General features: G+C 31.0%; 11 protein-coding genes and 2 non-coding genes across 15 annotated transcripts in view; 7 read left to right on the top strand and 6 right to left on the bottom strand.

Annotated features, from left to right (window-relative positions):
• Window positions 1–1,528, bottom strand: part of LOC108326475 (pto-interacting protein 1) — a 3,924-nt gene extending 2,396 nt beyond the window's left edge. The window contains exons 1-3 of the mRNA XM_017560001.2: window positions 1,277–1,528; window positions 425–521; window positions 1–195 (exon numbers count right to left, since the gene is read on the bottom strand). The exon at window positions 1–195 is cut by the window's left edge and continues 56 nt beyond it. Of these exons, the coding sequence (XP_017415490.1) occupies window positions 1–195; window positions 425–509 (280 nt within the window). The 5' untranslated portion in view covers window positions 510–521; window positions 1,277–1,528. The remainder of the gene's footprint in view (window positions 196–424; window positions 522–1,276) is intronic.
• Window positions 1,529–20,319: 18,791 nt separating this feature from the next.
• Window positions 20,320–27,771, top strand: LOC108325826 (squamosa promoter-binding-like protein 1). The gene is made up of 11 exons (XM_052875258.1): window positions 20,320–20,519; window positions 20,641–21,484; window positions 21,740–21,921; window positions 23,420–24,006; window positions 24,468–24,542; window positions 24,631–24,738; window positions 24,831–24,948; window positions 25,279–25,420; window positions 25,547–25,691; window positions 26,006–26,641; window positions 27,038–27,771. Exons 2-11 carry the CDS (start codon window positions 20,880–20,882, stop codon window positions 27,479–27,481), a joined length of 3,042 nt encoding a protein of 1,013 aa, XP_052731218.1. The 5' UTR covers window positions 20,320–20,519; window positions 20,641–20,879; the 3' UTR covers window positions 27,482–27,771.
• A 784-nt stretch (window positions 27,772–28,555) lies between these two features.
• On the bottom strand, window positions 28,556–31,678 carry LOC108325825 (S-adenosylmethionine synthase 1). Its single transcript, XM_017558903.2, has 2 exons — window positions 31,518–31,678; window positions 28,556–29,911 (listed from the first exon to the last, which is right to left on the bottom strand). Exon 2 carries the CDS (start codon window positions 29,901–29,903, stop codon window positions 28,719–28,721), a length of 1,185 nt encoding a protein of 394 aa, XP_017414392.1. The 5' UTR covers window positions 29,904–29,911; window positions 31,518–31,678; the 3' UTR covers window positions 28,556–28,718.
• Window positions 31,679–34,291: 2,613 nt separating this feature from the next.
• On the top strand, window positions 34,292–34,364 carry TRNAF-GAA (transfer RNA phenylalanine (anticodon GAA)). The gene has a single exon. It is a non-coding gene; the product is annotated as a tRNA-Phe (tRNA).
• Window positions 34,365–34,756: 392 nt separating this feature from the next.
• On the bottom strand, window positions 34,757–34,829 carry TRNAF-GAA (transfer RNA phenylalanine (anticodon GAA)). The gene has a single exon. It is a non-coding gene; the product is annotated as a tRNA-Phe (tRNA).
• A 95-nt stretch (window positions 34,830–34,924) lies between these two features.
• Window positions 34,925–36,195, top strand: LOC108325269 (autophagy-related protein 8i). The gene is made up of 5 exons (XM_017558315.2): window positions 34,925–35,056; window positions 35,191–35,246; window positions 35,492–35,544; window positions 35,711–35,829; window positions 35,921–36,195. The coding sequence occupies exons 1-5, from the start codon at window positions 35,017–35,019 to the stop codon at window positions 36,019–36,021; spliced, it is 369 nt and encodes a 122-aa protein (XP_017413804.1). The 5' UTR covers window positions 34,925–35,016; the 3' UTR covers window positions 36,022–36,195.
• A 7,259-nt stretch (window positions 36,196–43,454) lies between these two features.
• LOC128193302 (peroxidase 5-like) lies at window positions 43,455–44,893 on the top strand. Its single transcript, XM_017556166.2, has 2 exons — window positions 43,455–43,842; window positions 43,934–44,893. Exons 1-2 carry the CDS (start codon window positions 43,624–43,626, stop codon window positions 44,687–44,689), a joined length of 975 nt encoding a protein of 324 aa, XP_017411655.1. The 5' UTR covers window positions 43,455–43,623; the 3' UTR covers window positions 44,690–44,893.
• A 1,831-nt stretch (window positions 44,894–46,724) lies between these two features.
• On the bottom strand, window positions 46,725–51,026 carry LOC108325899 (uncharacterized). Of its 3 annotated transcripts, XM_017559027.2 has the most exons (9): window positions 50,652–50,766; window positions 48,817–49,303; window positions 48,579–48,612; window positions 48,198–48,434; window positions 47,745–47,834; window positions 47,420–47,485; window positions 47,211–47,302; window positions 47,081–47,128; window positions 46,725–47,001 (listed from the first exon to the last, which is right to left on the bottom strand). In XM_017559027.2, the coding sequence occupies exons 2-9, from the start codon at window positions 49,095–49,097 to the stop codon at window positions 46,887–46,889; spliced, it is 963 nt and encodes a 320-aa protein (XP_017414516.1). In that variant the 5' UTR covers window positions 49,098–49,303; window positions 50,652–50,766; the 3' UTR covers window positions 46,725–46,886. The 3 variants fall into 3 exon arrangements, with proteins under 3 accessions (XP_017414516.1, XP_017414514.1, XP_017414515.1); XM_017559025.1 differs by lacking the exon at window positions 48,817–49,303 and having other exon boundaries at window positions 50,652–51,026; XM_017559026.2 differs by lacking the exon at window positions 50,652–50,766 and having other exon boundaries at window positions 48,817–49,491.
• A 1,632-nt stretch (window positions 51,027–52,658) lies between these two features.
• Window positions 52,659–54,093, bottom strand: LOC108318738 (peroxidase 5). The gene is made up of 2 exons (XM_052875259.1): window positions 53,706–54,093; window positions 52,659–53,614 (listed from the first exon to the last, which is right to left on the bottom strand). The coding sequence occupies exons 1-2, from the start codon at window positions 53,922–53,924 to the stop codon at window positions 52,859–52,861; spliced, it is 975 nt and encodes a 324-aa protein (XP_052731219.1). The 5' UTR covers window positions 53,925–54,093; the 3' UTR covers window positions 52,659–52,858.
• Window positions 54,094–59,581: 5,488 nt separating this feature from the next.
• On the top strand, window positions 59,582–65,775 carry LOC108325900 (uncharacterized). Its single transcript, XM_052875261.1, has 7 exons — window positions 59,582–59,928; window positions 60,194–60,293; window positions 60,778–60,868; window positions 60,977–61,034; window positions 64,255–64,303; window positions 64,646–64,693; window positions 65,536–65,775. Exons 1-7 carry the CDS (start codon window positions 59,708–59,710, stop codon window positions 65,611–65,613), a joined length of 645 nt encoding a protein of 214 aa, XP_052731221.1. The 5' UTR covers window positions 59,582–59,707; the 3' UTR covers window positions 65,614–65,775.
• Window positions 65,776–66,032: 257 nt separating this feature from the next.
• On the bottom strand, window positions 66,033–68,963 carry LOC108325897 (probable protein phosphatase 2C 49). Its single transcript, XM_017559024.2, has 4 exons — window positions 68,566–68,963; window positions 67,686–67,883; window positions 67,374–67,609; window positions 66,033–66,873 (listed from the first exon to the last, which is right to left on the bottom strand). The coding sequence occupies exons 1-4, from the start codon at window positions 68,743–68,745 to the stop codon at window positions 66,297–66,299; spliced, it is 1,191 nt and encodes a 396-aa protein (XP_017414513.1). The 5' UTR covers window positions 68,746–68,963; the 3' UTR covers window positions 66,033–66,296.
• A 14,954-nt stretch (window positions 68,964–83,917) lies between these two features.
• On the top strand, window positions 83,918–86,432 carry LOC108318705 (polygalacturonase At1g48100). The gene is made up of 6 exons (XM_017556414.2): window positions 83,918–84,645; window positions 84,834–85,001; window positions 85,092–85,136; window positions 85,220–85,427; window positions 85,511–85,592; window positions 85,693–86,432. The coding sequence occupies exons 1-6, from the start codon at window positions 84,223–84,225 to the stop codon at window positions 86,192–86,194; spliced, it is 1,428 nt and encodes a 475-aa protein (XP_017411903.1). The 5' UTR covers window positions 83,918–84,222; the 3' UTR covers window positions 86,195–86,432.
• Window positions 86,433–103,511: 17,079 nt separating this feature from the next.
• On the top strand, window positions 103,512–104,368 carry LOC108325654 (uncharacterized). The gene has a single exon (XM_017558749.2). The coding sequence runs from the start codon at window positions 103,784–103,786 to the stop codon at window positions 104,132–104,134; it is 351 nt and encodes a 116-aa protein (XP_017414238.1). The 5' UTR covers window positions 103,512–103,783; the 3' UTR covers window positions 104,135–104,368.
• Window positions 104,369–122,726: the final 18,358 nt, after the last annotated feature.

The following is a 122,726-nucleotide window of genomic DNA, read 5'->3' on the forward strand; positions in this document are numbered from 1 at the left end:
CTGCCTGCCCACTTTTAAGAACACCATAATATACTCTTCCATAGGATCCCTCTCCAATCAGAGCATCTTGACCAAAGTTATCTGTAACTTCTTTCAGTTCATCTGCTGGTATATTAGGAACTTCAATGGGCTGAGCTTTAACCGGCTGAGTGCCCTGCTTTGCAGTTTCAGAAGCATGATAATTTCCATCATTCCCTGCATATATTGAATTTATCAAAATAACTTTGTCAAATTCAATTTTCATGTAAAATAACATCAAACAAATTAAAACAATGAAGTATTCATAATGAAGCTTTTCAATCACATACACAATCCATCCAATTGACATGGAATTATCACTCGAAGATGCAAGAATGCCTAGAGTAGCAAACTATAAACATATCATCCCTGATACATTGCTCTAGCATTGTATGAACCAAATTACCTGCTGGATTTTTTACTACATAGGGTCCTCCACTTTCAGCAGACTTCTGGAGTTCATCCTCCTCGCAACAGCTGAAACAACTCATGATTCTTTCTCACTGAAATATTTATTAGCCCATTAAATCACACTAGATAACAGACAACTTTTAATTTTTAATATTGTATTTAAAAAAAAAAGGCATCGATGAAGAAGTTCATTCCTACAAAATAACACACATCCCAGCGACAATTGCAGTTTTCATCAATTCAAAAGAAAAGAAGGAAAGAGGTAGCGCTATTTGGTGTGGTTTCTGTCCATTTACAATGATTTGTACTTTGAAGTATTTCAGCATAGCTTCGTTTCATTTGCATGATATGGAAATTTGAATACACGCAATGCTTTCACTCATTTCATTCATATCAATTAAAACACGCAATATAACATTGTCTAACTCTTACAAATACCATCAAATAGAAAACCGAGATTATTATAGTCTAAATTATTTGCACAATTTCACCATCCTTCAACAACAAATGATGTGTAAGAACTTCGGAGACGTGAAATCAGCGTTTGCTTCCAGTCCACTATGATAAACTCAGAGTTTTAATTAGCAAAGTCTAAATCGATACAGAAGCTAAACGAAAACGGATCGAAAAAGTTTCCGCCAATCAGAGTAAAGTGCAACTAAAGTCCATGCCATCAGTCACAGATCAATGAAACCGAGAACAAGTTATAACGGCCGAAATCAACGTTTGAAGAAATATTAAAAATAACGTTCATCCACAAAAGAAGAACCAATCGGAAAACTGAAAACAGCACGGAGAAATCATCTCTGCGAAGTGACATTGAATAGTGTGATAGATCGATTACTACCTGAAACGAAATGATATGACAAAATGGCGGAATTGAGAGTGTAGAGGCGCGGAGAGCGACGGTACAAGGGGAGGATCTCGGTTCCGGCCAAAGAGAGGCGCAGGATAAGCAGGAAGGAGTGCGTAGGATAAAAGAGTGGGAGAAGTTCTTGACTCTCTTTGAATGGGAATTATGGTGGTTGCGTTGGTGTTACAGAGTTACAAGTGTATTATTAGATACAGGGTTTATTTGTTTTTATTATATATTCTCTAAAATACAACTAATTATAATGATTCATGAAGTATTTAAAAGCCACTAATTCAGCCTCTTTTTCTCTCCTTTTACGTGTTCCGCACCGACCCTGCTGGCCAGACTTGACTTCCGAGCTACAAACATTGCACATACACACCACTCCTCGCCGTGTTTCGGTTTACATTAAGAAAAAAAAAATCGATAACTTTTTAAATTTTCAAAATATGTTTATTACTTACTTTAATATTAAGTTAAAACAATAAATATTTTTTTTATCGTGAACAACTTTTCATAAAATCACGTTGTAAAAAAAACTTTCTAAGAAAATCATTTTTATCTTATCTATATATTAAAAAAACATGGGTTATAAAGTTAGAAAGACCCTTTCAATATGTATGCATAAGTTCTTCAATCATTTTCATAGTTGAATGAAAAAAAAAACTTTTATTTCGCAAGCTGTTTTCTCTAGTATAAATAGTTATGAGGAATTTCTTTTAAACAGAATGTAAATTAATTAAAACTTATCAAACATATCAAGATTTCATCAGAAAACTAACTAACTCTATTTACAAATTTACAATGATTATAAAGAAAAACTAAATATCAATATTTGTCAATCAATTTGCCAAAACTATTTGTACGTGTATAATTATTTATTACTATTATTATTATTATCATTTATAGCAATGTCCGTTTGTTCTTAAATTTTAATCGCTTAATTAATACCTTAAATTGAAACAAAAACAAAATAAAATAAATAAATGAATTTTTAAAAATAGACTAAAATTAAAATTGATGTACATATCTATATATAAAATAGTAAAACCTACAATAATAATCATAATAATAACTAAATTTTAACTTCAATAAAAACTAAAATAAAATACTATGTAAAAGGTCGGACGCAGTATTAATTACTGAGAATAACTATCACGCATTTAAAAGACCTTTAAGCATAAAATGCATTAAATAATCCTGTAATCGCTTAAGGTTCTAGAAAGTAAGTTTGGTACATAATCTTTTGAAGGTTATAAGTTATTTTAATCTATCCTTCCGAAACGTAATCATACTTTAGAAAAGTTACATCCACTAATTATTTGTCATACAATAACTGCTAACGCGTTTTTAACATGTTCAAACTCGCGTTACCAATAATTTATTATTCTTCGTCTTTATATATGTAAACCGAAAAGAGGAGTGTCAAAATGAAACTTTCACACATACAAATATTTTATATTTATTTAATATTTTTTTCTTTCTTAAAAAAATATAAAAATTCATTATCGTTATAAGTTAGCTCAGCCTAATTGACAATTAATAACATAAAATTAGAAATAGTGTGAGGTGGTGAACAGTGATTGAGCAAGTCAATGAAACAAAACCCTTCCTGAAAAAGAAACAAATTATAGGTTTATGTGCCCACTGACGCGCTTTTACTGTTTATGATACTTAAGTCAGCAATTTCCTCTCTTTTGGACAGAGTGTCAGACATTTTCCTTCTTTTGGACAAGAACGAATTTCTCCACACAAATTAATATGATCCAAAATCTTCAAACTTCTTATATAAGTTTTCAATCAAACTTTTATGATCGAAATTTACGGATTTCTTTTGCTTCGACCGGTATTTTTGGATAGATTTTCAATTTAAATACATTAAATTAATTTTAAAGATGAAAAAGAAAAAAAAATGTAACTTAAGTTCGTTTTTTGAAAAAATTAATGAGAATAGTTTGAGTCCTAAAGTGCCAAAAAGAATTAAACTCTACATATTGTATTTAGTAGACAAAATATTAAATATAAAAAAGAAAGAACTTGATTTTTCTTAAAATATGATCACAAACTACTGAGAAAAAAGTAAACTCCATTTCCATTCTGGAAACTTTTAGGAAAAGAACATTTAGGTGTAAAATAGTGGTAAACAAAATTTAACATAAATTATTTGAAACGTGAACACAAAGCAATAGGTACAAGAAATTAATATCATTAATGATTTTGAACACAAATTCCACTATTCTTTTTGTTATTCCAATATGGGATGTTTCAACGTCTTATCCACATTACAAATAATTACATCTCAATAAAAGGAAAGTAACAAGTCGGATTAGACTTCAATAATTCCAATCTACTATCAAACTTAAAATAAATAAACAAATATTTATTACTTGTTTTAATATTTATTGGATATTCATTTAGAAACATTCACGTTTATTTTAAAATCCATAAATATTTATAGATATTAGTAAATATTTAAAAAATATTTTATAAATTTTTAAAATAAAATAATTACAAAAATATATATAATACGATATAAATTAAAATTAATTTAATAAAATATAAATTAACTTTAATGTTAATTTAATTTAATAAAATGTAATTTTTTTCCATATAATAAATATACACAATATATATAATAATATAATATTTATATTCATTTATAAACTAGTATTAAACATAAATATTAATAATCAACCATAATACCATCTATTAATTATCCACCATAAATTTAAGTATTTTTATTATCGCTGATACGAATATAACCGTAATCTTTATGCATTGCCATTATCTTGATAGAAAATTACTCCTCTTCCAACTTTTTACATCCAAGAAACACATATAACCTTTTACATTCAAGAAACACAAATAACTTCAATTTAGTTTTGATATATATATATTTAAAAATCTATAAAAATAATTGATATTTATTTACCCATAAAATACTAATTTGACTAGACCACTTCAATAAAAATTTACCACTGTTAATCATCAGTCAAATTTTTTTGTCAAAAATATTTAAGACTGAAAGACGGTAATAGAATTAAGCAAAAATTGTTTATTTTCAAGACAATTATTGTCTTACCCATTTTGTCCCGTTATAATTCTTATTTAGGAGACCAGTACCAAGTCTTGGTTGCAGCTGAAGCAATCGTAGTTTTGGCAATTGGGCCCTTTATTATCTTTAGAATGAGTTACGCTAACTAAAGAAAAAAAAAAGGAAGAGTTGGAATTAGTGTTTGGCCTAACTGAAAATTCCACAATTCTCTAAATTGCCTAAAAGGTTAGGAATTATAAATGACAAATAAGTTTACCAGATCACTTAACAACTGAAACTAATAATGTTGTTTAAATAAAAGGAAATCTAGATGTGCCAAATTTAAAATAGATTCGCAAAGCCTTTTTATTTTTCAAAGTATGGCTAGATATTGTGTATCAATCATGGTGTAGCAAAGCAATTATTGGGTTAATAATGTACAAATTGTTCTGCTGGAAGATTTTGGTTTCTTCAACCAAATTACACTGATGAAGGAATCGAATCCGTCACCTGTTGTCACGAAACATTGCAACGTGATCAATATCTCACGAATCAGAAATTAAGGTATTGCGGTAGACATGTTGAAGCAATAATAATGGTGCAGTTCAAGTACTGGTTAAACAAAATGAATAAAACAAAGAGTGTCACCTTGAAGGGATCCAAAACGGATTCGTGCATGTTGCCAGATGAACTGCTCACGGATTTAGTATGTTAATTAAAAGAACAAAGCTAAAATCATAGAACACAAACTCCAAATTTTCTTCTCTGACAGCATTACCTTGTCTCATAGTCCGAGCCAATTGGGTTGCTTTGTGTTCTTGGCAGGTTGTAGTTATGGTCTGGTGAAGTTTATTTAGAGTAAAAGTATACAACTTTTTGTCAGTAAGTTAATTCAGAAGCTAACCAATAAATGGGTATAAGTCATAATATGTGTTTGATTTTATTTAGTTTTGTTGTTCAAACTTGTATTATTGCAAATATGAACAGCAAAAAAATTCATAAAAAAAAAAGACTAAAACATTGGAGAATATTTACGCGGTTGTGGTTGGATTTGTGGGCTCGCTTCATCATACATGTGCGTTAAAAAAAGATAATGTTTTGCCATAATTGAAAAAGTACTACTTTCTTTAATGTGTTCAACCCATTATTTCCATTTGCTATTACTCTTGCAACAAATTGAGTGGATCACCGGTTTATTCTTTCAACTTTGCAATAATTGCTTAGATTAAAATAAACAATTAATTGAAATAATATAATATAATGACATTTAAAATTATATATTGTTAACTTTTTATTTATTTATATACATTAATTATTTATATACATTAAGATATCACCGTTACCAAACCATACGTTCAAAATATATATATCTATATATATATATATATATCTATATATATATATATATATATATATATATATATATATATATATATATATATATATATATATATATATATATATCAACCTAAGTGAAGTATTATAGTCTCACATCATATTGTAAATTTAGAATATATAAATGATTCAAATCTCACTTTATATGTTATATTAAAATTTACATAGAAATATTAAAAATATAATTAAAAGTAATTATAATAAAATTAATTTAAACATATTACTTAAAATTTATAAAATATTTTTTATTAATGCTTATGATGTTATAAGGTTTAATACCTATTTTGATTTTTATTTTCATCATTGTTAAGTAGTCATCAACTTTTTCAGACTTTCAATTTTGTTCCAATTTTTTTGTAATTTTTGTTTAATTTAATCATTTTCTTTGATATCTAAATCGTTAACGTGCCCACGTGAATCATAGTGAATTATGTGGCTCATTTTCTTTAACATGGTTGCCCATGACATTGATGCGATTAGGGTTTTTTGGTTCACAATTTGGCTTCCCATGGCGGTGCGAAGGTGGATTTCACGATTAAGGTTTTCTAGTTTGTGATTTGGGGCTTGTGTTTGCAAGTGACTGATGTGAGAGTTTCGTGGTTCTTGATGCTTCTATGGTTGATCGTGATGATGATTCACGAGTTGGGTTTTGTGGTTGTGCAAATCTATAGTGGTTGAACGAACATGGTGTCTCGTCGTGGTTGATTTGATTTACGGTGATGGAGATGTTGGGTTTCATTTGCAATTTGTGGTCTCTACCTTTCTAATTTGCAAGTTTGAACTTGCAATGAGGCTTCGTGTGGAGGAAGCACGAAATGGGTCATTAGGCTTTCACCATGGCTTTTGTTGGTGGTATGAGGAAGTGGTGGCTAATAGAGGTTTATACGATAGTTCGTGATTGCGTTGTTGGTGGTTCCGCATTTGGTTTGGGTGGTTGGCCATGGAGGTTCTCGCGGTTTGGTGCGTGATTTAGGATTTTTCGCAAGTTGCTTGTGAGGTTGCAATCTGTAGCTTACTCAAAGAAAATGTTAGTTGTCTCGCGATAGTGGTACGATGAAGAAAATGGTGGTGCGTTGAGGCAACGTAGTGGCAGGGAGGCAGAGTTTGGTGATTGATGATGTAGCAACGATGAAGTCGAGGATGTTGGGAAGAAGATGAGATTATGTGTGAACCACATTATTCACTGATGACTCACGTAGATATTATGTCTTTAACAATTTAGACGTCATCCGTGAAAATAACCACAAAAATTATAAAAATCAGAATAACTTTTAAGACTAGAAAAAGTTGAGAACCATTTTAAACAAAACTGATGAAAATATAGACAAAAATAGATATTAAACCATGTTATAATTATATAATAAGAAATAAATAGCATTATGCATGAAAAACAGTTATAAAATAATTTAATCTGTATTTGAAAAAACATAATTATAATTACGCAATAAAATAAAAGTCAAAAAAGTTAGTTAATGCATAATAAAAATATACAGAATAAAACAGATAGAAAAAAGTGTCCACTAAACTACATTTACGGAATTTAATCTTATTATTAATTGTTATGTATACATTTTAATAATTTACTACTTCTGAAATTTTAATAAATAGTAAAATTAATTTTAAAATAAAGACTTCTGGGAGAAACTTTCATAAATTCATTTAGTGAATCTTATCTTGTCCAGAAACACCCTTGCTTCTTTGACTTTTTGATAAAAATAATTAACAAGTGAATTATCCATTATCTCATTAATTTCATTAATTTCACGAATTATGCTTCTCTCACGAATTTACATAATCCAGAATTCATATTAAATATGTGAAGTTAATTTAAGAAATGTTAAAAATCTTTAAAAAGAATAAAATATGAACTTATTTTGTTGAATATTTTGATTTAATAAGATTGTAGACTCAACGCCAAGAGTTCTGTAGCATAATTAGATCTTCCAATAAATAAAAAAATAAAATCAAAGATCTACAAAGAAGACAGAACAAATGTTTAATTCCTTTTTAGAAAAAATGGTAATTCTTATAAAATTAAACTCGATTAATAGAATTTTTTTTATAATATGACTTTTAATAATAAAATAATTGAATATTATTTTTTTAAGACGGATTACTATTCTTAGTTATTTTTTAAGTCTTTTAATTTAACATAATTGATTATACTTATTTATATACATAATTAATAAAATGATTAATATTTCTAATATTTATTAATGGTTATATTTTATAAAAAATAATTAAAATAAATGTTTTAAAATACTAAATAAATAAAATTAATTAAATTAAATTTTAATATCAAGTTAAATAAAGAAAGAACAAATATACTATATGATTTAAGTTCTTTTAAATATTTATTGATTTTAATTTTAAAGACTGATACATCTTATCGAATATTTCTATCATATAATCAATATAATCCTAATCAATCAACATTTGCTATGTTTTTAAATTAGGCGGCTGTCATTAAAGTTTTGGCACATTAGTTCTGTTAGAACTCTTGTTAGAACCCTTAAATTCAGCAGTGATAGTGAAAGTCAAGTGTTGGTGTAGGAAATTTGGAATTTCAAAAAGTGGAAGATAAGTGTGAGCAGCAGAGTGGACCGTTCGGTTTTGACGGTGATATTTAAAGAAAAATTTCAAATCATGCTCCACTTTCTGCATGCACCATTTCTTCTCCAACTTCTGAAAATCTCATTTTTCTCCTCCTTTTCTCTAGTTTTTCTCTAAATTTCTTCTCTTTCTCTCTACGAATTCTCATCATTTTCTACTTCTGATCAACAATCAGGCCACGCTTGAGTTTCACTGGTGTCAAGGGCTTTCATTTGCACCGATCAAGTTATAGTTTTGAGTTGGTAAGTTCCTTCTCTTTCTAAGAAAACAGGTTTCGGGCACATGCAAGCCAAAGTTTTGGTTGCATGTGTTCATCAGTTTCATCTTCACAAATCTTGATCATGTTTTGGTCTTTTAATATATCTTTCCTTACTATTCGGTGGGTTATAGGCATTCTAGAAAGGTTAGTGTTGGGTGGACGTATTCTATTGTTGATTAGTAGTTGTTCTGCTATAAAGGTAAGGGAAGCTAGTAATTTAATTGTGTTTTTCTGTATTTGTGTTTGGAATCTCTGTTTGAACGTTTGCATGTATGAACAATTGTATATTTGATTGAATTGGATGAAATCTGTGAAGTGGTTGAGAAATTCTGCAAGTTTTGTATAAAATCGAGCGATCGGTATAGAACGCTCGGTCTGGTCATAGATTTGGGCTTAGTGGTATTAGGCTTCATAGTGATAATTTGGTTATGTGTTGTTCGGTTTAATAGTGACGTTTAGTTTAAAAGTATTCATTTTCAAACTTGGCAGTCTTAGGGTAGGTATTATCGGTTGTTATTAGTTGTACTAGGTTTAGCGTTCGTTATTAATAGTACTATGTATTAGCGCTCGGTCTTAACTGAGTTCTACCTTTGTAGATCCTTAGTTAATGACCGATCGGTCTTGTATGGATATCCAGGTGAATATAGTAGTCGGTCTAAGCATATCATTTGGTTTTAAATAGTGTTCGGTCTATCATAGGTTTTAACTATTATTGACCGCTCGGTCATGTATTGTATTGGTAGTGCTCGGTCGTGTACTAGCGCTCGTTCTTGATAAGTGTTTGGTCTTGGACCAACGCTCGTTCGATATAGTGCTCGGTTTTATACTCGCATTTATAATAGTGTTGGCGATCGATATTATTGGGTTGTGGGGTCTCTTATGAGCGCTCGTTCTTGTACTAGTGCTCAAAATCGTATTTGTGCTAAGTTATTAGTGTTCGGATTATGCCAATAGTGTTCGGTCTAAGCTAATATTGTTCGACTCTTGTTTGGGTCTTACTCTTTAAATGACCTTTCGGTCATGTTCGCACATGGAAAAGTGTTTTCCTGTCCAGTTGTGTTCATTTGTTAAGTTTATATTTTCGTTCGGTCGTACTAGGAGTTTGTGTTAGTAACGTTCGATTTTCTTCTATGAATGAATATTGGGTCTTTAAATGATGTTATCATTGTTTTGACTATGATGGATTGAGATAGTTGCATTGATCTGCTATGTATGAGAAATGGTATTAATATTCAAATAAGGTTTATGTTCCAACTGGTATGAAAGAGAGTTCCAAGGAGGAATGTCTTAGTGATTGGTTATCAAGGTGGTGGTAAAGTATGAATATGGACAGCAAAATCCACGGTGTTCATCCTGACATTCTAATGATTACCAAGTCTCAAGTAGAGATGGGTAAGTCATGTGGTGAGAATAGTAGGAGGTCCTAGTCAAGAGGGGATTTGGGTGAGGTATGACGGACTAACCTCGGGTGGTAGCTGAGGGGTTTCCAGTTACTACACCACCCGAGTGCAAGAACAGCCACAATCTACATATTCATACAATCCAGATGGTCAAGTCAAGTGGTCGGTCTTTGCATGTATGATATGTTCGGTTTTTGCCTGAAATGTTGGATGATGATTGTTTAAATGCTTGATTTAATATGATTGTCTATAATATTATGATTAATTAAATCACTAGCTTACCCTACATTTTCTGTCTTGTCTTATGTTTCCCGTTCAGTCGTCTTCAATCTTGCAATGATCATTCTGTAGATGTGAGCAGAGACTGAAGAGTGTTCGCTGGAAGAAGCATTGGAAGACAAGAACTCGGTAGTTTAATTTAGGACTGTTCGGACAGTAGGCTTAGTATCTTTTGTACTAACCGTTCGGCTTGAACATAATTTTAGAACCATTCGGTCCATTCATATGTTTTGTATTAGACTTGTGATACTTTGTAAAGTTTTAAATTTTCGAATATTTTAAGATCTCTAGAAACTTATTTTATTCTAATAATTGTCATATCATATTATTATATGTTAACTTCTTTATATAGTATTTTACTATAATTTTGGAATGTTACAAGTTCAAGACTTAGTTGTAGTTGAACTAATATTAATAAAATCATGGCTGTCATACAAATGGTAATTAAACTTTTGCATTTTATTCACTTTGCTTCCTTATTTTTTTAAAAAAAAATTAGTTTATTATGAAAGCAGTTCCATTTTGTGTTCAGTTTAAATTTAAACATGATAATATTTTAAATTTACCTTTATTTCATTCTCCGCCTTTCTTCTTGGTTCCTCTCTTCATCTTTTTTTTTTCTCTACTTTTCAACCACCTAATTCTTCCTTTTCCTTTTTATAACCAAAATTAAATATACAACCAAAATTAAATATAGGAAATAACAGTGGATTAAAATATTAATACTAATTATAATAATAATAATAATAATGACCTAGTTTACTTTATCTAAAAAATAATATTAGTTACTTAAGTTATTGATTGATCTAGTTTACTTTATCTACATTAAAATATATATATATATATATATATATATATATATATATATATATATATATATATATATATATATATATATTTTGTGTTATAATTTGATAAATCGAATCCTAATTTCATTTTTTATTAAAATAAAGTATTAATATATGAAAATAATAAATAAAATCCATGACAATATGATTTTTTTAATTTAAGTTTCTAGACATCATTTGGATTAAGTAACTAATATGCAAAATAAAATTTTTAATAACAACACAAATCCATAAATAAAAAATAATATGAATTTGAATAACATGATCATCTTTCCCAATTAAATTGTGTGTAATACTTTAAAAATTAAATTATTAAAAATATTGCAATCCTATCTAAGGATTTTTACAAAGTTTATATAAATATAAAATCTAACCTAGACTTGCACAAAAATACACATAAATACAAATATTTATAAAAAGATAAGTCAACAAAATATTTATTCTTATCCAAACATTTATCATATATATGGTTTGTTTATGACGGTTTTAAAATTTTTTGAAAATTTTCGGTGATTTTATTAAAACTTTGACAAATTTTCGGTTACTGTATTAAAATTGTAAATAAATTAAAAATAATATTTTTTACTAAAACAATTTACGGCTGTTGAAATTAAAATTGTCGTAAGGGAAAATATTTGGTTTTCTCTCTCATTTTTATACCGAGTCATTCTTTATCTAACTTAAATCATTTCCTCATCTTTTAGAAAAGGCTTAATAGGTCCTTCGAAAGAGGGGAATATTCAGAATCGTCCTACCTTCTTTAAAATGTATAAAACGGTCCTAAATTTTAAAAAAATTGGTCAACTTAATCCTTTTTGGTTACGACGTCAAATTTTTAACGGTGCAGCTACCATCCTAGACAAAAGTTAATGACGTGTACAGTTTATCTGACTGCGTGGCAACCCTAATTCCCAAACCCTAGCTTCCTTGTGCCGCCAACACCATGGGCAACTGTAGGCCGCCGTCAGTCACTCTACCGTCTTGCCACAACCTCGCCTCACGTTTCAGGCTCCCTAAAGTCGTGATTTAGAAACCATGGTTGCGCGATCAGGATTACAATTTGGATCTGGAATCTCTGTCTGGATTTCTTTTCTTGCAGATGCTCGCGGTTTGCGAAGGTGGAGAAACCATGGTGTGCAGGTTGCGATCTGGATGTGCGGCGTGATGGTTCTGCCGTGCGAAGAAGATGATGAACATTGGCCATGGTGGGTTTTTATCGCAGTGGGAGATGGCGCGATTTAGGTTTGGTGGAGGCGCTGATGGCTAGCTCAAGGTTGGGCGAAACTCGCGAGGAGATGAATGGAAGAGCTGTGGCGGCGATTTAGGTTTCGAAAGATTTTTGGAATTGGGGATTTCTCTGTTTGGGTTTCTGCAGGTGTGTGCGAGAGAGTGCTCTTGCAATGGTCATGGTGGATGGCGGTCCTTGCAGCTCTACGGCGACCTGAAAAGTGTCTCATGGTGGAGATGGAAGTCGAGGAAGATGCTAAAGATGATGATGGAGGACTCGCGACTTTGGCGTTCGCGTTCTGTATTGGTAACGGTGGTGGCTACCGGCGGCGATGCTGGTGTTGGGTAATGGCGAGGTTGCGGCAAGACGGCAGGGTAGCTGACGGCGGCCTACGGTTGTCCATGGTGCTGGCAGCACAAGGAAGCTAGGGTTGCCAACTGGACATCTCATTAACTTTTGTCCAGGGTGGCAGTTGTACCGTTAGAAATTTGACGCTGTAACAAAAAAGGATTAAGTTGACCAGTTTTTTCAAAAATTGGGACCGTTTTGAACATTTTAAAAAAGGTAGGACGATTTTGAATATTCCCCCTCTTTTGAGGGACCAAAAGAGATATTAAGCCTTTAGAAAATGAGCTTATGCTTCATTTTCTTCTCCTTTGACCTTCAAACCAACATAGAAGGTCGACCATCACATATCCTCCAATAAGAATCATTGCCGACGAGTATGGTGTCTGACGATGTCATTTGTGTGGCCAACTCCATTCCCCTGTCCTTCTTTTTCGCTCGTGAAACAGAGAGTCAAACCTTTCTTCACCTCCATCTGCAGCAGTAGCTCTTGTCTTTATCATGCCCAGAACCATCACACCTCTTCATGGTTAGCCACCGCATTTCCTTCATCCACGGTTGCACCTTCATCAAACGGTAGAAGTCGTCGTCGCCCAAATTTTTTTAATTCGAAACCACGTAATCGATGTTGTAGTTGCTTGTGACCTCACCAACACCATTGTGAGTTCCCTCCCTTTCTTCCTTCGATTTTTCCATCGGGTGAGAGAGATTTTGCTATTCCTTCTTCATTCTTCGAAAATCTAGTTTCCCATAGAGGTTTTGGAAAACCCCCACAAATACCGACGATTTCTGGAAAGTTCCTAGTAATTATTAACAACGTCATTTTTCCTAGCGATTTTCATAACCGCAAGAAACGTTTTTACCAGAGGTTAAAACTGCCGGTAATGTAAAAAGTAATCTCTGGTAAAAAAATTTAACTTAAAAAAAATATAAAAAAATACATTTTAATTAAAAATAACAATACAATTTAATTTCATTCATCATCTAACATACAACAAAAATATAAACTAACGTTTTTTGAAAAAATCCGTATTAAATACGTCTTATCAAATACTAACATTTGAACAAATCCAATATTAAATTTGCAAGTGAACTCAAGAATAATGAATTAAGATAAGTTTATTACCACTCATATGACATATTCACTTATGTTGCTATGTGTAAGAACTTCCTCAATTTCTTACAATTTGATATTTTAATGTGGCTTAAATAATTAGTAAAACTAGAAGATATATGTTATAACAAGTGACAATACTTAATACACAAATCAAATAATAATTTACATATCATTTTAAATAAGGAATCACAAAAAATTCATATAAGTTTCATTATTCTCAATAATCATTTCTTATAACAAAATTCACTTAAATAAAATTGCAGATAAATAAATATATAAACTAATAGTAATTTTTTATTTATAATAAATATTCAAATACAATTGTAATGCAAAGGAAAATAAATAAAAAAAATATTTTTTTTAGCTTGAGTGGAAATTTCTTTCTCTTGGATAGTCTTATTTTCACCTAAGAAAAAAAATCATTTGTTTGAGAAAAATATGGTTGAAATAAGATTATTTCAGCTTTATTTTTGTTTGTGAGCAAAATAACAGTTAAATAAGTAAAAGGGAATGAAGACATGGTGGTTTAGTTTTTATGCTTGATCTAGTATATATGATCTTCTTGAAAGACTTGAAATTTGTTGTATTAGAGTTGTATACATGTTGTAGAATCTTAGTAAAAGCATTTATTCTAGTTATTGAATTATTTATTTTTAGTTTTTGATTATTTGATGCTTCATTTTAGTAGTACTAATTTTTTTTAAAAAAATTGAATATTACAATATATAAATTAAAATAAACCATCTTATCATACTGAAATTTTAATAATACATTGTGTTTATTTATAATAACAAATTTATGTATAAACTAAAAATGAAAAACTAATATTTTAGTTTTTATTAGAAAAATATTAATTTCTTAACTATTTTTTTAATCTATTTTGGCAGACTATCTGGTTATTTGATCATTTCCTTTTAAGTCATGGTTTATTTGAACTTAAATCATTTACGTGATTGGTTCCTTGACCTTCCGGGTGAGTATCAAAACATGGATAATTTAAATTTAATTTTTAATTTTAAGTTTTAATATTTTTTATCAATAAATGGGTTTCATTTTAATTTTAATAAATTAATTTATAATTGTCATCGTTTTGGAAAGTTTTATCTCTTTAATTATTTTATATTTAATATATGTATTGTGTTTTGATTTTCAAGTAAACTCCTGAATGATAAAAATATAAACCCAATAGATATTATTAGTAAATAGATAATCTATTATTTTCCTGATTTTTATTATTTTTATTTCTATGTTTTAAAAGAATATATTATCATATGTTGTGATCATAAATTTAAATGAATGATATCATTATGATGAATGGTCGTAAATTTGAAGTATTTGTATATTTGAAGTATTGTTTGTTTTGAAATTTGGTTAATTATGGTTTTGTTTTGTTTTAAAAAAATATTTAAAATACATTTAATATTGATTTAAGTTACAGGAGACAATTAAGCGTGATAAAAAGATTATGTAATAAATAAAATGTTTATTCAAGGTTTTTTTTTTTATAAAATAACTTTTTATTTAAACTTTAAAATATTCAAACAATATCAAATTAGCTATTTAAAATTGATTTTAAGTTAGCCACCTTAAATAGTTTTGGTTACAGGTAAATGTTATACTGAATTTCGTTATTATATTATTTTTACAATATAAACATTTATACATAAATTACACCATTTTTTAATTAGTTTTAATTCAGAATCAATTTTATTAAAAAATAATAATTTTATTAAAGGTAGTCTGGAAACAATTTAAACTTTAACCTCTACTCCTAAAAAATGAAATTTGAGACTGTTAAAGATGAAAATTAAACTTTATTCTTATCTTATTAACTGAAACAGGACTGCGTTTCTATATTTATATTGCATTAAAATAAATGTAATTTTTAAAAACATAAAAACAAATAATTTTATAAAAGTACGAGTTTAATAATTACGTAATTATATTTTAAATGAAGAATTACATGGCCATTTTGTTAAATAAACTATATGTTTATTTTATTAAATAATAAAATTATTTTAACTTAATATATATAAAAGAATTATATGCCCTTACACACTTATGTAAATAGAAAAAAAAATATTAAATGTTATGTTTACAAACTTAAAAATTGTAATAATTAAAAAATACATATTTAATGTGGTTTATTGTTTTTTTATTATTTAGAAGGACTTAGAAAATAAATTATATAATATATGTTTATTGAAAAATAAATAAAATAGTTATTATAATATAAATCAGTTATATATATATATAAAAAATTCACGGTTTAAGATTTAAAGTTTAAAATATCATATCATAGTGAATGTTAATTTGTCCAAAAAGTCATGGTACAATAAATTAACTCATTTTAACTCTAACCAATTCAAACAACCTAACAACTAGGATGACAAAAAAAAAAAATCTACTGGGGCAAATATATGTGAATAAAATATGTGATTGGTAGTTACTATTCGCAAATATTTATATTATTCGTGAGTAACGGGTAACGGGTATTTTAATACTCGCTTCTAAAGAGGTTAAATGCAAATATTATATGTGGATACTCGTTACTCTCGCAAGAAATAATAATAAAAATTAAACTTATATTTTTTAAATTAAATTTATATTTTTTAAATTAAATTAAATTAAAAATAAATTTAATTTATATTTTATTAGATTAAATTAAATTAAATTAAAATTTAATTTATATTATATATTTATAATTTTATTTTAAAATGTATAAAATATATTTTTTTAAACTGTTGCGGCATGCGAGTTTTAAAATATCCGTGGATATTTTTTATACGAGTACCCGCGCGGATAGCGAACGGGTTGTGGGTAGATACTATCTATCTTCGACCCGACCTGTTGCCATCCCTACTAATAACATAATGAATATCAAATTTGCATAAGCAACTCAAACTAAACACATTACTCTTTCCTAATCTCAAATTCTAAAGAATAATCATAAATGTAGCACTTTTTTTAACCACATAATACTATTCAATATAACACAAAAAATATATACTCATTTATCATGACAAAAATTCATCACATCACATACAAGATTTTACAAACTATCTCGAATTCACTAATTCCAACTCACACACACTAAGATGTTATAATTTTCCTTATATGACATATGACTAAACTGTTCTAGAAAACCTAAAACAGCTCCAAACACACAACAAGTTATATATGTTTCTATAAATATCATAAACATGATCATGGTACACCAAAGACCAAGCACAAGGCTTGAAACTCAACTTACTCAAACGAAGAAACTGATAGGTCCATATTGAAGAGCTCGTTGCAAGGATCAATCATACGATCTCGGTTTTTCAATCAAACAAACAAATGATGAGAATTCCTAGAGAAAAGTTAAAAAAACTCTAGAAAAGTAGTTTCTAGAGAGATGATATATTTCAAAATAATGAAACTTGTTCATAAAGAAACTATTTATAATAAAATCATTTAATATTAAAGTAGTTGAGTTTCACTAATTTTAAGCTACCACCACTTCTAAAATTTCATCTTCTAGGTATTCACAAAAAAAAAAAATATAAGGGAGATAAAGATATTAGAAAGATCACCTGAAATCCTTGAAGAGTATATAGGGTTTTAAGGATGAAAGTGAAACCCATAAATATACATACTAAATGAGTAAGTGTTATGCTTGGGTGAGAAAAAAATGCGATTAAGTATATTTGAAGGAGAAGTAACGAGTAAGAGGTAAGGGGAGCTTACATTATTTTATTCTTGTTTTTGTTTTCTTGCCTTTTTGTTTGTATGTGATGTAGTATTCTATATGAGTCTAAATTGTGGAGTAGATGTTATTTAGTATGATTGTAATAACATGTTGATACATAAATAAATGCTTGTGTGTGGTGGACTTGATAAAGGTGGTGAAGGGTAATTATGTATAGTTGTACTAGAGGTGAACTTTAGTGAGGAAGCTCTTAAAGAGAGTGGTGAAAAGTGACACTTATATACTTCATCGGGAAAGCTCTCGATGAGAGTGATGAGAAATGAACCCAATCTTTAAGGTTTGATGGAAGTAGGAAGGTTGCCCTATTTGTAAGGCCTGAGAGATGCATAAAGGGTGGTTGCTCTAGTGGTGAGTGATTATGGATAATCTTTTTGTGAGAGTTATAAATTGGCTCCTGACGTTGAGTTCACTTGTTGTATAAATTATGGTGATGACATGTTTTATGTGGTTATGTGAAATAATCAATGTAATTGTATGACATTGTGAGACACCATGAATATGTAAGGTTTAAGTAGATTGTTATATTATGAGGAATGTGTATGTTGTTACGATGTTTGAATGTTTGTATATTACTTCACTTAGAGCTGTTAATTTACCTTAGCCCCAAGGCCAGCCCTGGCCTTTCATAGAGCTAGACCCCATCTTTTTGGCCCACACTATAGAGGGCCTTTTCAAAGCCTCTAGCCCTAATAGCCTCATTAAATGGGTTGGCATTGAATTAGGGTCGGGTTAAGCCCCTTGACCCCATGTTATTAATGTTATACTTTCAAGCTTTGTCGTCTTTGGGTTCCATTTTGAGAATCCCATGTGCTCATTCCTCACATTCTTTGGAACCTCTCCCTCTGCTACTGCTGATTCAATCTCACTTTTCATTTCCTCATACAATTTCTGACACACACACACAAATATATATATATATATATATATATATATATATATATATATATATATATATATATATATATATATATATAATCTTGTTAGTTATACATACATAAATTCGTTCAACGTGCTTAATAATAAAAAAAACTTGGTTACCTTGATCTGTAAATATGCTTTCTGATACTCAGTGCTAGTGCTTGAATTTTGGGGTTGAGCAAAGAAAACTTTTGGAGACTTAGGCTTAACATTGAATCTTCTACAAAAGAATAACCAATTTTTGGAGAAAATGGAGGCTTTTAAGATAGCGTAGAATGTTAGCTTAGAGCCTTCATCGTCAAAGAGATATACGTTCAATTTATTTGCAGGATAATTGTATGACATTGCTGATAAGACTATGTTCATTACCATGCATGAGGCTCCAGTTTTAGATCAGCCGTGCATACAAAAATGTCCACTGCTGGTAAATTCTCCTCATCATATCTATCCAAAAAAATTGCAGAAAGTTCATCACTTTTTTTACTACTTTATTCTTAATAATCCATAAATAAGTGATGATAAAAGTTGAAAGTACAACATTGATAATAGATATTTTATCACTTATAGAAGTTAAATCTTTAAGTATATAATTATATTAAATGTTAAGATAATAAGTCTATTATTATATATTTTTATTCTAAAAAGGAAAGCTCATGAATTGATCATAACCCACGTAGCTTTTAGAATATTTGGCCTTGTGAACTTTTTGATTTTGTGGACTTTTTTAGTCCCAACACACGTGGGTTAGAGTTAAACCTATTACGTGGACCTATTTGATAGGTGTAAGTTCACCCATTTTCACATACAATAATCGTTTTATATAAAAATAATACCGGTGTTGAAAAAAATGTAATGGTCAATATAAAGAAACATATGGGACACTCTTTTATTCTTAATTTTTTTTTATTTTAATAAAATTTATAGTTATAAAACAATATTTCTTTTTGTTAATTTTCAATAAAATAAAAATTAAGTTTTATTTTAAACTATATAATCTGTGTTAATTATATATTTTAGTAAAAAAAAATTAGAGTGTTGCGATATTCTTTTCCAACAACTCATAAAAGACAATTTAAAAGAATGGATGGTATTAGAAATGACGTGAAAAATTTTCTTTTTGGGGCTAAAAGATTTGTCTATACGATAAAGAAATAAACTTTCCAATTCCACATCATTCATGAAAAGAAATCTCAACTAGGAAAAAGATACCCAATTCATCTGCATGTGTTAGTAAGGAAACTTTTTATCATTAATTAATATTAATTGAATACATAAGATATTTGTGAATGCATAAATTTAATCTCATAATACGTTTATTTTTTTTATATTATACAGTGCTAGTATTTAGTAATTAGACAGTTACAAATTATGAATAATGTTTGACTAATCAACATAGATAATGAGAAGGCGGAGATAATAATGGTAACATAATTAAGGTTTAGACAGAGGGCATAGACATAGCATACTAGTAGGAGTGTGATTAAAATTCAATTAGACAATGAGAAAGGGGCGAGAGAGTGTGTCGTGTAGCGGTCACACGTGGTTGGCATGTGGTGATGATATGGAAAAAACTGTTGCAGAGGAGTGGAAGAATGTGACGTTTACTTAACGAAGATGAACGGCGTGGATCCGGTGCAGCGGGTGCAGGGTTAGGAAAGCAAAGGCATCTTTTGTTAATGTTTTGGGTCCTCCTTCCATAAGGTAAAGAGCGAGGGACACGCAGTGTGTGGAACTGGCCCACCACTATGTGTCTGGTGGGGTGTACTGTTCCCAATCCCACCACCATTTATCAGTAATTATTATTATTTATTATTAATATTACTATTATTTTTATTTTCTTTCCATTGGATATCAAACCATACCACCGTACCTTCTCACAGGGAAAATAAAAAAGAAATAAAATTCACATTCACATCGCAATCATCATCAACAGCAGCACCAGAAACACCGTTCCCGTCCACAGAACCTGTTCGCCATTCGCGTGCTCACTTACCGACATCCACTCGCCGCCGATCTGCGTTGCTTCTCAAGCCAAACCTAAGACGTACAGGTATACTTCTCTTCGCTTCATCGTCAATTTGTTCTTCAATTGTACTTTATAGCCTTTTTTATTGTTTTAATTTTTCTTTCTGGTGTTTTTTTAGATAAACTTTTTTTTTGGTTGAAGATAGGAAGGGGAGGTTGTGGCTTGGTACTTGAGCTAAGCAAGGACTCTGTGGTTGACTTTGGAAATTGGAAGTCTTGGTGGTCATGAGGATTGTACTTATTTGGAACCGTGGTTGCGTGGGGTTGCTATTTTTGGGACTGTTGGGTTGTAAGTAAGGTTAATTGGTTGTGATTCCCTGTGGTTAACTTTGTACTGTGACTGAATTAAGTTGAGGATTTTAGTGAGCGGGGTTTTTGGTTGACCATGGAGGCTAGATTTGGTGCGGAGGCTTATCATTTTTTTGGCGTGGGGGCTTCGTCGGATTTGAGGGGTATGGGGAAGAGGTCGTCGGAGTGGGATTTGAATGATTGGAGATGGGATGGCGATCTGTTCATAGCAAGCCGGTTGAATCCAGTGCCAGCGGATGGTGTGGGAGTGGGACAGCAATTTTTCCCTCTAGGGTCTGGGATCCCGGTGGTTGGAGGTCCCTCCAACAGTTCTTCCTGCTCTGAGGAAGTAGATCCTAGGGATCCCAAGGGGAACAAGGAAGGGGACAAGAAAAGGAGAGTTATTGTACTGGAGGATGATGGTTTGAATGAGGAAGCGGGTACTCTTAGTTTAAAGCTTGGTGGGCATGCTTCTGCAGTGGTGGATAGGGAAGTTGCGAGCTGGGATGGTATGAATGGGAAGAAGAGTAGAGTATCTGGAAGTACTTCAAATCGAGCTGTTTGTCAGGTGGAGGACTGCAGTGCTGATCTGAGCAAAGCTAAGGATTATCACAGACGACATAAAGTTTGCGAGATGCATTCCAAGGCCAGTCGGGCACTTGTCGGAAATGCAATGCAAAGATTCTGTCAACAATGTAGTAGGTAATTTTATTTGTTGGTTTCAGCTTTTTGCTGCAGTTGATCAGTTCGAATTTGCTTAACTTATTTGTTGTTAGTGTGAAGGGAATGAACGGTATTAATTACGATACAAAGATGTAGTAAATCATGAAAATTCTAAATTATATTTTAATTTAATACAACCGAATATCACAATAAGTATCTTTTGGCAGCCTTCAAACAATCGTTTGTTATTTATTTTCATGCAAGCATATAAAGTTTACGGCACTCTATCAACAGGTTTCACATGCTTCAAGAGTTTGATGAGGGAAAGAGAAGCTGCAGAAGACGCTTGGCAGGACATAATAAACGAAGAAGGAAAACGAATCATGAACCTGTTCCTAGTGGAAGTTCATTAAATGATGATCAGACTAGTAGCTATCTGTTGATAAGTTTATTGAAGATAATTTCAAATATGCACTGTGAGTATTTCTTGAATCTCCGTATCTAGTGCCCAGAGCAGTTGATTCCGTGTAATATGCTTGATTATTTTATGTATGGCATTGCTTGATTCTTGTTTCTCTAGTTTGAAAGGATGAAGGTTGTTTTATAAATTAAACTTTTCATTTGTATACATTCCTGCTATGTTAGTAGCTGAAAGGAAGGTAGTTTGGTCAGCTGCACAAATATGGTTTATAAAACCTTTATATTTTTCATGCAAGACATGTTACTATTAGTCAAAATTTTCACCTAAATTAGTGGCTAGTTGTAACTAAACCAATGCATTGCTTCAGCAGAAAGATGCATGGAGGAAATGATCTTCTTCCCCGAGTTTCTATTTCATTTCATATGTGAATAATTACTTTGGGTTGCCCTTATTTTCTTTGGAAAGTAGTGTGACAGATTTTTTTTATTCCTTGCTTTAGCGGGGACTGAATATGTTAAAATATGACTAACATTATTGATATATAACATATATTAGCTTTCTAGAAGAAGAATGTCTAGCTGGTTCGGGCTTTCTAGGAGAGGGCACCAGAAATGGTTTGGGCTTCATTTTTATCTTTACCTAGCAAGCCCTCATCTCAAGGTTAATTTCAACTAATAAGAATTTGTAGGTATGTTGACGGACAAATTGTGGGACAAATGTTTTTCCAATTTTGGTAATTAGATGCACTGTCTTGTTATTAAACTCTCATAAAATCCTAAGACTAGTCCTTTTGAATGAGTTTCTAATTCAATTAGACCTCCTGTTGCTCTTGCTGATGCACTGGAAGGTTGTCCTAAAGCTTTGCTCTTCCTACTTGTGACAACATCTACTTTTAGTAATTAGCATATGAAATCTATTTTTAGTGCTTTAATTGCTGGTCAGGCCCAATCATCTCTTTGTTCTGTCAACTTTCCTGAGGAAAAAGTAATAAAAGAAATCTATATTAGCACTCTAACCTGGCGATTATTTGCTATTTGATTATTTTTTTTTTGCTGATTGGTGTCTTTGTTCTATAGGCACTAAGGTTTTAGGCCCTGCTAAAAGCCTGATTATGTTCACTAATGATCAATATTATGCACTCTGTCTTCACATTGCACTAGAAAGCCCAAGTGTTATTAAGTTGTTTTGTCAAAATAATTTGTCACGGTTTTATATTGAGATTTGTGAGTACCTATGACAATATAAAGCCGTGACAAATTATTCCACAAAACAACTTAATACCACTTGGAATTTCTACTGCAATGTGGAGATATAGTGATATTAATCAGTAGTGTCAATCTTATGTGATGTTATATGATCTCATTAGACTAATTATTTTAAGCACTTATTTATTGCAGCATATGGTTAGTCTGACATTTGGGATCCTTTAGTTTTATGACATCTAATTGTGTTTGCTTAATAAGACTATTCACGTCAATTTTTCTGATCTGTATTTCTGCTACAACTGAGAATTTTTTAGGGGATGGATAATTGATTTTTTAATTGAATTATAGCTGACAGGTCAAATCAGACTACAGATCAGGATCTACTAACTCATATTCTGAGGAGTCTTGCTAGTCAGAATGGCGAGCAAGGGGGCAAGAACATTTCTAACCTTTTGCAAGAACCAGAGAATTTGTTGAGAGAAGGCGGTTCATCAAGGAAGTCAGAGATGGTGTCAACTTTATTCTCCAATGGTTCTCAAGGCTCCCCAACTGTTACAAGACAGCATGAAGCTGTGTCCATGGCTAAACTGCAGCAACAAGTAACGCATGCACATGATGCTAGGGCCTCTGATCAGCAAATTACTTCTTCTATAAAGCCCAGCATGTCAAACAGTCCACCGGCCTACTCTGAAGCTAGAGACAGCACTGCTGGACAGATCAAGATGAATAATTTTGATTTGAATGACATATATATTGACTCAGATGATGGTATGGAAGATCTGGAAAGATTGCCTGTCTCAGCAAACCTTGTAACTAGCTCTCTTGATTACCCATGGGCACAACAAGATTCTCATCAGTCAAGTCCACCTCAAACAAGTGGAAATTCTGATTCTGCTTCTGCCCAGTCTCCTTCTAGTTCCAGTGGAGAAGCTCAGGTATGTTTGTCTTGTTGCATTATTTTGAATTGGCTTTTCTACAGTGTACTTGTTCTTTTCTACACTGTCCTTACAAAAAAAAAACACACACACACACAATTCATTCCCATAATTATGTGATTTTCAATAGAAAGGATAGAAATTACCACATAAGTGAATTGTATAATATGGAATTAAGGAAGTGTATGGTCTTCGTTCATAGGCTTCTGATGCCACCTTGGTGCCAGTTTGATGGTAAAACAGGAAATTTCTTTACTCGTGTATTTAGCTATCTACTCCTTCCTGTGTTTCATTAAACCCTCTTGTGCCCCCTCCCCCAGCCCAAAACAAAATCTTTGACAAGAAAGCACAAAACTATTCTCCCTTTTTTACTTGGGTTGTTGATTCCTTTTTTTTGCATTTAATTTATTCTTGAGATTGTTGTCATCTATTTAACGGTTAACTTTTTTCTGATCTTTCAGAGTCGCACAGATCGAATTGTTTTTAAGCTCTTTGGTAAAGAGCCAAATGATTTTCCTCTTGTACTTAGAGCACAGGTACTTTATGCGTTCCAAAGCCACTGACTAACTGCTATTATTGTCTTTTACTTGAAATTTAATAACACTTGAGGTTTTCAATTGCCAGATTCTTGACTGGTTATCTCACAGTCCTACTGATATGGAGAGCTACATAAGGCCTGGTTGTATTGTTTTGACCATTTATCTGCGTCAGGCTGAGGCTTTGTGGGAGGAAGTAAGCCTTTTCCTTCTAGAACTATTTACACGTGGTTTTGTATTTTAACTGGGACACTCTTGACCTTGTATGCTTTCCCCCCTCCTTTGCAGCTTTGCTATGATCTGACTTCCAGTTTGAATAGGCTGTTGGATGTCTCAGATGACACTTTTTGGAGAAATGGATGGGTTCACATCAGGGTGCAGCATCAGATGGCCTTCATTTTTAATGGTCTCTTGCCATGTCTTGTTTTTTGTCATTGTTGTTTTTAGCGGATGAAGATAACAGGAGTCAGATTTATTTTTTCAATAGTCAAGTTGCTGTGACTAGTCATCTATGTTAAACACATTTATCTATATTTAACTTATGTCTTAACCACATATATAACTTTAGGTGGTGGATTGCTTTGAGCATTAATATTGTTTTAGGCTTCTAATACTGTCTACAGTCTACATTGCTGTCTTGTGGTTTATGTATGAAATAACTTTATCATTCACAAATAACAGTATTTATATGTCAATATGACTAATTAGTTTTCTTACGGCAATTTTCATTCTGCAGGTCAAGTTGTCATCGATACTTCCTTACCCTTCAGAAGTAACAACTATAGCAAGATTTTGACTGTTAGTCCAATTGCTGTGCCAGCATCAGAGAGAGCTCAATTTTCTGTTAAGGGTGTCAACCTGATACGCCCTGCCACTAGGTATTGCTTTGTGAATTGTCAATCCTTTGCATGGTTTACGTACTATCTGAGTTCCAGGACATTGTTTAAACATATCTATGTTTTTGTTGAACTACCATGTTATATGACCCTTAAACCTACCATCAGGTTAATGTGTGCTTTAGAAGGGAAATATCTGGTCTGTGAAGATGCTCATATGTCAATGGATCAGTGCTCCAATGAGCCTGATGAACTTCAGTGCGTCCAGTTTTCATGTTCTGTCCCTGTGATGAATGGAAGAGGATTTATTGAGGTGATTTTTCTTCATTCTCCCAAATTATCAACCCTAAAAAGTAGGGATGAACAGGCTAGTTTCTCCATGAAGAAGAAAAGCACATTTATATATTAGCTTGTTATTACTTTTATGTTATGGCACACTTTCATTCACTCTAGTTACTGTTAAGTGTTACTAATATCCTAACTCATGAGTTCTGTTAGCTGATTCTTATTGACACTAGCATACATGTATGTACTAGTGGCATTTTTAACTTAAGATAGGCAAATGATGTACTAATGCTATGTGGCTGAGCTTTGTTTTTGAAACCTTTGTTTTTTCTAATTTGCTAGATTGAGGACCAGGGTTTGAGTAGCAGCTTTTTTCCTTTCATTGTTGTGGAGGAGGATGTTTGCTCAGAAATATGTACACTTGAGCCTCTTCTAGAAATAAGTGAAACTGACCCAGATATTGAAGGGACTGGAAAAGTTAAAGCCAAAAATCAAGCCATGGATTTTATTCATGAAATGGGTTGGCTTCTGCACAGAAGCCAGTTGAAATTAAGGATGGTGCACTTGAACTCTACCGTTGATCCCTTTCCATTGAAACGATTCAAGTGGCTTATTGAGTTTTCCATGGATCATGATTGGTGTGCAGCAGTGAAAAAACTTCTAAATCTACTGCTTGATGGAACTGTAAATGCTGGAGATCATCCTTCCCTGTATCTTGCACTTTCAGATATGGGACTCCTTCACAAAGCTGTACGAAGAAATAGCAAGCAGTTAGTCGAGTTGCTTTTGAGATATGTTCCTGAGAATATTTCAGATGAACTAGGACCTGAAGTCAAGGCTCTAGTTGATGGAGAGAACAAGACCTTCTTGTTTAGACCTGATGTTGTGGGTCCCGCTGGTTTGACACCCCTCCATATAGCAGCTGGGAAAGATGGTTCCGAGGATGTGCTCGATGCTTTAACTAATGATCCTTGCATGGTAAAGTTTCTGCTATATCAAATTATATATATCACTGAGGATTGACTTTTGCTATGTCGAATATTTTCTTCAGTTTTATTTGGACCACCTCCAGCATTGCATTTTATTCTTGCACATTCCGTATCCAAATCCTGCATTTAGCTGTTCGAGTATTTGAATTTTTGTCACCATTGCATACTGCATTTTTTATTATTTTGGACATCATTAACCTGTGTTGTCCGAAAACAAAAATCTGTATGCCTGGTTACCTACAGAACTGCTCACACCACCAATATTGTCTGACTTTGAATGAGCTGAAATCTTGATAGAAGTCACCTTTTTTTTTCTAATTTTATGGCCGTTGGCAATCTGGAGCTTAATGTTTTCAGGTTAGTTAATATGGAGTTTTTAATACAGGTTGGAATTGAAGCATGGAAAAATGCTCGTGACAGCACAGGCTCTACACCCGAGGATTACGCACGTTTACGTGGTCACTATGCTTACATTCACTTGGTGCAGAAGAAAATTAACAAGAGACATGGAGCAGCTCATGTGGTTGTTGAAATTCCAAGTAACACGACAGAGAGCAATACAAACCAGAAGCAAAATGAGACATCGACTAGCTTTGAGATTGGAAAGCCTGCAGTTAGGCTTAGCCAAGGGCATTGTAAACTCTGTGACAGTAAAATTTCCTGCAGAACCGCAGTAGGTAGGTCTTTGGTGTACAGACCTGCAATGCTCTCAATGGTAGCCATAGCTGCAGTATGTGTCTGTGTGGCCCTTCTGTTTAAGAGCTCTCCCGAAGTAATATGTATGTTCCGACCCTTCAGATGGGAAACTTTGGACTTTGGAACAAGCTAAGGTTCATTAACTTGCAACTCAATAAAACTTGATAGGTAATGTAAGGATTCGTTCATAGACTGAATGACTGAGATTTCCTGTAGGATTGGTTCTTTGTATTAGCTAAACTGTGCAATATTATTTACGTATTTGTTGTCATTAAAAATGGTCATGTTTGTACAATGTATGTAGATGCAACTCTACTTCAAACTTTATTTGGTAGGATTATTTTAGTGTAATACTTGTGTGGAATATTGCACTCGCCTTTGATTAAACGACGAGTTCGGATAAATGATAATTATAATGAAATATCAACTGTCTAGGATTGTACCATGTTTGGACTTGTTTAAATTATAAGAATAAAATTTCCACGAAAATGTACTAAAAAGATTTTAATTGTTAGTTTTTTTGAATAAAAATATTTGATCACGAAAGAAGTCAATTTTAAAAAAGAAAGTGACGGTCTTTAAGATTCAGTTAGTGTATAATTCAATATGTTGTCGTCAAATCACCACCCAACAAGTCTTCTTCCACGCGTCGTTTTCTTCATCTTCATTTTCTTATTCGAATTTCAGAATAACACACTTAGACGAACTCTTCCCTCTTCCTTTTTCATCTTCATTTAGAACACCCATCTTCCCTCTTCCTTTTTCATCTTCATTTTTTGTTGATCCTCCGTAATCTTCTTCCTTTCACTTTCCCTTTTCTTCTTCACACCTCCATTTATAGCATGATGTAATATTTGATGATGGTGATTATATTGATTATGTGTAATGTTGTGAATATTCTATAGAAATTGTAAATATTTTGCTTGTAAATAGTATGGAAATAAAATTTATTCAAATGATGCAGGTTGAAAAGGTAGATGAAATTGAAAATTAGTGCTATAAGCTTTCCTTTTGTTTAGTATTTGCATTAATTTCAATTTAGCTTAATTGTGACATAATGTAATCAAATACCAAGTACCACGTATTTTTGTTTTGTTCTTTCCTTGATGGCATGTGCAAGCAATACTCGGGCTTCAAAATTTTTTCATTACCTAATAATAATTTATATTCTCACTTAAATTTATAATTATTTAAATAAATGCAGATGTAAACATAAAACAAGTTTTTGATGTAAAAATTGTGTACCAAAACACTTTATTTTTAATGGGTAAAAATTTACCCCCTCCACAGCAAACAGTCAAACAAGGGGGGTACACGTACAGTGAATTTCGATCCAAATTCTACTGTATGGATAATCATCCAACAAAAGCTTAATTCTGAGGCTTCTCCCACTTGAGTGGCTTGACGACTTCCCAGGTGAAGTCAGGGTCCTCCCTTCCAAAGTGTCCATATGCAGCTGTCTTGAGAAACCTGTGGCCACCCCTCTTGAGATCCAAGTTAATGGTGATCATTCCAGGCCTGAAGTCAAAATTCTCCTTCACAAGTTCAAGAATCTCCTTGTCAGGAATCTTTCCAGTTCCATAACTGTCAATAAAAACTGACAATGGGTCTGGAACACCAATTGCATAGGAGACTTGAACAATGCATCTGCGTGCAAGTCCACTTGCTACAATACTCTTTGCTGCTTGTCTTGCAACATAGGCACCACTCCTATCAACCTTAGTGGGGTCCTTTCCAGAGAAAGCACCGCCTCCATGTGCACCCCACCCACCATAAGTATCAATGATAATCTTTCTCCCAGTAAGACCAGCATCACCGTGAGGGCCACCAATCACAAATCTACCAGAAGGGTTAAGGTGGAAGATGGTCTTCTCATCCAAGTACTTCTCAGGAATCACTGGCTCGATAACATGCTCCTTAAGATCCGCAGCAATTTGTTCATTTGTCACACTCTCGTCATGCTGGGTGGAAATCAGAACAGTGTGGACACGAACTGGAACCATCGCACCATTCTCATTGTAGTACTCTACTGTCACTTGTGTCTTACCATCTGGTCTCAACCAACCACAGGTTCCATTCTTCCTAACCTCGGTAAGGCGAGCTCCTAATTTCGTTGCAAGGACATGGCTCAGTGGCATGTATTCGGGGGTTTCATCAGTGGCATAACCAAACATATGACCCTGGTCACCAGCACCAATTTCTTCTGGGCGCTTGGTGAAGTGGCCATGCACACCCTGAGCAATATCAGGACTCTGCTGCTCAATGTTCACCAACACCTTGCATTTATCAGCATCCAGACCTACATCATCGGAGACAAATCCAATGTTGCGGCAAGTGTTGCGAACAATCTTCTCATAGTCTATGCTGGCTTTGGTTGTAATCTCTCCGAAGACCATGACCATGTTAGTCTTGGTGCATGTCTCGCAGGCAACCTTGCTGTCAGGATCCTGTTCTAGGCAGGCATCAAGCACTGCGTCGGAGATCTGGTCGCACAGCTTGTCAGGGTGGCCCTCATTGACGGATTCAGAGGTGAATAGAAATGTCTCTGTTTCCATTTCTCAAGCTGCACCAAATAGAAAACAAAACAAAATCTTCAGTCTAACATGGCCAAAAAGCTTGAAAAACAAAAGATCCAGCCAAGAACATTGAAGGAAATCCCGAAATTTGATGCTGAAGCTGACTGAAAATTTTATCTTTGTTTTCTGAAAGTTTCGTTAGGAAACAAAATCAGTCAAAATATTAACAAAGTACTTGATCAATTCCTTAGGCATCTGACAAAGTAGTATAGAATAAAGAACATACCACGAAACATAAAAATAAAATGACATGTCACGTAAATTGTATTTTTCTTAAAATAGAACTCGACGAGATTGAGATCAAAACTTTGAAGTACCGATATTTCTTTTGAGTGCATAATGATAAGGTGGTTCTCTTTCTGCATTAGACAAATTTATATATAGTTTCTAGGACGTTGTTTGCGGTGTTTTTTACTCAAGAATTAAAATTTTCAATAATCTGATTAATATAAACTTTTAGAAAAACGTTTTAGATTGTCGAAGTTAAACTCTGATTGCAATTACGTTTTTCATTTTTTATATATCTAGTAGAATTTTATATAAAACTGAGAAAAATACATCTTTCTTCCCATTTTTTTCCAAAACAATTCATGTTTTAAATACTTTATTTTTCTCAGTTACATCCCTATTTAAAATATGTTTCTATTAATTTAAATTGTTAATTTTTATATTTATGAGAGAGTGAAATACATATAACATACTAAAATTAATTAAATCACTTTAAAATAAGATCTATTTACTCCTAATTAATACCGATATCAGGGTAGCAAATGACAATAAGTTTGGTGACAAACACCAAACTTTTTAATAATCCATATTTGTTATTATTAAACTAGTAGAAATATAATAAGAATTTAGACTACTATATTATTACTCCTACGTAAGAGATAAGCTATAAAATAAGGTTTTTAATCTACACTTTCATCTATAAAACATTACTTAATCCATAAACAATGATCTTAAAGTACAAAACCACAATGAAAAGAAACATTATCAAACTTTTGTACTATGAAAATATGTCACTACCTAGAGATGAATAAAAGTGCATTTCAAATATTTATTGCCATTAAAATATACTCCAAGCCAGACAAATCAATGGACAAAATGCTAATAAGTTCAATTAAAAACAAGTAACATAAACAAAATCAGAAATATTAAAAAAAACAATTGTTTCTCTCCCTAGATCTGATTGAGAGTGAGAAAATACGGACAATTATTCCGAGAACAATGTTCGACTTAGAAAAAAAAAACTTAAATAAATAACAGTTTATGAATCAATATTTCAACATTCAAACTTAACGAATATTTAAAATTCCAAGAACAGTGAACAACGCAGACCAAACAGTGACACAAAGTTAACGAACGCAGAGCAATTCGAAAAAGAAATAAAGAAAATAAACGAAATATTGAGATCTGTAACTGACGGTCTACTAACCATTCCTGAACATTATCGACACGGTAGAATAGCAGCACTAAACAGACATAAGCGATGCAAAATCACAAAACACAAATGACGGAAAGTAAAACATGGAACTAAAATACGATGTAACAAAGACAGAGAGAGAGAGAGAGAGAAACAAAGAACATGCGTACCTGTGATGAGAGAATAGTTTGGAACACAGCAGAGCAGAGCTCGTAGAATTCCAAGTTACGGGTGAGAATCACACGGCCTCACCTGGAAACACTTTATTTATAGAAGCCAAGTAATGTCGCGCGTGAGCGGCTAGATTTCACGGCCAAATGAATGGATGCGATTTGTCACGGTTGGTGGTGAGAGAGAAAAAGGATTGCGTAGACACACATAATTCCGTAAGCATAAATTCGAGGTGACGTGTTACCGGATGATCCTGGTCGCTCGCTCTCTTACCAACTTCAATTTTAAAAATATTGTTGAATTTAAGAAAAATAGTTATTAAAGGAATCATCGTGATAAAAACTAAACCTACTTAATATTTATTTTAAATATATTATGCATTTATTATAACATTTATTACAATCGAACTTGAGTTTATCGTAATATCAAAATATTTTTAACAAATATTTTGAATAGATTAGAAGATAACCGAATACGAAGAGAATAACAAAAACACGTGACAAGAAAATTATTTTAAGTAAAAATTCGACTACACCCATAACTATTAATAATATATCTGTTAAATATCTTTTTTAATTATTTTTGTTGCATTCTAAGATCTCTTGTTCGACATGAGTCAAACCATCTTTCTTTTGGTCGACGTTATTATATAAAAGATAGAGCTATTAGTAAATTATCAACATTGTTGGTTAATTAATAATTTTAGGATTAGTACGATTTCCTTGTAACTTTTTGAAACTGGGTAGAGGTAATGCAGTAATTTATGTTGCTGCATCCAAATAGATCAAGGGCCAGTAAAAGTATTAAATATAGGTATTGATAACATAATTTAATACTTAAGTATGATTTTCGTAAGCATTTATAATTCAATTTTTTTAAACAACTCCAACAACTGTTACATTAAAATATTCTAACAAAAAATATATTTATTTCTTTTGGATCAGTAGACTATCCACAATAGTAATTCGATTCTTTGTTTTCTTCTCTTATGTTTTGTATATTAATATTTTCTCATATGTTTATATATTAATATTTTCGATAGAGTATGAATATTAAGATATTAAATACAATAATAAATGTAATCAATTACCTTACTCGAATCTTGTATTTATAAAAATTATAATGAATTTTTATTTATCAATTATCTAATTACGACATAATCATTCCTTAATTACAATTATAAGGATGATTTGCATTAATATATGTAGACATACTTAACTATACTAGCTATATATCTGATCAGTCATTCTATTGATTACTCAACCTTTTTAGAATTTGTTAGGAAGACACCATCAGTTTTCTTCACTATCCTAAGTGTTCAAATGGATTGGGTTGGACTCTCGAAGCTATAGTTGACCGAACCGATTAGTGTTACTCTAGTCGGGTGCCTACTATAGACAGACCCCCTAAGCTAGAGTGGTGAAAGAGTCATTGTTGCTACTTGAAAGTAATATGATAGTATCGTTCAATATTGATGTCTGATCGGTAAATTTGAAAAAGTGACTATTATAGCTTAAGGAGTTGTGATGCCTCATAGCGCGCTCCATCAGTTATGACATTGGATGCAAAATGTCATATCTCGTCAATCATTAGATGTGTCTTGATCTAATGGTTCTAGAAAACATGTTTGTTCGCCTTTGTTTCCTATAAATAGGCTTGACGTTGGCCTATCATTTTTACCTTTCTTCTCACGAAGCTTTGCACACATCAATTGACTTCTACTTTTAAGGTAATAAGGTCTCTATTTAACACTTCTTCTTCATATTCGTGTTACTTCGATTAAATACTTGTTATACAACTTACCTTAAACATTTTACAATAAACAAGATAACATTTTTGTTATTTGAAAACCTCTATATTACTACGAAGGTAATGACACTGCTCACATCACCTAACAAACAAAAGAATAAAATTAGAATGTCTAAGAGATGAGAAGAATAAGTTTTTATGTTTGAAGTGCTTCAATTGTAGAAAACGGATGAAACTTCCATCAATTTGATAAGAGAGGTAGCAAACCTTATATACAAAAATAATATAATCAAATTAAGAGAAGATTATGATAAACATTCTTAGAACTAATCTTATATAAAAGAAAAATTCTCGAAAGTATCCATATGAACCTTTACTTCTTTGATGTTATAATATAGTAGTAATTTTAATAGTTTTAAAACCTATAGATAAATTCTTGGATAAGTACAATCCTGCATTTCATTCATAGAAATTTTATATTTAGTAAAGGTAACAAATGATAATATTTCACCAAAATAAATATATATATATATATATATGGTAAAGTTAGAAGCTAAAACAAAAATTATAAAATTCAAAAGGCCTTATTCTGATGGGATAAGAATACTTGGTGTGTTTTATTTATAAGTCTTAATTCTGTAGCTTTCTCTTAGAACTTAATGTATGTATTAAATTAAATATCACATAAATGTAAAATATAAATATAATATATTTTGAGCATCATCAAGTGAGGATAACTCTGTGTGGAAGAAAATGAGACTGAAGATCAAAAGTTCACGAGTCTAATATATGATAACTGCATTTTGTTTTTACTAATATAATCTCAATTCTGATAAAATTTTTTTTTCTCTAATTAATTTTCTCGATCCTAATAATTTGTCTATATTTTTATATTATTATAAATACCAATAAATATTATATTATTATTTATTATTATTATTTATAAGGATCAGTTCTTTGTCTCTTAGTTGGAACTTTTAAGTTTACGGTGGATAAATTTACCATGCTTCGTTCCTAACACCAAGCGGGGATAGCTCAGTTGGGAGAGCGTCAGACTGAAGATCTGAAGGTCACGTGTTCGATCCACGTTCACCGCATCTGTTTAAGAAAATAAATGTTACTTACAACCTTTTTTAATAAAGTAGTATACGAATAAAATGTTCTAAAATGTAAAGTAATAGAATAGTAACATAAAACGAAAACTAGCGTAACAGAATAATATATTTTTTGAAATATTAAAGTACTAAAATAAAATTATTAAAAATAAACCTTTTTTAACGATGTAATGCTTTTCTAACTTCTGAAAATTTAAGAAAATTAATTAAAAAAAACATTTCGTTATGTAATATTTGAAAAGTAAAATTTCAAAAACGAATTCAATTTTAGATCAACTAAGACTAAAAAATGATATTAAAATACAAATATTAGAAAATTATTTAGAAAAAGAAAACATTTATCTCAATTTAAATTGCACCGGTAAAAAATCAAATGCGGTGAACGTGGATCGAACACGTGACCTTCAGATCTTCAGTCTGACGCTCTCCCAACTGAGCTATCCCCGCTTGATACACAAATTTTAAAATAAAACATTATTAAATACAGATTATATGACGTGTAATCTGCGTCTATATCTGAAACGTGAACGTTTTGTCCTTGCTGATACGTGTTTAGGATTATTGAAAGAAAGGGTTCGCACCGTTCTTTCTCTCGTTCTCTCTCCAGTTGCTTCAGCTCCACAACAACCTAACAATGGGAGGAAGTTCAAGTTTCAGGGATGAGTATACCTTCGGTGCGTTCAATTCTCCCTTCATTCTCTCCAAACTCCTCTTATCTCTGTTACGATTCAATCAAATCTGTTATTGTTAGTATTACTATTGTCAAGCGTTGACTTGTTGAAACCAATTTTATTCCATTTCTGCGCAGAACAAAGGCTTGAACAATCGCGAGAAATTGTGGCCAAATACCCCGATCGAGTCCCCGTAAGCCCCTTCTCCGTTCTAATCACAATTAACAAATAATTTTTAATGATTCAATATTTGTTTTAGCAATATTTAATCTGCGTTTGTGGATGGATCCTCATTCCTCCGTTCATCATTGCACTCTACTGTTTGTAACGAACGATTCACTCGCCAAATATTTATATAAGCAGACGGTAACGGCGAACATGTTTTCCGTTGCCCTAAATTGCTCACTTTATTAATCGGTTGTTATTTTTCTTCTGCAGGTGATTGTGGAAAGATATGCCAAATGCGATCTGCCTGAGTTGGAGAAGAAAAAGTAAGATCAGCGGCTAGCATGATTGAAATCATCATAAGAGATAGCAACTACAGCCATATATAAATTGAATTAGGAACATATGTGATTACATTTATAAATGAATTATAATATATAATAGCTATAAGTGAATTGAAATCATGATTATGGTTTTTAATGTTTCTGATAGATACCTCGTTCCTCGAGACTTGTCTGTTGGGCATTTCATTCATATTTTGAGCTCCAGACTTAGTCTGCCCCCGGGGAAAGCGCTCTTTGTTTTTGTGAAGAATACCTTGCCGCAAACTGGTAAGCTTGCCCTGTGAGCTCAATGGTTTCTTACTTATTCAACTTTTGTCACTGGGGGCTCTTAAATTTCTTGTGTTTGTGATTATTGCAGCTAGTGTGATGGACTCTGTCCACAGATCATTCAAGGATGAGGATGGATATCTTTACATGTATTATAGCACTGAAAAAACCTTTGGCTCGTACATAATGTAAACTGTTGCACCCTTTACACTATTATGTCCAACTCTGACTTTGTTATGTAACTACGATCAAGAAAACCTTGTACAAATTTGTTACATGGCATGGAACATATCATTGATTGTTCTGTTCTGGATAACCTTGACAATACAATAAGTAATGTATGATTTTTTGTTGGGTTTCTTTCAAGGAGATACACGAGGAGATTTGGGACATTAAGTTATGAATAAAACCTTCAACTGAACCTTACCTTAAGATGATAGTTTTGTGGATATTTGCTCTTGCATATTTTTATCCAATATGGGGAAATTTGGAAAATATAAATAAAAAGCAAACCCATATGTGAAATAATCACATCATCATCTTCAATCTAAAAATCTTCATACAATAATTGAGTGTTTTTTTTTTCTTTTTTTTTTCTTTATATGCTCTTCTTTCATATATTATTCAGACTCCAAACTCACTTATCTTCAGAATTTTTAAATATATTGCCGAAACATTTGGTCAATATGGGTTGAGAGTGGATGGTCATTAATCCACAGGAAACAGTCCATAAGACCCTGTGTGGCAAAAATATGGATGTTTTCCATCATCTCTTTAGAGTTTAGACCACTATTTTGGTTGGTATTGTAAAACTCTATCTACTATGTTGGCCACTTTTCACTTGTTTAAGGCAAACGGGACACAAATGTTCGCCTTTCATATATTTGTCAGCCATTTGTAGTATATATGCTTTATCTAAGGGAAACTTACACTATTTTATTTTATCAATATTCAATCCTTCTCTCTGTTTAATCTCATGGCCAAATCAGCTTGTTAAGCCTGTGCCGTATATCATGATTCTGTCTCGCTTCATATAATTAAAAGCGAAACCCTTAACGCCCTCGTTCTTTTTAAAAACATGAAGAAACATAAAGAATGCCCAGGATTAGTTTTCTAATCTCATGCTGCAATGTCAATTTAGAAGAGACATTAATACCGCACGTTGGCAATTAGCTAACAGACTCACGAGGAAGATGAGAGACAGGAACCCAAGTGCTCTAAACACCTGCTACGATAGGAAATAAATCAAAGCATGACTTAATCTTGGGGAAATTTCATATAAACTTCTCATGCAAATCTTCATAAAGAAAAATGTTTTAACATCTAATTATTTGAGATGCCAAAGCAACTAAAGATGATAAAAGCGAACAATTGTTAGCTTTGTAACAAGAAAAAAAAGGCGTATATAAAATCTAAACCTTCGAATTGAGTATAACCTTTTGTAACAAGGTAAAACTTATATCTTTCTATTAAGCCGTAACTATTATACTTGATCTCGTGCACCCATTTATAGTCGATGCCATTCTTGTCTTTTGATAAAGAAGTGATGGTCCATGTATTATTCTTTTTAAAACTGCTAGCTTCTCATACATTAGGGTTTGGTATTGTTGCTAGGATAACCGGAAGTTTCGATCTCTAGAATTTTGTAGAGATTCCAATTTAGTTTATTATTTAGTGTCAAGATTATTGACAAAACTGTTCTTATTATTATAAAATTTGGATCCAAGTTGGAAACCATGTTTCTTGTAATAAATATCCATGGTATGAACATTCTTACCACTCTGAGAGCATATCTTTTCCCTAATATTATTTCAGGTGTTTCTATTCTTAGGAAAACCATGTTTCCTATAACACACAGATTCCGTATGACCGTTTCTTATACAATAAGAACATGTAATGGTAGCAACAACATTGACCTTAAGTTTTGATCCAATGAATAAACTGTTTCCAATAACTTGTCTTCCTGTTGAGCAACATAGGAAAATACTTAGTAATAGGAGGATTGTAATCCATAAGGAGAACATGCGACTTGACATTGCTGTATTGGTCATTTAGCCCTCTAAAAAATTACATGGCATGATCTTCGGTCTTTCTTTGATTGATTAAAGAACCATTCCACAAGAGCATTTTGTAGGGTAGCTGCAAGAAGGTTCAAGCCTAAAATTATCTAATTCATCCCAAATAAATCTCAGCTTTGTAAAAACTTTGTAACAGTTAGGTCTCCTTATCTTAAAGAAGAAGCCTCCATTAGTAATTTAAAAATTCTTAAAATCTCCTTGGAAGAAGAAACTGAATGTACAAACTAAGAAACAACTATGATATTACATTTCTTTCAGGCTAGGTATGTAGGAGCTTCCCTGGTAGGTTCAATAGCAAAACCATCTATAAACTCAAGTTTAGTCTTTGTTCTTAAGGTGGTAATAAAAGATCTATTCCATGAATGATATTTGTTAGATTTCTAAACAAAGAAACAAGAGAGATTGCAGGGTTTCATTTGGATGATGAAGGTAAAGAAAACTATGTAAAGAAAAAGAACCAGCAAGTTCTTCATTCACGATGAAAAAGAAAAAAAAAAGAAAAGAAAACCAAAACGAAGAAAGAGCAAGAACAGAAGTCAAAATCAAAAGAAACCATAGATGTTCAACAAAACTCTTCAAACAGTTGTTACATCTGCAATTCCATATGAGCAACATTTCACTCTGATTCAAGTGGATATTTGATACACTTTTTGAAAAGGTGTAAAAAAGAAAACTACAAAACTGTAGAAGCATGAGGCAATGAAAGGAAAGAAAAAAAAAACTTAGAGAAAGAATGTTTTCCATTACAAAACTAAGCAAAGCATCAACTATACATAGGAGAAAAAAAGAGAGACTTTTTTAGGGTGAATCTGAATGAAGGAAAGGACTTTTTTTTTATTCAAAATAGCAGCAGTACCTTTATAATGATTCAAATGATAACAGAAAGCAACCACTTAACCATGTGGGTAGAGAAAAAACTAACTTGCTTCTAAAGTGTAGGAACCACTTATTGACTAGGATGCGTAAAATAAAAAAACTAACATGCAGCTACAAAAGCATATGTTTAACACTCCTTTTTGTTTTAGGAATTACAAACTCCAATTTTTCTCAAAATATCAAATTTTCTAACACGTAAATGTCAGTTAATTGATCTTCAGACTTGGAGTAAACTAAGTTCACTTCTCATTTTGTTGCATCTCCCTCAAGAAGTAGTAGAGCTTGATATTGACATGTTTAGTTTTCTAATGATATATTAGATTATTTGTGATTGCAATTGCTGCTTGGTTCTCAACAAAAACCTTAATTTTATTTTTGTGCTGAATATGTAAATCACAAAACCTTTTTCAGCCATAAAACTTGATTTACCGCTATTGTTGCTGCTATGAATTCAGCATTTGTAGTAGGCTGTACTACAATTTCTTGCTTCTTTGTGCACAATAGAAAACTCCTGAAGCCTAGGCTGAAACAGTACCTTTCACAATGAGAAAATCTTGAAGTATTTTTCATGTCATCATAAGATTCAACTCAATCTTCGAAAATCTACACAACTTGAATTCTGTACACTTCTCAAATTTGACACCATAATTAATAGTGCCTTTCACATACCTCAATATTTTTTTGGCTGCTCTTAAATGCATTTCACTAGCACAATGCATAAATCGAGATAAGCTCCTATAATATCCTTAGTCAACTTTATCAGCAAGATCTTCCTTAATGAACTACTCCCTTTGATTCATTGGTGTTCTAACTGCTTTGCACTCCTCCATTTGAAATTTCCTCAATATTTCCTTTGCATATTTTCTTTGGCAAATTAACACTTCGTTCCCACTTTGTTTGATCTCAATTCCAAGAAAATAGGCCATGAGACTAATATCTTCCTTTCAAAAGCTTGCATCATTTCTTCCTTGAACTCCTCAACCAACTTTGTGTCGTCTCCAAATACTAAAAGATCATCATCATAGAGGGAAACTATGAGAAAGTTATTTCCCTTATGTTTCACATAAAGAGTGAACTTAGATAAGCTTTTTGTAAAGCCTATGCTTAATAAGTAATCATTTATCCTATTGTATGAGACCCTTGGTACTTGTTTTAGGCCATATAGGGCCTTTTTTAGTAGATAAACTTCATCTTCTTCACCGTTTCACAAATCCCACCAAATGCTCCACATATATTTCTTTTTTGTAGAACTCCATTTAAAAAAAGCTAATTTGAGATCTAATTTCCAGCCCCTTTGTGAAACTACAGTTAGCACCAATCTGATTATATATAATCTAGACACAAGAGTAAATGTGTCAGAATAATCAACACCAAAAATTTGTGCATACGTACCCTCTAACCACAAGCCTGGCCTTGTATTTGCTGATTGAGCTCTCTGCATTAAGCTTTGTTCTGAAAACCCATTTGATTCCCATGACTTTTTTGTTTTCAGGCTTGTCAACCAGTTCTCACATTTTGTTTTTTTGTATCACATGCAACTCCTCCTGCATTGCATTTTTCCATTTTGGGAGTTCTAGTGCTTTCTTATAGCTAGCAGGTTCACAAATTATTATATTACGTCTTTGATAGATGTCAAACCATATCCTAGTTCCTCTGATTGGAGGGTCATCTTCTAATTCATCTTGCAACAGCTCTATGGTTTATTCTCCAGAATGATTATCTATTATATTTGGAAAGAATTAAGTTGTGCTTTGTGAGTTATTCCAATCCAATTTATGACCTTCATTGAAATGTACGTCTCTAGTGATTGTCATCTTTCCTGTTTAAGAATGACACACTTTGTAGGCTTTTGAAACAAAATTGTAACCCACAATGATGCCTGAAATTGCCTTTTTGTCAAGTTTTTCACACTTAACCAGAGGAACATATGGAAAACAGACACAACAAAATACTTTAGGAAAGGCTAGAGAAGTTATACCCATACCAAGCCTCAAATGGAGTTTTAGCTTTTCAAGGCCTTGGTTGAAAGCTAATTTTGCAAGCAAACTATTGTATTACCCGCCTCTGCCCAAAATGTTTTAGCCAGCTCCTTCTCATGCAACATGCATCTAGCCATCTCCATCACATATTTGTCTCTCCTTTCATATTCCTGCTTCTTCACAAAATTGGTTAAATTTTGTTGATGTATACTCCTTCCCATTGTCTGATCTTAGAAATTGAATCTTGTAGCCACTTTGAGTTTTCACCATTTTCTTGAACTTCATAAATAGTCCAACCACTTCATGCTTGAATTTCAAGAAAAAAATTCAGCACATTCTTGTAAAATCATCTATGAACAGTACAAAGTATAGACTACCTTGTACTGATGGTGTTCTTTGAGATCATGCATATCAGTGTGAATTAGCTGCAACTTTCTGTTTTGTTTACCAAATTGACTAGCATTACAGTTTGATAAATGATCAGAAAATGTTGGTACAACTCTTGACATGTTGTTCTTCTTTATTTTCAACATTCTTTCTATTGACAATGACCAAGTTTCTTATGCCAGAGTTATGTGAGATTAACTTGAGTGTAATAGGTTTCTTGCTCCTCCTTTGTTGAATCAAATGAGAAGCTTTTACCTCTTATTTTAATCCTTAGAGCCTCCCGGCCAGCAATGTCATAGACAAGACAATGTTGATGGTCAAAGAACACTTTAAATTTCTTTTCCATCAACTCACCTACACTTAGCAAAATAAAGAACATTTGTGATTGATTTTGTACCTGTGCTCGTTGAAATTACTATGGTTCCTTTTACTTTTGTAGAAATATAGCCACCATTCCCTATGATGACCTTAGAGACTTTGAATAGAGTTTTGTCACACGTCACGTGCGGCAAGGAGTGAAAGATTCTCCCAAAGGTACACCACCATAAAATTTTCTAAGCACAAAGCAAACAAGCTTAATGTTGTGTTCGGATGAGGAGAAAACACTCTTGAAGAGAGATTGTGAGGAATGATTTGCGAGATAGAGGGTGTTCGTTTTGATGGATATGCGAGGAAGAGATTGCACTGATTTGCGGGATATGCCAATTTCGATCATCTCGCTGTATTACGAAGATTTGGAGGGATTTTATGTGAAATGTCATCTGTGTCCTCACTTGTCCTTGCTGAAATAAGCAGGGACAATGATCACCGCGTGACCCAGATAGGCTTTGGCAACCTCCTTCATCTTAAACAGCACCATGGAAGATATCTCTTTTGCTGCAAGGTTCTTCTCTTCATCCCTGTATGTGACGCGATTGTGTTTCCACACTGCCGCGCAGCTACAGGTGGTTTTTAATTTAATACCTATGGGTTTGTCTTTTCTAGTTGCCATGGAAAAGAAGAGCTTATTTACTAAATTATAATTTTTGTATATTTTCAAAATTAATGTTAAATTTTTTCTCTATATAAATATTTTTATAATTAAATATAATATTTTATATTATTTTAATAATTAGGGATATTTTGGTAATTTTCAATTTTTATCAATTAAATAAATTTTTTTATTTGTCACATCAATTAAATCCTACACTAATTCTCATAAATTTTACTTCCAAATCCACTTTCAATTATTCACAAATCCACTCAAAAAAATAATAAAAAAATTACCCTTAAATATACTCAAATACACTAAAATTCATTCAAATCATCTCTCCCAAATCCCTCCAAAACAACAAAGCCTAGATGTTGGAGTTCTCCCTCCACCTAACCTATTTCGTTCGTCATGCACTTTCAATTTTTATTTAATTTTCGTATTTGTTCCTGTCGCAAATCCAACGTCGGTTGCCGCATTTCGAATTGCAATTCTTTTTATTTTCATTTTTTCTGATTTTTATGTATTGGTATCAGTGAAATGAAAAATAAGAGTACATGGGAGCACACGTATTTTTTTTTCTGATTTTCATTTACATATATTACCATTTAAAAGAAATAACAACAAAATCATTTTTAACAAATCTCATGACAACACGAATTCAAGAAGTGGAAAATTACCGAATGATTGTACATATCTAAATATCTAAGTTTTGTGAAATTTTATGTACGACAGCAGTAGTAATAGTAGCTGGATGGTATGAAAACAGGAATTTTGGTAAAAGTTCTAACACCTTCAAGTTATATAATCATGTTTGTACATTCTGAAAGATATAGTGGAATTGGCTTTGAAAAAAAAATTAAAAAGACATTTCAGGTATGATAAATTAAGAATTTAATTAGTTATAATGCCATCTAATCATAGACTATATATATATATATATATATATATATATATATATATATTTTTACAGTGAGATAGTAAGAATTTGTGTAAAACTTTTTAATTCTTTAATATTCAATAAACATATTAATACTAGATGATTTAGTAAACATTTTAATACTATATCGATCAAATTTTTATATTTTGTGTTCTTATGACAGAAGACAAAGGTTATCGTTGTGATGTGATGTTTGAAAAAGAAATCGTCTTTGCCCTTATACCAGGTCTTCCATGTATTAATAGAAAAAGCTCTTACTTAATCAAACTAAGTGAAATGTCATATTCAGTAATTAAAGGCATGAAAGAATAGACAAATTCTCCGGCAGGTCAGGTGGCTGAGGCAGCAAGTAGTCATATTGTCCAAATGACGAATATTTCAAAGTCCGATTGCTTGAAGCAGCATCTAACGCTGCAGGCTACAGCCAAAGACACGTTTTGGTTCAAAAAGTAAGAGCTACTCTCACCTTTCACTACATTTCTCAACCTATAAATACATTTCTCTCTTCCCTCTTCTCTCAAACATATACTTCCTCTCATTCATATATACTCTCCACTCCCTCCAATGGCTGCATTTGCACAACTCCATCTAATGCTCTCAACCTTCTTTCTAATGCTCTCTATTTTGCCATCCGCCTCCGCTTCTTTGAAGGTTGATTTCTACAAAACCACGTGTCCTTCTGCGGAAGCAATAGTCAGAAGCGCTGTGGATAAAGCCGTTTCTCTCAACCCAGGCATAGCTGCTGGTTTGATCAGAATGCATTTTCATGATTGTTTTGTGAGGGTAAGCACTTCATCTTCTTCATCACTGCCTAGTTAATGAGTTTATTAGTGAAGTCAAATACACTAAAAAGAATTACGTTGTACACATGCAGGGCTGTGATGGTTCTGTGCTGTTGGAATCCACACCGGGGAACCCATCAGAGAGAGACCACCCTGCCAACAACCCAAGTCTACGAGGCTTCCATGTCATCGACGAAGCCAAGGCCCAAATAGAGGCAGAGTGTCCACACATCGTGTCCTGTGCAGACATTCTCGCTTTTGCTGCTCGAGACAGCGCCAACAAAGTTGGAGGCATAAACTACGCAGTGCCGGCTGGACGCAGAGATGGTCGTGTCTCCATCAGAGACGAAGCGTCACAACTGCCCCTTCCAACCCTCAACGCAGACCAACTCATCGATAACTTCCGACAAAAAGGGTTGTCTGCAGATGAAATGGTGACACTTTCTGGAGCCCATTCTATTGGTGTGTCACACTGTTCCTCCTTCTCCGACCGCTTGCACTCTTTCAATGCCACCTTTCCTCAAGATCCTTCCATGGATTCCAAATATGCTACGTCGTTGAAACCCAAGTGTCCACCGGGGAGCGATAACACGGTGCCTCTGGATGCCTCCACTCCTAACCGTTTGGACAACAAATACTACACAGAGCTGAAGAACCACCGTGGTTTGCTTACCTCGGATCAGACCTTGCTCGCCAGCCCCTCAACCAGGCCAATGGTACTCACCAATGCTAAATATTCTTCAGTCTGGGCTCGCAAGTTTGCTAAGGCAATGGTCCATATGGGTTCCATTGACGTCCTCACCGGTTCACAGGGCGAGATCAGGACCCGTTGTTCCCTCGTCAATTGACTCTGCACATCCTTATTCACCCGCTCTCCTAATTTCACTCAATTGTTCATATACCTCCAAATATCTATTTCTTCATTCTTTCCATTCTTTCCCTTCTATTAACTAACTCACCCTTGTTTGTAATCTTCTCCCAATTCAATTCTATTCTATATTTGTAACCCATTCAATTGAAAATTATTGTTTTATTTTTTTTTCTTAATTGCAATATTGTTATCTTCTTTTTATTATACAATTTTGTACGAGACACGTTAAAACATTTTTTTTATTTATTTCTCTAAACTAATTTTTTATATATTTCTCTAAACATATAGCAAAGACTAAACTTAAGGTACTAACATATACAAACGTCAAACAATACCAAACTCATCAAGCAAACATATTTCTAGTACCAATATCCAAACTAAACTAATTCTCAGTATTATCAATATTATAAGTGTCATACAAGTTCTAATAGTTTACATATCATTAGATTGAGTGTGTTCTTAGTCAGGATATTGTAGTTCTGGTATTGGGTTTGACTATGTTGAACTCTGTTGGATTGGACTAATGCAAGCTATTACTGAGATGATGTTAGGTTAGACCGAGCCTAGTGAAGGACTTAATAGTCAGCAGACAACAATTTCAATAATAGATTATTGAAGCGCTCCAAAAATAACACAACTTCATTATATATGCATACTAATGTTTAAAGTTTGATGTAATTTGTAATATGTGAAATGTATGTATCATTACCTAGTCCAATCCTCCCTGATTCATGATTGAACGATGGTTTCGATCTAAGACGTGACATAATAATCACATGTACATGAATCTGACATCTTGTTACAATAAACATGACAAAGAAAAGAATCACATATCAAGGTCATAAATTGACATGTGAAAACTAATAACTTTAAGATGAATAAGTTCTAACCTTTGGATATAGTACTTGAATTTGCTGTGATCTAGACTTACCCCACAACTCTAATTATATTGGAAACATAGGATAATATTAATATAACTAAGTAGATTATATGATAAAAAAATAACACTTATGTTTGAAACCTTACCTTTGGTGATGGTTGCACACATCGGTGTAACTGTTAAGAGGCTCGAGAGGAGGTAACACGAATAAATAATGAAAGTAAATACTCTCACGCTATTTGTTTTTTAATTCTTTAAACAACATATGACGTTGGATTTTATCGGGGACCGACGTCATATCTCTTTAGACATTATATTATATGGAAGACTAACGTCTAATGGGTAGAGGAAAATGGCTTTCGCGCTACATTTTTTAATGTTTTAAACACCATTAGACATTCTCCTCCCACAAAATTTGATGTCTAAAGGTAATATGATGTCTGACCCCTAGTTTTTGACATTTTAAAGATACAAGAGAGGTCATTCTGAGGTGAGTTTTTTTATTTTATTTTACATTATTAGACATCATACTCATTTATATTCGACATCTAAACGAGGTATGACGTGCTCCCCGCCAACCGATGTTAAGCTCTTCAAGAAACATTTCCTTTCATCTAACTCTTTTAAATGTTTAAAAATCACTAGATGTTGATGCCTCTCCAAATATATGTCTCTCTCGTACGTCAAAATTGTTCATTTTATTTATAAAAATGTCATTGATCAGATTTTATATTAATTTTTGTTGTGATAATATTGAATGGGAAATGTTATAAATCCATTTTGCACGTGTAAATAATTTCCAAAAATAATCAATCTAGACAAGTCCCTTTAGTGTTTGGTTGGTTTCCTTTTTATATAATTATTATTAAAATCTCGCATTTTATAGGTTCATGTTATTGAGCTTCAGGGCTATATTATTGTGTAGGAACTTGCCGTTGGAGATAAAGCTGCAGTTATTTTATTTATTCATTCTTGTAAGTACTACTAATTAACAAGTTGTTGAGCAGGTATTGATAAGTAGTCAGAATTTTCAAAGAAAATTTGATTGAGAAGCGAAATTATGAAAATGACCTCTTTTTTTCATTGTTAAACTACACGAACTGATATGAAATTTCCTAGAGTACACAAATCATTAAAAAAAATTGTAGTATTTAATCCAATTTGAAGCATTTGCAAGAATAACACTAGAAGGGAAAAAAAACTGTCTAAAGTGTAAACCCAATTTTTGTTTATCAAGACATGTAAACAAGCCACTCCTAGTTTTTTGCAAAATTTATATATGACAACCAAACTACTATATCCTAAAAAGTGAGCGAGGGAAGAATCTGAGAAGAATCATATATTTTGCTTTGACTATCAATGAATACAAGCCATAGCAGGGTATGTGAACTACCGCCAAGCACAAATACCTGTATAGTAGATAAATATGTAAAAATAATATTTTTTTTGTTTGGTATAGAAAGCATTTGTAGTGATATAGTATTTTACCAAATGGGAGCCCACGGGGTATCAAGCTCAAGAAATGGGTATGGCCACCTGTTAGAAAGAAATCCTATGGGTGATGAAAGAAGCTTTTAGCTGATAATGCAATTAGTATGAAAATACAGTTACATCTTACCACGTAAAACCACAGGCGTGGATGATCCATTGGAAAATTATGTACCCACAGCTCCAGAGCACAAAATATGCGACTCTAAACCAAGGAAAGGGCTGGAAAAGAAGAACATGGCAAATTCAAACTATGAGCTTCAAATGGGAAGGCTTAACCACAACTATCTAACCCTTCTTAAATCAGTGCCATGTGTTATTTGGTTGAGTGTTACTTACAAGATTATTCAACGCTGTATCCAAAAGAAGGAAAATTGCATTCAGGCTATGCATGGCACCCATCAACTGCCAATGAAAACCAGCCAAAGTCATTGACCGTCTAATATAATCGATTCTTCATCCATATAGCCAAATTATTAAGGCCTTTTTGAATGGTGTTAGGACAAAACATTAGAGAAAAATCATCATGCAACTTGTGAACCAGCGAGAAAAACAAGGTTTAAGTATAGCAAATCTACTACTTGTATGCATTGAAAGCACAAGAATAGAAATGGGAAATATATAAAATTCAGCTTATAGAGAGAGAGGGTTACATTACTCTCACCATGTTTAGCTTGAAATGAGAAATTGATAAGAATGGGACAATAACACACCAAAATACAATATCTGTTAGGATGACAGCTCCTGCGCTTGTCTGTGAAATGCAGAATATCAGTTCAACGCATTAGTGGTGACAAATTAAAAAAAAAAATGAAAAATGAAAGAAAGGGAGGAGTATCCTTCAAGATCCTGGATATTGTGAATTGTGTGGCATACCGTAAACTAAGTGAAACGCTTACTTTGGTAATATCTATTTCAATGCTTACAGTATCACTTAAGTAGAAGCTGTAGTAGTTTACATATAACACCCAAAAATAGTATATGCATAAACTTGTCAGACTTCAAAGTCGATATCATTTACCAGTTAACCTCGTCTAAAACCACACATATCAGCAAGTAACAATTGTCACAATAATTATCTAGAGGAAAATTGGAATCTAATTTAGGTTTGACCAACCTGATAGATGATTTGCATGACGTATCCCCAGAATCCAACTCTTTGTTTAAACTCCTCTTCAACATGTTGGCTCTGAAACCTGATGGAACCCTTCATTTCTTTATCTTTGTAGGGAATAGGGTTTGTAGGCATGCTCTCTTCCAAGTCCTTTCTCAGAAACAAAGCAATTTCCTCATTTTCAAGCGGAGGTTTGTTTATGTACTGCCAACATCCGTGTGCAGATATTATTGTCCCCAACTACATAAACAAAAATACAAACGCGAATTAGATGATATACCTTCAACTGCACTTGTCATATCTCCCGATTCCTTAGAACATGTGATTTTCCTGTGTACTTCAGATCATAATTCAAAAAATTCGAGATGGTAGCGATTTACTTACAGCAAAGTATATCATAACCAATGTGAAAGTCCACCTGAAATTAGAAGAAGCAAAAAGATAAAATAAAATCAAATTGTCCTCACGGTCAATGAACAAGAAAAGAATCACGCGAATCCCTTTTACGGGGTAATTTGATTTCTCAAATTACAGTCATAAGAAAATTTGCCAGGTTACTGAGTTCCATTTGATAATCCCAGTGGCCATAAAAATAGAAAGAAGGGAAAATCAATGATCTTACTGAGTATAAAAATAGAAAGAAAAGGGTCCATCCAAGGCAATGATATCAAAATGAATGCGAGCCAAGCAAAGGAATGCGAAAGCTCTGTACAGGAGGAGCCACAGAGGAGTGAGGTTTCTCCAACAGGGGATCCACAGATGATTGTGGTAAAAGGGCTGTGCTTTGACCTTTACAATGAGCACTGAGGATGTTATGACAGTGACAATGAGGATCAGAGCACAAACAGGAACTTGCCATCGAAACCAGTACCTGTAGCCCTCACTGTCTCCAACCTCTGACATCAATGGATTCACGAATTGGTGTGATTTTCACAATCTAGCAATTAAAAGAGCAAATGCGATTCCCGAATTCTGAAAGACTTTCGAAATACGCTATAAGACAGTTGAAGGGGCTATTGGTTGGTGGAAGTGGAATTGTGAAGGAGAAGACGAAATGATAGAGTTTGAAAAACCGTTGGATCAGAGGCCAAACGGGAGGAGAGAGGCAGCTGAAACACAAAGCTGAAAGTCAGAAAACCGTTGACCAGACATAACTGTTTCCTATGATTTCCTTAGTTTTTATACTATCTTCGCTAATTTTTATTTCTATATATAAATTTAATGTGTTACTATTTTAAGATCAAATGTATTTTTTAAATATTTATGAAATTGGTTTACTTTTTATTTTTATTTTATGTTGGTAACTTAATATGTTAATATTTTATATCAAATTCTAAATAGAAATATGAAAAATGATTTTTAGAACTAAGCTTGATCGAAACTACTTTTTTTAATATTTTAACTTGTAAGAAATGGACTTAAATACAGTGATTTATTTTCACCATATTTTTTAAACTTTAAGGAGAAATATAGGAAATTATACACATTATTATTATTATTTTTATTAAATTATGTTTCATAATATCTATTTTTGTGTGTTGTGAGAATATAAGTTATTAAAAAAGTACTAAATGAACTCATTGATATGATTAAGATGAAGTTACTTTCCCTCTAATATATATTTGCTTATTCTTTTGAAAATTACAATGGGATTTTAACTAATTAACTATGTATGAATTGAATAAAATATGTCAAGTAACATTGCTAAATTACAATGTCGGTATGCTCAACAAAATTGTTTAGTTTCGTATAATAAATATAGCTTATATATCTTAAAATCAATATTCAAGGCTAACGATTATAATTTTAAATTTCAAAGATACACAGATTTAAAAGAATAATACTTTACAAAGAGACTAAAATAAAAATTCACAAGAACTAAAATCAAGATTTAAAATTTTATAAATTAGAAAACAAAGAAAAACTTTGTTCAAACTGAAATCATGATTTACTGATTTCACACTAGCTAAAATGATATCAAAACCTTATATCTAAAATCGATTCAGAAGATTATAACTAAAATAGTTTCAATTAAAATATATAAAATATTAAATAAATATATTATCATGATTTTCTAACACTCTAAACTAAAATCAAAACTCATTGGCATTCAAAAATCTAAACCAAGTATACTATTATAATTTTTTTTAAATTTGAATAAAGTATATATAACAATACCAATCAACAATAATAACTTGAAATACAATGTATGTAAAATTAAGATATATATTAATATCATAAATTAATACAAATGGCTAAATTATATCTTTTAGTTAAAGAGAAAAACATCAGTTCAGTTATTACAATTTTAATTTATTTTTTTACTTCTTACGGAAACCAAAAATTTAGTGTATGAAGATTAAGAAAAAGATTTTTGAGAATAAGAATGAAAGGATAAAGTTTGTATAAGTAGAAAATTAAATAAGGTGGAAATTGGAGGGAAAGAGAAGAGTATACTCTGTGTAGTAAACAAAGATGGTAACATCGTAGTCACGAACATCCAACGTTTGGAAGACGGCAAGGGTGAGAAAGGAAAGAAAACGCATGAGCAAGAGCCAGAAAGGGTGCATTCCTGGCCAACAACTGCTCCATAACTTGGTGCTGCTGCTCACGCCACCCACCAGAAGGGTCTCATCTAATGGCCTCAGTTCTCTTTTGGAGGCCCCTTCGTGCATCCAAAGCACACTTAAGGAACCTACGGAGGTCACACCAACAATGCCATAACATACCAGATCGTACCACGCTAATTCTGATGCCATGCTCTTCATCATTCAACCTTAGACAATGGCTTGCTGCATAATTTCCTGATAAGAGACACAGGGATTTTTAACACTCTGGAGGTTGTTTTGGTAGAGGTTGGACATTCTACAGTTATATAGTACTTGCCATTGCCAACTGGTAGTTTTGACTTTTGAGTTTGACCGTCTGGTTTGGGATCGTTCAAGAAAGAATGTGCTTAAGCGACAGAGTTAGGAACTGGTGGGGACGCAGCTGTTCACACCTGAATTTCTTTCCCATAATAGTTCTGAGAAGAGGCACGGAGAGAGGACCTCTTCTCAGTTTTCATACTCCTTTTCGACAATTAATTTAAAAAAGGTATTTTCTTTTCATTTTTAAACTGATTTATTTTAGGTTATTTTATACTTAAAAAAATGAGACGTTTTGTTATTTTTTAAAATTTTCGTTACAAAAAATGTTTAAATAATAACAAATTTTAGTAACAAAAAATAATTAGTAGTTGTAGTAACTAATTTAGATACTAATTTATAAACTAACTTTACAAAAATTTATAAAATTATTGACAGAAATTTATCTACAAAAATAAATTTGTTGGTAAATTTGAATTATTCACGAATTTTATCGATGAATTTTGAAATTTTAATCATCTATGAATTTTGTTAACGAAATTTTATCAACAAAAAAATTTATCGGTAAAATATATTTTATTTATTAACAAAATTCGTTAATAAATTTGTCAATAATATATATTTTATTTATTGACAGATTTTTCTGTTGGTAAAATTTATCATATATGAAATATGAATTATCAAGAGAATAATTCTTAGTAAATTTGTCTATGAAAAGAACGACAAATTTTTGTACAGCGTCAACATATACACATTTATTTATCTTCTCTAACACAAACCAACACCACTGTAACCTAGAGACTTATTGTCATTGTCTCCCACCGTCGACCGAACTCACCACATTGGATATCAGAGCCATCAACACCACCTACAAGATCTTCTTATTTTTCTTATACGGTGTTCACGTTTCAACTTCTCTAGCGAGCCCCTACAGTGTTTATGCAATAGTGCGATTAGGAACATCACTGACACCAACAAGCATCTTGCAAATGTGGTTAAACTAGTATAAATTGAATTTAATTGTTATACATTTTATAAACTATTTACAATAAAAGTGATATCCTAAAAAAGAAACATACATCCCAAAGAATCAAATTCTACTTGTACACCATTATCAAGATTCTTAATAATAAAATTCATTCAAAACACAAATTTAAACATTAAACTTATAATTTTCTAATTATATTCTAGGACATGACACATAATATTTTTTCTAAGAGTAAAGTAATAATATCTTCAAGATAAAAGTGATATAGCTGTAATATACATTAATCTCTCTCATTCAACAAATCATAATATTCTTATTTCAAACAAGAATAAATCCTATGAGAATTCTGGTTAAATTTATAATATGTAGTCATACATCTTCCTCCAATATATGTCCAAATCCATTTTTATCACTTTATATTGAAAAAAATAATAATGTAAAAACATGGTTACGGAAAAGAACAATATAATAATCAAAATACATAAAAAAAACAGTTTAGAGAAATAAAAAAGAAAAACAAAAAAAATTAGTTTAGAGAAATAAATAAAAAAAATGTTTTAACGTGTCTCGTACAAAATTGTATAATAAAAAGAAGATAACAATATTGCAATTAAGAAAAAAAAATAAAACAATAATTTTCAATTGAATGGGTTACAAATATAGAATAGAATTGAATTGGGAGAAGATTACAAACAAGGGTGAGTTAGTTAATAGAAGGGAAAGAATGGAAAGAATGAAGAAATAGATATTTGGAGGTATATGAACAATTGAGTGAAATTAGGAGAGCGGGTGAATAAGGATGTGCAGAGTCAATTGACGAGGGAACAACGGGTCCTGATCTCGCCCTGTGAACCGGTGAGGACGTCAATGGAACCCATATGGACCATTGCCTTAGCAAACTTGCGAGCCCAGACTGAAGAATATTTAGCATTGGTGAGTACCATTGGCCTGGTTGAGGGGCTGGCGAGCAAGGTCTGATCCGAGGTAAGCAAACCACGGTGGTTCTTCAGCTCTGTGTAGTATTTGTTGTCCAAACGGTTAGGAGTGGAGGCATCCAGAGGCACCGTGTTATCGCTCCCCGGTGGACACTTGGGTTTCAACGACGTAGCATATTTGGAATCCATGGAAGGATCTTGAGGAAAGGTGGCATTGAAAGAGTGCAAGCGGTCGGAGAAGGAGGAACAGTGTGACACACCAATAGAATGGGCTCCAGAAAGTGTCACCATTTCATCTGCAGACAACCCTTTTTGTCGGAAGTTATCGATGAGTTGGTCTGCGTTGAGGGTTGGAAGGGGCAGTTGTGACGCTTCGTCTCTGATGGAGACACGACCATCTCTGCGTCCAGCCGGCACTGCGTAGTTTATGCCTCCAACTTTGTTGGCGCTGTCTCGAGCAGCAAAAGCGAGAATGTCTGCACAGGACACGATGTGTGGACACTCTGCCTCTATTTGGGCCTTGGCTTCGTCGATGACATGGAAGCCTCGTAGACTTGGGTTGTTGGCAGGGTGGTCTCTCTCTGATGGGTTCCCCGGTGTGGATTCCAACAGCACAGAACCATCACAGCCCTGCATGTGTACAACGTAATTCTTTTTAGTGTATTTGACTTCACTAATAAACTCATTAACTAGGCAGTGATGAAGAAGATGAAGTGCTTACCCTCACAAAACAATCATGAAAATGCATTCTGATCAAACCAGCAGCTATGCCTGGGTTGAGAGAAACGGCTTTATCCACAGCGCTTCTGACTATTGCTTCCGCAGAAGGACACGTGGTTTTGTAGAAATCAACCTTCAAAGAAGCGGAGGCGGATGGCAAAATAGAGAGCATTAGAAAGAAGGTTGAGAGCATTAGATGGAGTTGTGCAAATGCAGCCATTGGAGGGAGTGGAGAGTATATATGAATGAGAGGAAGTATATGTTTGAGAGAAGAGGGAAGAGAGAAATGTATTTATAGGTTGAGAAATGTAGTGAAAGGTGAGAGTAGCTCTTACTTTTTGAACCAAAACGTGTCTTTGGCTGTAGCCTGCAGCGTTAGATGCTGCTTCAAGCAATCGGACTTTGAAATATTCGTCATTTGGACAATATGACTACTTGCTGCCTCAGCCACCTGACCTGCCGGAGAATTTGTCTATTCTTTCATGCCTTTAATTACTGAATATGACATTTCACTTAGTTTGATTAAGTAAGAGCTTTTTCTATTAATACATGGAAGACCTGGTATAAGGGCAAAGACGATTTCTTTTTCAAACATCACATCACAACGATAACCTTTGTCTTCTGTCATAAGAACACAAAATATAAAAATTTGATCGATATAGTATTAAAATGTTTACTAAATCATCTAGTATTAATATGTTTATTGAATATTAAAGAAGACAAATTCTTACTATCTCACTATATTATATATAGTCTATGATTGGATGGCATTATCACTAATTAAATGTTTTTTTAATTTTTTTTAAAGCCAACTCCATTATATCTTTCAGAATGTACAAACATGATTATATATATATAACATGAAGCGTTACAACTTTTACCAAAATTCCTGTATGCAAACCATCCAACTACTATTACTACTGTTCTCGTACATAAAATTTCACAAAACTTTAGATATTTAGATACGTATACAATCATTCTTTAATTTTCCACTACTTGAATTCGTGTTATCATGTGATTTGTTAAGAATGATTTTTGTTGTTATTTTATTTAAAATGGTAGTGTATATAAAAACAGCATTTAAGCTTGTTTGCTTGGTGCCTAGAAAATTTGGCAGAATTTTCCTTTCCTCGCCGCCCATATCATATATGTTAAATGGAAATTTTCAGATATATATTTTTCACATATACATATATCATTTTCTTATTAATTTATTATTTATTTATTATTATAGTATGTATTCTAAATCTAATAAAAATATGATATATTGTGTTAAAATGTTGTCAAAAAAATTTGTATTAACATATAATTGTTCATGTTAAATATATTTTTTCGTAAGTTTTTCCTCTATCCACACGCGAATGTTTTCTATTTTTACTTGAATCATTATAAATGTGTTGCTACTATTTTAATAGGAAAAACTATTTCATTTATTTAGATTCATCATAAAAAAAAGTCAACATGTTGTGTCCTATACTCCTATGTTAATTTAGTTTCTTTTGTATCTCCAATAATTTGTTATCTAGAATTATCTTCTTACGAATTTGGAAATATGAATATTGAATTAAATTTATCCTAAGTAACACCTCTTATGGAAAACTACAATTTCTGGATTATAAAACTTGAGGCTTTCCAAGATACTTTGGATCTTTGGAAAGTTGTCGAATAGGATTATGAATTACTTTTGTTGCCTGACACAATCCCAACATGGCCCAGATTAAAATTCATAAGGAGAAAAAAAACCTAGAAAGCAAAGGGCTTTAGTGGTGTTTCAACAACCATACTAGAATCATGACTTTATAAACAACAAAGTTAATAACATTGATGACGGGAAGCTCAAAGTTAAAGTTCAAGATGGTAAATTTTGATGTTTTTGAAGTTATGCAACACTCGAAATATAAAGAATTTGTTTAAGTAAGGTTGTTAATGTTGATGGGAAGCTCAAAGTTAAACTTCAATATGAAGAAGTAAAATTTGATGTTTTTGAACTTATGTAACACCCCAAACATAAAGACTTTGTATAAGGACGATTGTGTTTGATGATATCATTCTATTACAACCAAGCAAGTGTATACTCTTAATCACTACAAAATTATATGAGTCGACGAAATTTTACTGATGGAAATAAATTTGTTGCTACATTTGAGTTGTTGATGGATTTTATCAACAAATTTTAGAATTTTAATTACCGATAGATTTTATTACCGAAGAATTTTTTTCGTCAATAATGCATGTTACATTTACCGTCAAAAATTTCTGTCGGTGTAAGTTTAATTTACCGACAAATTTTTTTGTGATAAATCCGTCGGTAAATAAAGTGACAAATATTTTTCCCAAATCTTTAATCCAACTTTATCTCTTCATCTTCTTTTTTATTTTAAAAAAAAAATCACAAATGTCTTTCTTTTTATCTCCATTTATCACGCTCACAACGCCAAATTGGCATAAGCCCAACACCTCCAACCATGACAACACCTCCAACCATGACACAACCCGCAATATCTCATTGGATCTTCTCTCACGGCCACAACCCTCAAGCTTTCATGGCTTCTTACTTTTGCCCAAATGCGTTGTCGTTGTGACTAGAAGTTATGTTACCACCGCCAAGCACCATGATATTTCTATTCTAGTCATGAACACAAGAAACCCTAAAAACACAAAATAAAACGAAGAAGGAGAGATGAGAAAGAACAAAAACCAGATTGAGGTATTTTACCGACGAATTTTTTTACATTTATCATGGGATTTTTTTGTTGGTAATTACCGACATATATAAGATTCTATCTATAAATATTACCACTATGTTATTATTGATAAATTTTAGCTCGTCGGTATTCCATCGAAAAAAAAGTCATTATCAACAAAAAAATTTTGTTTTCGGTAGATTTTAACTGATAATACCTATTTTTTTTATAGTGAACCCTTCGAGATGCGGATCAGTCATAGAATGAAGAAGAGAAAAAATGATATTGTAGTTTGCTTGAAAGACTTAAACCGAAGCTTCTCTATTTCGAAGATTGAAGAGTTGCAAAAGAGAACTTGAAATTTGAAGAAGAGAAGATAAAATTGAAAATGTTGCCATTTCATCTATCTTAAGTATGTCTTTTTGTAAGAGGATCACGTCAAGCCAGTTATTACTAGCAATTGGACTTTGAAATATTCGTCTTATGGCAGGCTTATTTATGTTAACTGTGTTAGGCTCTGACTTGTTATATTTTGCAAGTGTTTTGATATTATTGTATATGTTGGATTGCATGGAAAATTATGACTATTCGCGGCAACAGCCACTTGAGCTGACGAAGAACTTTTCTATTGTGACAGCTTCATTTAGCAAATAGGGTTTGCCATAAATGAGAGCCAGTAATAGCAAGCCTGTGATAAATTGTAACTTTCCCATTGTTTTATCTTGGAATTACGACAGCTTACCATCTAATAATATTTTACATCATTATATATTATTTTATCCTTTATCCTTTATTTCTTTAGATGTTTACCCTTTATTCTCACTCTTCTCTCCGATTATAGACTAATGGCAACTTCACAATTTCATTTTACATCTTCATAAATTATTATTTTATTATATTTTATCTATAATTGTTTTAATCTAATATTTTATTATACAAAAATAATTGACAAATGAATGTAGATAGAAAAGATGGTATAGAGAAATAATTTTCCCTTTTTTAAAATTATTACATTATCCTTAAAACAGGTGGTTATCTAGTTATTATTATTAGAGCGTAAAAATATTATTTTATAATTATAATTAATTAGATCAATAGTTTACATATATACGTAGAACGTATAACATATCTTCTCTAAATATGATATGGTTATAATTAAATATAATTACTAAAAGCTCGTGAGATAAAAAGTTTACCTTCAAAAAATCCTAGAGGCCAAAACCGTAATAATTAACAATATAGTTATTTTAGGTCGATGATCAATTTAGCTCAAATTCAAGTATGAAAGTTAATTCAAGTCGATCGGGTTAAATAATCAAATTGAGTTAGTTTGTATTATTCGTTGAGTCAAAAAATTAAATCAAGTCGACTTATACTAAAAGTTTAAGCAAGTCGACTAAGTTGAAAAATAAAGTTGAGTTGACTTGAGTTGAAGGTCGAGCTTCTAATTAGGGATGAAAGTCGAGATAAGTTAGCCTGAGCGAAGGTTGGTCCAATCTGTCTTGGGATGAAAGTTGAACTAAGTCAATTTGGACCGAAAATCAAACTAAGACGATTATGATAAAAGTCAAACCAAGTCAGTTTGACCAACAAATCAAGTTAAGCTAAAGCAGGTCAATGATCGAGCTGAGTCATCTCAAGTTATAGGTCGAGTCAAATCGATCCAAACTATCGATCCAAACTGAAGGTAAATCTAAGTTTACATGGGTGAAGATCAACCTAAGTATGCCTAGGCCAAAGTTTGACATAAATTGGTAGGATCGAACAATCAGTCAAGTCAATAAAGACCGAAGGTCGAGGTGAGTGGACCAAGCGACCAAGGTCAAGTCAAGCCGGTTAAGGCCAAAGGTCAACTTTAGTCAACCAAATGGAAAGTTGATCTAAGTCAATCAAGCCGAAATCCAAGCCTAGTCGATTCAACCAAAATTCGAGTTGAGTTGGTTTGACCAAAGGCTAAGTCTAGTCAATTTGACCAAAAGTCTAATGGATTTAGTCTAGGTAACATAAGTTGGCAGGGTTGAAGAATTGTGTTAAGTCGGCTTGAGTCAAAGGTCGAGCTAAACTGATTAAGGTCGAAGATCGAGGCAAGTTGACTCAAATGAAGATTGGAAGAAGATCAACTTGAGTTGGTTTGGGTCAAAAGTCAAATCGAGTTGACTAGGAATAAAAATATAGTCGAGTCAGCTTGAGCCAAAGGTTGAGTCGAGGTTGCTTGGACTAAAGTTAAATCGGGCCTATTAGGATTGATGGTTGAAGTAAGTCAGGCCAGATCAAAAGTTGACCTGAGTTGGCTCAAGCGAAGGTTGACTTGGGAGAATGCTCAACCCATGTCACATCGAGCGAAAGGTCAAGTTAAGAAAGTTTGGCAAAAGAATTAACTTGAGCTAGTTGGATCAAAGAACTGAGTTGAGTTTGCTTGAGCCAAAAGTAGAGCTGAGTTAGCTTAGGCTGAGCAACTCAAGTCAAAGGTTAAGTTGAGCTAGTTAGAATCGAAGGTCGACCTAAGTTAGTCTAAGTTGAAGGTTGGCTTAAGTCAACTAAGTCAAAGGTTGACCTGAGTCAACCTAGGCTGAAGGTTTGCCTCTCCAATTAGGGTGAGTCGGCTTGACCTTCGTCTAAGTTGATTCATCTTGACCTTTGGTCTAAACCAGTTCGATTCAACCTTCGACATAAGTTAAAACAACTTGATCAAATTTAAATATCTTATATATAAGAGTTAATTAAAGTTTTATAGTGTGATCAAATTTAGTTTTTTAACCCTAACCAACTTAAAGAGGAAATTTTGAAATTGAAACTTTTTGAGATTCTCACTTGATCGGCCAATACAATGGAAATTTGTTTTGGAGTGGGTTGAGGTTAACTTTTGGAGTAAAGATGAAATTAAAACTTTTAGTAGAGAAGGAGAATGAGTGACTAATTGTAGAATTTTAATTCCTCATCTTAAAATTTATAAATTAGATTTTTTTTTAATTTAGTCATCAAACAATTTGTTTCAAAACCTTCAAATTCACATAAATGAATTATTCTCTGTTAAATTGCATCATCCACACTCTGAAAGTTCCGAAGTTTGAAGGGTGGGTGAGTTAATTAAACCGGGCTTGAAGTTTGGTTTGGGCCGCAGGTGATGTTGAGGATCAGAAAGCCCATGATTGTATTATTCAGCGAGAAAATAAAATAAAGTGGGATCCATCAGCGTCACCGTAACATCTGGGCATCGCATAAACGTGCGATGCTGATTCTTGTATGACACATCCTCACGATTGTCACGGAGGCAGAGAGAGGCGAAGAAGTGTGTCTCTGAATACTGAAAAATTTGACCATGTCTGCAGCTGTGATAGGCTCCAAACCACCTTTGACCACCTTGTCGTCTACTTGCAGAGCCACATTTGCCTCCAATTTCACCTCCGTAAAGTTCCCCGCTACTCCACTCTCCTCCAATCTTCTCTTTTTCAGGCTCACTCACACTGCTTCTTCCAACCGAACCTCAACCTTCCGTGGCTTCAAGCGCTTTTCCCCTGTCATGGAGTGGCAGGATTGCACGTATCTCCTTTCTTTCTCGCCCTTTCATATTTTACTTACTGTTACCGATTAAGCTTCCTATAATTAAGTATTGATATCTCGGCAGCCACTATGAAACCTATTTACTGAGAATTTTTACGTTTATATGATTCATTTCACACGGTTTCACATTTGCCTGGTGAGGTGTGATTGAATGAGTGCTTTAGAAACCCTCTCCCACCTCCTAGTAGTGCCTTAATTACAATGCTTGCGGTCGATAACTAGTAAAGATTATTTCCAATTTCAGGGTAAAGATGCAGATTGATGTTCCCATCTCTGTAGCATATGCTTGTTATTCCGATCGCGAAGCCATCCCAAAATGGATGCCCTTTATTTCCTCTGTTCAGGTATGCTTGCTTTCCTTCTCACCTTCTATTTAACAGATCATTTTTCTGGATTAGTGAAATAGGGCCTTGTAAGGGGTGGTGGAAATAAACTCACGTAATTGTTTACATCTGACTTATGTCTTGTACTCCTGTTTTTCTTAGCATCATAGGAAATCTTAGGATAATATGGAACCTAATAAGTTATGAATGTTGTCGTAAATAATCAGCAATGATTATTTGCTAAGTGTAGCATAGTAGATATGGTATTTGTGCTTTTTTCCCTTTCTTAGTCAAACAAGTAGCTGTGTTTGAAATCTTTGTTCCCTGCCTTGTTGCCAAGGAAGGATGACCTGAAATTACAATCAGAGTCTAGGTGTTTTTTTTTATTTGAATCCAAATGGTGCCTATGAGTACTGAAGACCTGTAATTTTCGTTCAATAAGCATTAACTGTAAAAAGAAAAAAAAGCATTTTGATTATATGCAAATGTTGTATTTGTTCCGCAGATACTGCCAGACAAACCTGACCTTTCACGGTGGACCTTGAAGTATAAGGCCTTTGGTCGTGATATTGAATTTTCTTGGCTTGCTCGTAATATGCAGGAAAAGATCCCCAACCTAATACTATACTTCTTTTTTCCCAATAAAATTCTCTTTTAGTTACAAATTACAATTGATATTTGTTATTCATGTTATATCACCTTCTTGCAGCCCACTCCAAATCAGAAAATCCACTGGCGATCTATGGAAGGTCTTCCAAACAGGTAACTTACTAGAATATTTTGCTAAGCTAATATCCTGTGATTTATTGATTTTTGGTGGTTCATCATTTTGTGTAGATATTTGAGATTTATGACAACAAAGAAAAGTTCAGATACACTATCTTTGTTCACCGACTAACTATCTTTTATATCATATTGAACTGTCCAAGCTTTATTGTAGTTTTTCCTAGCAGTGTTAATGCATCATATTTAAGATCAGATACCAGGGTGAACCTGGAATGCTTGATGATGTGCTGGAGTAATATAGAAAATTAAGAGAATTTTATTTGTACTATTAACTTTTTCCAAAAGAAGATAGAAAGAGGAGAGCAGAGGAATCTAGAGCAAATTTAGACGGATATGTGTGATACATTGATTCTATTGTTGTCTTGCTTCATATTTCTTGATTTGCTTTGTTTCCCATACATAGTATTGAATAATATTCACTCAGCTTATTCTTAATTGCAGAATTTACTTTATGATGTAGATTTTATGCCCTTTTTCTTGTGTATGAATACCAAAACAAGAAGGGAGGAAAAATCCTTGCTCACAATAGTGTCCCAAAGTCATAAAGAGAAATGTCAATATATATATAATATGTCCTATGAAATTCAGCAATGAATGCAACATAAAAGTAGTTTATTCCAATATATATATCCTATGAATTAAACACCTTAGTCCTTAGCTGGTTTTTATAGTTTTGCTGGTAAGGAATATCAATATCCAACTTTTGTGCTTAAGATATAAACTGTCATGTAATTTCATGGAGTGAAAAGACCCTTCCACCTTTATAGCAGTGACTATCTTTAGTAATTAGGTTAACATTTTCCTTTATCTGTGTTAGGTTAACTTTTTCCTCCTTACCGTTATCTGTGTTGTGTTTGTGCAATAAGATATTAGATAAAGAGAAATGATATTTTGACACACAAATATTTTACATTCATTTGACACGGTCCTCTCTTACTTTTTACTTTCTTCTTTCTTGAAGAAATACAAAAGTTCAGTCTTTTATGACTATTTTACTTTTACTTTTTACTTTCTTCTTTCTTGAAAAAATACAAAAGTTCACTCCTTTATGACTATTTTACCCTTGTACTGTGTGTCAAATGAATATAAAAGTGTGTCATTCTATTGTTACTCCAAACTCCTTTTTTTGTTACACAACTTTAATGTGAGAAAAGAAGAAATTTTTCCAATAACAATCTTAATTTTCACAAATGATTAAACCCCTCTTCACTTGTGACATTTTATATTTGTGTGGATATATATAAGTAGAGAAATATTTTATACGCAATAAAATATATCATTAAAGAATATATATTTATGTTTTGAAATATTCAGGGAAATGCTAACCATAGCCCTAATATTTAGGGGAACTTTTAGTTTAGATGCGTAGAAGATGCTCTTTCATGATTTTTAAATGCGTTCCTGCATGATTTCCAATAAAAACTTTCTCCTTTTATATTTTCTTAAGACACTTGTTAGCAAGAGCCGAATATTAAAGGAGGCTTTATTTCGTTATTTGGACTTGAGACTCGTAAAATGTTGGAACCAGGTCTGAAACTTAGACAGTTCTTGTTTAGTCTGATTTTATTCATCTTTAAGAAAGCTTTCATAGAAACAGCGAATGCCAGAGCTAGGGTTGTTCGAAAAGTATTAGTGAACCAATTCGAATCATGAACCAAACTGAAGCGTAAGTTAAGAAGGAAATAGCTTGGATTGGTTCGGACTAATTATTCCATTGTTCGGTTTGATTCAAGGAAATTCAGTTTGTTTTTCCCTCAGGAGGTAATGAGTTTTTCTTTAAATAAGCCTTTTCCATTCTCATTTAAAAAACTATTCAGTTGGTTTGGATGAACTTTTTTTCCAGTTTGGTTTGGACGAATTGTTTTCAATTTTGTTTGGTGTTCTTAGCTAAAGCGAACCATGAACTTGCCAAAGCCTAGCTCCTTAGAGCAATTTTTTTCTGCCCCACATTATTCATGCCAAATCCAAGGTTCATGAATCCCCCCTCTCATGCAACCCAGCCCTCTAAATACCCTATCACATCACGAGAAGCATTCCCCTAACACACTAACAATCAGCACATAGGGATATGACAAAGTGGATCTTGAATCTTTGGATATCTTAAAAGTATCCAAATAGGTGAGGAACTTGCTTAATGGGATGGGTCCATATTAGGTATTTACTTGCAAATTTTAATAGAGGTAAGTGTGGTTAAGATAATATAGTACCTATGACGTCCCGCCTCATCTCATCCCTATAATTTATTTATTTGTGTTAATGTATGTATATAATTGAAATATTTATTTGTGTAAATAATTATGCCATTTCATGCAAATTTCATAATGATTGTGTCAGAGGACTATGTTTTCAATGTTGTTTAGTTATGACTTATGTTTGAACGACTCAAGGTTATGCTTGAATTTTCTTTTTGTTATATTTGGATGCTTTTAATGTTATAATTATTTTATTTAAGAATGAAATTTCCATTTTTAAGGAAACATGGAATTTTTATTAAAATGAGATAAATGTGGTCAATCCTGACAAAGATATTAATATATAAATGAACATTTGACAAATGATACACCAACGAGCCAAAGAATCCTTTGTGAATCCTGAGTCAACAATAATATAAAGCCTTTTCTGCAGTTAAATAAAGTATGTTTACGTGACTGTTAAAACATTGAAATAGGCCTATTAAATAATATAAATACATTTCTTCATACAATTTCCATTGTGAATTTTGAACTGAACAATAGATATGTTTTTTGATGTCAATGCTATTATGAAAAATAAAAAAGATCAGGTGCATTTCCCACCAAGAATGAAATTTTGAAGTAATTTCTAATTATTTTTTTATTGACTTATCGAATTTAAATATAAGTACTGGTAAAGGCTGCGACGTATAGATACTCAATGAGTAAATAAATGAGGATTAAAGTTGTTACTCATGTGCGCACGGATATGAGTTCGAGTATTTTTTGAAATACGGATGCTATAACACCCTTACCCTAAACTTATTGTCAAGTTAACTAACTCAAACGAGTACTGCACCTATTCCTTCTAGAACAGAGCTCTCATACCGTGGGCCCTATTTGTTATCCATTATCACATCATTTTCAGCTTTCACACTAGAATCATAGGTTTCACCACTGAAGAGACTATGTTGCATTATTCAATATTTTTAAGATTTTTAATTGCTCGATTTCTCATGTGGCAGAGGTGCTGTACGATTCTATCCGAAAGGTCCTTCATCGTGTATTGTAGAAGTAAGGTCCTTTATTCAAATTTTTGCATTTTTTTTCCTCTATATATTTGGTCACACCTATGTAATATTAATTCTCGCTGAGTATTTGTCAAACTAGCTGCATGTTCCTAATGGTCCAACTAATAGCGTATTCCTATCAGTCCAGTGCACAACTAGGTGTTGCACTACATTATGCATCTATGTAATAATTTTTCATGTTGGACCCATTAACATTTTTTTCCACACATTTAACTTCTATCAAGAAATTGGGAGACCATGAAAGTGATAATACATGTTCTTTTGTCCATCTTTCTACCTCGGCGGCCCTCTCAAGCACTAACTACTGCATTTTTGTCCATTACAGCTTACAGTCTCGTATGAGGTTCCTCAGCTTTTAGCTCCAGTGGCATCGGTGAGCATTCTGACCTGGAAATAATGATGATCGTAAATAGCTTAGATTGACAAAAACGGTGATAGAACCTTTTATTTTTTTTGGAAATAACCTAAGTGAATATATATATATATATATATATATATATATATATATATATATATATATATATATATAAAAGATCAAAGAATCATAAATTTATTGTTTTAATATTTTTTTTGTTAATAGTGGTGTCAAATGTTTTATATATGTTGGATTGAAGTCATATATATATATATATATATATATATATATATAATAATAATAATATTTCTTGAATGACACTCCTTTGAAATATAAAAACCCATAAGTGATATTAGAGTGCATAGTTTATTATGATTACCACTTATATTACCATAACAACATAAAGACAACAATACCATAACCACAATAATAAGGTATAAGTATGTCACCTTACATTTGAGAAGAATTGTTGAGAATAATCTAAGTGAATCAAAATTTCACATCAGATAAAAAAAGTTGTATACCAAAAGATAAAAGGTTTATAAATTCATTATATTAAGATTTTGGATTGAAGTGGTATCAAATTATATATATATATATATATATATATATATATATATATATATATATATATATATATATAATATCTCCTAAATCATGTGAAATATAAAACCCCATCATAATTACCATTTAGTGTGAGCAAATTAGGGGATAGGAAAAACCTTAAGATGAATGGGTAAACTGTTTTACTAGTTTCATTCGCTTGTGTTGGATTTTCACCCGGTTATAATTTATTTTGCACATTTGATACCTTTTGGAACCTTTTTCTGATGTTCCCCCCTTCATGATTTAATTTGCAGGCACTGCAACCTTTCCTTGAAGGTTTACTTCAACGTGGTTTAGAAAGATTTGCAACATTCGCCAAAAGCTACACCTAAGATTTTATCATGATTGTCCTGAATTTTATAGCAGGGCTACATTTCTATAAGCATAGCTGATTATTTTCATATCGATCTCATTTTTGTCCATTGATTGAATTACTGAAAAATGATCTTAATGCATGAATGATTACCCAACTTTCAAGCGTAAATTATGTTTAAGGATGTTCTTAATGCATAATAAACATACCAGACATAAAGATGAAGGTATCTTCGCAAACCGCAATCCGAAATTTGTAAACTGCTTTGAACACTTAAAAAGTGTTCGAATTTAGATCCTACAAAGTAAAATTTGCCAAACCTTCTGGAGGACCGAAGCTCCAGTTAGTCCTACGCGGAGTCTATACTTCTGTGAAAATGAAAATGAAAATGGACTTCACCCAATCTGCACCTCAGATAATTGCTGACAAATAATGGAATAGAAACTAAGACATTACGAACAGTTTTATTGACACACAAGAATATGACATGAATAATGCAGTCAACAAAAATTGGCTATAGTACAAAAATAATAATGTAACGACAGTACATATTTACACCTCCATCCTCTAGCCCAGGTTATGTACATCCACCGACCACGTTAAAAAAAATGATGGCTGCTTTTTCCAATGACTAAACTGAAGCAGCCAAAAACAGCATGTAATAATTCAACATTATTTGATGAACCGTGTATGTACAAACATTCAGTTGCTAGCACTGCCTTCCAACAAGCTCCTCAAGCTACAAAGAGCCTCTGCAGAGAGGCTACAGCATCTCAATTTCCGTTGGCGAGGAGGGGATGGCTCTGGCTCCATGTGGTCGAGGGAAGAAAAACATACAATGATCACAGTGAGATTATCAAATGTGTTCAGGCGTAGTGCCTCCATAACCAGGTCCCTGGCACATTTTTCAGGATCGTCGTGCCTCCTCAGGCCTCTGCGAACAAGGCTAACTGCATGCTGACTTGACATGACATCCCATATGCCATCGCATCCTATGATGAGGAATTCATCATCCTCTGTTAGAACAACTTGCCGGAACTCCGGTTCTGCAATCAAAGGTGAGGGACCACCCTTAGGTAACTTCATGTCCCAGTCCCCTAGTGCTCGGGTAACTGATAAAACCCCATTGAGATAACCATCATCTATGTAGCCACCCAATTCTTCAACACGCCTCCGTTCTGATGGATAAATAGGCCTGTGATCTTGAGACATGTCAATGGCCTCTCCTTTGCGACACAGAACTGCTCGGCAGTCGCCAGCATTGGCCACCATTAGAAGCCTGAAAGAAGTTTACCAGAAATCAGCAAAGCAAATATAGAGAAGGAAAGGCATCTCCATTCAATCTAACAATATCCATACATTAGATACGGTAATAAAAGCAAAATCTATCCAAATATTAGCAGGTCCAAGAAATATGAATTCCAATGAAAGGACAATAATTGTTGAAGCAATGATAGAGAACACCCCAATAATGCACAAGAACTGGATTTTATTAAGAGAAACTGCACGTATTACCTATTCTGATAAACTTTCCGTAACCTAAAATTGGACAAACTAATTTGTAATAGCTATCTCATTTAACATAATTAAAAAGCTCATTTTAGCTTATCATTAAGCTTATTTCAATTGATGGGAAAAACTTATTTTGTTTCTTTTATTTTCTACGAATGTAAATAGAAAAGCTTATCCAATCACAACTCAAGTAAAGAGAAATATAATCTAGTAAGCTGCTAAAAGTGTACTAATAAAGAAGAACCAAGAATGTAAAGTATGGATTACCTTCCAAATATCAAAGCAGTGAGGGCCGTGGTGCCTGATGAACTATTCACACTGCAATCATCGGCCAAAGCTGAATCAGCCAAAAGAAACGCCTTTCTGAGGGAATCCTCTACCTCTTCCAGAAATACACTATTGACTTCAGAAGTCTGTGGGAAACTGACATCTTCGAAGAAGAACTTTATGACGTTTTTTCTAATATAAGCTGCAGCTTCAGGTCCTCCATGGCCATCAAACACCTAGGATATTGCCAAACCTCAGTTACATTTAGAATATGGACGAACAAGTTAAAGAGACAGGTGAAAAGTTGATTACCCCATAAAAAGCACTTGGTCTGGGAAAGTTGTATGGTGATCCCATATGAGATGACAAATCATCTATCCTTATATGTTCATCTTCCATGTATCTCCTTGGCCCAATGTCAGCAAAACTACCTGAACGGAGGGAAGGTATAAACTGCAGAACCGCAGATTCAAGAGCAGCATCCGATATCCTGTCTGCAGACTTAGCATCCTACAAAAGGACAATTAAATACAAATCAGAAAAGCAAGAATCAATATATCGAAGGACTGGATGGTACTATGTTGCAAAACTTTGTTAATCCCCTAGAAATATTGATGCTCCAAACCACAAAAAGACCACAAGCTAACAATCAAATCAGAACTTCTAAAATCTATTGGAAATTCACGAACATATTCATGGAGGATTTGGTCAGCAACAGATGTTAGCGAGCAACAATGTTAAACCTCTAGGCCCCCACTACAGCAAAATCCCTCCCAGACACATCCATCTCAACCAATAAATTCAACTTCAAATGAACAGGCAGATCCCCTTACTATTGCTAAGACACAATTGGAATCATCATAATAAGCAGTTAACCTAAACATTCATTCCAAAAATTTAACAAGTAAAACATGGAAGTAAACCTAAAAGATATCAACAAAATTCAGCTATCTTCACCTAAGTTCAACAATCACGCTAACCCGTGATCCAAATGTTTCTAAGAAAATTTCCTTTCCAAAAGGGACCTTGATCCGAGAAAGCGAAATCAAAAGAATTCACATGATTGAACAAGCGAACAGAAAGAATTAAAGAACCCCATCAGCTCTATAACCATCTATGTCATCCAACAACAGACACAGAGCAAAATCCCAAGACAAAAGAAAAACGATAAAGAGGGTTTTCAAAATCTAACTTCTTGTGAAGTGAGTAACTCGGCGGAGACCAACTCAGTGACACGAACTCTGTCAAAACTCGGAGGCAAATTAGTATCTGCATCTCCGATCTCGGGGACATCGCTTCCCTTGTTTTGAAAATGTTTCACATCCAACACACCCACGTTCTGTTGACACACAACCTCTGCTTCAGCCACCATGTTCTGTGCTTTCTCTTTTTCCACCTCTAAACTTCTCACGGGAAAACTGATCCAAATCCGAATCCGACGTTGTATAGAGCTGAAAACTATTGTGCTATGTTCCCAAAATACTTGATTGATGTTACAAAACTGTTTCGATTTTTTTCTCTTCTGTTGAGATTTCTGGGGATTTTTCTCGCGGTTTCCGTTGGGATTGGTGATCAAAAACTTCTGCCACGAAGGGGTTGAAACGCCATATTAGAGGCTCCACTCTGGAACCGGCGGCTGCCGGTACCCTCGCTGGCTTCACGGACATGTGGAGTTTCTGGGACCACAAGCGTGTTTGCCTCGCACGCGTTGAGGCTTGGCTTAACCGACACGTGACGGTTTTACAGGTTGACGTGTGACCTTTGAAGTGTTGGGAAGTTGCGTATACGAAATGACCGGAAGGTCCTCAGTGGTGTAAGCTGTCAGTTTTGACTTGTGGGTTGGCTACGGTTGGGAGAGGGGTAATATGGGAAACTCTGATAGCGCCGACCGAGTAATATAACTGTCATCTTGTGTTCATAGGTGCTGACGCGTTTGTCAGTCCCCACCAACATTGGTGATGTGTGATGTCATCCCCAGCCACTCTCTTTTCAATTTCTCCTCTTTGTTACCCTCACACAATAACAAAAATATTACTCAAATCTATGTGAAAATGCTAAATAACTGTCAATTTGCCCTAATATCATATTCAATTTAAACAAAATTACCTCCTATAAAAAAACAAATACTTGGTTCTACCAAAAGAATAAAGAATCATGTTATCATACATTCTAATTAAAACCTTCTTACATTATGATAAATAACAACTTGTAAAAAAATTATCTTCCTTTATCTCTATTTTGTCGTTAATTTTCATATTGTATGCAAACAGAAAATCTTAAATAATCTCAATTTTACTGAAGATTAATCCTTAGATATGGAAACGAAAAAATGAGTGAGTTTAAAAGATTATATAATCATCTCATGAAGTGAATCCCATTACTTGATGATGTCACCCTACCCTAGGGATAGTATCCTTTGAAAAACTTAATATTTGAAACTAATCATATCCTATTACAATAATCACAAAGAATAAAAAGGCCCTTATTATGATTACTGTGATCATTAGGGGTTATATATATGAATTCAATTTCTTCTAAAACACTAACTACATCAATTTATTTGTTTATTTATTTATTTGGCATCTTTGTTGGTTCCTTTTTCATATATAGATATAATTTCATATTTAGAAATAAGATGGATATGCATGGATTGTTGCACACAATGGGAACTGAAATTGAGGTGGATGTGTGAAAATGTCAAGTGGGTAGTATTATTCCTGCTTTTTTCAAATATCTTCAAACGAAGTTAGGTAGTGGCTTGCAATTCATCCATTTTATTGTTTTCTATGTCTGTGATGAGTGCTATTAAAAAAAGTTTAAATTATGGTGTGAGGAATAGTAAAGAATCAATCAACTAATTAATTTAATTTATTTGGGTGCATTTTAGTAAATAATTTTTTCTGAGTTGGGGTCAAGGTTAACTATTTGGTTTGTATGTGTTGTTTAAAGTTCAAGTTCTATTCATTTATGTGCATCCAAATTATTCCAGAAATAGAATCTAAGAGTCTAGATGTATTACTTTGTTTAAATAATGTCACAAAACTGTGATTGAAATTTTGAAATAGAGCTTTCTGAATAGATATGGAATAGTTTATTTTAAATGAATGTGAATCATTTCAGTTTTTGACTGGAATTTAGAGAAAATGTTTATTGAATTAGTGATTGAGGAATGTTGATGTGAGAAAAGGAGAAAGATTATGTTAAAATGGATTCTATATTACAAATTTGTTTGAACAAATTTTATGATATGTAATTATTGTTTTTATATTATGTTTTTCTTTTTAAAATACATTAGTTTATTATTATTTTTTGTATTTATTTGATTGTTTTTTTCTCTAAAGATAGTATATTAATACATGTGAGCTTGAGAAGTAGTAGGAATATATGATGGTGTTAATATAAGAACTGCTGAAAATGAAAGCTTATAATAGTGATAGATTAAAATATGAATTATACCGTCTTTTTCTAAAACTTTATTAATCACAGTTCTTATCTTTAAAGTATTTTGATTCTCTTGTAAAAATATATTTTAAAATACAATCTTTCAATAAAAATATAATTATATATATATATATATATATATATATATATATATATAAATATAAATAAGTGTGTATCTAAGATTGGATGATATTAAATATTAACATAAGATTTTGAGTAGAAATTTAGAATGTTACACTATCCACCTTCTAAAATAATAATCAATTTAACAGTCTATTGTTTATATAATAATAGCAAGCATAAATAAGCATACGAATTTAAAACCTTTATCATTATTATCATATCAATAAAATAAAGTTATTAAGTGATTTTTTCTTTTGAAAAAATGACATCAAAATATATTTTTCCTTATCAATAGGTTTAAAATATACATCATTCTTCACTTATTTAAAACTTCAATCTCTATATATTTTTAAATATTTTATATTTTCTCTGGGTTTAAAATTTGTTATTAGATTCCACGCATAGTGGATAAGGATAACCAAATTAAGGTAAGTTGATCACATCCTTTATTTAAGTATTATATTATTGTTCTCTTATAGTTAGTTCTCCTCTTAAAAGGAGTAGGAAGTTTTTAATTATCTGATCAAGTGGAGTTGTTACTTATAAGTTGAAAGTTTTTTTTTTTTATTATTTGAGTTGTGAAACTTTTAGAAGTTGTTTTTCTTAAAAAACCAACTAACTCTAAACGAGGAAAGCTAATTAGATATGAAATATTTGGATAATGATAGAATTGACAATTATATATCAATAAGAATTTGATTTGGTAACGTTGAGAGTTACGGTATTTGTTATGAATTAGTTTGAGAATTGAATTGAAGTTTTTAACATTAATTTTGTTTTACATATGACAAGTGTAATAATAATTTGTTGAATTATGTGTATTAATTCTCTTTATTTGTATTTGTGCTATTAAACTTTTTTCATTTAATGTTTTAAAAATAATTGTTTAAACATTATTTTTGTTTAGAAGTGATTATTACTTATTTCATATATATATATATATATATATACACGAGGTTTACTAATTTATCTAAGAGGTTTTTTAGTGAGTACTAGGAAAGTGTACAAAGTTTTAAGTTACAAAAAAAGTTTTTATTAAAAAAAATACAACTAGTATTTTAATAATTTTAAAATTTAATATAAAAAAAATAAAAGATAGTTGTTTATTATTCTGATTGGTCTTTGTATTTGTAGGAATAGTTATTACCTTTTATTAAAAAAACATATAATAAAAGATAATAACTACTCGTGGATCAATAAGAATGATAAATAACTATCTTTTATTTTTTTATTTTAAATTAAATTTTAAAATTATTAAAATATCCTTGGATTTAAAGTTGTATTTCTTTAATAGGAACTTTTTTGTAACATAAAACTTGGTACATTTTGTTAAAATATACCAACTAAAAAAATCTCTTATGTAGCAAACCCATATATATATATATATATATATATATATATATATATATATATATATCAAAGTTTGAAGTCGTGGAAGTCAACGTTGGATTTTTTTTTTCGGCCTAATAACCTAAAGTCTCATCCAATGTAAATGTCCATGTTTGAAACTACATCCATGAGAATTTTCAACTACAAATCTATCATTTTCTTTACTATTTTTAATACTCCAAATTGTATTATTAGAGTAGCTAATTCTCAATTTCATTGTAGCTGAATCTAATGATTCTCTTTCACACACATATATAAATATCTTATAATGATTTTTGGGTTCTTTTTTAATATGACTCGATCATCTATTTCTTAGGTTATTTTAAAAATTAGAAAATAACTTTGAAACTTGATCCGCATATTTAACAAGTAATAAATATAATATTAGATTATGGAATTTATGATTGTAGTGAGTGCAGAGTCTAGTGAAATTTTGTGAAGGTGAGAGTAAGTGTTAGCTTTTGATTCAAAACGTGTCTTCGGCTCTGGCCTGCAGTGTTAGATGCTGCTTCGAGGGTTACTCCCTACACCACCCCATTTTGCTCCCTCCACCACCACATTTTTTTAAAATTCCAAAACTATCCTTTATATTTTAAAATATCCTACACCCACCTCTTTTCTTCAACGGATGTCAACATCCGTTGAAGAAAAAATTCTTCCACGGACGTGCCACATCCGTTAACGGATGTGGCGACATCCGTTGCCTTTTTTTGTTTTTTAACTTTTAGTTTTTTTATTTTTTTGTTTAAAATTAATATATAAATATTATTTAATTATTTTAAAATTATTACTTAATTATTTATAAATTAATTTTATTTTATTTAATAAAATAATTATTATTAATTTTAATTTATGTATTATTATTTAAATAATAATTAAATTTTCTTTATAAATATATGAAAACGGATGTGTCACATCCGTTAACGGATGTGGCGACATCCGTTATCTTTTTTTTTTTTTAGTTTTTAGTTTTTTAATTTTTTATATTTTAAATTAATATATAAATATTATTTAATTTTTTAAAAATTATTATTTAATTATTTATAAATTAATTTTATTTTATTTAATAAAATAATTATTATTATTTTAATTTATATATTATTATTTAAATAATAAATAAAAAACTTTTTAAAAATCTATTAAACGGATGTGGCACATCCGTTAACGGATGTGGCCACATCCGTTGAAGTTTTTTTTTTTGAATAAAAATAATAAACTAAAATATAAAATATGTAAATGGATGTTACGGATGTCAACATCCGTTGAAGGTGAAACAGATGTTGACATCCGTTTTATAGAAGGGCAAATAAGGTATGGGTAGGTGCAGGAAGCGGTTGGTGGTGGTGGAGGGAGCAACTCTCTGCTGCTTCAAGCAATCGAACTTTGAAATCTTCGTGACCCAAAGTGAGTAACGAGGAACAATACTTGGACCGTTATTGATTAGCCCACAAACTAACTTTAGAAATGGGCCTTTCTTCCTCCACTCCAAGTTTTCTTCTAGCACCCCATAACATTAGTGAAATGTCTTTAATACTCTTGATTAAAAAATATTAAAAATCCTAATATCCTTCTTTCGTTCCCTTCACTGCGCCACTGAAACATCCTTCCTTCCACCTGCACATTTCTCCTTCAAATAATTGTTTGATGTCACCTTCAATGTTTCAACTTGTATGTTGGAAATATGGTGTGAACGATGCAATTATTGAATGCGATAATACAAACAGTGAATGTTGGAAATATGAGTATATGGTAAGTTGTTATTCTCAATGTAAGGACCTGAAATTATATGGCAGTTGGACCTTATGTTGAGACAGCTAGGCCCATAAGGTTAAGGGCATTATGACCTTAGTAAGGGACCTTTCAAAAAATCTGAGTTCCTTATCTCAACTTCTCATTCTCTCTCTAAGGACTCAGTTGTTTATTTTCTCTGCCTTTTCTCTACCATATTTCTGCTTTCTCTCTTCCAGTCCTCTTTACTGAACCACTGGAATTTTGTTTAGGTGACGCCAAAACATCCGCAGCATAGAGAGCTTCGGAACCATCCGATCAGTTTCGGATTCTAAGTCGGTAAGCCCCTCCATGCAAGCCCTTCTCTGTCCTTGAACTAGCACATGCAATCTCTGTAGTTGCATGTGGCTTGTGCCTTCATTTTTCCTCCCGTTTTTCCACTCAGTTCTAGCTCTAAGAGTTGTTCCCATCGCCATTTTGGTGGTTGTAGGGCACTGTTTAGGTCCTTGCTGTGAGGTGCTGTTAGAGTTTTTCCAACGAGCTGTACGGTTCAGTCAAGTCACTTCAAAGTAAGGGGAGCTAGAATACTTTCTTATAAGTTGTTATATGTTAAGTGTATGGATTGATTTATGCATCATTGTGCTGTTTGGGTTGCGTTTTTAAGTTCTGAGTGTATGGAATGATATCTGCTTAAATGTTCATCTGTGAATATGTGAACTAATGTTGTGTGAACTGCTTTAAACGTGTTGTGTGATTGCAACCGAGGATGTTTGATGAGTAAAATCTGATGTAGCAGCTGTATGTTTAAAGTTAAGAAGATTATTAGTGTTTTGAGTTATTTTGGAGGAAGTGGGATAGTGAATTTGAGAGTTAAGGGTCTAGGGCTCTTGTAGTCTGTTGGGACAATATAGGGAGGTTATTTGTGACTTGTTAGAGTCATCAAACTGATCAAAACAGGTGCAAAATGGTTGAATTGAATTTGGGTCCCTAAGTGGTGGAAATTGGTGTTTTAGAGTTGAATTTGAGTTGTAATTACTTTAGAATGGTAGTATGAAGGTTTTAGATCATCTAGACAAGTTTAATTAAGTATAAACTACAAATTAGAACTGTTAGAAGTTGGGAAAGATGACTAGAAATGGTAAAGGGTGTGTGAGTTGCACAATTCTGCAGAACTTGCGTCCTACAGATTATGCAGACTCGCTAAGCGAATGTTTTCGCATAGCGAGTCCTCACAGCAAGGTGCTCTCTGTTTAGTCATTCGCATAACGAGTTGGTGCGCTGTACGAGTGACTGGAGAAGGTTGTACTTTGTTTGGTGATTCGCTTTGCGAATCTAGTCGCTATGCGACTGGTAGTGATTTGAGTTTAATGTCAATTAATTCGAATAGCGAATTTGGGGCGCTATGCGAGGGTTTAGGGTCTGATAATGTGTATTAGAATTTTTAGTTTAGCATAGTGCACAGACTTGGTGCCCTATGCGAATTTTAGCTGTCCCCCTGTCAGGAAAATTCGCTCAGCGCATCAAGGGTGGTGCGCTATGCGAATTTTAGCTGAAAAACACTCCCCCCGTCAGGAAAATTCGCTCAGCGCACCAAGGGTGGTGCGCTGTGTGAATTTTTGATGTCTTGCCTTGCCCCCTGGTGTGTTGTGCGACCTGGTTCAGTGAGTTTCACATTTTTCCTCATCTGTTTGAGCTGTTTGGTGTTGTTTGACTGCCAAGGTGTATGTATATCTATATAACTGATTTGGGTGGCTTGATTTTGCAACATGATTGAGGGTATGTTGTATTGTGTGTGAATTATAGTTTGGAAGTATGTATGAAACAAAGTTGTGATTGGCGTAAGTGTAACAAGTATGGTTAATGGATGTAATTCCATGGATCTCAAAGTGAGGTCACATGGTGGTGCCCTATAGTGTTGGACATAATTCCATGATCTTCAAGGAGAAGATTCATGGTGGTGCCCTTAATGTTTAGAATGATTTGCATGGTAGCTCAGTCTTGGGGGTTTTCCTGACGCTCCAATGGTCTTTCATTCTCAAGTAGAGAGGATTGATCCATGTGGTGAGGAGTAGCAGGAGGTCCTAGTCTTGGGTGCTTCCAGTACGGCCCAAGGTGAGTGATAACGGACTAACCTCGTGAGTGTGGTAGGGTGAAACTCATTGGCAATGACTTTGCAAAGCAGTAGAGGCCACCACGAGTGCATAACCCGCCATAGCTCGGCAATCATTCTAGTCCGGACGAGTCAAGTTTAAGTGCAACAAGTCATGTTTGTATAGTATAGTATATCCGTCTTTACTTGCATGTTGCCTGTGACTGCTATAAAACAATTTTTTTATATCTAGCTCACACTTGCTTGTATGTTTGTGTGTCTTGGGTATGCTTTTCTTTTGCAATGATCATCCACTTGGATGTGAGCAGAGGTGGATGAGGTGCCTCTGGAGCAGGCTTTGGAGGAAGACGATGTTGCTGCTTAGTCTCCTTAGGATTCTCCTAGTGTTTCTTGTATTTTGAATTACTATTTAGTTGTTGAGGATTTTTCTCGGTGATTCCTATCCTTGTGAAATACTTTATTTGCGTTTAAGTTTTAAATTATGTCTCATTTTGAAGATGACTGTAAGCTTAACTACTTTATTTACCATCTATTCTAACTATTTTCTTTTATTTAAATATAAACTTATTATGTTATATATTTCTATATAACGTGGGATGTTACATTCAAGCCATATAATTTATTTATTTACGAATCTGAAGGACACGTTCTTTTCTTTTTAAATTATTTATTTTGCTGACAGTGAAGACGGCGAACCCTGGCGTGAATTAAGCATGCAACATTGAAGATGATGTAGGTGCAAAATGGAAGCATCTAGGTGGCCACGTTTATTGAAGATGATGGCGGTGGGGCAATGTCTTGAAGCAGTGGCATAATCATAATATGCAAAGTTGTTAGGTGAAACACTTTCTCAAAGTTCAGAAGAGTGGAACAAGTGAACATCTTCCTCCACCCAGACCAAAAAGAAAACCTGCTCATCCATATCCACAGAAAGCTTGAAAAAAAGGGTTTGAATATTCACTATATTTTTCGTTTCATTATTTAATATGATTGTATGCCCCACGAAGCTTGCAAGTTCTCACATTTCTTCTCTGCGGTTCTTGAATCCATTGAGGAAGGTGAAGATGGAGGTGCAGTACGAATTTATAAAAAAACTCCAGGGATAAAATGGGGATATTGAAAATTAAGGGGGTGCTTGAGAAAATATGGGGATGTAGGGAGAAATTTCCAATAATATTGTTCAGCGACAGCATTGATTAGGCCCAAACTGAAACATTTGACCCAAAACAAAAAATAAATGGAAGACCATTTAAAGGAAGATTAATCATCCATGTAAACTATAACAAGCTTATTTTCAATTATTTCAACCAGAAAAATAATCCATGTACTAAAAATGATATTTAATGCTTATAGATAAAATAAATAAATAAGTGTAATGAAACGCTAAGAAAAATATATATTAAAGATAGCATTAACATTTTTATTATTTATTTTTATAGAATCGATAACAAGACTTCTAACAATTTTACAAACGGTTCTAACCTTCAATTTTCAATGTGTTCATTCTTCTTCCTAAGTACTTGTCAACAAAGCAAAATAAATATATAATTAATAGAAATGTAAAAAAAATATCTCGGTGATTATACTGTTTATAATATTATCTATGGTGTTTATAGGCCTTACTTAGATGGGTCTAATGGTCCATTTACTTTAATAAAACGATAGTGTTTGATCATACTCTAATAACTGCTACAAAATAGTCGGTGTGCTACAAGTATTAGTTATGGTTTACCGATTCACTTAGAACGTATTTAGTTATATAATCTATGTTGCATTGTTCAAAAACATAACCAATACAATACAATATTGTTTATTTGTCGTAAATTTACATTGATTTTGATATGTTAAAACATTTTATAATATATTTTAAAAATAACAAAATCAATTTTAAAGGTACTATAAAGGGATCATTCAAATTATTAAAACTTACGAAGTCATGATTAAAATTTAAGTATTGCTTTTTTTTAATATGTCAATTTTATACAAGAGAAAATACTACATAAAATTTCAAATCAATAAAGGAAAATGATACACTAGAAAAGGGGGGAAATATATCAACCTATTCCAACAATCATTCAACACTCTCCTTTTATTATTCTAAGTTTCTAAAAAAGAACAAAAAAAAAAGCTAAAATAGAATAATAAATAAAACTACTTATTATGTAGGTGTTGTTGGGGTATTTTGTATCATCTATTGACAAGTAATAAATAAAGTGCCATTGAATTTGAATATGTATTGATTCACTTATTCATTCATGCTAATTAGATGTAACTCGAGTTTATGGTTTTCCAGAAAATTTAAATAAAATTTATTTAAATTAGATTTTAAGAAAGAGAGTTTGCTTAAAAAAACAAGAACACTAAAATTTTAATTGAAATTTTAAAAAGAAAATTATTTAATTAAAAAAATTAAAAGAAATAAATTACAATAAAAGAATAAATATGTAGTCTTTTTTTAGCACTAAAAAAATGTAAGAGTGCAGAAATACTAATAGTTCGTGAAATGGATAGAATTGAGGTATGGTTAAATTTTATATTATGATATCATTTTGTCCTAAAATTATGTTTTAGTGGATTGAAGGACAAAAAGGTTTTATAAACTATCACGAGTCATTACTCCTAAATTAATTTATGAGATTTTTGAGTAAAATAATTCCTAAAAATTATGCGAGGAATATATCATTCTCGACCAGAATAAGGCTAAAATCATTAAAACTACCTTTTTTTTATCTAATGTCACGAAAATTCATCAAAAACAAATTACGTGGAAATGAATAATCATACCAAGTATGTAAACCCAAACATATTACAAACTAACAATAACAGAATACCTAAAATTAGGAAAGCAGTTACCTCAAAAACCTATATATGAGAAAAAAAAAAGTTAGAACTCCATTATAAAAGAAAGACAAGACACAGAAAGAAAAGTTATCGTAATGGTCCGAAAAATTCTCTTTCTTTACCACTTCAAGCTTCACCTGGATCTATTCGTATTCAAAATGGTCCAGTTTGGCAACAAAAAACTCTTTTAGATACTTCTATTTCAAAAAATCATAAAAATTCTAGGGTTCGGCAAAGACGCTAAACCTATTACCAATAGGTTATTTGGCGACATTCATGCCAATAAGTTATAAATAAATCAATATAAAATATCAACCTATTTAACTTAAAATATTAAGATATAATTCTTAAATATGTTTTTCATTCCTAGATTATTAATTAAAATTATATTTTTCTCGCTTTAAAAATATGTATTAATTTTATTTATACATTTTATAAAGAATATAAAATGTATTTAATAATAAACGACAACTAACAATATCAGAGTTTCTCATTTCTTCTTGCAATTTTCTCTTTTTCTTGGAATTGTCTTTATGGTGATGATGGATGGGTCTAGAGAAAATTACAATGAAGAGAGAGTGGTAAGAAGAGAAAGGATTGCAGGGAAGAGAGGATATACTTTAATGTTTTTAGTTTTATTTGTTATTGATAACATTTTATATTCTTTTATGTAAGGGTGAAATAAGATAAAATATAATTTTAATTAATAATTTAAGTTTTAAAAATATATTTAACCCAATTTATAAGTTAATTTTTTATATAAATTTCTTGGTTTTCTATCTTAAAGCTCTAATTAATACTTAACTCAATCATCAATGTGAAAAGACTGTCTTCCTTGTAACCAACAAAGATTAAACTAAGTAAATTTTTTTATTGACAATTATAGAAAATATATACTAAATGTTATGAGATATATATTGGAAAAAGTGGGGTATAGAAGTACGTATATGGAGTGTAGATGGTATATGGGTGGCACGAACGTGATCCATGATTTGAGTATTTTAAATACATTATTTGTCAACTTGGGTAGGCCAATTGCTGCAAAAGTCAGCCACTTACCTTTAATTAAGCCATACTTTCCTTTTTCCTTTCGGGTTATGATAGGTAAAACCGTTTAATTTAAACACAGGATTCAGTTTTGAGCAGCAACTTTTTTGCATGTTAAATGTAGCACTTTTTAACATCACTAGACATATAGCTCGCGCTTTAAGCTGTAACTTTGATTAACTGAACGTGTTAGCTTAATAAATACAAAATTAGCCAGAGTCTAATAAAGAAAAAGAAACAGCGACAGGGATTGAGAATGTTTAGTTAAAAACCATAAAACTGTGGTCGACATTTGAATTGTGAGGCGGCAATGGAAAGCAATTAAGTAAGAGAAAAGTAGAAAACTGGCATGAGGAAGAAACTGGTGAAGCATGATGAGAAAAAGTGGGATGAGTTTGGGCGGCGACAGAGAAAGATAGAGTGAGCAATATGGTGAGTTGAGAAGCTGTGAGTGGAAGCAAAGCAAGATCCATGAATTCTCAACTCAGGAGTGGATGGACGGTTACAGATACGGCCAAATCAATATTTAAATTAATATCTCATTAATTAACTATATCCACTTTAATTAAGGACTTCATTTTTCAAAACGAAATTAACTTCAGCCGCATAAATCTTCCTATTGCTTTAGGCATGCGCCTTCTTTAAATCAACTATTCAAAACAAAAACCACTGTGTGAAGTGCCTCTCATATATTCCACTTTTTTCTTTCTCCTACCACACAAAATACTTATATGGTAACTACGTTATTACCAGTAAACTATGTCTAATGATATTGCTTCCTATGCTGTTTCAATATTTTTGTTTAAAACTGGGAGAATTTTTTCTCAACTATACACTTTTTAAAACAAAATACAAAAATATACTTTTGCTAACTTTTTTTGCTATCATTTTATCGTTCGTGAGGAGTTCGAACATGTGACTGCTGGAGAATTCTAAGCACGTAATTTTGTACTGGGTTTATCTGAAAATAATTTAAATATATTATTTAATTGAAAATAAATAAATAATGTAAGTTTTGGACAGAGAAATATAAAAATGAATGTTTTTGTAACACAATATTATTTTAAATATTTAATCAATTAAACTTAAATCCATTTCATTCATCAAACTAGGATTTCTTTTTCTAAAAAATAATTTTTTTTTTAAATTACCTAAATAAATTTATTCTCAATTTAATTCCTAAATTAGACCGGTTTATTGTTTACATTGAAAATTTGGCATTCGGAGAAATATAGGAAAAAAAAAAATATAGGAAAAAAAGAATCTAGTTGTACTGTTTTCGAGAATTCAGCTATACGCGGACTGAATTCTCAGCATATGAATACTAAATGGTGTTTAGTTTAGAAAGACAGAAGGAGTTTATTTGGATAATTTATTTTACAATAAAATTAATAAGCAAATTTTAAGTTTAAAATTGACTTAATCTTTCCATTTATTTATATATTTTAATTTTAATTTATTTTTAATTAATACGAGACTTTTAACAAATATTTATATATATATATATATATATATATATATATACATATATATATATATATATATTAAATATTAAATATAAGACTAAACATTTAAAAAAATATATTCTAAATCATAACTTTAATATCATATTAAAAATAAACTTTAAATTGAATTCGATCTCACAAAATTAATTAGTTATATTTTACTCACTTATAGTTTTTAAACTAATTTTATCTTTAACTTCTAACAATAGGTTTATTTTGATAAAAAAATTTCTTAAAGTATACCTATTTATTATTCATGGGTAACCAATGTCACACACACCAAGTCCTTACACTGCTTCCCTTCTACCTTTGCACTATTCTACTTTAATAGTTAGCTTCTTAAGTTATGACAACCACTGCATCTATCCAGATATCATCGATCCTTCAAGAGATACGGTGAATTGCGACTCATAATACATGAGATGTCTCTTGATGAGACCGAGTGGTTCGACCTTAGAAAAATGGTAATAAAAGTGGTTGAAAATGTGATCAACATGATATCACAAAAGATGATAACTTTGTAACCGTGAATAATAAAAATGTCTAATTTAATAAATAAAGTGAATAAAGACTTTTCTTTTCTATATTTTATTTAAAAAGATATATTTCAGAAAAAAATAATCCAAAAAGAAAGAGTTCACCGACTATATATTAACTATTAGTTTTTTCATCAGTAGTAAATAGTTACTTTATCTTTACTCCTTATAGAAAATTTAAATTTTTCCTTTACACTCTTATGGCATGCAGGGTAGGATAATTCATTTCTCTTCCTATAAACCTTGTTCTCAAACAGATATATAGACTTCGTACGTTGTATTAAATATCAGTGTTCCGTATCCTATAGGCAATATTGAATTGAAACCATGTTCATTATAAAGTTAACAAAAAACAAATACACTTTTCAATATAAATATGTAGTTTACAATATTTGTCAGAACAAAAAACATATTGTAACTGGAAAAGATTTTTGTATGCTACAAAACTCAACTGTGCGATTTACATTATTAATATGGATAAGACTACTATGTGGTTTTGCATTAATCTAACTACACATTTCAATTACATTCATCAACTTAAAATTAGTTTACATATATATTTGTTTAGAGAGAGTATTGTTGATTGTCAACAAGAATACAATTATATTTTTAATATATAAACGAAATGCAAACCTCATTTGACAAACGGTTTTGTGAAGTTAAACTAAACTTAAAAATTCACTTTCTAATAATATTATAAATTCAACCGGTCATCTATAATATAGACATGGTTTTAGGGCACCCAAAGGGACCATAAACATAAATATGATATGGTTCTAGACAAGCACACGGACACATCGCTACCTAATTGCCGTGTTATGAATTTGACATACAGGGATTAAGTGCTACTGTAATCCAATTTACGAAATATCCATTGGGAATTTAATGTTCAAATGTCATGACAGCAAAAAATGTTCGAATGTCATTGAAGCTATATAGTATATATCATCTCAAAATCTTTTACTAACAAGTTTTTTTAACAAGAGTTAGCAAATGTATTACTTTTTAAAACAAAATTACTAAAATAATGTTATTCTTTCGATAAATATTCTCTAAAACGAGTAATCAGCTTAAAAAAATAGAGAATCTAAGTTAATTTAAAATTTATTTAGAGACTAAAACTACAACAATAAGGAGAAAACTAGTAAATAGTAATAATTTACAAGTTTTTACTTATAAGGATAGATTATAGTTTGACATTCATCACATTTTATACTTTCATTTAACAACCATGAATACTATTATTTTAATAAAAAATTTATGCCTACACATTGATTGATGAGTACAAAATAGCACACATCAATCACATCATTAACTACCATAGTTAGTTGATAATTAATTATCACAATTACTATAGTTAGTTGATAATTAATTATCAAAATTACTATAATTGCCTTTTTATTTCACATAACTCACTACTAAGCTAAATTTATGTAAGTATTTCATATCAGTAGTGAAGATTCTGTAAAAGAGAGTGACTCCGGACATTGATTAGTTATAGATATTTAGTGTCTTAATTATTTAAAAACATTAAAAATGTATTACTACCAATAAATAAAAACAAGAATTTATGTAATATAATTACTTTGTCTTAAGAAATATTATCCATAAGAAATCCCTCTTAGTTATGGGACAAAAAAGTAATGGGAAGAACATGGGAGGTTTGTCTAGTACCCAGCCTGCTTCTAGTTATTCCTTTTTGCTCTTTTCAGAATTGTCATATGCAGACTCCACAATCTCTAAGAGGAGGCCAATGCCTATGTAGTATTTGTCGGTTTCCACTTCCAAAACCAATAAAATATTCATAATGTGCCGATGAAACTTAACATATTGTCCACTATGCCTTCTTATTATATATAGTAACTCAGGCTTTCTGATTCTGCATGTACTCCAAGGGCCCAACTCAGAATTAAACTTGTTGCAACTTGTGCACTGGTGCCACTAGAGCTCACTGCTTTCTTTCAATTTCCCAAAACTCAGGGTGCCCAATTACTCCAAAATTAGACTCTTTATTCCTTTCGTCTGGCTGTTGACAGCCACAAAGCCAATCAGAGTCTCTTGTTTTCCAAGTTTTAGCATCTAAACCTTTTTAAGCCCATTTTTAACTACTGTGCTACAATATACTCACAATGAGGCATTCTCATATTTTACCACTAGCATTGTCTTTATATTTTCTTACTTTGTTTCTTCCCTCCCAAGCTAGGTACCATTACCATAAAAAACACAAACACTCGAATTATCATAATGCACCTGAAATTTCACCATCTCCTTCTCCATTCTCTGGACCTTCTAGCCCCCCTGATGAAGCTCCTTGTCCTAGCCCCTCTGTTGATGACAACTACCGGAATACATCTAATAACCTGTTTGATGTTCGAGCATTTGGGGCCATTGGAGATGGAGTAACTGATGCTACAGAGTCATTCAAGATGGCATGGGACACTGCCTGCCAAAGTGAATCGGCTGTTAAAGTTATCCTCGTTCCCCAAGGTCTCTCCTTCGTCATTCAATCTGCTATCTTTACAGGTCCTTGTAAAGGTGGCTTAGTACTAAAGGTAATGAATGTACTTTGCAAATTGCAACGTTTTTTGTTCTTCTTACAGTTTAATCTTTGTACACTTAATATAGTTAATGTAAGAGGTTTTTATACCATGATAAACCTTTTACAGTGTAATAAAATTTACAGTGTTTCTTACAAATGGTTAAGGGTAATGCTCGCTAATTAACTTTGTTGTGAAAAAAGGTTGATGGCACTCTCATGCCACCAGATGGACCTGACTCTTGGCCAAAGAACACCAGTAAGCGTCAATGGCTTGTCTTTTATAGAATCAATGGTTTTTCACTTGAAGGAAGCGGTTTAATAGATGGTAGAGGAGAAAAATGGTGGGACCTCCCTTGTAAGCCTCATAAGGTATACTATTGATGCTTTAGAAATATTAAGAACAAAAAAAGATTCAATCTTGATGCTTCAAACACTGATCCATTTGATAAAATGGCACAGGGACCCCATGGGACAACATCTCCAGGACCTTGCGACAGCCCTGTTGTAAGTACTTCAAACACAAGTACAAGTAGCATTTTGATTGAAAGTAACTGTTGAAACGTAATGTAAAACTCGGGATGTTGCAGGCCATAAGGTTTTTCATGAGTTCCAACTTGAGTGTACAAGGACTTAAAATCAAGAACAGCCCCCAGTTCCACTTCAGATTCGATGGCTGCGAAAGCGTCCACGTGGAATCAATATACATAACAGCTCCAGCACTCAGCCCCAACACTGATGGAATACACATAGAAAATACCAATGACGTGAAAATATACAATTCGGTCATTTCCAATGGTTGGTCACAAAACAAACCACTACTTTTGTTTACTATTGCATCAAAACTGAAAAGTCAGTGATGAATTATCCTTTTTCTACAGGTGATGACTGCGTGTCCATTGGAGCCGGTTGCCATGATGTTGATATAAAGAACATGACATGTGGACCTGGTCATGGTATAAGGTATAATTAACTTATTATAATATTCATTTTCAAGAGAATGGTCCGTTTATTATACACATATGGGTTCCTCTGGTTAACCAATCTTGTAATTTTAATTCAGCATTGGTAGTCTGGGAAATCACAACTCCAGAGCCTGTGTTTCAAACATTACGGTGAGGGACTCGGTTATAAAAGTGTCAGATAACGGGGTTAGGATCAAGACGTGGCAAGGTGGATCAGGATCAGTATCAGGAGTGACATTTAATAATATTCATATGGAAAGTGTAAGAAACCCCATCATAATTGATCAGTTTTACTGCCTGAGTAAGGATTGCTCCAACAAGACCTCTGCAGTGTTTGTATCGAATATATCTTACACAAACATAAAGGGAACATATGATATAAGGCACCCTCCTATGCATTTTGCTTGCAGTGACTCTGTCCCATGCACCAACTTGACCCTCTCAGATGTTGAGCTTCTTCCAGCTGAAGGAGACATTGTGCTTGATCCTTACTGCTGGAGTGCCTATGGAATCTCTGAGACACTAACCATTCCCCCAGTCTCTTGCTTGCTTGAAGGCCTTCCCCAGTCCATTTCAGGAAATGACGTAGATCATTGCTGACCCACAAATTCTGGGTTTGAACTAAACTTGTGTGTATGTATTTGTATAATTTCTAGGGAAGTAATTAAGGAGTATAGTTATGATCTTGAGTTTTATGTTGTGATTGGTGAGAAGTTGTGTTTTTTATGCTCCTCCCCAATTTTTAACCATATATATCTTTCATAGTTATGTCAGGTTTGTAATGCAACTTTGGCTTGAATTTGTGGCTGCTTCATGTCTAATTATACAAGTTTCGATACTGTAGTACTGTCATCGTAATGGACCATGGCTTTATAAATTTTGCGGTGTGTTTTTATGAATTTTAAATGCATAGGTATGTTTAGGATCAAGGAGTTTGGAAGAGAGTAATAGAGGCTAGGATTAATTTTGGTTTAATTATTATCGCACTACATGTGGCTATAGCTTTACCTTATAAATTACTTAATAAAGTGGTACTAATTGATGACTGCCTAATTCTCATGCATATGTCCCTGTATTTACTTATTTACATGGTACAATTATAATATGTTATCACACGTTCAAATAAATTATATATATATAAAAAAAAACTTTTCTAAATAACTAATCCAATTTTAATCAAATACAAACATATAAAAATCATATAGATCACACATGAAACTATATGTTAAAGGATATTTAACTGATGAAAATCAATTGATGTATATGAAAGACTCATACTAAATATGTTCAACTATAAACTAACATTTGATCACAACTAGTTTTAAATTTAAAAGCTAATTTAAGAATAATAGATCAAGATATGTTATAATTATAATACAGATCTACACATCTCACGCGTTATAATGTGTAAATATTTTCTCTTGAGCTTTTTACCATATGATATCTTAATTTATGTGACTTAGACTATTAATAAAACAATAAAATTATATTACAACATAAGTATTAATAATAGATACATATCAAACAACATATTACGTATCATCATAAATAAATGACTATAAATTCATAAAAGCTTTATCATTGTTTATAATTATTTCCATAATAATTCACTCTAAAAAAGTTACACAAATTAATTAAATATACAAATTAATATTTATTTTATATTAATAATAAATATTCAAATACAATTGGTTAAAAAAATATACGTTGTAGATTACCCTTTCTTCTTAAATTTATACCATAAGGATATATACTATGTTTGAGTTTCGATCTAATATCTTGCAAACTCAGTTTCATATTATACATTTAGATATTCTCAAAATAAATTTGTACGTTAAAAGTTTACCAAGAAATTCAGTTTTATAAAAACAAGATTTAAATTATTTTATGGGTATACTTCCATAGAAAAATTCACTTGAATCGTTGAGTTGTTTCATACGTTGTAAGATATGATTTATAGTCTTTATTGTTATTAAAATATTTATTCTCGATGTGCTCAATCAAACAGATTTTGAAAAAAATTTAAATAACTCACAATTTTATATTTTTTTTAATTTACATTTTTATTGCTTCAATACATAAGACAATTATATTCTTAAAGTTGAATTGTCAAAAAATAATTGAGAAACCTTGTAGGCAACTTGTCTTTAAATTTAAAGTGTCACCTCTTTAGTGAAAATAATGTTTAAAATTATCAAAAAGAATTCCTAAACACCCTCGTGAAATATGCTCCAACAAACTCAATTTAACATATTAATTTTAACAAAGATAAATATTTTAAACATTTTTCATTTAAATATGCAAACCTTGAATTAAAAGTAAATTGCTTAGATTCTTTGGAAGGTGACTCGAATTTTTTTTCCGCATGAGAGAGGTTGTCAATTATTGCGTCTACACTTTGATTTGTTTGAATAAATTATGACGCTAGTTGTGTAACCATGAAATTCATGGATCAAAGCGGAAAGACATTTAAAAATAAAGCCCCTTTTAAACATCTCATAATTTATGTATTATTAAGATCCAATCAGTTTGGTTATTGATTATCCTTTATGGAGTGCATAGTTTGATTATGCAGGACAAAAATGCATCCTCGTAAATAGAAAATTCCAGAACTGCTTTCACATCCGTGTCTTTAAAGATCATTAGTGGTAGCATAAACAAAGAAATAAAACAATGTAAGGATAGGGAATCTAGAAAGTAAAACAAAAAACCATGATGATTACGTAATTATAAGTGATTATAAGAATAACACAAATTATTACAACTATTTTTTTAAATAAAATTATATTCTAGTCAATTTAGGTTTCAACTGTTCACATAATTAAGGATGTTTTTTTAAATATCTTGATATTGAGTGATTGGATTTTGTGGATTGAATAATCAATCTTAAACCATAATTAAGATTGATAATGATTAATTTAAGTCAGAACTCGATCATTTGTTAATTAAATCATGATTAGACTGATACTAATCTAAAATTTATTTCAAAATTTATAAATACATGTTTGAGATAATAAAATAAGTTTATTAAATTTATTATGTATTTATAATTAAATTTATCAAATATTTATTAACTTTCACATCATATAAGTAATCTCCTAACTTAACTGAACAAAATGAATAACGAATGGTAATACAAACAAGTAATTTGATGTACATGATTCGAAAGACTTATAACATAATCGAGGTACGTGTGATTTGATGGTGACCTTCACTTGTAACTTGTGAAGTGGAGGGAATGAGAATTTGGAATTTTTTTCTGAAATTTGCACGCGCGGTGGTAGCCACTAATAATGGGTGGGATGAAGGAAGGCGTTGTTGCATTGGCTGAGAAAAAGTTAGGGTGAGCGCACGGGCTAAGCTAATTGCCACCCACCACACACACCTTTTCCCCAAGCTTCCAAAGGCTATTATTGTTACCAAACATTGCAAAACATCAAACATTGGAATGAAAGAAAATTAACATGCACTTCCTCAATCGGGATTCAACCATATTCTTATTTTAAATGCTTGCTTAAACAATCTTTTTTTCTGCTTCCTCCACTTGGTCTCCCTCTAGTCTACTCTTGTAATTATTTTGCTGCAATTCCAAGCTTTCTCATTCACTCTCATTCTATTATGAACCAACACCACGTCATGTGTAACCATCTTCCAGAAAGACATTGGGTAAGAGAAAATCAGTAGTAAGGAGTGTGAAAGATTGGTAATGATTTGTGCATTTAGGTACAACACTTGTTTCTTTTGGAGCGGCTTGAAAGAAAAAAGAAGTTAAGGGTTTGTGTAGTTGCTACTGCTACATTATTTATAGACGGATGTCGAAGGAATATGAGCATGGAAGGGTGTGCAAAGTTAAAGATAAAGGTAGCATGAGGAATCTAGCCACTCATAAGGGCATCTCTCATCTACCCACTACATGTTTATGTCTCTCAAATCTTAAATCCATTTCTTATCAATATAAACACCTAAATATCACAAACATACACCACTTTCTTCATCCATTTTAAGATGCTTCAAGATAATTGAAAGTGGAATAAAACAGAAATTTAAAAAATAAAAACAAAACAAAACTAGAGCTAAAATTGGTCAGCAAATCCACAATATAAGTATTGGCTTTAATTCCTCTTTAAAAGTGGTTTGCCCTTTAAATTGAAAATAAAATGTACTACTAACGTTTAAATAAAAGTATAGGCAATGTACTACACTATTTATTAAAATAATATGTTCTTATTGAAAGTAAAAAAGTATTTATCGTATAGAAAAACAGAAAAGTTTTTTAATATTGAATTTTAGGCAATTGAAAGCATGTAAGCATGCGTATTTAATAATCTTTAACTTATACCAAAAATAAACAAGATAAAAATATATATTAAATTACATTGATTGGTCTTATCTAAATAATTTAAAATGGTTTTTATTCATTTTGTTACTAGTGGAATTTAAAATTATAGTACGTAAGTCAGCACTAAATTTTATAATAATTTCGCTTGATTAAATTTTATAATTTAATAGTTTTGCATGGGTTTTAATGTGTTATATTTATTTATATATTTAAATAATGTCTTCTAATAACTACTTTTAAATATTTATAATTAATTAAACATAAAATTGGAATTAACTTGCATATACTATTATGACCTTTTAATCAATGTTAATGCTTATTGTACAATGCTAAACTTCGATGCTTTATGTTTATTATGTTTAAATCACTCACTACAAAAATCTATATTTTTACCGGAGTTTTTTTTAAATGTTATCGGCGGTTTTAACTCCTGCAAATCATATTTCCCGCGATTGGAAAAACCGGTGGGAAAACGTCCGTCGCCAAGCAAGTACCGACGGTTTTGAAAAAACCGCCAGTATTAGCGGGGGTTCCCAAAAACCGCCGGAATTTCCAGGGGTTTTGTAGAAACCGCCGGAATTAGTTGGGGCTCTATGAAAACCGCCGGAAATAGCGGGGCTACTCAAAAACCGCCGGAACTAGCTGGGGTTATCTCAAAATCGCCCCTATTTTTGATGGTTTAGTTTACCGGGGTTTTAAAACCGCCGGGAATTTGTATAGTTCATTTTTTTTATTGTAATAAAAGTAGATTATAATAAAAATGATTTTATTGACAAAACAAACAATAAATTAATATGAACTAAAATTTAATAATATTGTATAAAATAAACTACATTGTTCAACCTAATATCATTCATACAACTAATTGTTCATACATACAAATTAAAAAGAAAGAGGTTCATTACATATGTTCAATTTAGATGTTCAATACTAAAAGTATGACTCATAAAAGTATTCAATAACAATATCTAATTTTTTTTTTTCATTACCTCCATTGTTTGGCCCACTCCCTTGATCAGATACCTACAATATAACATAATAATTAGTCGATAATATATTTAATAAAAAAATCATACAAATAAATTTAACAATTATTACCGATGATCTTTGAAATACTGTAAATTGTACATGAGAATTTCCTCCTACTTGAAGTGGTGAATGAAGAACATCTTCATTTGAGGACTACACAAAGGAAGATATATTAATTATAATGGCATACTTCTTTAAATTTGGATTTAAAATCAGTACATCAGGTCAACATTGACTTAAACTGGTGCCAAAAGAAACTAGATTGAGGAAAAGTAGAGTTGGAATTGTAATCCATAAACATGAGAGAGTAGATAGGTGTAAGGAAATTAAAGAGAGACACACTTATGAATAAGATCCGAGGAAGAGAAAAACTAAGTTATTTCACACTTCAAAAAATTAGCTTTAAACTATCCAACCAATGGATGGCTCAATCATACTCAAACAAAGAACACTGAGTAGAATGTCATTTGTTGTTTCATAGTGTAGTAGGTATTAATTTTCTGCTTCAGATTAGTATGAGTATGATAAGTCTAGTGTAGTTTTGATTTTTGCTTTGCTACTTAGTTTGTACTAACCAATTTTTCTTTTGATTTGATTAGCAACTTGAGTTTCTACTAACTAGTTTGTAACTTTTCTGACCTAGTATGATTTTGGTATGCTTTTTTTACTAGTGTATTAGTTGATTTTGCATTTACTTTTTGCTAGCTTTGACTAACATTTTACTATTATTACAGTTTTAATAGATGATTTTTGCTGATTCTTTTTGTTGTTTTAAACTTTCTGCTCTAGTTTTGATTGAGTAGTTAGTTTTACCTGGTAGCTTTTATTTTTATTTTTTAGTGCTATTTTCATTTCAGATTTAGGTTTAATTTGCTGACTTTATTTTGACTAACATGTTTACTAACAGTTTTTGATTTTGATTTAGTTGTTAACCTTGTTTCTGTTTTGCAGGTATAGCTACCAGCTCTTATTTTCTCCTTTCAGTTGCAGCTGGTTTAATTCAACCCTTACCTTTTGATAATTTGGTTCTTTTAACATGTTTGCTTTACTGATTTTAGTTCGTAGATTTCTAGAAAGCCCAAGTCCTACTGGTTTTAAGGTATCTTATTTGTTTTAGTTACTTTGATTTCAAAGTGAATATTTATAGTTGTTTTACATTGTGACATACTCTGTTTTTGTGGCCGAGGGGATCAGCAACTTCCTAAAATCAAGTATTTATGTACAGTGGGGCTTGTTTTTAGGTGTAGGTTGTTTGGTTATCACCTAAATTTTATAAAAACAGTTCTCATTTGAAGCAAATTTCAAATAAAACTCTGCATAGGAAGTTGTTAACTCTACCATTTCAAGTTAAGATAGTCTGGTTAATTAACATGTTCATGCGAATAAATTCAATAAAGCATTTTGAAATACATCAGTATGAACTGAAGTAGTATGAATTGAAGTAGTATGAAATACATCAGTATGAATTGAAGTAGTATGAATTCAAGTGAATATATGTAAATTCAATAAGGCAATGTGAATATGCTTCTACAAAGGTATGGTTCGTATGGTGTTAAAGAGCAATAAAAGTAGTATGAATTGAAGTCTGCAAGTTGTGGATGCTGAGTAAATTTTACATCTGGCTGCTGCCAAAATTAATCTAGTAAGTTGGACTATCAACATGCTCAGTTTGTTACGGAAGATTATAAGGTCTTAATTTTAATAGAAAAATATTGTTTGACACATATTTTTTTTTTAATATTTTAATATAATATATATATATATATATATATATATATATATATATATATATATATATATATATATTATTTTTTTACTAATTTATTATTTGTTTATTATTACGTTCACGTATTTTAAATTTAATAAAAAATGACATATTGTATTAAAATATTATCAGAAAAATTATATTAATTTCTTATCCAAAATTTTAATAGCCGTGTGTCTGAGACTACCACAGGCTAAAATTTTATTTTTGTGAATGGATGGTACAGTAATTTCTGATATCATTTGGAAAAAATCTGGGCTAATTTCTGTGTTCAATACAGTGTTTAGTGTGAGATTTAAAGTTTATTTTAGCTATACTGAGTTTCTTGGATCTTGGATCGTTCACTCTGTTTCAATAGCAATTTAGTAGGATGGACAAGGCTAAAGGCAATTTCAATGGTTTGTGTCTCGATATTTTCAGGGACATCTCTTTTGCATTTCAAAGTTATATTCACTTCTCAAACAGGGAGATCTTTGTATCACTAATTTTTTTACTAAACTTAAACTTATGTGGATGAGCTATATAATTTTAGGCTTGATATTGTTTGTGTTTGCCATACAAAATGCTCTTGTTGTGTTCATTTTATTTATAGTCATGGTGGGTTTTCGAGTTCATGTGGGAAATACATCAGCAAGTCACATACCATCTAGCATTTCTATTTTCCAAAGAGTTGTTAAATTAGACGAGGGAATGAGGTCCTGGTATGATATTCCATTCACTGTTGCAGAGTTGCTTCTTGCTGATGAAGAATTTACAATATCAGTTGGGCCAACCTTTAATGGCTCAACACTTCCTAGAATTGACTCACTCGAAGTTTATGGCCGAGCTAAAATGTATTTATCACGACTTTCTAGCCTCTGTTATGCTATCTATGGGAAAATATGTTTGCTAAGTACATTGTTCTTGAAACGAAATGTTGTTTAAGGTGCAGATGCATGCAGAAAAAAAAAACACAGGAGACAAGAAGAATCACCTTCCCAGCCATACAATTAACATGTGATTCCAATACTGCTCCCCTTACTCCTTAATAAACTCCTTAAGAACCTTTTTCCCTTCTCTACTCCTAATACAAGCCACCAACCCAACAGAAGCACCAGAACTTATATGTTGTAATGTTTTCATTATGCTAAGAAATCAATTTCCAAGGTAGAAGAAACATCACTGTTGATTGCCCCCTCTGTCTCCTAATATCACTAAATCCACTGTCACCACAACACCTCATGGTTTCCATTATCACTGTCATAAATATTCAACAATATATTATTCTGCAAAATAAAAACCTTCTACTACTTAGATCTTTGACCAATAATGTATAAAACAAGAGGGGTAAATAATAATGGATCTATGGGATGAAATATCTCTGCTGTTGAGATTATCTACCAAGGGTTGAACCGACCAGGGCTTCATATTGTAGTGATTTTTGTGCATGATAAAGCCAAAACTTTGACATGAATCTAAGACAAAGTCCGTGGTTGGACAAAACCAAGTTCCAAGCCAGCTTCAATTTCAGTGATCCTCGTATGCAAGCCACTTGGAAGAATGTCCATATTTATAATATATTTCATTAATTCCACCATATAATATTAAATGTCGTAACAAGGACATACTGTTAAACACGGGAATCCCACCCCCATCCGATAAAACTACAACAATCAGTAATTAAAAGCACTAGTTTATCAAGGTAACAATTCAAAATCCTCTCACTATATACCTACCATGCACCAAAAAGTTTAAGTCTTTGCTACACTTCAAACAAAAACCAGAAGGGATATCCCCTTTTAGCCAACCCTCTAATCCCGTTTTGTCCACTTTGGACCACTCAGTAAAGTTGCAAACTCAACATCTTCCTACCTTTATTAATAATTCAAAACCCTCTTTATGGCATTCTTTTTCATTTCAATCTTAAATGCTTCTTTTATTGCATTCCTTGTTAGGTTTAAATCAATCAAATTCACTGCTCTGCTAACTTTTCCACTCTGATGTCATTCCCGTTGAGCAACTCCCTTTTAGATCAAACTCCTCTGGTTTGATCTCATTCTCACATGATTTTTATGAACCACAAAGATAAGGTCACTAATTCACTAGAAATGAAATATGAAAAACCAGTGGAAGACAAATCACAAAGAGAGTTGAAAGAAAGAGAGGAGTCATCGAATTCTAGCCACAGTGATGTTGCAAAATCAACAGATGCTTTGAAATTTAGAAGAACCTAGATACCGTTATATGGTTATAGACCACATTGCAAATCACTTCTACAGACGCGAGCCTTGTTAGATTGTGGAGTTCAATATTTCAAAAATTGTTATTAAAGTGTTAGACCAAACCAGAGACAATGTTTTGAGTTACAACAAAAACATCGAACGTCAATAGATCGAACAAATAACGAGAGCCAAAACCGAAGAACCAAAGATCAAACATAGTCTTACCTTGACGGTCAGTGCAGGAGTGCGCCAAAGCACCTCGAACTCGCTCAACTCACAAATGCCTCGACGCCTCCACCTTGATGCCTCCACCTCGATGCCTCCACCTCGACGCTCCACCTCGCAGGAGAAGACGAACACGAAGCCAAGCCAAAGAAGAAGCCAAGCAGGAGAAGATTGTAGTGCGGGGTAGGATTCGGGGAAATTTTGATGAAGACGGGGAAAAGGTTTTAGGGTTCGAAAGTATGTAAAATCAGAATAGATGGAATGAACGAAGACGGGTAGGGGATATGGGTAGTAAGTATTATAAAATTAAAAAAGAAAATTATATTTTAGGGGCGGTTATTATTAATAACCGCCGGAAAGTTTTAAAAAAATAATAAAAACAAAGATATCTGCGGTTTTGCACATAAACCGCCGGAAATTATTTGGGGTTTCTAAAACCGTCGGAAAATAACCCCTCTTAAAATTAATTATTTTTGTAGTGATTATCCTGATTTGAGTTTTTGGAAAATACTTTTAAATCTTCCACTTATTATTAAATACACAATTAATTATATTCTTAATATCATTATTTTGTATGGCAAATTTCCCTTATTAATTTAAAATAAAGAATTTAGGATTTTATAATGAAACTTGGACTCTCAATACATTAAGGTGTTTCTGCAAGGTTGAGCGATCTCCACTTTACTAGTTGCTAGTTGTTAGAGGTTCATTGGACGTCCTTTCCTTAAATTAGTCTTCAAGTATAATGTTTTGTCGATCATCCATGTGGTTAGTGAATACTTGCAAGTGTATTTTGATGCTTAACTGAAACAGGGTCCAACTAAAGGAGTATCAAATGCAATAATGCATGTGTATAAACAACCATATCTAAGACTTTTGTTTATAGTATTTGTTATGGGCTTTTACCTTTTTGCTGGTTTAATCATGGTCAAATCATACCTTAATTAGCATTCACTAGTGCAAAATATAGTTTCAACGTCTCACGTCCAACATCAGAAAACAAAAAAACAACATTAAAAATGAGCGGTGGCATTATTGTAAATAAAAATTAAATATTAACATAGGATTTAGACTTGTTCGACGTCAATTGGTTATAAGACGTCATATTGAGAAGTTTGACGTCCTATTAGGTAAATTTCGTAAAAATGATTGGCGCGAAGGTGAAAATACTGGAGGACTTACAATACGACGAGCCTGAAGCTTTAAGCTTCATGGTCAAACCCCACCTGCATGACCGAATGGTTAGGAATGCATGAAGTTTAAACATCAATGAAAGCCTCCTAGATTATGTGTTTGTTCTTATGTTGTCACCTGAGATACAAATTTTGTTAAACTAATTCATAAGGACATATTTTTCTTGTGGTGTTTGAAAAATAATATTGTCATCACATCACATTACGAAACACATGATAAAATGCAGGAACAACAACATGTCTCTTTTATACGTAATGTTGAATACAAGAATATTTGTTCTCTTTGAGGTGAACCTAGTTATGAGAGCCTCATTAGATTGGGATGACATCACTACTTTAATACAAAACCATTGTCCAAATTGGACATTGTTAATGTCGACGACATTTGGCAACATGAAAGAGTAGAACATGTGGATGCAAATGATGGTGATGAAGACACTCCAAATGTTGCAAAAGATGTTGCTAACATTGAACCACAATCCCAAATACAATAACAAACGGTACAACCAGATGGAGTCCCTACTGAAGATGACATGTTACACAAATGATGGACAAAATTGATAACATCCTAGATAGTCTTTCTAATTTGACATTGATTGTGAAACAAAGATTCGACAATACCTACACAAGATTGCAAGATTTGAAAGATCGAATTGATACACTATATTAAATAACTTTTCATCATTGTAAGTTTAATTTACTGGATTTGTATTAAGAAATCCTACTTTGTGTTCAAAACTTATTTCAATTTACTACGTGGATAATTTTTATTTATTATTTCAATTAATATATTTTTGGTTAACAATAATTTAAATAACAATATACAAATTATTATTTAAGAAAATGTATTTGAAATTTATTTCACAAATTCCTTTTATAAATTTTCCTTTTATTTTTGCAATTTTATTTTTTTTATCAATAACAAATTCAATTTCATTTTAATATAATTTTGCACTACTTACATTTAAATTTATATCAAAATTTTACATATAAATTAATTAGTAATCATCTATTTTTATCATTCACAAACTTTCTTTCCAAATCTCTTCATTCATCTTTTCAAATCCCTTAATCCAAATAACACTACAATCTTCTTCCCATTCCTTCAAATCCATCAACTCACTTTCTATTACATTCACTTTCCAATCCAAACACCAATTAAAGAAGAGTTTTGCATATTATGTTACTTACACTAGCACGAGACATTTCATTAGTACTGTGCTACTTACACTAATACGAGACATTTCATTAGTATTATCCCTTTGAGATCAAAACCAACAACTTTGAGATGAAGTCAAACTTGTTAAATTTTCTACAACATTCACTTTACCATACTTAACTAAGAAAAAAAAAAACACATAAAATACTTTATGAGAAGATTATGAATACTTAAAAAAAAAAGGAAATGAATATGTCAATCATCTCAAATGAAAGAATGTATTGTAATTTTCAAGGGAATAATGCTTTAAAATGTTAAGAAAATATTGTTGTAAAATTGGATTTCCTTTCACCTCTACCTGTCCATATAAAAACCAGGAAAAGAAATAAATGATAAAAAAATGCGAAAGAAAGAAAAGTTAAATGTCCAAATGTGGTTGAGAAGAATATAGACCAGCAAGAATTCGATTTCATATATTTTCTTATTGTCAGGAAATTATATAAAAAAATTATATTTGAGACTCAATTATTAAAAATATACTAATTAAATGTTAAGTATAATGCGACTTTTGGGCCTGAGTCAAAAAGGCCGTTTGGCAAATTACGATCTCAAAACAAAAGATAAGTTGGGCCTGAGTAGTATGTTTTAAGGAGAATTCTTTCTGCACCCCAAATTCTAAAAAGCCTGTTTTACCCTTATGAATTTATATTAAAAAGAGTTCACCTCCTTCCTTATTCTTCCTTCTACGCTGCACCTCCAGATCCTGTCTTCATCTTTCTTCTTGTTCCTCTCTCAAATTTATTTCCGTGAGTGTCTTTTTCACCTAGTGAGTCTTCTTTCGTTGGCTTGAAGATTTTAATACAACATCCACAAATTCCTAGCTATTTAATTAATAAAATGTAAACAAATAATTAGTTAATTAAAAATTAAGTATATTTTTACTTCCTAAACTTTAATACAAAAATTAGAATTTGTTCATATATGAAATTTTGATATAGTTTAGTCCTCAAATTTTAAAACTAAATTAATATAGTTCTTTTATCATAGTTAGTTACGTTAATTATTTTTGTGCCAAATGTGTTTTTTAACAAACATTGAAGAGATAACGTACAAAACGATGTAAACATTTCAAATGTTATCCTGAAACATATTTGACATGTCAAAATAATTTAACATAAATTAGTTAAAAGTAAGGATAATAATGGATCGGGTCGAGCACAGATAGTGCTTATCCACAAAAAATAAAAATCAACTTATTATCCGCCTCGTTACCTGTCGGAACAAGGCTCAACACTTTTGTTTCTTCATGACATATCGCTTCCCATAATCCAAACAGGACCCATTACAAACACTTTCACTATTCTGACTACCATTGCTCACGTGAATCATTTCTATGTGACGCTAGCACAGTTTTATTTTCTTTAAAAAATAATGTTGTAAAACTACTAGAAGAAAAATAAATAGATGTGTGTAGATGAATAATGTATAATTATGGTATGGAATTGTGTAATATATATATATGAAATATCTTTAATAAATAACTAAGGTGTTGTAATTCTTTTTTAAAAAGTATATAATATTTTAGAATTGCATTAGTAAGATAAAAAAAAGTTAAAATGTCACACCAACAACATGTGACACCACCACTCTCCCTCCTCCTCTTCTTCCACCGTCGACATTGTTCTCGAACCTCCTCGTCTCTCCTTAATTCTCCTAAACATTTCTCTCTTCCCCCAACTTATTGTACCATCTATGGCCCCCACAATTACCTTAGATGCCAAGCCTCAACTCCACTTGTATCATGATCCTCTCCTTGGTTTCACACTAAAAGAAGGTTTCCTCTCGTCACAAATAATCCAACCATATTGATGTTCGGATAAAGAGGGGCGCGAACATTACTCCATATCATATCCTTCAATTTTAATATCTCTATTCAGATCATTCTTTTTCTCACTTTTTCATTGTTATTCATGAAATTGAAAATAGAAAAAGAAATGCATGTGGATTCATCTTGGTGATATTCTAATTATTCTCTTTCATATTTGAACTGGACTTTTTGTCCCCGAGTGGTGGTTGGTGTCATTACGGTGGTGGTGGTAGTGGTAAGTATAATTGGGGTGGGTGATAGAATTTTGTTGTTGGAGAAGAGGTTGGAGAAGGAGAAGGAAGTTTAGGTTGATCCTTTATCATCTTCTAAAGTTATTAATGTTGATTTAACTTAAGGAACCATATTCAATTTATTTAAAATAAATAGGAACTCAATTAAGTAAAAAAAGTATTCGGACAAAAAGGATAATTGAATTACTAATTAAATCTTAAATCAAATTAATTATGATAGTTCAACATAACTTTGAAAAATAATAAATTTTAATACAAAAAATGAGAAAATATATAGTAACATTGAAGATTCCTAATAAATTAAAATAAATAAAAAAATTAGTAAAGTGAGGATTAATTTTCAACTACTAACACTCAATGGAAATTGCACCTATGTGAAAGCATTAAGGTGAATGGTATTAGGTTATATGTTTAGCATAAGTTCGTTCTAGAAGTGATAAACCTATTTGATAGGGTAGAACGAAAATTGGTTGAAATGGAAAAAATATTATAGGTGTTATGGGTATGAAGATTGTAGATGTACGATGATGGAGATCATTTAAAAATAGATTTACTACCATATTGTTGTCGAGGTTATTGAAGATGTGAAGAAGATTCAACATATTGAAAAAAAAAAAGCTGTTGTTGGAGTTGTTCTGACTTTTGCACCATGTTCTATTTGAAAAAAAAAATGTTAATAAAGTATGAATAAAAAGACATGATTAAATGTATTAGAAATTGAATTTACAGATGTGATATGTATCAAATAATGTATTACATGTATTGTTGGAAGTCCCACATCGACTAGAGATAAGGTCAATTCATAATTTATAATTGGATGCAAACCTCACCCTACAAGCTGGTTTTGTAGGGTTAAGTTAGGCTTAAAAACCCACTTTCTAATATGGTATCAAAGTCATGGTTAGGGCCTATCCTAGTGAGTTTTAATTGGGCATCATATTTTTCTATTCCGCTCGTTATCGGGCCGTTATTGGACCACCCAATTTCGACTAAAAATAAAGCCAATTCATAGTTTATATGACCTTTAATTTCTATAGAATTTGTTTTCTTGAAATAGGCAATTATGTTCATTGTTGAACATTGTTATCCAATATTGTATTTTTTTTATGACTAATTTATTCAATAAGTCAATAAAAATAGATTGACCAAGATCATATTATTGTTTAATTTGATCAAATTGATAAATCACTACTGTTATGAATTGTATGAATGGTACGATTGTCTGACTTATAAGGAAAGAAGTTTATATTATCAAATATTTAATATCATTTTCATGATAAAGAGTTCAAAAAAAATGAAAATTCATTATTATAGTCATCGTCATAAAGTGAATATGCACTAATACAAAATAAATTTATTATGTCAACCAATTTGTCTTATTACTAATAGATATGAAAAATGTGTGATCATATTTTTGTAGATAAGTTGTAGAAATTTATGTCTAATGTATATAAAATAAATGTAAAAATTGGTTATAACATTTGACTCATAGGGGAAAGACATAAAAATTCAAATCTTACATCTAACGTTTATATGTCAACGTAAATTTGTTTAAAAACCTTATACCACACTCTTTTTTCTTCACTGTACCGCAAATAAAAACCCTCGACAATACTTATAAAAAGTATTGTGTGTTTGATAGCCATTATTGTGTATAAAAATTGCATTTTTGTCATTGAGTTGGTTTGTCACGTCTTCTCCCTTATGTGTGACTATTTTAGCTTAACCCATATAATATTGATTTTGTAAAATTTACTAAAAATAAGTAGAAGATTATGTTTTACTCAATTTTTTTTGTGTGATAACTTCTATTTGGTGGTTAAAACTTTTAAATGCTCATAATTTTTTTTTATGAATCTAAGACAGACGCATGAAAGGGTTTAGAAATTGGGTGATGAATATAGTGGGTATACTCAAAGGGGACCAGAGGTTCTTAAATTTTAAACATTTCATCTTTTACAGTATGTTTTTTATTTTCTTAGTATTTTTCATCTATTTTTTTTATACTTTACGGCTTCATTTGATACAACTTACTACTTAAAAAATTCTTAAAATTTTTATTGTATATTCTTGTATTATGTATTTATTTGTATTATGTATTTATTTTTAATGTTTTTAAAGAACATAAATTTTGACTTCAAATATGAAAACAAAAATAAACCATAAATTTACGTTTGTTGTTCGTAATATATATATATATATATATATATATATATATATATATATATATATATATATATATATATATATATATATATATATATATAAAATATCTACGTCTGTCTGTTATATATGTATTAAAATAAACTTACGTTTTACTTAAGTCAGGCATAAAAAAACTAAAATATCAAACATAAACCACTTTTTTGTATTTGTGATAATAACACTTTTAAAGCATGTCATCATATAATTGAAGAAAAAAAAAGTTAAAATTATCATTGACCAACAATAGTCATAACTTATGGGGAACATCATCATTTATATCATTTTTTTTTTCTATCTGCTATCGCTTATATAATTAATTCATTATTTTGTTTTGTTGTATTGATTAAATATATAAATAGAATTGATTCATTTAGAATAATTGAGTTATTATAAACATTTTTGCAATAAGTGCGAACAATGCTCATAATATGTGGTAAGGTTAGTATTTTTGTCGCTTTTCAACATCTTGTTGAAGTCGCGTTTCGTAATTGATTCGACATCTATGTTTTCTACTAGGAAAATTATAAATGGTATTAATTCTCCAATTAATCACGAATCTGAGAATAATTTTGTCTATCAAATGGTCTTTTCAAAATTCAATGAGTTGTTCATTCTTTGATTGATTATGAGAAATTAATTACAGTATTACTATTTATTCAAGAGGGAAAAACAAGATTATATAAATTAACTAATCATTTTTTACCAAAACACTAAATTCTCCACAAAATAGATATTGAAACATTTTTCTTAAAGTAGAGACTAAAACTTTCAATTAATACTTTTTTTCTTATTTCAAACTGATACCCACTATAATTTTATGTATTGCCAATAAACAGTAACCGCTGCTGAAGTAATATGATGTTTTGGGAATCATAACCTTGAAATGCATAAAGTGTTGAAGATAACAACAATATGAAATTATTGAAAGAGACTATTAATATACTACTCTTCCGTAAAAGTGTTTATAAAATAAGTTGTTTGGAAATTCTTTAACCTTAATTTATAATTATTCATCCCACTTTCTTTCATTAAATAAATATACTTGAAGCATGGCTTAAAGAAGTCTATACTCATGAGTAAACTTAATTTAATCATTTATTTAAGAAGTGGAGAAAAGTGTAAATGCACATCCTCATGAAAGTTTACTCAAACAACAGAAATGAAAAGAAAGAGAACAAAAACTTTGAGGGGCATACATTTGATTTTTCTACTAAAAGTGGAGAATTTTTCAAATGTATATTATATGAATTCATTCAATTGTAACATATAAAATTACGTAAAAAGAAAGTTAACATATACAACCTCCAATAATTGGTGAACATGTACAATCTAACAATCATCAAATTCAATCTCGTATAGAAACTTCACTAAAATCAGTGTCGGTAAAAACAATAAAAGAATGATCGTCGTTGTTGCGTAATTGCGACAGAGGATGTTAGGGTTCATCATCTCCATGTTAGGGCTCTTCACAGCAACGTGAGCGACATGCAAGGAAGGCAATCAGGGTTTCTTTTCTTCACAACTCGAGATAAAAGTGAGTGTGTGGCTGAGTAACTCAGTTTCACAGGAAAAGATAAGTTTTATATGTGAGTTTCGTAGTACCTCGGTTCACCCAAGATTCACTTAGTAAAATGTTAAAAATCTTTGGCATTACCTCATTCAAATTTGAAGTGGGCCACAACCTCACTTTGACGGCTGTGCATAGAATAGTACAAAGCTATAATTTTGTGGCATATTGGTCATTTAGATTCCTTAAATAATATTGGCAAAGTTGGTCATAATGGAGAGCCACAATGATGCTGTCCTTATATTCATCACTAGTAAGCAAGAAGAAGTAACCAAGAAACTGCGTTCTGTCTTCTTGTTTCACAGAACTGCATGCGCCTTCTCTTTTTCTCAGAACCTTCGTTTTTTTCTTCTTCCCTTCAATTTTTTATTCTGGGCACTTTCCGGGCATGGAGATGAGTGGTAGTAGCAGCAGCAAGAAGAGGAAGCTAGTTTGCCGCGAAGAGGACGAGGAGGCCCAAATGGAGACGTTCTTCGCTTTGGTCAGAAACATCCGCGAGACACGTGATCGATGGATGGGTTTGAAGTCGGGTGACAGAAGGAGCAAGAGGGGTGAGATTATGAGGAAGGAAGAAAATAATATGGTTGGGGTTTGGAAGCCAACGTTTCAGGTTGAGGATTTCGCTGATGAGGAAGCTCGGCAACGAAAATCAGCTTCAGACCCTAGTGCTTCTCAGAGGGAAGACTGTGAAAAGAAAGAGGCTGCAGAAAAGGGTATTGATCTGAGTCTCTCGCTTTGAGAACTGACCCAACCAGCACTTGTGTTCTCTTCATGTGACCATGGCTAGGTCTAGCTGCTCAATCTGTAGTCGGAAACCTATAAAGGGCTGTCTTATCTCTCTAACCTGATTTTGTAGATTTTTGCTTAGTTAATGTGGTTTTTGCTTTTAAGGCTTGTAAGTTGTAAGTCTCTCCTCTACTGTATTTCCAACTTCAGCTACTGAAATAATAATAATTGTGCCTTTTCACTTCCATCAATGGCCGTGCTAGGAAAACAGGAGGAAGGAGATAAGTTATAATATAAATTTATAATATTTTAGAGGTTTAATTTCCTTATATATTTTATTATTTTTAGTTAAGTTTTTATGAAAAGAATTTTACCAATTGTGTAAGAGTATGAAAATAATAAGGCTATTGGGTCTTATGTTGAAGCAGTCAGCCCATAAACTAAGGACCCATGACCTTAGAAAGGGGTTTTCTAAAAATCATAATTCCTTCATTTTGTCAGCTTTCTTTCTCTCTTTAAAACCCTTGCCCTAAAATTCTCTCTGTCTTCTCTCTAGATTTTCTCTTCGCTGAACCGATTAAATTTTGATTTGAAGGTGTTTCCGCGCTCGCTGCACCAAGGGCTTCAGTTTGAACCGAAAGTTTTTCCATTCCGACCGGTAAGTGTTTTTTTCCTTTTCTTCAACCGTTCTTGAACCTAAGCTATGCAACTTGCTGGTTGCTTGTTACTGGTAGCTTTTCCTTTAGTTTCTCTGTCCCTTCCAACTCTAAGAAATGTGCTCTGTACCAATTTTTGGTGGCTTATAGGTGCTGTCAAACTCGCCTCTGTGAGGAAGTACTGCTAGAGCGTTCCTAGGAGTGGTACTGTTAAGCTTTCCAGGTAAGGGGAGCTAATTATTTTTGTATGAATTTATTTTATAAAAATATATGCATATGAATGTTCAACTGATGTGCTCTTGTGAAACTATTTTATGACTTTTATTGTATTGAGTGTTATAACTGAAACTGTGAAATTGTGCATGTTGTGATGTGATGAATTTAATCTGTTTTGAATGAGTTTGTTGGCTGAAATTGATCTTGTTGGAAGGTCTGGACTAAGGGTTCTGTAATAGCATGTATATGGGTATTAAATAGATGTACATGTACTGTTTAAGGTTGCTGTGAGAGGAGGTGTGAAAATATTAAAATTAGGCATTTTAGATTTAGAGTATAAGAGAACACGGTAGATAATTTAAATAAATTAATTGTTAATTGTTGAGAGCCTTTCTTTGTTGGTAGGATAGAGGAACCTTAAAAACCTGAGTTGGCACATCTCTGATCATAGAGCAGCACTGGCCTGGTCCAGTCAGTTATAACTAGTCATATGTGCTGGTGTCGAAGGTGAGTTTGATGCGTTCAGACATCTGGATCTCTCCGGTGACCAATTGGGGTAAAGAAAGATCTCTACTAGAATAAAAATAAAATAAAACAAGTTGATTGTACATGCATAAAGTTATCATGTGTTAATTTCTAGTCAATTATAATTTTAGAAAATCAGTCATTGTGTGTTTGGAATTTAAAATAAGGATCCATATATACATATATAAATATATATATATATATATATATTTAACATAATATATATTAGTTTAATATATATATATATATATATATATATATATATATATATTACGTATTTTATCTTATAAATATACATATTTACATTATATTATTATATATATATTACGTATTTTATCTTATAAATATATATATTTACATTATATTATTATATATATATAATAATATAATGTAAATATATATATTTATAAGATAAAATACGTAATATATATATATATATATATATATATATATATATATATATATATATATATATATATATATATATGATACGTATATATTAAACTAATATATATATATATATATATATATATATATATATATATATATTAGTTTAATGGTGCGTTGGTATTTCCAAACAAGAACTCCAATATCCATTTTGCACTTTATGATTTACAGGGTGAGCAGTTAGTTATGATTAATTTAGAATCCAGAGTAGCCTTGATTGCAGCAAAACCGGTGCCTGAAAAGAGAGTTTGATATGCTTCTAATATAATATAAATATGTATATTTACAAGATACTGTACGTATCATATATATATATATATATATAATAAAGTAAGGATAGTTGTTTCTTATATTGAAACGTGAGTGTTAATCAATAATTATATTACTTGTAGGTATGTATAAATTGATGCATTTTATGAGCTGTTATGGGTTAGTTGGAGCTGTTTGGTTCTTGGTATTGATTAACTTAGATTCAATTGTGGAGATGTTATTTTTATAATTTGTGAGTGGTGAGTAATGTATATTGTTGAGATTGTGTATATGTTGATTGTGGCAGAAAGTATATGATTACAAAGTGATGAAAGTATGATCCAAGTTGTAAATCAAGTTCCATCTGTGTAGGATCTCTTGGTGAGATCCTTAGTGTTTTAGAATGAAAGTAGGACCTCAGTCTTGGGGGTCATTCTGAAACTCCAATGGCTAATCATACTCAAGTAGAGGGATTAATCCATGTGGCGAGGAGTAGCAGGAGGTCTTAGTCTTGGGGGCTTCTAGTATGCCTCAAGACCCGGAACAGGCTAACCTCGTGAGTGTGACAGGGTGGGGAACCCAAGTTTCATAAGTCACCACGAGTGCAGGACCCGCCATAGCTCGACTATCATTCTAAAGTCCGGACGAGTCAGATAACATGCTAGGATGTATGCCTTAAATTGCTTTTATTTAAGTTAACTCTTGTATGTTATGTGCTTGATATGATGCATGCTTTTATATAATTAGCTCACTCTTGCTTGTTTGTGTGCTTGTTGTATGTGTTTTCTTTTGCAATGATCATCCACTTGGATGTGAGCAGAGGAAGATGAGGTTTCTTTGGAGGCAACATTGGAGAGAGATGAAGATGATGCTGCAGCTTAGACTCACTAGGAATTTTTAGTTCTCTTATGTCATTTTGAAGAACATTGTTATGTTTTAAGTTTCAAATTTTGGACATATTTTGGAATATTCTAGTGCTTGAAGTTTTAATTTCTTAGTAAATTCTGGAAGACTGTAATCCTATAATACTTTAAGTACATCTCTTAACTGTTTTCTAATATTATAAATTGGTGATGTCTTTGTATATATATCTGTTATATATTTGGAATGTCACAAATTGGATATTAAAATCTTTTATAATTTTAGTTAAATTTTTACCACTTGATTTAATAATGTGATTGTTATATTCTATTGTTATATTGTCTATTAGTACAATAGATATGAGATTTTGTAATTAATATAAAATAATAAATTATTTTTATTAAAAATATATTGAATCATTAAAATAGTACGGTATTAACGGAGATAATTTCTTAATAATTGTAAGTGATAATATAGAAATAATTTGCTAGCATAACCATTTCGTTATCCTACACATTATTTATTGTATTTCTTAACATATAAAAATAAGCTAGATAACGGATCAAAATAACAATCACACTTGATTAATAGAAAAAATAAAAAGATAAATACCAATTGAAAAATAAAAAAAAGTTTAATACTTAACAAAAACAAATAATAATAGAAACTTGATTAAAAATACTTAAATCTAATAGGAAAAACTTAATTAACCCAATTTTATATATTAAAAGTTTTACTATAATTTATGATTTAAAATTTCAATCTTATACACTTCAAAAATGAAAAAAAAAATCACAATTGTAGAATAAAATTAAATAATTTATAATTATGATAAAAATTATAAAATTATGAATATAAAAGTATCTAAATTTAATTACAATTACAAAAAAAAAACATTGATTTTTAACGGCTTGTATTTTTTTTTTTTTAAAGTGTTATTATTGCTTACAGCGGAGTTAAATCTTTAAATATAAAATGTTTTAAAACTTCATACCACTCAAAAAAGAGAACTTCATCTTACTAAAATTATATTTATTTGAAACTTTTAAAAGATGCAATTTCAATTCTTATATAATAATTAAAAATGTTTTATTTTTAATAACTAAAAATATTAAATACAAAAAAAATCGTAAAATAGTTTAAACGTCAAAATTCATAATATTTAATTTTATCTTATTTGAAAAATATGAGATCAAACGATATATTTTTATACATTTAAAAATACATCAATAACAAGCAAATATAATAAAACTTTAAATGCTATTTTTTTTTTTTCACAACAACGAAAAATTAAGAACAAAACTTTATAAATATATTATTTAGAACTAGAGTTGTCAAAACGAGTAACCGACTCGTCCCACCACGGGTTGGTTACTTAGTGAGTCAACCCAACCCAATTAATTTATTAGCAAGCTGAAAAATTCGAACCCGGCTCGACCCACCACGGGTTGATGGATTAAACGGATTTGCTCACTAACTCGTTTAATTATAAGTTTTTTTTAAATAAAAAAACTTATATTTTTTTAAATTCAAATCTAAATAAATTTCATCCTAAAATGATGTTAAACTTGAAAGACAATTCAAAATAAAATAAAAATATCGTACAAAGCGTAATCCAAAAACAAGCACAAAAAGTAAAAATAAGTGTTTAATATTCATATGTCCTTTTATAATATTAGAGTTTTGAACAGATAAATCTATAATATTTTTTTGTCCTGAAACATTTTTTTTATCCTCATCTACAATATAATAAAAAAAAATACTAACTAATAATATTGAAACACAAAATAATAAATAATTAAATTAAATTAGGTGGGTTGGTGAGCCAACCCGGCTCACCACGAATTCAACCCAGATGAATCAGATTCTAAGTGAGCTGGGTAAAAAAAATTACATTTTTTTTAAACCCAACTCGACGACTTACAACTCATTTTGACCGTACTATTCACAACTAATATTCTGTAACATTTTAAACATCACTGTAGCTATTACAAAAATATAGCCTTAATTAAATTTTAATATATATATATATATATATATATATATATATATATTATAAAGTTTTCATTAAAAAAATTGCCATATTAAATATTTAAGATGTTTTCTTTCATTTTTGTTTAAGTAATGTGTTATTTGAGTTTTGTTATCATTATTTTTTATTTTACCTCTTAATTCATTCATTCACTTTTTTTTTTCTTTAATTTTCTCTAATTCATTGATAAACTTGTTATCAATAATTTTCTCTAATTTTCTTTAACCTACAACAACTTAAATGAGAATGAGAAGAGAACGAACAAGTTATCAATAAATTGAAGACAGAAAAGCAAAAATAACATCAACTTTATCTCATTGACAATAAATTCAAATAATAAGATACTCAAATGAAAGAAAAAAATATTGAATATAGTATGTAGTCCATTAGAAATACTAAATTTATAAATTACTTAAAATTTAATTAATTAAAAAATATAATAGTAATTTACATATCCTATTATAAATTCATTAAAGTCATAGGTTATCCTTGAAAATTTAAGCCGGACTTAATAAAGACTAAACAATTTATTATATAAGTTTGAGTAAATTTTATTTATTAATAAAATATATTGATATTAATATTATGCATGATTAACTTTAAAATTAAAGAAATATAAAATTATCATAATGAAGTATAATTTATATACACTTTTCAAGTTAACGGTATTAATATAAATAGGATAAAAGTACTTAAACCCTATATTCTTTTTGCAAACAGACATCTTATACTTTAATCTTATCTTAATTAATTTCTACATTGCATTTCATTTGTAAATTGGTAAGACAATATAAACTTTAGTTTTATTGCAATTGATCCTTAAGTTTATCCATTTAAAAAGCAAGCAATTTAATTTTAATTCCATATGAAATAATTCTTAAAATTAACCCCCTTTTAAGTAATTTTTTATATTAAATTAGGATAAACTAATAATAAGAAGAAATTCTGATAATTTCTTTATTTTAAATTTTAGTCATTTTATTAATCTATAAATAGTTGATTGAGAATAAGTATGGCTATGTTTCATTTTTAATACAATGAAAACATACATATGTAATACAAAAGATTAATTTCATTAATTTTGTTTGAAATTTATTATTGAGATATTTGGATTCTCATTTAATATTTAATATTGTATGTGTTTATTAAAGCAAAATTAACATTAATATATAATTAACTTTGAAAAGAGTTTTTTATTGTTTGCTTTATAAAGATGAATAATTTTGTTGAGATTTTAGAAAACATTTTTGGTAATTTTAGAAAAATGATGGTCTTTATAAAAGAAGACTCAAGTATTTTAATTTAATAATAAAATATTTCATTTTTATTTATGAAGACTACTTCTATTCTTAGTTATTTCCTTTATCTTTATATTAATACTTGAATTATACAGAGCCAGTTATTTTATTTTATATAAATAATTTTTCCAAACACTAAAACATAATAAAAATTAAGATTAGAAATATCGAATAGACCTATTTGTGGTTGTTTTCCTTCTTCTAATTTTATATCTTATTATATTTTAATATATAATGAAACGAATTATGAACAAAAAAATATGAATATTTGATATTTAAAATTAAAAAAAAATACCCTAGTTTTACAAAAGACACTTTTTATAAAAGAATAAAAGTCTAAAAGATTAAACTAAAATGATGTTAAAGTTCAATTTATATTTTGTAAAAGCGGTGAAGTTTAAAATTTAATTGGAAAAGGAATTAAATTAAGAGTTTTTATTCATACAGAGGATAAATTTGAAGGCATTAAATAATTTTATATCATACAATGTAACATCCCAAATTCTCACATTAATGTAACATCCCAACTTTTCACATTAATGTAACATCCCAAATTTTCACACTTGATAATTAACATTACATTTACGGTAACATTCCGTAATCTCACCCTTTAAAATTTCCTAGTTGATATAAGTCTATACATGTAAAAAGATTCTAATTATAGTTCTTCGACTCCTCTTTCCTTGGTACTATGTGAGGCGACATTCCTTCATCTGCTCCCGTATAACGAATTATACGATCATCGCACATACCCAAACACAAAACACAAACAAGTAGGGTGAGCTAACATGCAACAAATCATTTATAAGACATGCATAATTACTTCGATACAAACATCATATAATAATTATGTCAGACACCCTCATACCATCGTACCCTAATTCCTATTAGACACTCGTCCCACAATACCCAATAAATACCATAATACTCAATAGACATTCATTCCATAATACCCAATAAACACTCATCCCACAATACCCAATAAAAACTCATTCCACAATACCCAATAAACATTCATCCCACAATACCCAAATAAACACTCATTCCACAATACCCAATAGGCACTTATCCCCACGATATTCAATAGGCACTTATCCCAACGATATGTTGATGAGCGATCACGGGAGGTTCCGCACTTGTGATGTCATTCTTAGTCCCCTCACTATGTCCAAAACCGGCACATAGACCAGGACATTCTGTCCTCCATACTATTCACAAGGTTAGTCCCCTCACTATGTCCTAAACCGGCACATAGACCAGGACCTCCTGCCCCTCTCACCACATAATTCATCATTCTCTACTTGAGACTGAATCATTATTAGAGTATCAGGATAACCTCCAACTACGGGACCCTCAACATCAACATATACATAAATACCATAACTGAATCTCTCCACGAAACTCATACCATGCTCACATTCCTTAACTCATTACGAAATCTCACCACAATCCTCATACACATACCATGACATTACAGAATCTCTCCGCGAGACTCATACCATACTCACATTCCTCAACTCATATTATACCCTTACGACATCTCCCTGTAATACTCATACATGTTCAGATGCATAAATTCAAATCCAATATAATAAAATGCAATCATCACAATTATAATTCATAATTCCATATCTACCACAATAACATGAATTCATCAGACATTTCCATTCCAACCAGATATATTGCACAATAATTTAACAGTACATAATCTGTTCAATAGGATTTAAGTTAAAAACTTGTCGAGTAAACTTCCAGGAAAGAGAGGTGCGTCACAATGGACAACTTAAGTACCAAATCTTTCCTTAGCCAAAGCGTTCCTCAACTAGTTTTTAACAAATTTCTTATTTACAAATTTAAAACAACAGCATATAATATTAACACCGAAATTTAATATAGATATATAAAAAAAAAATAGAAATTAAGCAATATTGAGATCCCTGAGAAGATACGAAATTAATATCTATAAATCTGTATTTCCGATTTCAAATCTGAATGGTCACAATAATTCACTATTTTTTATAAACTACATATTAAAATTTCAGGTTGATCCAACGGTTAACTAGATAGATATTGAGGTTTTACCGAGGTAACTCAGGTGCAGAATTTTAAGTGGTTTTTGGTTATACTCAAAATGCGGAACTAATTTTCCTAAGCACAGACATTTACTTACAAATCTGAACGGTCAAAATGACTTAATATGTCTTATGAATTACATACTAAATTTTGGGCTCAATCTAACGGTAAATAAAATATATAGGAAATGTTTACCATGATAACTTAAGAACAGAAATATAGTGTTCATCAGATTTTTCAAAAACTTAAAAATTATTTTCTCCAAACATAGACTTTCAATTTATAATCCGATCGGTCAAAGTGTATTAATATATCTTAGGAATCATATATAAAAATTTCAAGTTGATCTAACGGTCAAATAAGTCGTAATATATATTTTACCGAGATGACTCAGTAACAGATCTATAGGTGTAATTAATTTACTCCAACATGCAGGATTTATTTCTCTAAGTATAGACTTCTAATTACAAATCCCAACGGTCAAAGTGAAGAAATAGGTCTTAGGATTCATATATTAAAATTGTAGCTAAATCCAACGGTCAAAATAATTAAAAGAAAAGTTTTACCATACTAACTCGAAAATAAGAAAATTATAATCATAAAAACTAAATTTATATAAGTGAATAGATAACTACCATTACCAAAATTTTAACATACTCACAACTCATATTCATTATCATAACATGGATAAAAATCATATACAAGAAGGATTAGCTCCCCTTACCTCTATTCCAGACTTAATCTCCTGCTTCGAATTTGTTTCCCCCGAAACCCTTCAGAACCTCTACTCTTCTTACAACTAAAAATTTCTCCCTAACTCTTTCTTCTCTATTTCTCAAGCTCTCACTTGATTCCTCTTCTCTTGGTGCCAAATACCCTTCCCTCCCATGGCTATTTATAGTAAAAAAAATTTACTATTCCTTAATATTTTAATATTATTTATTATTTTAATATTATTTAAAAATAATATTTCAATCACTTTCTCACCAAATCTGATCCTAATTTCTACCTACTACTTTCTTCCATGCTAAGGAATCCAAATGCTGAAAATTTATTTTTACTATTTACTTTTTACTATTTACTATTTACTTTTTACTATTTACTATTCACTATTCACTTTTTACTATTCGATTTTCTTAAAAAAAAAAATACTAAATAAGTTATCAAAAATTTTAACCTCTCCTTATAAAATTACTATAATTTTATATCCAAAATTTATATTTTTCTATCCATTAAAATTATTATTACTAATAAAATACTAAAATTTACTATAAATATTTTTCATGGGTCTTACATATAATACTTTTTTATTTTTTAAATTAAAAAATTTAAAGTGAAAGTCAAAAATAAATTGTATGAAAAAAATAAGTTTGAGATTTTTTTTTATATTTTGGCTACAACTTTAATAATGTTTTAAATTTGAATGGATTAAAGAGACTCGATAAACATAAATATGTTATAATACTTCACAAAGTATTAAAAGGCAGAAATATTAATGAAACAACTAAACTTAGATAATATTATTTTTAAACTTATTTTTATGAAAGATCATAAGAATAAGCATGAACGATAAATTATAGTAATTTAAAATACAAAAAGGAAAATGAAGCGTGATGATTGAAGAAAATAAAAAATTAGAATTCAATTTTGAGTGAAAGATGAAAAAATCAACCCAAAAGATGGAATTTAAGAGAAAACATGTTACCTTCAATCTCCATGAATAACTGTTTTTTTACATCTAACTATTATTCTAAACCTTCAAATAACAAGTCATCTTTTAGCATCTAACTATTCTTTTAAACCTTCAAATAGTAACTCTTTTTTGTCGGCTTCTCAAATTCTAACTAGTAATAATACTTCAATATATATTATTTCTGATACTTAACATTTATAATTATATATTTTTAAGTAAATATAATTTTAAAAAGTTAAAAATAATATTAAAAAATTAATAAAACGTCAGGTCAATATGCTATGGAATAATCGAATTACAATATTACATTATATATTATGAGTTTTCTAATATTCTTCTTTCCTCTATATTTATTTAGAATTCTTTACAATCATACAAATATTATTTCGGAAAGTTTTTCATGTACCTCTCTTCAAATTACTGCCCCTTTCCGAGACCAATTAAAATATATTATTTTCTAATTAATTCATCCTAAAACATTTTATATTCTAACATAAAAATTATCACGACCAATTATTTATTAGTAAATATGATTGTATATTTAAACAAAATTGTCCCAAACTAACTACCATGGAAGAAACCTCTGGCGTGAGACACATGCTAACTTATTTCCTTAATTTGCTTAATTTTGTACCCTCTCGTGTTTCCCAACGCGTTTTAACTTTGACCACATTTCTATACTTACTTTCCACGTTGACATTAAGCCAAATATATAAAAAATTGTTTGAAATAAAAAAAAAATTAGAGGAGCTTTTGAAAAAATTTGGGTATTGAATTTTTTTTTTCAGTGAGCCTGTTCTTGGATTTTTATATGTAGGTAGTGATTAAAGTTTGAAATATATTCTCAAGATAGTAGGAAGCATGAAATTGATTATAGGAATACGAACATAATTTTAGAATAACACAAAAAATAAAACTTAATAATAGTTGTGAGTATAATATTAATAATAATAATAATAAATTCAATATTAATAAATAGTAATAATTAATATTAATAATTATAATTAGTATTAATAATTAAATTAAATTAATTTTTTCTAATTTTATTTTTTAATTATAAATAATAACTTTAATTTTATTTTAATATAATTTCTATTATTTATATTTACATTTATATTACATATATTCTCAAGACAAAATAATAATCATATAATTTTATCTATTAAAATGTTTTTTTAATTTATTATACACATTATATTATATACAATTTTTCGGTCTCAAAATCATTCGAATCACGTCACTTTTTCTTTAATCCAAACACTATCGTATTTTTTTTCCGTCTCCTAAAAACATTCATTCATAAAATCATCTCTCCAATCCAATTCAACCACATTTATATTATTTTTTTATAAATTTAAAAAATCTTATATATATATATATATATATATATATATATATATATATATATATATATATATTATGAGCGTCTTTTAACTTTCCATTATAACAAATGGTTTGTAAAAATAAGATCGCCAATACACGACTAGTTTTTTAATATTTTTCAAATCTGATTTTTATCATTCTTTTAGTGTTAAAGTCAAATAGCTGATTTTTTATTTTTATACTTATGAAATAATTTTCTAATTAATTTTATTAAAAAATTTAAATTCAATCCATTAGCTGATAAATTTTCAAATAGCTTATAATTTCGACAACATGTAAAGTCAAAGTAGCTCTCCTTTGCTGCCATCCTGTTATTGACTGGTAGGGGAAAGGTGAGAGAGAAGAAATAAATAATAGCTTGTAGTAGATGACATGCAAGTATGACATCATAGAATGTTGTCATGCATTAGTCAGAGTGACACGTGTTGAGATTTGTTAAGATTCTTTGATGCGTCGTTTTCATGCTGTCACATCTAAACAATGCAGTGTCGTTCCACCCAGCGAAAGTCACGTTGTATTGTACCTACTACCGTCTAACCATTTAATATCAACACAATCAATTCAGATTTGTAAAAAAAAACAAAGCCAAACAAAAATATCATACAACAAGACCAATCATAAGTATTGTGCTACTTTTTAATTAAATTTAAAATTTTATCTTCAAATTATATAGTACATTCAATAAATTTTACTTTTAAAAGGTAAAAGTAAATTACACAAAGAACATCATTTATACCTAGAACAGAATGCAAATTTTATCTTAAACTATATTTGATCTATTTTCATATTTTTTATAAACATTTTTAATAATAAAAAGTAAAAAATATTGTTTCATAAATCTAAATTAGTTTAATATTTTCCCTATATAATTTTCTTAAATTTAAATTTTAGCTTACAAACAAACTAGTTTTAACGTTTTCTTTTTCAATTTTGTAAATTTTTAAAAAATATCCTAAAAGAATTTTATTTAACCCAATTTTTAATTTTGTTTCTATCTTAACTTTTATTATATTAGGTTATGAATGAATATAGTTTTTCCCTTTAATGATGTTAATTATTTTTTAACTTAACAAATGATAAATCATATGGATGTAGTCTACCTGTTTTCTTCTTATTAACATCTTAAAATATTAGTATGATTCGTTGTTTTTCATGCTAAAAATCATTTAACATCGTCAGACGACGATGAAGAGTGTATCTATACATTTTTTAAGTATGAAAACTTAAAATGATCAAAGTTTGAGATATGATAAAAAACAAAAATTGTGTTATAATTTAGTAACAAAGAATATAGTTAACCTTTTTACAAACATACCTCCACCCATAATGAAAAGAAAAACAACATTTTTAAGTTTATTAGTAAATTTTTAATGAAAAAATTATCTATAACACCATAAATTTTTTACTATTATTTATACTCTAAATTTATCAAAGGACGTTTGCCAAAAGTTTTATTAATGCAAATTATAATTTAAACTTACACAAAAATGTTTATAAGTACAGAAATTTTACAAAAAATAATCTAAAATAACAAATCCTCATTCTTATCCAAACATTCATAATGTAATTTTATTTATACAACTTGTATACACATAGTATAGTCATAGCAAGTTACACCACAAAAACACATAAACACATGTAAAGTTATTGAAAACAAAATTTTTATCTTAAGAAAATCTATATAAAAGATACATTTTAATTAATAAGTCATAAAAAATCATTTTCAATGAAAAACCAATAGTCTATAATTATATAAATCACACATAGATCTATTAATCAAAGATATTCAACAAATAGAATATCAACTAAAGCATTTTTGAAATCACATTAAGTAAGTTTTATCATAAACTAACATTTTATCCAATATAAGATGTAGAGTTGCAAACAAACTCACTAATCATGAAATAAATGTAAGTTCATAATAACCCATGTTGCACATACTTATGTTACAGTGTGTAATAACTTTTTCCCCATCTTCTCACCGTCTGATATATTAATCAATGTGACTTAGACCATCACTGAAGTGGAAAAGATATTTGTTACAATATAGATGACAATACTTAATACGTAAATCAAACCACAGTTCACATATAATCCCATATATTTAATCATAATTTCATACAATTCTCATCAATCTGGATAACCATACCCATATAATAAGCAATGTTCATCAACATTAGTAAGCGCAATTATACAATATAACTTATTTAAACAAAACCGTAAATAAATCACATATAAAAATAAGAACTAATATTCAATTTGTATTTATAAAAAACATTCACATCAAGTTTTTTTAGCTTGAGAAAAAAAATATGCTTTAGCAAAAATTTGACAAAAACAAGGTTGAGTTACAATATTATTTTCCCTTAAAGGAAAAACCCTTTGCTTTCACTTGAAAAAAAAAAAGAGCAAAAATATATATAAAAAAAAAACAACTTCAACATTAGAATCAATTCATCTCAAAGGTATTTTAAAAAATATTTCAAATCAAACATCTTTTAAACAATTTGATTGAGTAATCCTAAACCATTATTTACTCAAACACCATTATTTACTTATTTTAGATTAAACTTAAGATCTTAACTCAAAGTATATATATTTAAATTCGTATCAAATTCATAACTTATCATAAGGAAATGTTCAAAACGTGGTTTAAGGAACTTCATTATTAACTTGTGTATATCAACATGGTACTGAAAGTATTTAATTAAGAATATCTCAAATAATCATCCATCAAAATTTAATAATTTTCAAGTTCAAACAAAGTTTTAACCATGCATAAGAACTAAAATCTAGCGATTAAGTCATCTTCACGTAGTATATTTTATAATTCTATCAAAATATAATAGCCTTTCTTACGTATAATGTCTATTTTCAAGACAAAATTTTCAAATTGTAAACTATTTCACACTTAAAAATTTAAAATAAAGTATTCAGATATGATAGAATTTTAATATGTGATAAAACGAATTAATAAAATTAATTCTTCAAATGACTTCACTAATACTGATGTCAAAATCATATAAAAATAAATATATAAGAGAGAAAAATTATAGAATAAATATAAAGTTAATTTATTTAAAAATCTGCTTGGATAAAAGTGTTTCTTGACTGCTGAGTAAGTTATAATCATATTATGAAAGAGAAGAGACATGAAGGAGAAACTTTAGAGAAAAGAAAGAAAAAGAAAAAGAAAAAGAAAAAAGTAAATAAAGAAAAGACATGACATTATCAATACATTTATTAGGTGTTTTTAAAATATATATTTTTCTTTAAATTGATATTTATTTAAAATAAGAAGTGAAGTAAAATTTTAAAATATAATTTTATAAAAATGTAAAATTATATTTTAAAGCATAACCTTAACAGTACTTTAGAAAAAAAAAATTTAAATGTAAATTGTGTTGCACAAATAATATTTTTAGTTTAAACTGTAACATTTAGATGTTGACATACTTAAAGTAGAATTATTAATAAATTTTCGTATTTATTATTTTAGGGGAATATTATAAATTTATTTAGTTGAAAAATATATATTTAAACTGTTTTAATAAGAAACATATAAAATAAATGTTTAAATATTATTTTTATTCCTATTTTTATTGTATTTAATCAATGTAGTTCTTCTAACATCTCAAAATCTCACACTTGATAATTCATAATTAATACATTGTATATATATATATATATTTAAACTCAGATTTCAACTATAAACTCATAAATATAACTCGAATTCTTTTAATTTATTCTTCTATCTCTTTCTTCATTGGCACCGAATCAGACGATATTCCTCCATCTGCTCCCGTATAACGAATTATACGATCATCGCACATACACAAACACAAACAAGTAGGCTAAGCTAACATGCAACCAATCATTTATAAAACATGCATAATTACTTTGATACACTCAACAAACCTCATATAACACCCTCATACCATCATACAACAATCACATCATAGATATTCATCCATTACTTTGATACACTCAACAAACCTCATATAATAATTATGTCAGACACCCTCATACCATCATACAACAATCACATCATAGATATTCATCCATTACTTTGATACACTCAACAAACCTCATATAATAATTATGTCAGACACCCTCATACCATCATACAACAATCGCATCATAGATACTCATACCATCATACAACAATCACATCATAGATACTCATACCATCATACAACAATCGCATCATAGATACTCATACCATCATACAACAATCGCATCACAGATACTCATACCAATGATATGTTGATGAGCGGTCACGGGAGGTTATGCACTTGTGATGCCTTCTACTTCCTCTTACAAATACACTTCCAAAATACTCCATACCATCCACAAGGTTAGTCCTTAACACTATGTTCAAAACCGGCACATAGACCAGGACCTCCTGCCCTCCATACCATCCACAAGGTTAGTCATCAACACTATGTCCAAAACCGGCACATAGACCAGGACCTCCTGCCCCTCTCACCACATAATTCATCCTTCTCTACTTGAGACTAGATGATTATTAGAGTATCAGGATAACCTCCAACATCAGGACCCTCAACATCAACATATACACAAATACCATATCATTATAGAATCTCTCCACGAGACTCATACCATGCTCACATTCCTCAACTCATATTATACCATTACGAAATCTTCCCATAATATTCATATCATGTTCATATGCATAAATTCAAATCCAATATAATAAATTACAATCATCACAGAAATCATACAAAATGAATATATCACAAAATAAATTAACAATACTAAAATATCACCATAAATGGTCACTAGAGAAGAATCAAATGTTTGACGAATCAGACTCACTATAAACGCCAGTACATATGACTAGTCACAACTTACTGGATTTGACCAAGGCTGCTCTATGATCAGGGATGTACCAACTCCGGTTTTTAAGATTCCTCTATCCTACCATCACAATTATAATTCATAATTTCATATCTACCACAATAGCATGAATTCATCAGAAATTTCCATTCCAACAAAATATATTGCACAATAATTTAACAGTGCATAATCTGTTCAATAGGATTTAAGTTAAAAACTTGTCGAGTAGACTTATAGGAAAGAGAGGTGCGTCACAATGGACAACTTAAGTACCAAGTATTTCCTTAGCCAAAGTGTTCCCCAACTAGTTTTTAACAAATTTCTTATTTACAGATTCAAAACAACAGCATATAATATTAGCACAAAAATTCACTATAGATAGATATACCGTAAGCACCTATGTTTTTCATTAACAGTATTCACACAGAATTTCAAGACATGAATAGTAATAAAACAATACTAAATCATAATATAAAAGCTTAGAAAGATTAGCTCCCCTACCTCTATTCTAGACTTCTCTTGCTCCAAATTTGTTTCCTCGAAAACTCTCAAGGGCCTCTACTCTTCTTGCAACTAAAATTTTTTCGTAACTCTTTCTTCTCTATTTCTCAAGGTTTCTCACTTGATTCTTGAAAAAGGTAGAAAAGAGTTTGAACCCATGTTCTTGAAATCCCCACAATTTTTTACCATTTAAGCTACCAAAATTTCTTATTTAACTTCCCATATTTTATAAACTTATTATATTTTTCATTCACAAAGAAATTTATTACTACTAGTAATAAAATTGTTACTATTAAGATAAATATTTTTTATGGATCTTACAGTTCCTTTTTTTCACTGTTAAATAAAGTTTCAATTTTCATTAATCTTGGTTAATTTAGTGTTTTTCATAATGACATTTAAATAGTTATATTTAAATAGTTGAAAAATAGAAATTTAAACTATTTTCATAGGTGAAGAAACATATAAAATAAATATTTAAATATTATTTTGATTCTTATTTTTATTGTGTTTAGTCAATGTTTTTTTTTTCATGTCTCAATTTTCATCAATTTTATGTTTTCTCATAATGATATTTAAATACTTAACGCATGTGTTGACATATTTAATTTATGATTTTATAACCTTTTTTATTTTTTTTTAAATTTAATTCTTTTAGTTTAAAAGGATTATTCACGTGTAAAGTTAGTTTCGTCTTATATGTTAATTTGTAGATATGTCATTGTCTTTTGTTTAATTCAGATTTTATATTAATTATTTTGATTTAATTCAATCTTATTTTTTTTAAATGAAACAATTTTGACACTCTCGAAATTGAAAACAAATTTAATTTTTATATAAATGTTATATTGATATTTTATTATAATTAATAATTTTATTAATATATTTTAAATTCAAATATAAATTATTAGATTTAATTTTAAATAAAAATTAATTCTTAAATTTAATTATTAAATAGAATGTTGGTATAAATATCAATATAATTAGAATATAATTATTAGATTTATGTTTAACTTTTTTATTTCTGCATGTAAAACATAACGTTGGTTTAAAAATAATATTTAGAAATATTTATAATTAAATTTAATAATTTATAATTGAACTTTAGAAATATCTAATAAAAATATTAATTTTAATAAAAATATTAATATAAAATTTATTATAAAAATTAAATTTAGAAAAGTAAAAAATTGTTCTATTTTTTTTTTAAAAAGTTAAGATTAAATTGAATCAAAATAATGAAAAAACTATATTAAAAAAACAATAATTGAGCCAGAAAGTGACATAAGACATTGATATTGATATGATACTCACTTGGTATATAAATAATTAAAAAATAAATAAAATAAATTACGATGACACATGACGTACATGTGCCATTAATTATATAGTCATTATTATAAAAAAAGTACTATATTTACAAAAAATAAAATTTATTGAACGTGAAATCAGATTGAACAAATATAAAAATAGGACAAAAATAATATTTAAACCTAAAATAAAAGTTGATTTATCAAAATACATGTCATATCAAATAAGGTTTGAAATGATATGGAAATGTCTCTTGATATATAGTATTGATTTTTATTTCTCACAATTTTTTATGTTTTTTAATGTTCAATTTGCTTCAACATATATATTATTTATGAGGAATGAAAAAAGAGTGACATATGTGTTTGCTTAAAGAAATTGAAGTCGATCGGAAAAGATGAATTTGAAGGAGATCCAATATTTTCATTATTATTTGTAACCCTTTACAAACTTAATACACTAATTGCATGGTGGCCTCATTATTAATAAATAATTCAAGA

Source organism: Vigna angularis, chromosome 3 (genome assembly GCF_016808095.1).
Source record: "Vigna angularis cultivar LongXiaoDou No.4 chromosome 3, ASM1680809v1, whole genome shotgun sequence".
Classification (NCBI taxonomy): Eukaryota; Viridiplantae; Streptophyta; class Magnoliopsida; order Fabales; family Fabaceae; genus Vigna; species Vigna angularis.

What these genes read in the sequence shown, in the direction of transcription:
- LOC128193302 (XM_017556166.2), top strand. Translation starts at nt 43,624, where the DNA reads ATGGCTGCATTTGCACAACTCCATCTAATGCTCTCAACCTTCTTTCTA. An exon ending in TTCATGATTGTTTTGTGAGG is followed by an intron (nt 43,843 to 43,933) that starts GTAAGCACTTCA and finishes GTACACATGCAG; the next exon opens with GGCTGTGATGGTTCTGTGCT.
- LOC108325825 (XM_017558903.2), bottom strand. Translation starts at nt 29,903, where the DNA reads ATGGAAACAGAGACATTTCTATTCACCTCTGAATCCGTCAATGAGGGC.
- LOC108325269 (XM_017558315.2), top strand. Translation starts at nt 35,017, where the DNA reads ATGGGAGGAAGTTCAAGTTTCAGGGATGAGTATACCTTCG. An exon ending in CAGGGATGAGTATACCTTCG is followed by an intron (nt 35,057 to 35,190) that starts GTGCGTTCAATT and finishes ATTTCTGCGCAG; the next exon opens with AACAAAGGCTTGAACAATCG. An exon ending in CCTGAGTTGGAGAAGAAAAA is followed by an intron (nt 35,545 to 35,710) that starts GTAAGATCAGCG and finishes TGTTTCTGATAG; the next exon opens with ATACCTCGTTCCTCGAGACT.
- LOC108325826 (XM_052875258.1), top strand. Translation starts at nt 20,880, where the DNA reads ATGGAGGCTAGATTTGGTGCGGAGGCTTATCATTTTTTTGGCGTGGGG. An exon ending in GATGGCCTTCATTTTTAATG is followed by an intron (nt 24,949 to 25,278) that starts GTCTCTTGCCAT and finishes TTCATTCTGCAG; the next exon opens with GTCAAGTTGTCATCGATACT. An exon ending in CTGATACGCCCTGCCACTAG is followed by an intron (nt 25,421 to 25,546) that starts GTATTGCTTTGT and finishes ACCTACCATCAG; the next exon opens with GTTAATGTGTGCTTTAGAAG.
- LOC108325899 (XM_017559025.1), bottom strand. Translation starts at nt 50,965, where the DNA reads ATGATGAAGAGCATGGCATCAGAATTAGCGTGGTACGATCTGGTATGT. An exon ending in CACGCCTGTGGTTTTACGTG is followed by an intron (nt 47,129 to 47,210) that starts GTAAGATGTAAC and finishes TCTTTCTAACAG; the next exon opens with GTGGCCATACCCATTTCTTG. An exon ending in ACCCCGTGGGCTCCCATTTG is followed by an intron (nt 47,002 to 47,080) that starts GTAAAATACTAT and finishes TCTACTATACAG; the next exon opens with GTATTTGTGCTTGGCGGTAG.
- LOC108325897 (XM_017559024.2), bottom strand. Translation starts at nt 68,745, where the DNA reads ATGGTGGCTGAAGCAGAGGTTGTGTGTCAACAGAACGTGGGTGTGTTG. An exon ending in AGTTACTCACTTCACAAGAA is followed by an intron (nt 67,884 to 68,565) that starts GTTAGATTTTGA and finishes GTCCTTTTGTAG; the next exon opens with GATGCTAAGTCTGCAGACAG. An exon ending in ACTGCTTTGATATTTGGAAG is followed by an intron (nt 66,874 to 67,373) that starts GTAATCCATACT and finishes AACTTCTTTCAG; the next exon opens with GCTTCTAATGGTGGCCAATG.
- LOC108325900 (XM_052875261.1), top strand. Translation starts at nt 59,708, where the DNA reads ATGTCTGCAGCTGTGATAGGCTCCAAACCACCTTTGACCACCTTGTCG. An exon ending in ATGGAAGGTCTTCCAAACAG is followed by an intron (nt 61,035 to 64,254) that starts GTAACTTACTAG and finishes CTCATGTGGCAG; the next exon opens with AGGTGCTGTACGATTCTATC. An exon ending in CTTCATCGTGTATTGTAGAA is followed by an intron (nt 64,304 to 64,645) that starts GTAAGGTCCTTT and finishes TGTCCATTACAG; the next exon opens with CTTACAGTCTCGTATGAGGT.
- LOC108318738 (XM_052875259.1), bottom strand. Translation starts at nt 53,924, where the DNA reads ATGGCTGCATTTGCACAACTCCATCTAATGCTCTCAACCTTCTTTCTA. An exon ending in TTCATGATTGTTTTGTGAGG is followed by an intron (nt 53,615 to 53,705) that starts GTAAGCACTTCA and finishes GTACACATGCAG; the next exon opens with GGCTGTGATGGTTCTGTGCT.
- LOC108318705 (XM_017556414.2), top strand. Translation starts at nt 84,223, where the DNA reads ATGAGGCATTCTCATATTTTACCACTAGCATTGTCTTTATATTTTCTT. An exon ending in CAATTCGGTCATTTCCAATG is followed by an intron (nt 85,428 to 85,510) that starts GTTGGTCACAAA and finishes CTTTTTCTACAG; the next exon opens with GTGATGACTGCGTGTCCATT. An exon ending in GGACCTGGTCATGGTATAAG is followed by an intron (nt 85,593 to 85,692) that starts GTATAATTAACT and finishes ATTTTAATTCAG; the next exon opens with CATTGGTAGTCTGGGAAATC.
- LOC108325654 (XM_017558749.2), top strand. Translation starts at nt 103,784, where the DNA reads ATGGAGATGAGTGGTAGTAGCAGCAGCAAGAAGAGGAAGCTAGTTTGC.